Genomic DNA, 144,179 nt, shown 5'->3' on the forward strand with positions numbered 1-144,179 from the left:
AGATGAGCCCAGAGAAGAAACACGAGTGTTCACAGACATCAGAAGCTCAGAGAGGTGAAACATGAGGTTGGAGTCCTCGTCAGCATCCAGAAGAGCTGCTGTGAAACCCTGAGTACTCATGACAGACTCTGATGGCACAAACACATCATGATTCAAACAGAAAGACAAACATGGAGCTCCTGATCCTCCTGCATGAGAACAAGCTGACATGAGCGCTGTGTCTGAGAGTGTCTCCCTGTCACAGTGACAATAACACAGCTGCTGCTCACAGTCATTAAACTGACCTGAGGTCAGCTGTGCTCCTTACATATGAACCATGTGACCTCACATCAGTGCTGTGGATGACTGTAGTCATAGAAGAGTAGAGCTGTAGCAGGTGGTGTGAGGAGGAGGTGGTGTATTCTAGTTAACGCAGTACTGAAACACTCCAGCAGAGGGCGCTGTTAAGTCCTTATTGTAACACAGTTACTGTGTGCAGTTAGACTTCATACATAATCTGCACTTATTTCCATCAGACATGCTGTCAGGAAATGATTGGTTTCTATTGATTCTACTTCCTGTTGACTCGTTTGATGACAGTGAAACAATCACAGCTGATTGTGTGATGATGTAAACTGTCACTGTTACATTCAGTGTGTGTGACATAATGTTAGTGCAGGCTGATAACAGCCTGGTTCTGTTAGAAACACATGAACGTGTCCATAGATCAGTGTGTGTTTAACATGAGAGCTTCAGCCCTGCTGATGTGTTAAATAAAGACATGCAGGAAAACTGATGAGACTCTGAAATAACTCTTTATATTTATAATGTAACTCTGCATCAAAAGAACAACAAAGGATCCCAGACAGGTTTCTGTGAACAAAGACCATTCTGATGTTTCTGTGTTTCTAACACTTTGACATTATTAGTAAACAGACTGCAGTGAGCAGCATTTATAAAGAGCTTCTATATAAAGATATGACAGCTGTTTGACAAGTTTATCACTCTGTGTTTGGACCTGATCAGTCCAGCTGTTTACTTGAAACATGTTCATTTACCTGTTCTGTTATATTCATGTTCTTGTCTCTGTTGAAAACACATTTTAATGTCCCTCAGATTTTTCTCCCAGATGAATAAATATAAAAATGACACAAACTGACTGCAGCTACTTTTTGTCCTTTCTGTCAAAAACCTTCATGTGACTCATGAGAGACACGTTTCAGCTGTTTGTGACAGATCAGAGGCCAACAAGTCATTTATAACACTTTCCATCATTGTTTAAAGTTCTCAGTGTTTCTGTGTTGCTGCGTATAGGATCTCCCAGCATCATCACTGTGCTGTCCAATCATTGTGTGCGAGGTTACCCTTATAGTGCGATGTGTGTTTGCACAAAGAGAAGCATGTGTGTCAAATATAAATAAGCACAGAACAGAAACAGCTGCTCGTTTCTTCTGTTTAGAGTCAAGTTAGTGTTTTGTGTCTTTGTTTGAGGCCTGATGTCGAGCAGAGGTGTGTGTAACTGCACTGCTCTGTTATATGTGTGAAGTGTGTGCTTCTCTTCAGCATCATCTTTGTCACTGCTGATTCCTTTGTGTCATCATGTGTTGAGAAGAGAGAACAGTTATAACGGAGGAGCAAAAGGAAGCCCTGAAATCTGCATCAACAAGGAAGTGTTGGCTCACCAGTGATCCCAGCAGAGCCACTGGTTTGGCTCCAGTTGTTCTAGATTCAATGATGTTGTTGCTACAGATACATGTCAGCATCTTTATTGAATTTAATATGAAGCAGAAATGGTGTCATTAGGAGAAGAAGAGGAGAACAAGTCCGGCGAGGAGGCAGCAGCTCTTAAAGATGAAACAGCAGCTCAGCCCTGAGCTCAGAGAGCTGCACATGAAAAAGCTCCTCAAGCAGATCCTGTCAGAGGTTTGTCATCAACAGGAGGAACTGTTCACATCATAGGATGAAGATGCTGTCAGCTGGATGAAGAAGGTTATTTAATGCAAACGTTCACACTGAAGTCAAATTGTTGTCGTGTTGAACAGATTCATGTACTGATCGTCTCCAGAATGTTAGAAGAGCTTCAATGAATCATTAGAAACAACTTACAGCTGCACAGCTGTGTCAAACACATCTGTGTGTCATTGTGGGATTGTTGTGTTTCTACATGTGACACACGTCTAAAACATGCACACAATCTGAACACAAACAGGGACTCATGTGTTCCCACAGCCAGATGCTGAGAGCCATTTCCTTGTAGTCCTGTGTCTACATACATGAACCATTAGATGTTATTGGAATGATTGTCAGCTCTGATAGTTTCATGTGTGTTTAGCTGGACGCTGTTTGATCCTCGACATGTTTAAAGGTGTCCAGTCCTGAGACACTGGGGCTGGAAACAGCTGTGATGTCATTGGACTGTCACACAGACAGAAGTGCATGAAGTGAGCAGCCGAGGAGCCGCTGATGTTTTGGATTCAACAGCATTTGAAAGGTCGACACAGACACATTTGCACACAGAAAGCTGAATCTGTCATATGCCACAGTGAACTCACTGTTCAGTGTTTTTCAGGAAGCTTCTTAACTGCCTCTGCTGCCAAACAAGCAGCTGATGTCCTTGAGAAGAAGCTGAAGAAGTCTTCAACAACAAATACAGGAAGTGGACTTTCAAATACTAGATTCACTTTAGACTCACAGAGAAATGACTCAACCAGCTGTGTTTGACTATATGAAAGGTCAGTGTGTGTCTGCACACAGACTGTTGTGTTGGACTGTTATTCAGTTGTCTGCTGAATGTTTTCAAATGTCTGCATCTCAGCTGTGATGAGGCTGGGGGTCATGGGAGGCCACCGTAGCAGCCTCTTCAACATCATGACATCATCATAAATGCTGCTGGACTGTCTGATGGGCTGACGGTGAAAAAGCCGTCGGGAAGGAAACAGAAGACATTTCAGAGGCTGCAGCAGATTTCTTTGATTCGGGGCCTTTTTCAGCTTTATTGGACAGAGCAGTGAAGATAAGTGACAGCAAAGCAGAGAGAAAGGGGGCGTGGCCCGGGTCAAAGCCAGGCCAGCTGCTCTCCACCTCGTGGCACATGGTCACCTGCTCATCCTAGTGAGCTCCACCAGCAGCCCTTTCACACACTTTACACTGTCAAACACTGTGTGTGGACCTCAGCTAACAACAGGCTACATTTAAGTCTGGACTACATGCTTTTATATTGTTTTTATTCCATCAGCAGCTCAACATCATGAGCAGCTTTGACATAAAGACATCAAACTCAAGCTGACTTTAAACTACTTTTAATACAGGGGCTCAAAAACAACAACATCTTTATTATATATCAGGACACAAAGTCATTTCATCTCAAAGGGAAACAGCTTTATTTGGAATAACCAGCACTATCAACTGGTTTGGGATCTCCACCAGTTTCATGTCTTTGCAGCTTCTCCAACAAAGTTCCTGTAAAATCAGCATGTTTGTCTTTATTGGTTTGATAGTGATTGATTATTCAGTCCCAATCTGCTGTCATCTAAAGAACAAAATGATGTTTCTATGAGTCACAAAGCTCCAGATGTTGTCGGCTTCACAAAGAAAACAAAGAACTTAAACACAAAGTGTTTGGAGCCAAAATGTTCCCAAGCTGCTCTTTTTGAAATGGCAGAGGTACAGTGGTGTCTAACAGCACACTGTGGAAGGCAAACATGTTATTGTTGGATGAAACTTCATGAATCCTTTGTAGATTTGAGCTGTTGGAGCCTTTCTTTTCTCTTCAGGTGTACAGATGCTGAGGAGGCAGGTGAAGCAGGTGGAGCTGTTGTGATGCTGGCAGAGGGTGTGTCTTAGTAACTCTGTGAGGCAGAACTGGATCCAACATTGTGGATGTGTTGATGTTGGAGCCATTAAGAGTCTCTGGCCACACTGTAGGATTTCCCTTTGATCCACTGTGGGGGCATTTTGGAGTCTGTCAGTGAAACTCTTCATGTTTGTGTTTGACTCCAGTTTATAGAAACAGAGAAATGTGTCATGCTTTTGTTCGGCCTCCACAAATACACACATTTGTTCATTGGTTGGACTTTTTGGAAGGAGACACATTGAAAGCCATGTTAATAAGATCTTGTTGTTTCCTGTGGATCCGACACAGAGAGTGGACTTCAGACAGAAAGCGTGGAAGAGATTTTAGAGGCCGTGTGTGGCAACAGGAAGTTTCTGTGTGTTTGCTGATCTTACATGTGGAAAACAACACGTGATGTTTGTGAAGTTCTACAATGATCATTGTTCTCACAGCATTTTGAGTGGGAACAGTTCAAACTGGGAGTAGTGGGAGTTATTTACTGATTGAAACAAGCTGAATGTTTCTGTGACGATGAAGATCAGCAGCTCAGCTGATCAATGAACTGACATCTATCAGTCGTTTCATGAGATGAAGTCATCAGCAGACATTTGTTCTGACTGTGTGATGAATGTCAGAACGTCAGGGCTCTGCTTTAGTCACTGCTTGATGATCATTGGCTCATTGTTGAATCCAGGGCCCAGTCTGACCTCTGACCTTTGCTGCAGGTCTTCTGTGTTATCTCCACTTTCATGTCTGATCTTCTGCTGTATCGTCCAAAATAAACATCTGGATCATTTCCAACACTTCAGCAGATCTTTAGTTTGGGCAGTGCAGCACAGAATAACACATATTGTACTATACTGCCCACTTCCTGATCTTATTGGATCTGTGTGTGAGGTTGGTGAAGGAAACACATGTTTACTGAGTGAGTCGCTGCCATTAGGAACTAGTTTTTATATCACAGCCTGGAAATCACACAGGACCATTTCTGCAAGTGAAAAGTCGTCATTGGAGGAAAATGATTGTGTAGTTTGTGCGACTGAAGAATTGTCCCAACTACATGTGCTGCTGACCCTTGACCTTTTCTTTAGGTGCACAGAGGAGTCTGTGGGAACATCCAGAACTGAGGCATCTTGTGTACAAACGTGTTCAGACCAGATGTCAAATGATGTCAGATGTCATCCGTGAATGGATGCAACTGTGGATCGTTCCAATAAAATGAGGCAGTTTTGTAAGTACAAGCCCACTACAACCCATCATCAACATTTTAAATTACATTATACATCTTCACTGATATAAAGCACCACTATTTTAACCTGATTCACTTTTTCCACCCTAACAGTTCATTCCTCAAATCAAACAAGATATTTGACCCTAAAAAAATGCATCAACAAATAATTTTGTAATAAAATATTTATTCTTCAACTTTTACAAGTGAAATCAAACAAGTGTGTTTAAGAGTGAAACCAGAGTGGAAGCTGCTCATATAGAGTCCAACCCAGGCTAAAGTAAGCTGAGTAGAGCAGCACCATCAAAGTGTCGGCTCTCTGAACACGGTGCAAGATCGCCATCTGCAGGACAAAACTAGTTTTTCTCGCCCTCCTCGTCAACATCAAGATGATGTCATCGTACAGCAACTGATTCCCTGTCCGTCTGGAACAAAGCATTTACATTAAAAAGACATTTACAGAAAATACAAACACCAACAACACATCTCATCATCACATGATATTTTATTATTTATTATATTATATATTTTTATTGTACCATCAACATCAACAAATACCAGCATATTTTCTTTGAGATTGAGTAGAGTGGACCTTTCCCTTGGTTCACTTCCTGCTCGCAGCATCAGCTGACCTCTGACTTCCTGGTTAAGGTCTCTCAGCGTTGACTGGAATATCAAATCGGACTCACACCATGTTCTTGTAATGTGGTCATGTCTGTCAGCTGTTTGAAGAGCATCTCTGGCCTAAACACAATAGGAAGAACAACAACACGGCAAAAAAAACCAACACATTTCCATATTAGATGAAGGGCACCGTAACTGGAAATGGTAACATTCATCTGATGCTGCTTTGGATTTATCTTCTGTTTTAGATCAACTTTGATCACTTCGAGCCATCTTAAGTCCGTTTGTTCTTCTCACTCACTAACGTCTCGTATGATTTCAGATCCCTGCTGTTCCCCAGCTGCCCTGTAGGTGGCCTCAGTGTGTCTCACACCATTTACAGATGATTACAGGTCGTTTACAGTTCAAACAGGTCCAACATAAGAAATATGCAGAAAATATCCTGCTATAACAGTTTGGGTCAAAGTGCAGATGTTCCAGATGTTCTGAGTCTGTCTGTGTTTCATGTTAACATGTAGATGTTGGACCAAAGTGAAGCTTTTTGATGTGACAGCAGGAATGTGAAGTGTAACTCTGAGCTGTAGGAAATGAAACTAAACGGACTTTTTCTCCTTTATTTATAGGAAAGTGTAGGAGAGCAACAGATGAACAAGCGTTACTGTAACAGGAAACATCAGAGGACCTTTATGTTCATCATCATCACTGTTTCCTTGTTCTGTCACAAACACACACTTCCTGCTCTCTCTCTGATGGATCTGATTGGCTGTTTCATTCACAGGAGGTCAGGGCGTCACACAAACAGCTTTAACTGCACAACGACACACTTTAAATCATCTGCAGACAAACCTGTGTGTTTGATTTATGAAGAAATAATAAAGACGTGTGTACAGCTGTCCATGAAGCAGCTTCTCACACAAACTCTGACACTTCAGCCACTTTAATTCCTGCAAAGCTGCGTAATAAAGAGCTGTGACTGCTATGAGCTGCTGATGATGATGACTGCATGAAGCTCTCAGCTGAAGCTTCTTTCATTTATTTTAATGTTAATGTCGCCTTTTTAAGTCTGTGTGAGGATTTTAATGACACACATTAAAGGAGCTTCTTTGATTAAAACCAAATTCATGTTGATTTTCAGCCTGAAATGATAAAAACTTTAATAATTCTGTTTATAATCATCAACCTGGAGACTAATGAAAAGTATAATAGTGAAAAAAAGCCTTTATTATTTGAGTAATGCCTGAATCTGCTCAGAGACAACACAGAGGTGTTGATGACAGTTTGACATTAACTGAATTAAAAACAAAGTGCTCTTATTGAGTGAAGAGTTTCAGAGCAGAGAGTTTTGGCTCACAGCTTTTAGCGTCTACACAAAGAGACGATTACGCACTTGATCTGAGAACATCTCCACCTCCTACAAACAAACTCTCCTACGAGCAGCTGTCACAACCACAACAGGCAGAAGACTGGATCCTGCTGCAGGTTAATGATTGATCTAAAGGCAGCTGACCTTTGAGCAGGAACTTGTGAGTCTTTTATTGTGTTTAATGCTCACAGTGCTGAAGCCTGCAGACACACCCACATCATATTATTTGTTCTCAGGGTTGTTCGGCGTGGTGGAGTGGGAACAGAAACTTTCTGCAGGTTAATTATTGATCAAACTAAAGTCATATTAAGGAGCTACTGGCACGGAGTCAGAGCAGAGCTCAGAAATCTGAAATATATCAAAGTATATTAAAGTTAGAGTTTAGAGAACACTGTTTGGTTAGCTGCCTCAAAGGCAGATGACTCTCAATATCACAAGATCAGGTGAAATTTCAGACCAAGGGAAAATCACTGGGATTATCTGTGAAGAGGCAGAAAAGCATAGACCTCGTCTACCTTATAGACATTTTGAAAAGGTAAGAGTGAATCTGTCTTCATTCATCTACATGGAAACATAAAACCAAAAAACAAACCACTACAACAAAATCACACCCAGTAGGGCTGGGCGATATAAACAATAAACGACAGAATCGATTAAATTTGGTCAACGATAGAGATTTTGACTATACCGCTCTATCGCGACAGCGCATGTGATGATGTCATCAAACTGCACCTGTTTTGGTCGAAAGCATCGCAGTGGTTAAAACCATTATCCTCTGCAATTATGCTGGGTGACAGTCACAGCAAAGAGATGAAGCACTTTTGAAACGCGGGGAAAGCCAAAAACTGCGCTTCCTCCACTTCCGTAACATTGATTCAATAATGTTGAATTCTCTGCAGCTGCTCTATTCCCATGTTGTGGCAGTATATTAATAACTAGCCTCGTGTTGTGGATGAATGATCTCAGTTGTTCTCGTGACTGAAGTTTGGCCCGTGTACAGCATCCTGCTATGCGACTGCATTTGTCCCTGACCACCAGAATCACTCACGTTAACTTTTATCGAGTGGAAAAAGAGTTGGGGTTCATCCTCCAGCTTCACTGTGCTAATGTTATGCTAACATAGCTGTGTCGCTAGCAATCACGTAGCACAACATTATATACCAGGTAGTCCAACTTCAGTAACCCTGCAAACGCCACTGCTGTTTAGTTTTCTGTCTTCATTTATGTTGGAAGTGATAGCAGAGCTGTTTGAATTAGTTTCAAAAATCTCAGTCAGAACATGGTATGAAATGTTTAGGTGTAAACTAGCGCGCTAACTTCCTGTTAACTTCTAACTCCGTTAAATTTAATAAATTCTGTTTTCATGGATATTAAACTTAATTGTTACATCTGCTAAAGCAGCAACGCTGATGATTTTATTAAAGATGAAAGAATTTAGACCGTTTTTAACTCTCAGTGTTTGTTTGACTTTGGGACCTGAAGCGGACGGAGTTTTGGACCCAGATTACTCCGTGAAGCTCCTCACTACGGCAGCCGTAATGCTCTGACGATCCATCAAGCAGTGCGGCTTACCAAAGTTGTGCTAAAACATTTTTAACAGATTTCTGCAGCCAAAATCGGTTCGAGGTCACGAAGCACAACCAGAATTCATACATAAGGCACACTCTTGATTTTTGAGAAAATTAAAGGATTGTAAGTCTGCCTTATAGTGTGGAAAATACGTTATACAGAAGAAAAGAATATATCGCGATATATATCGTTACCGCACATGCTTCAAATTATACCGCGATATGGATTTTAGGCCATATTGCCCAGCCCTAACTCCCAATTTATTTACAACATTTGAAACATACAGTGTAGCTCCGTCAAAACACTCCAAGGCCAAGTGAAAGTGCTGAGAGGGAAAAGATCATGATTAATGATTTATTTAAACTCATAACTGGGTGCAGCAGCTGAGCTTTGACCTGTGAGCTGCAGCTTAAGCTTCTTTTATGGTTCAGTGTTTAATGTGTAAACTGTTTATCACTGCAGAGACGCCTACAGGCTATCTACTGTTCAAAAGTGAATTGTTATACACAGTGCAGCAGCTGACCGTTGACCTGTGAGCTTCAGCCTCTTTGCTGGTGTGAAGTGTTTAATGTGACGCAGCCTGCAGACACAGACGACTGCTGACGGAGAAGAAGCAGAGGATTTTCTCTGTTTCTACTAGAGATGGCACGATACCACTTTTTTATGTCCGATACCGATACCGATATCATAAATTTGGATATCTGCCGATACCGATATGAATCCGATATAGTGTTTTTTAATCAACAAAACTGTTTTTTTAAATATCTTGCTGCATTTTGTATAAGTTCATACTCAAGTTTAAAACAACAACTACACTAAAGCTATTCTGTTATACCTGTATGCAAAAAAAAAAATTTCATAGTTCAGCAATACTGATCAATCTAATAAACTTAGACCTACACCATCCTCCCTATTCTGGTATTTTAAAGAGTACTTAGCATAAATATTAAGCAGCCTAACTAATAGGGTTCCAACTCCCAGCAACAACAAAAATAAATAAATAAAAAATAGGGAACCAACCCTCACGCTCCACCTCATGATGCTTAATCGACGTAACCAACCTTAATTTGATGCAGTGTGAAAAAAAAATGCACAGAAATCAATTATTTTTCAAGAAATATTAAATAGATTCAACATCTTTCTTCAACAAAATTGCAGACTGCACAGATGGTACCTTCCCAAAGGAAAAAGTACTATAGCTTACTAGGGTATATATATTAGACTTAATAGTTACTATATACAGTAATGGACTTCTATTTATTTTGCATCAAATTAAAACTTTGGGTGTCAGATAATTATTTATTAAAAGCTAGACATTTTAAATGAGAATAAGAAAGAAAAGTATGTCTTTGTGCCCCCTTTTCCCTGTTAATGCCCTATCAGCCCCCCTGGCTAAACTTTGCTAGATCCGCCCCTGCACAGTTACCAGCGTCAGCTACGTAGAAAAAGATCCTCGAGTAGAAAGTAATAATAAATAAATTCTAACAACAGCTGATCAAGCTTAAACATGCTGCTGTTGTTCAGCCGCTGGTTTCCTCTTTCTGGTGCAAAGTGGGCCAAAAACAAACCAGAGAGACGGACTCGCGACAGAAAAGCCGATCAGCTGATCGTTAAGCAGTTTCATGATTGAAGTAGCAGCAAGAAGAGGCAGTCGCTCCATATATCGTTTGTTAAGCTTAATGCAGGAATGCTTTACAAACATTCAGAGATGGACTTACACACTTGCTTTACTTCTCTCGGGATAACTTTGTCGGAGATGAAATGCCGGGTTGCTAGCGAAGCTCCACATGCTATCCAGACCACCAACAGGTCCCGCATGCCACAGCCGCTCTATCACGTGATGCATACTGCTCCGACGTGCTAACGTTCTGAGGCGAGTTACGGCGTGTTGCAAGTTTTGTGAGGTGCTTTCGTGATATTTAATGGATCGGATTACATTTTTTATTTTTCTCCGATATCCGATCCAGTAATTTAGGTCAGTATCGGACCGATACCGATACGTAATATCGGATCGGTCCATCTCTAGTTTCTACACAGACCTGGTCCAGACAGCAGAGAGCTGCAGAGTGAAGACGTTCATTGGAAGAAGCTGAGTAAGTTCAACGTCCTCTTTGAATCCTGGATCAGGAAGTGAATATTTGGTGTTTAAATAAGGTTTCTGTCTTTGACTCAGTCTGCTGTCACTTTTTAGAGAGAAAAGGAGATTTTAGATTAACTGGTGTTCCTGCTGCTCCAGCATTAAAGCACAGTATAGGTGACTGCGCTGATGCCTGTTTATAATTTCACCAAAGCTAATAAACTGTTGGCTAAATTTTCTTGTTTTCAGATGTAAACAGAGGTGAGAGGAGCAGATAATAAGGATTAAATATTATGCTGAATAACTAAATTCTGCTAGTCTGTGACGTAACTCCCAGCAGCATCGCCTCATTTCTTTGACCTTGACCTAGCTAAGCTAACTCATGTTAGCTTAGCTAGCAGAGCAGCTATCTCTGCTGTCTGTCATGTGACCGAGTCAAGTGTGTGTAGTAGACTTGTTAGCATAGCTAGCAGGCTGAAAGAAGCTAGCAAACTGTGTGAACACTTTGTAAGAGGTGAGCAGTGAAGGATAAGGAGCTCCTCCAAATGCTGATAATGCACTTAACCTGAATTTACTGCTTGTTACATTATATGTGATGTTCAGTCAAAAACAATTACTTAAATTAACATTATTATTAGTAGTAGTATTAGTATTAGTATTTGTTTATTATTCATGACATGGCTCCCTACTGTAGTGGTTTGAACAACTGATCTGTGGTTATTGTGTCCCTGCAAATTCAACAATGCGCCTCAATGCAAAGCATCAAACAAATATTTTTATTATCAAGTCCTACTGGATGAATCACTGTAGCTCTGACAGTGAAGCACACTCATTTTTATTGGTAGTCACCTTGTAAGCAATGTTCCCTCTAAGCTGCGCACTGTTGGCACGGTCTCTGCACAGAGAAAATCTGTATTGAGCACACAAAAAGAATTCTAACCTGAATTGAAATTAAAGTAAATATGTGCCGGTGTTTTAGCAAAGCGGCTGATGTGGAGTGAAGCCACGTTAATGACAACGTGTACAACCATTGGAGATGTGAGCAGGACAGACGGAACAACTGACAGGAAAAGTGTGGACTTTATACCAGTTTTTAAATTGTGTTGATCGACCACGTAAAACCAGAGTTATGATAAAATATCTGCAATGTTTGGTTTTCTTCCTGAATACTGTCGTTGTTTATATTTACTGCAGGAAGAAACGGTAAAAACTGCGTTTTATAAGGAAAACGCTCGAAAGCCTGTGAGCAAAAACAATACCAACCCCCAGCCTTTCCTATTGGTCGAAAAATGTACCATGTCGACCAATCAAAACATGGCATTTAGTTGTTAAGAAACGGAGTGACGGCGGTGTTTTGAGATGTGAGAGATTTGAGACGTTTAGAGCAAATCTTGTGTGGTTAGTGTGTAGTTAGTGTGTAGTGTAGTCAATAGTGTTGTTGTGTGTGTCAGAACAATGAGGCGACTGCTGAGTGTTACAGGTGTTACAGCAGTGACACATCTGCTGCTGTCAGGCCTGCAGGTATCAGGCTGCTGTTCTCCTTCATCTCATAGTGGACAGAAATTATTTTTTGGAGCGGCACAAATAATTTGTGTGGCATCAGATTTGATGCAGAACAGCTGATTGTTCTGTAAATAGTTTGAAATGTTTATTTTTAAAAAAACACCTTGGCTGTAGTTTTTTGCAGTAAACAGCTGCAAAAAACTCTGTTTGCAAAACTCAGTTACTTTTTTGAAGAAGTAACTATATAATTAACTGCCCAACATTGGTCATTATTTACTGTATGTTGCAGACAGAGTTACAGACTCTCTCCCAGACCACAGACTCATAATACAAGTCAGAGCTTTATTTAAAGAAAGTTGTGTTTTCAAAATTGAAGTTCAAGTTATTTTTCCTTCCAATAGTGTTAACATGCTACAGGTCATGAACAAGATTTTCTTTTTTAACTTTCATTGTAAGTGGGCTAAAGCAGTTAATTAAAAGTAGTTTAACAGAAATGTAAACGCTGTAAATTGATTATTTTAATAAACATGTAACTTGGATGGATTCGACGCTGGCGTGACCACAGTGCACACGTCTAATGTCGCTCACAGTGGATCGCTCAGGGAGGTTGTGTGTTCGCTCAGACAAGTGAAACATTAGAGGGAACATTGCTTGTAAGTGCAAGCTTTAAACTCTCATGGATGAGTAAAACTCATTAGAAACACTGGCGAGCAGTGAGTGAATAACAGGTCTGACAGCAGCAGCAGGGACGGTGCTGTCATAGTTTAACGTGGAGTCTGTCTGCACTCAAACAGTGAAGAGCAAAGAAAAGAACTTTAATGGTTCTGGGTCCCTTTGACCAAGCACTTTGCATTTTTTGTATTATGGTTTATGGTTCTGGTTCATTTACAGTCTTATTTATGCTTCTTTGAGTTTCTTATACTTCCTGTTTAGTTCCTTGATCATTAGATTCCCTCTGTGTCTCTGTGTGTCTCTGTGTGTGTTTGTGTGTGTTTGTGTGTGTTTGTGTTTGTGTGAGGCCTGGTGCTCCATTCTATATTTCCTCAGCCTGTCATGTCTCTCTTGTCTCCTCTTTCCCTCGCTCACTCTCGTCTGCCTTTCCTCCACTCCTCTGTCAAGCTCACGTGTCAGTGTTGTGTTCCTTTGCTGTTTTATTGTGAAAGTCTTGCATTCTTTCTTCAGTGTGTTTCATTTTTCCTGTGAAGGTTCTCAGTCATCCAGGTCATCATAGTTTAAGGAGCTTGGAAAGAAAAGCATCTGGACTTCTGTAAGTTGCTTGAAGATGTTTCGCCGTTATATTCGGATCCTACCCTGTCTGCATTACGCAGCCAGTTCAAGACCAACATTTTTCTAGTTTCCCAAACAGTGAATCAGTGTGTGTCAGTGAATGCATCGTGTGTGCTTCAGGCTCCATCTAGTGGACTGATAGCAGAGCAGCTGATGGCAGCTTCCTCTGCCTCACACTGCTGTCTGACTGCATCCAGCTGACACTGAGATGAAGCAGGAAAGAAGCAGCTGATATTTGGACAGCACACATGATGAAAGGAGGATTTCAGCTGATGTGCACATGAATGATTTGTGTTTCCTCTGCAGGTAGAAAGTGTGTGTGAGCTGAATTGAGCAGCATGGATCAGTGTGAGGACAGAGAGGAGGGAGTCCCTCCCTCTAAAAGCACTCTGTGTGGGGAACATGAGAGTCAGACCAAAGCTCAGAGGTGAGATGACCATCTCTAACTGTCCATGACTCTTCTCCATGTCACAGCTCAGCACTCACATCACTGCTGCATCATTATTCACAGGAACCAGCCTGGACCTCCACCCAGCTCTGTGTCCCGTGAAAGTAACTCAGTCAAAGATGTCATTAAGAGATTTGAGCAAAGACAGTCAGCTGAGAAAAGGTAAGCTAACACCAATAATATCAGCTGATATGTGATGAGAATTTTACTGAAGATTTATAACTTTTTCAGGATCCATCAGAGACTCAAACCTGGACCTCGACCCAGCTCTGTGTCCTTACAGAGTGACCGGTCTAAAGGTCATCCCATTGATTTTAAAGTCCAGCCTGTGTCTGCTGCAGAGAGGTGAGCTGTTAGTAACAAGAACTCTCTGATTTAAATGATTTGATGTTTCCTGGTTTCTAAAATGCATCTCTGTAGGAGAGCAGTGTCTCAAAGGACACACAGGCTCAGCTGTAACTGTCATTTCATCTGGTTTAAGACACATTTGGACCCTCACAGTCACGTCTCCATCCCGCTTTTATTAATTAACTTCCTGTTGCTTACAGATGACAGGAACACAAAGTGTTTGTGCCACGTGATGCTACAGGAATTGTTTAAATGTCCATGATGGTTTTTCACAGGAACCAGCCTGGACCTCCACCCAGCTCTGTGTCCTTACAGAGTGACTGGTCTAAAGATCTTCCCATTCATTTTAAAGTCCAGCCTGTGTCTGCTGCAGAGAGGTGAGCTGTTAGTAACATGAACTCTTTGATTAAACTGCTTGATGTTGTTGGATATAAACTACAAACACGTCGTTCCCTCAGTCCCATTTAAACTGTCTTTTAAAACAAGCCTTTGGTTTCTAAACAACTGAAAACCCACTTCAGCAAACAGGAAGTGATCAGAGCGTCCGTCCACTTCCTGTCAGGCCCTGCAAACATTTCATATTGAAGAAAAGTAGTTGACATCTCACATTTTTACTCCGCCACATTCAACCATTTTGACATTTTACAGCATGAAACTCTTGTCACATGACTCCTGTTATGTTATAGAGTCATGTGACCACCAGGGAGGGATTTGTATGGATGAAACACATTCAAATCAATCTGATTCATCAATGGAAACATTTTTGGTGTAAATGCAGCAACACTGAAAACGCTGAAGATAAAAACACAACAGATGAAATATGAACAAATCGAGGCTTTGAATACACGTGTGTGTGTTTGAGACACAGAGATAAATGGATTGTGTGTCTGTCCTATTGCTGCGTGAGGGTTTTATTGTAGATTTTGTGCGTGTACACTTTTGACCACGAAGGTGTTGAAAGGGCGTAAAACAGTTGGAGGCACCAGAGTGAACACTAGTGCTGTCAGTAGATTAAAAATGACTAATTAATGACACAATCTTCTGTCATTAATCCTGATTAATCACAATTACTTGATCAATAGCTGCAGTTACATTTTTCAACTTTATATTTAAGCCTGTAACAGACGTTTACACCATATAATGAAGTCAATGCAGAATAAACACAAAGAATGTTAAACGCTTCAATTCAAAGAGACTTTGAATAGTTTTCAGTCTTTAACTCAGCTTCTCTGCTGTAAATACAACTTTGTAACAAACATATATACTAAAAGCTAAGTGTGCACTAATATATAATAATATATAATCTATGTTACTGCTGTTAATGAAAATGTTTAATCAGACTCATCACAGGGTTACTGTGGATTCATTTGGATTAATCACCATTAAACATCATTTTTAATGTAAACGAATCAAAGTTCATTTCATGAGCAAACAGACTCGAGAGAAAAGGGCAAATTTACACACTTAACATGTTTATTGAACATGTAAACATTGATTAACCTCCTGAATGAGCCGACCCCCCCAGGGACAGTCCTGCATGCTAATGATGGGCTCTGCTCTGTACCTGCAGGATTCTGTCAGCCACAAACTCCTCAGCTGATCCTGAATCTGAGCCCATCTGTCAAACAATCATTTTCTTCACAGGTCTGTGGAGGTGGCACTGATCCTGCAGCAGTCTAACACTCTCTGTCACTCTTCTTCAAGTCTTTGACACGAGGAACCAAAACTATGTCATTAACAACACTAACAGGTCTGCAGTTTGTCCACTTGGCAGTTGTGTCATCAGTGCTTTGCATTGTTGTGATATTTTAAGCTGGAAGTGCTTCGGTGAAAAGAAAATTCCTTCTGTCACGATGTGCAGAATCCTTCATGTTGGTCGGCTGGTCCGTCTTGTTATTTTTTTAATACTCAAACTTTCCATCGGGAGGTCAGTGTGTGTTTGTCATCTTCCATATTGAGCTGATTGGTTCAGCTGCCGTCACTAACAGATGTGCTGCACATCTGCACATGTGTTGAAGTGCGTTGATAGAAACATTTCAGGGATTTTGAGTCGTTCTGCTCTCCAGATGTGTCGTGTTAAAGGTTTTTATCATGTTAATCATGATAACAGATGAACCCCTAACCCTAACCCTACATGTTAATTTTGACAGCACTGCTAAATCCTTTTTAATGTTCTTCTGTCAGATCATTGATTAGACTCGACTCCAAACACGAAACTCAGAAAACTCAAATGAAAACTCAAATCAAAGCAATGAGAAAAGGACTTCTTGTGTTAGAATGAAAACATATGGAAGTGGTCAGGTTTCAAACACTCGATGAATCTACTGCACAGTTACATTCAGGGACCTTTGGCCTCCTGAGAGCATTAGTTGATGGTTCATCACAGTTTTCTCAAAGTTTCCTCTGAGCTTCTGCAGCATCATCACTTCCATCACTGATGAAAGAAAGTTCATAGAAAACAGAAAATATATCTTCAGAATCTGAGAGTCTAAAACTTGACGGACTTGATTCAGATGAAGTTATTTGAGCAGAAACTCCTGGATCTTTATCCTGTGTTGATCTAATCCTTCATGGTTCCTCCACAGAGTGGAGCAGCAGAGCTCAGAGGGTCCCAGTGGTCAGTCTGCCCAGCAGCATCAAACACAGCTGGACTCCATATTTATGGTCTGTACATGTACAACAACTACTTTATTATTAATAATAATGCATTTATTTATAGGTCCCTTTCAGAACACCGAGGACTCTGTGGACTAAATGACCAAAAGAAACAAACTTTGAAATCAGACGGTGCAAATGTGATCACAGGGAAACGTTTTAAACATCGAGGCTTTAAACAGAAACCAAAGTGAAACAGTTTGTAGTCGAGATCAGTGGGAATGAAGCTGAATAACTGTTTCTTCAATAACTTTGAGCTCTTAAAAAAGAAAAACTAGCTGAAAGTCTGGCTGCTCTTATGAAAAGTACAGAGAAATTATGGGTCGCTCAACACTTGTGCACAATATAGGAGTTTAAATAAATCTGAAGAATAACTCAAAATCCTACAATCATACTGAGAAAATCATCTACAGCTAACTATCCAAGTGGATTTGTTTAAGACAGCTCCATCTGCTGGTGGCCCTCTGCAGGTGCATGAAAGGGGCGTGTTTATAGTGAAAGTAGTAGAGAAAGTAAACCCCACGGGAAGGAGGAGGACTCTCAGCGGCTTCCAGCTCATATTCAGACATTTGACTTCTCACTGAAAGCAGCAAGTTTGAGTGTCTGTACCTTAGTTAGAAGAGATAACATGTCAGTAGTAATTAGAGTTGATTGAGCAATGCTGTCCTTGTAATGTAGTTTATGATTTTTATGGACAAGTCCAGTTTTTCTGTAGAGCCTCTCAAGTTGGTGACAGCAGCAGTGGAAGTTCACGTGTAAACCAGAGCAGCAAATCAGGTCCAAATGTGTTGTTCACAGTGAGTGGGATCATCATTGGCTGCTATGTTAACCTCCTGCAGCAGGATGTCTTTGGTCAGAGAATGGATAGATCACTAAGTCATTGTTGAGTTTAAGGAGACAGTAGACAGTTGGAGGAGGTTCAGCCAGTTGACACACAGTAGATAAAATAACTGAAGGCAGGAGCAGACACCTGTATGACTTTCCACCTCTCACATAGATTATTTCCCTGGGCAGCGCCACAGGGCTGGTAGATGTAGACAAAGCTGGAGGAGAGGATTGATTCATCTGAGAAAAGTCACAGAGTTGTGTCTTGATGCTCAATCATCCAGGTACGTAAATCCCAAAAAGCTTGATTCTGTTCATCTGGATGTTTTCAGTGGGAGAAACGTTTCATCATCATCAGGTGACTTCTTCAGTCTCAGCTGACTGCAGGTTTCAATCTCATAAACAGGACATTTGTATGACTGAAACCAGCCCACTGAAGGAACAATGGGCTGGGAGGTCAGTTCATTGATCATTGGTACGCATATTGTCAGGACCATTGATCAATGGTTGTTGATCAATGGTCATGAGTCCAGTTCACAGAGAGCTGGGGAATGGCTGCAATCACAGCATGTAAGATGGTGACAGTTGTACCCTTAGGCCCCTCCTCCATTCAGAGATGGTCTTTCCTTTTCACATAAATGGCCTCCTTGACTCCGCCCTCAAACCAGCGTTCACATTTACTCAGGACCTTCTTGATGTGAAGTTCTTCTGCTTCGCTGGCTGCTGTGTCTGTGGGGATTGTGTTTGTTCTGTGTTGTTGTGTCCTGATGACGCCCAGTTTGTGCCCCAGTGGATGATGAGAGTCAAACCTTAAATACTGATCTGTATGTGTAAACAGAGTGAACCTTTAAGACCAGTTGTCTGTACGATCAACTCAGTCACCTGAAACATCTCCAAGTTTCTGGCTTTGATCATCAACCTGTTGGTAGTTCAGCTCTGAACACCAGTGAAATGTTTCTCCCACTGAAATCGCTGCATTCATATGAACAGCATCAACGCTTTGGGATCATGGAGTTGTGGACAAAGTCTCAGTTAATCAGATAAAGTCAAACCTATAATTGGTAAAGAGGTCGTGGATGATATGCCCCTTGATCGTAAAGAAGTGGATGTTGTGTGGACTAAAGTTCAGAGTGGTGGGTCATTCATAAAGTATTCTGTTCCAGCTGCTGGAGGACAACATCATCACTTTTGTGAAGAACGAGCTGAAGAAGATCCAGAAGGCTCTGAATCCAAATAAGCCCCAGTGCTTGGAGTTTCAGAGGGAGGATGATGAGCAGAGGAGAAACAGCAGAGAGGCGTTTGTGAAGATCACAGTGGACTTCCTGAGGAGAATGAAGCAGGAGGAGCTGGCTGACCGTCTGCAGAGACGTAAGAGGATTTATCTAAAGATTTAAGCTGCTGGATAAATGAGAGACTTGTGACTAGAGATGGACCGATCCGATATTACGTATCGGTATCGGTCCGATACTGACCTAAATTACTGGATCGGATATCGGAGAAAAATAAAAAATGTAATCCGATCCATTAAATATCACGAAAGCACCTCACAAAACTTGCAACACGCCGTAACTCGCCTCAGAACGTTAGCACGTCGGAGCAGTATGCATCACGTGATAGAGCGGCTGTGGCATGCGGGACCTGTCGGTGGTCTGGATAGCATGTGGAGCTTCGCTAGCAACCCGGCATTTCATCTCCGACAAAGTTATCCCGAGAGAAGTAAAGCAAGTGTGTAAGTCCATCTCTGAATGTTTGTAAAGCATTCCTGCATTAAGCTTAACAAACGATATATGGAGCGACTGCCTCTTCTTGCTGCTACTTCAATCATGAAACTGCTTAACGATCAGCTGATCGGCTTTTCTGTCGCGAGTCCGTCTCTCTGGTTTGTTTTTGGCCCACTTTGCACCAGAAAGAGGAAACCAGCGGCTGAACAACAGCAGCATGTTTAAGCTTGATCAGCTGTTGTTAGAATTTATTTATTATTACTTTCTACTCGAGGATCTTTTTCTACGTAGCTGACGCTGGTAACTGTGCAGGGGCGGATCTAGCAAAGTTTAGCCAGGGGGGCTGATAGGGCATTAACAGGGAAAAGGGGGCACAAAGACATACTTTTCTTTCTTATTCTCATTTAAAATGTCTAGCTTTTAATAAATAATTATCTGACACCCAAAGTTTTAATTTGATGCAAAATAAATAGAAGTCCATTACTGTATATAGTAACTATTAAGTCTAATATATATACCCTAGTAAGCTATAGTACTTTTTCCTTTGGGAAGGTACCATCTGTGCAGTCTGCAATTTTGTTGAAGAAAGATGTTGAATCTATTTAATATTTCTTGAAAAATAATTGATTTCTGTGCATTTTTTTTTCACACTGCATCAAATTAAGGTTGGTTACGTCGATTAAGCATCATGAGGTGGAGCGTGAGGGGTGGTTCCCTATTTTTTATTTATTTATTTTTGTTGTTGCTGGGAGTTGGAACCCTATTAGTTAGGCTGCTTAATATTTATGCTAAGTACTCTTTAAAATACCAGAATAGGGAGGATGGTGTAGGTCTAAGTTTATTAGATTGATCAGTATTGCTGAACTATGAAATATTTTTTTTTGCATACAGGTATAACAGAATAGCTTTAGTGTAGTTGTTGTTTTAAACTTGAGTATGAACTTATACAAAATGCAGCAAGATATTTAAAAAAACAGTTTTGTTGATTAAAAAACACTATATCGGATTCATATCGGTATCGGCAGATATCCAAATTTATGATATCGGTATCGGTATCGGACATAAAAAAGTGGTATCGTGCCATCTCTACTTGTGACACCAGTGTGTTCAGTCATTTCTCAGTGGGTCAGAAATTGTCATCAGCATTTTGTAAAATATGATTGTTAAAGTTGTATTTTTATTATTATTATTCAGAACTTCCAGCTGCTGTTTGTCATCGTAACCTTAAGTCTAAGCTGAAGAAGAAGTTCCAGTGTGTGTTTGAGGGCATCGCTAAAGCAGGAAACCCAACCCTCCTGAATCAGATCTACACAGAGCTCTACATCACAGAGGGAGGGACTGCAGAGGTCAATGATGAACATGAGGTCAGACAGATTGAAACAGCATCCAGGAAACCAGACAGACCAGAAACAACCATCAGACAAGAAGACATCTTTAAAGCCTCACCTGGAAGAGATGAACCAATCAGAACAGTGCTGACAAAGGGAGTGGCTGGCATTGGGAAAACAGTCTTAACACAGAAATACAGCCTGGACTGGGCTGAAGACAAAGCCAACCAGGACATCCAGTTCATATTTCCATTCACTTTCAGAGAGCTGAATGTGCTGAAAGAGGAAAAGTTCAGCTTGGTGGGACTTGTTCATCACTTCTTTACTGAAACCAAAGAAGCAGGAATCTGCAGCTTTGAAGACTTCCAGGTTGTGTTCATCTTTGATGGTCTGGATGAGTGTCGACTTCCTCTGGACTTCCACAAAACTACAATCCTAACTGACCCTAGAAAGTCCACCTCAGTGGATGTGCTGCTGATAAACCTCATCAGGGGGAAACTGCTTCCCTCTGCTCGCCTCTGGATAACCACACGACCTGCAGCAGCCAATCAGATCCCTCCTGACTGTGTTGGCATGGTGACAGAGGTCAGAGGGTTCACTGACCCACAGAAGGAGGAGTACTTCAGGAAGAGATTCAGAGATGAGGAGCAGGCCAGCAGCATCATCTCCCACATCAAGACATCACGAAGCCTCCACATCATGTGTCACATCCCAGTCTTCTGCTGGATCACTGCTACAGTTCTGGAGGATGTGCTGGAAACCAGAGAGGGAGGACAGCTGCCCAAGACCCTGACTGAGATGTACATCCACTTCCTGGTGGTTCAGGCCAAAGTGAAGAAGGTCAAGTATGATGGAGGAGCTGAGACAGATCCACACTGGAGTCCAGAGAGCAGGAAGATGATGGAGTCTCTGGGAAAACTGGCTTTTGATCAGCTGCAGAAAGGAAACCTGATCTTCTATGAATCAGACCTGACAGAGTGTGGCATCGATATCAGAGCAGCCTCAGTGTACTCAGGAGTGTTCACACAGATCTTTAAAGAGGAGAGAGGACTGTACCAGGACAAGGTGTTCTGCTTCATCCATCTGAGTGTTCAGGAGTTTCTGGCTGCTCTTCATGTCCATCTGACCTTCATCAACTCTGGACTCAATCTGCTGGAACAACAACAAACAACCTCCAAGAAATCTAAATTATTTAACAAACCAAACCTACAATCTCTCCACCAGTGTGCTGTGAACAAGGCCTTGCAGAGTCCAAATGGACACCTGGACTTGTTCCTCCGCTTCCTCCTGGGTCTTTCACTGCAGACCAATCAGACTCTCCTACGAGGTCTGCTGACACAGACAGGAAGTAGCTCACAGACCAATAAGAAAACAGTCCAGTACATCAAGAAGAAGCTCAGTGAGAATCTGTCTGCAGAGAAAAGCATCAATCTGTTCCACTGTCTGAATGAACTGAATGATCGTTCTCTAGTGGAGGAGATCCAACAGTCCCTGAGATCAGGAAGTCTCTCCACAGATAAACTGTCTCCTGCTCAGTGGTCAGCTCTGGTCTTCATCTTACTGTCATCAGAAGAAGATCTGGATGTGCTTGACCTGAAGAAATACTCTGCTTCAGAGGAGGCTCTTCTGAGGCTGCTGCCAGTGGTCAAAGCCTCCAACAAAGCTCTGTGAGTACATTTGTACTCATGTCTTTACTTTTAACATCCAACTGTGTCAGTAATTTATTTCACCAGGTTTTCTGTCTTTGTATGAATTTGTAAAGTTTTGGGATTTCTCCAATACAACTGTGACCTCTTTGATGCCTCCAGAACTCGAGACGCTGGATTCACCATAAACTCTGATCATCACTGCTGCTGTTATGTTATCAGTCTTTGTTTAAACACTTAGGCTGCATGTGCCTGATGTTGTGATACTTTATATTCACATGCATGCTCCTAGATACATTTCTACTGCAGGTCTATTTTAGTCACAAATGTTGGTGAAACACTTGCTTTTACATGCATGGTGGGTCCTGCATTAAAGAAAGCATTTGAATTACTCAGTGAATCCTGGCAGCCAGAGAAACATCCTTAGTTCCACTTTAAACTAAACTCTGCTTCGGTCTTCCACAGTGTGTTTGTTGTTTCTTTGTTGTTGTTGGCCTGCTCTCTCCTCTCACTCCAATCTGGTTGCAGCAGATGTTTGTCCCTCCCTGAACCTGCAGACTTGGGTGCAGCACCTCAGTTCATCTTCAGTCTGAAACCAGCTGTTGTAGCTATATCCCCTCAAGCACACCTTCCCTGGTCATCTCTGCTGTGGTTGCTATAAAATTTAATCTTGATTTTAAAAAAAGAACAAAAAAAGTAAACTAAAGTCAGACTTGATGGTGGTTCACTCCTTGGGCAAGAAGACCGAGGAGTGAGCCACACTTGGTCAAAGCTTGGCCATTCAAGCTCACTGTTTTCCCCTTGTTGGTTGATGATAGTATTTTTTTTACCTGACTTATAGTCATCATTGTCTTCAAATTAACTCACACACTGCTGACTGCTGTAGCTTACCTGGCTGAGCAGGTGACCCATGCACTGAAGGTTAGAGTCGTGACTCCAGGGCCTGGTTTGAGTCTGCCCAAGACCATTTCCTGTGTTATTCTCCTCACTTCTCCCTCCCTTCCTGTCTTCTTTGCCCTATACAGTGAAGACAAAAGGCCTCAAGTTGTGAAAACTCTTCCCCTTCATCACCTTCAATCTCTCTCATCTAAAATCTCCAGTATTCTCCGAGTAGAGAATCTTTTCACAATCTTGAATGATAAGGATCCAAGTGGGTAAAGTTATTTATTTGTTGTGTTCCTATTTGCAGCTGGGATAGATTAAGAAAAACTATCGGCTGCCAAAATTACATCCAGTTTAGAAGACAAACATTGAGTGAAGTGTTTGTTTCATCATCCTTCACAACTCATCAACCAGGTGTCACAAACTGCAGCAGGACAGTACAAAGCATGTCATACTGGATGGCTGCAACAACCAGAGTTTTACCTACCTTTGGTATTTCTTGACAGCATGAGTGTAATATTTACTGAACAGAGTCGTCTTCTGTAATCTTTTCAGATTCAGATTCAGAACACTGTATTTATTTTCAAGGGGCAATTAGGATACTGAGCTTTCCAACCGTACATACAATACACAAACATCACATTGGGGAGACGGGTCAGGCTAGGTAGCTGGCCGGTCGGCCGCTAGAGCAGCGACCCGGAACCGAACGGCGGAAAATGCACAACATCAGGAAAGATGAGGAGAAAAAAGAACTCCTCCCAGACTGAGCTCCAACAGGGAGATCAGTTTGAGAACAGACAAAAAATGACCTTAGCGCAGAGCACATGAAAACTCTTAATGCGCCATAGAAACACATGACGAGCAACAGGGATGGGTAAAAGGTGAGAGACAGCCGGTGTAGACAGCGCATCCGGGCCTGCAGCATTTGCGCTGGTCCCCTCGACCCACCGTCTGCACCGGGAGGGGATAAGCATGCTTAGGATGGGAAGGAAAGTCTAAACACCGTCTGTTATCAGGGTGAGATTTGTTATGTTCAGCTCCAGCCTTGAGACCACAGCTCGCGCCGGTATGTTAGCCGCATGAAATGATGGTGGCTTTCTTTGGTGCGAACAACTGCATGTCAATTTGACAGCTGATCTAACAGTCCGTCACTCGTCTCTCAATCTCCCGTTGGAGAGCCACGAGCTTCTCCGAGAGGTTATCGGTTTTGCGCTCAAAGAGCAAAGTCTGAGAACTCACGACCACCATGAGCTTCTTCAAGATCTTATCCGTGCTGCGTTCAATGAGCCCATTTTGAGAAGTCACGACCCGTCCCATTGTTTCAGCCACAGCGGGCAGCCTTGTGGGGGTTTGAACAGCTGATTCCGCTTTCTTTAATCTTCAATAAGCCAGGGCCAAGCCAGCTCAGATCAGCAAGAACCCTTTGCTGCTGTGAATGTCCGTGCTGCTATATTTCAGGATCAGGCTCTAAATGTACAAATGGATCTGAGAAGATTTCCAATCATGTTTCTACTAGATTTACAGTTTGTTTTCATGTCTTCTGACTCAGAAGGTGGATCAGGTGGAGCTTACAAGGAGTAAGTGCTGCTATAGAAGAAGAGTTGTGTTTTAATGAAGCTATTTAGTTAACCAATAATTGTATTGCATGCTGGCATTAAAAATGTTTCATTTGACTGATTTAATTGTTTGTTTGTTTTCTTCCAGACTGAGTGGCTGTAACCTCTCAGAGAGAAGCTGTGATGCTCTGTCCTCAGTTCTCAACTCCCAGTCCTCTAGTCTGAAAGAGCTGGACCTGAGTAACAATGACCTGCGGGATTCAGGGGTGAAACTTCTGTCTGCTGCACTGCAGAGTCCACATTGTACACTGGAAACTCTCAGGTCAGGATCCAAACATATCATTAAATGATATTATTGTACAAACAACCAAGCTTTATAGAATTGGCAGGTGAACTTTTCTTTATCTTTGGATTGCTTAGGAGATTCTTAATTACTGTCTGAACATTTTTTACAGTCACATATTTTGTTTTAATGGTCAAACAGAATTATTGTTCAGTTCAATGAGCAGGTAGCTGTGAGATTCATAATAATGAGGTATATTTGTATTAAAGATGACTAAACTTGAACAGTAGCTGTGAGTTACTTTGTTTACTCATGTGTGCTGATGTTGTGAGTAATTTAAAGCTGAAGTAAACTTGTAATGAGTTTAATAGAGTTTCTGAAGTAAGTGTACTTGGAGACATTTATGTGTTTACTAAAGTCCAGGAGCAGGAGGCTGTGTGTAGCATAGAGGAACCCAGACCTCAGCTTTGTCTCCTGGTTTCTGTTGCTGCTGTTACAGTTTCCCCTCATCGTTCCTTCAACAGTCTCCTCACTGTAACAAATCAAAGTGTTACTGTATAGAGTCACGTCTGAATGTTGCCATGTGCTATTAAAACTGAAAGCGATGTTTCATACACCCACGTGGTTCAGTCACACAGTAACTGATGGTAAATAATGTTTGTGTTGAGCACATCGTACAGGTCAGCTGCTCCACACAGATCTCAGGTTTACATGCTGGAACAGTTTGTGATCATGAAGGATAAACCTCACTTCCTCTTTGTTTCATACAGATGTGACATGAACAGTAACACATTCATGAAATCCTTTTAGGAACACAAACACTATTGTAGCTGGAGAATATATTTGAATGTAGGATAATGTAGGGGATCAGAAACAACAGTAATAACTAACCACCACCTCACCATTTGGGTTGGTAGCTGCATGTTGATTGATGAAGTCATTTTCTTCTTCCTCCATTTCTACCTTATTAACATCAGATTAAAAGCTGCACAGAGACAGGCCCTGGACATGTTTAGCCTAGCTTAGTACAAGGACTGGACATGGGGGAAACGGCTCTCATCACTGGATCAAAACATGAAAACAAATCTGAAGTAAAGTTTTGTTGAAGTGAACTGTGGTGGTGCCCAATGTTCCCTCTAAGCTGCGCTCGTGCAACTGCGCGCTGCTGGCACGTCTCTGCACACAGAAAATCTGTGTTGCACACAAGAAAAAAATCAAATCTCAATTGAAATTAAAATTAAATCTTCAACAATTCTGTTTTGCAGTGTGAGTCAGTGACTGGCAGCTCCCATATGGGATTAGAACGATGCCAATATGCTCATGTTTTTACTATGTTTGTCTTGAAGATGTAAGAAGATCACATGGTGCTTTTTATTATTGTGTTGGTTTGTTTCCTGTCTCTTGGATGGAGCCCAGCTGTGCGTGGCCCCTGGGCCTGTGGTCAGAGTGTGTGCTGGATAATCCGGCCCAGGATGAGGCCAAACTGACATGGGATGAAATGTCTGTCACATAATTGAGCTTAGTGTAGTTTCATTTCTGCACAATTTAAAAACAACCAAAACTTTGTTCTGTCTTTTCTATGTTATACTGTAGACTTTCTTTGATACTGTGTCCAAAAGGAGCAGCTTTTACTTTGAAGGGGAGCCGTCTCTGTTTCCTCTTCAGGTTGGATGATGGAAGCAAATGAGTGTGTGATGTTCTTTCAGTGTTGCACTTTGTAGACGCTCCCTGAGCACTGGTCTCACAGCCAGCTGCACATAGAGACCAGTGTTGTTAGTCCAGGTCAGAAGATGACTTGATGGAATGAAAATGAGCTTGTAGTTTGTCTGCTTTAATAATGTGACTGGAAAAAGGTGTTGGACTTCAAATATGTCCATTTCTTTCACACTTCACCTTTAAAAGTGAAGCCTTGTTGTTCCTGGAAGGAAAAACACGACTTTTTCAAGTCTTTGTCCTGTTTTTATGATAAATGTACGACTTTAATGTGAAACATTCAGAGTTTTTTCTTTTGTTGTGTTTGTTTGAAGCTGCTTCCTGTTGGCTTCAGCTGTTTGGAGTTTCCATTTTCTAAACTTCTACATTCTGAACCTTCTTCAGCTATGAACAGATGATGAAACACTGAATGATTTCAAGCTCACACTTTGTCTAATAAACTTACATCTTTCATTTTTTATTCAGATTGAAGGACTGTGATTTGTCAGAGATCAGCTGTGATTATCTGGCAGCAGCGCTGAAGTCCAACCCCTCGTATCCCAGAGTGCTGGACCTGAGTGGAACCTACAACAACCTGCAGGATTCAGGAGTGAAGCAGCTGTGTGTTCTTCTGGAGAATCCACGATGTCGATTTGAAACTCTGAGGTCAGTCACATGTTTTAGTTGTGCTGAGATGAATATGATGTGAAAGTTGTGCTGACACTGTGGATCAGTAGGCCCACACACCTCTATACAGGAAGTCTGGTTCTACTCTTTGTAGAACTTCTGATCCCTGATCCTCTGAGTCTGACTCAGTAGATAATGCAGAGTTCTGAGCTGATGTGGGTGAGAGGACTCAGGCAGCCTGACAGAGTTGATGTCCAGGTCTTCCCTGCTTGTCCTGATATACATAAACACGAGTATCCTTGCAGGTCAGATCTCATCAGTCACACCTGTTAGTGCAGCTCTCCTCTAGATTGTAGTGCTTGTTAAACTAGGATGATTTTAGGAGCCTGGACCGCAGATCTAAGGGAAGATATGACTTGGAAAGACTAAACCAACCTATTAGAGGTGTTTGCCCTAACATAGATAAATACTCAGATTTACACCTTTAGTGTCTCACAAAGGGTTAAAAAGTGAATGTGCACAGAGAGGTTGGTGGTGAGACGGGCACTTCCAGCACTGTAGATGTGATCCAGCTCAGTGTTCATGGAAATAATCCGGAGAGCAGGATTCCTTGATGAATGTTACATCTTCTTAAAGTTATAATCCACAGGGAAAACTGTGAAACTGTCGATCTGATATCTACTCAGCCAATCGGGTGTTTACATGCCCTTCACTGATCTCCAGCCCCACCTTATTATCAGTTTCTCTCTCTTTTACATCTGAATTATCTTCACTTCACATTTCAGTCAGTTCAGATTTCATTAGCACGTTCACTTTAGCATAATCCATTTTAATCCAAACACCTTTCTCTTTAAACTCTGTTTGTCAGTCACAGTATATCCAGTACAATCCTCTTTTTCACTGCGTCACACACATTCAGAGATCAGAGTGTCCTGTGTGTGCTCTCATTCACTCACACTCACTCTCATATGGCTGAAGTCTGTTTGTACACAGGCTAATCTGGGACTCTCCACCATTTGACCCTAGAAATAAAGAAGCTTCTTGGATGAGAGGTGAAAGGCGAAACGTCTTCAAAAAACTTAAAGAAGTCCAGATGCCTTTTTTTCTAAGCTCTTTAGATAACTGCGAACCTTCACAAACACCTCATCAGTGGGACTCTCAGAGCTACCAGCCCTTTGCTACAATCACAAAGCTCTTCATTGAAATCAATGATATCAAAGCTGTAATCAAATGAGTCCAAGTCTTCTGCTGATTCAGCATCACATTCATCTTTGCTCCTTGTTCTGCATCCCCACCATGGACTTCATTCCTTTCCAAGCCAGCCTTGAGTGTCCTTTATTCAGCTCATCCTCTGCTTTACTTTTACACCTGATTTTAGCTGCTTTTCTTCTCTCCCTCATAACAAGACAGCTTCTTCTGCCTGAGAACATGTTGGAGTGATTTACTAATCCAGGGCTGATTTTTGGGGAAAATAGTTTTCGTTTTCAAAGTAATCTCCATTTTTCCCAGAAAGAAATGTAAGTAGAAATCGATGATCTAAGTGTGAACACGAGCCTTTAAAAAGGCTCTACTGAGGCTGCTGCCAGTGGTCAAAGCCTCCAACAAAGCTCTGTAAGTACATATGTGATCATAGCTTTAGCTTTTAAATGTTTATTCTAGTTAACACAGATCAGGTGGAACAACTGAAATAAAATATCAAAAATATTAAGTGGTCATCGGTACTCAGTTTGTTCAATACTGAATACAATGGAGCACAAATTGTCCACATTTCTGAAATATTTCTGGGTGTAACTGTCACCAAAGTGCAATTTAGACCTGGCCTGTGGTTGTTATCTAAGTGATAATCATCAATTCTACTAAAACAAATACAAAATAAAGAAGTTTGACACATTCTGTTGATATCAAAAGCACACTGAACAATTCAGTGTTGTTTTACTGCTGTTGTCTCTTCACTTCTTCTCCTCTGATTCTCTCCACATGTTGCTCTGCATCAGTGCTCAGTTTCCTGACAAAACAAGATGAAATATTGCTAAATATAATAGTATCTCATTACACTTCAACATAAGTGTTTTATTTTTGTAATTGTTTATCTGTTATTTTTCAGACTGAGTAACTGTGACCTGTCAGAGAGAAGCTGTGAAGCTCTGGCCTCAGGTCTCAGCTCTCAGACCTCTAATCTGAGACAGCTGGACCTGAGTAACATTAACCTGAAGGATTCAGGCGTGAAGCTTCTGTCTGAAGGACTGAAGAGTCCACACTGTACACTGGAAACTCTCAGGTGAGATCAAGCATTTTTCTTTCATCAACTGACAGAATTAGCAGATTAATAATAAGGCAGTCCTCTAATAAGAGGAGAAGTGGAGGTGTTTTGAAGGGCAACGTACTCTTATGTTAACAAGACAGGAAGTAGTTCCTGGGAACTGCTTCCTTTGTTATTGTCTAAGTAGAAAATATGATGGTGAAACAGTGATGAGTTTGCAGAGGTGGATCCACACAACACAACAATGCTGTTGCGTGCTGGAAGCAGACTTCTCACAGATTCTGAGGCTGCAGGTTTCATCACTGTCCAACCAAAATTCACTGAACCAGCAGTAAATGAACGTCCAAAACTACGCTTCATGTTTAAAAAACAGATGATCAGGGGGATTTGTGTTTACATCTTTTTTGTGTGATCTGTTCACCTGCTGTTTCAGCTGTTTGGTGGTTGTTGAGATGGTTTTGTGAACTTTTAGCTGAGATTCTGACGTTTCTGTAGATACCACACATGTCTAATTACTTTGTACAGCATGAATGGCCATAACGAGGTTTTTAACAGTAAGAAAAGTTGTAAAACTTCAGAAAATATAGTTAAAAGTCCAAAACCTTCTACGTCTGGTGGCTTGTGGTAAGGAGCAGATCAAACGAGTAAAGAATTACGTTATAATTATAAATGGCTTCAACAGCACATTCAGGTCTGTGAGACTCATTCAGACACTGAGCCGTGGCTCTGTGCTACATGCACATATTTCTGCATCTCTGCCATTCAGACACACTTTATATATAGTTTATTTTATGTAGTATTCAATACTGAACTGTACATTTAGTCTTTTTAAAGGCAGCAAGTTTTATTCAGTGTTTTCATAAAAGCCTTATTTCTATCCATTTACTGCTATTAGGAAGAACACGTGAGGTTTAAGACCTGGACCAGTTTGAAACCTTTTGTCCTCCACAGTGGAAAATGGGTGGAAATAAAAATGGGTCTCACTTTAGCCAGCTCCTAATTTTATCAGTTCTACTCTCAGCGTCTCCTGTATATCTCCTGTATAAATGTTGCACTCAGCTTTGTGGTCTCCAATATCACTGAAATGCAGCCAGATGCTGCTCATTTTGCCTTTTCACTCTTTCCTGACACGCTTGCATTTCAGTACAGCTCCCATTTCTCTGTGTACTGGTCTCTACCACCACCCTTGCTGTCTATGGGACATGTCTTCTTTCACATAATGGTATGATCCCAGTCTGTCTCTTAAAGTGTTTGGCCACATGGTTTGCTCATCAGAATAAAACCTCAGCCGTGCTCACATTGATTATCAGCAAGCCTGAAAATTCATCAATATTTGACATATGAAATTATCTCAAGGGCTGAATTTGGCCCACGGGCCATATGTTTGACACCCCTGGTTTACACAGTTTGGTATTCAATGTACAAGTGAGCTAGCTCTCAGCTAACTAGCAGACAAGCTAACTGCTGGGACTGCGTCTTTCTAACAAGAGCGTCAGACACTCAGACTGGTTTCCTTTGTGGATGATGATGTGTTCTCACACTGATCCTTCATGCTGATGCTGCCATCCACCCACTGCTCCTGGATTCCTCATCATCATCTCCATCAGCCCTCACAATACTCCACCTTCTTCAGCTTCATGTTCAGCAGCCTGGATGGACAGTAATTCTTTCCATGGGTTATGGTGGGACATTGAGAGCTGAAGTCAAACAGCAGTGAGAATGAAAGACTGATTCATTTCTATTTAGTCTTGTGATGTGCAGCTTTGTTCAGAGCATTAAGGCCCAGCAAAGATCACTGAGGTCATAGAGTCCTGATGAAACCTGTGTGCTTATAGAAACTGAGACCAGATGAACCAGAATAGAAGGACATTAAAATGAAGTGTCAGCTACACAAAGGCAAAGCTATTCAGTTGTTGCTGTGAGTTATTTAAATGGAGGATGGAGTCAGACTTTAATCTAGTTTTTTACAAAGTTCCCTCAGCGTCCAGAGCCACCAACATACCTTTGATCAACAGCAAGTGAACATTTATAAATGTGTGTTTCCAGAACAGGAAGCAGCAGAACTATTGTTCTGTTATCAGGCAGCAGCACAAACGCTCATCAGCTCATTTACTGTGCAGGACTTTGAGTGTGTGTTTGTGCTGGATTTCCTTTGGAGAATCTCAGTCAGAAACAAGACAAAGAAAAACTCTTTCAACAGTCCAGGTTGAGTTGACAACATGAACTGCATTTATCTCAATTTTAAATACACGTAGACATTGAGGGCTAACAGGAGGGACTATGTGCTTACCTGCTGCTCTCTGGCAGGTAGCTCCATGCCCTCCTGGGTTTTAATTGCACCTTAGAACACACATGCATCAACACTACAATGAGCAGGTGGAGGGAGGTTTGGAGTCTTCTCTCACCCCCGTTCTCTGCGGCCTGCTGGAGCGGGGGGGCTAGGAGGAGTTGGCTGTCCGGCTGCGGTCTGGGGTGTGGGGCCTCCCTGCTGCTGCGGAGTCGGGTCGGTCTGCCTCTCCCCACCGCAGGGAAAAGGGTAACACCACCTGGGTCTGGGTGCAGTTCCCCCCTCCAGGGGCGGGGGCACCTAGACCCGGTTGGTAGAGTACGCTTGGGGAGTGTGATCGTGTGTACAGCGTCTCTTTATGTCTGTCTCCACGTCGGTTGAGTGTGAAGTGCACATGAGAGCATGAGGGTGGGAATGGATGTTTGTGTCTGTGTGTGCCTGTATGTCTGTGTCTATATGTCAGGTTGGGTATCAGACGCCACCTCTCTGGGGACATCTCGGGCCCTCCAAGGTTTGGAGGCCTATCTCCACCCACCACCACTTCCCCTGCCGGTGGCGGACTCCCTCAGGTGTCGGTGCGTTGGTGGTTCTTTGTATCTGGGGGTGGGCGTCCGGGTACATACCGGTTCACTCCTTGGCGGCCACTTATTGGGGCTCGCTCGGGCCATTTCGGAGGTGGGGTGCCCCCGGCCTCTCGGCCTGGGGCTCGGTCACTCAGGCACAGCTGGCTGCCGGCGGAGCTCACGGGCGCGTCACTGCAACTCCCCCTGGCTTCTGCTCCGCGGCTGCTGAATGAGCCCTCATCTGGGACTCTCCTCAGCTCTTTCTGGGACAGTGGCGCAGCTGCCCCACTGTTGGTCTTCCTTGGTCTCTTGTGTTCTGGGGGCCTCTGGATGTCTGGAGTTTTGATCTCCTCCATACCTGCTTCATACCATAGAGGACAGGGCTGTGGCCCCCCCACACTCCCTAGCAGATCATTACATGGAGAAACCTTTGGAATGCAAGCATGCTGATCCACACAGGTATGCACACAGGTGTACACACGGGTATTCACAGACGCGGACTACAGCTTTCTTGGCTGCTGCCTAAAAGCACACTGTGCGCTGTCTGTCTTGAGTGTTGCACAATATCGTTTATTATTTAGTAACTATAAAAAGAAAAAAAAAAATTCAGTGTGCAGAAACAGATCAGGTGCTTTCTAACAGCAGTGTTCCCTTTAACACAGCAGCAGTTCAAATATTTCTGTCAGTCTGAGCTGAAACATGAATCTAATCTAATCTAATCAGGACACTGAGAAATACATCATGTTAAATATACCTGCAGGCTTCCAGCTGTGCACTTTGTCCCTGTCAGCTGTGATTGCCATGGCAACCTTGGTGTTGTGCGCGATGCAGGGACGTGTTCAAAGGCAGATGTTAGATTTGTATTGTTGATTGTCATTTATGCTTAGAAATATTTAACCATAGATGCTTAGAGGTGTATAATCAATCAATCAATTGTGTAGTGATAAGTTGTGTGATCTTTAACAGGCTACAGAGGCTTGGTGTGCATTCCATCCTGGGAGCATGAGAGAGGTCATACCTTCTCTTATTGTTTTATGGTAGGATTAACCTAGCTACGTCTGTTCTAGTCTAAGTGCTCTTTGTTTAGATGAACTGCAGGACTTCCTCACCATGTTATCTAGGATGAACCATCTAGGGGGAGGGGGAGGCTACCCTCTTCCTGACCAAGGATGTTTGACCCTTTGATCAGCAGTCCACACACACACACACACACACACACACACACACACACACACACACACACACAAGGTACTCTTTGTGTATGTAGACGTTATATGTTAATGAACCTATGCATATTCATGTAACCTCAATAAAAGGACAGTGTATGGGAGGACGGACGAGAGCTACTGGGGTCAAGCGAAGGAACGGCGTTTGTCTGGTTCTCTCCCGTGCACGAGTACCATGAAGAAGTTTGCCTACTTGCGTCTTGCTTAGCAGTGTAATTATATTGTCTTAACGTTCCAGCGAATAGGTTTATGCTACAAACCTAACAGCAGACGTCTGGCAGCAGCATCATATTTGATGCACTATCTGTACTGAGTGTGCTGACTTTATTTCAAATGTCCCACTGCTGTGCAACATGAATCACATGTTCTGCACCTTTCTGTAACTCCCAGGTAACCATGGTTACACAGCTACAGTATATTCAGAGCCAGTGAGCACTTTCACAATAATCATGATTTTAAAAACTGTGATTAAAATAATTGCTGACGTTAATCAGTTAATGAGTTAACGAGATAATAACAGGTTAAGTTGCCCTAATAATTAGACTTTGGTGACAAACTGATGTGATCTCCATGTTTCCTTTGTTGGACTGTGGGCGAGTGTCAGAACTGAATGTACTGAGTAACATGTAGAGTTTAAACATGTGTCAGTTCCAGTTTTAGAGCTCTAAAGTGCAGCTATCATGTTAGGAATATGTTAGGAATAGACAGGAACACTGAGCACACTGAGGTCAAATCTTTATTTTACCACTCGCTGCATTCTTGATGTTCATGAATTCAGCAGCTTCATGATTGTCTGCAGCATTAATCTCATATTTCCATTAAAAGTGTTGAATTTGACTGTTTGATGTTCTTTATGATCTCTGGCACCAGTTCATCTGTAGGCTGAGCTCAGTCCATCCAGTTAGTGAAATGATGTTTAAAGGTCTCCTTGTTCTGTGAGCGTGCACAGATCCTGAAGCAGAAAGCCTGGGTTACAGAGAAATGATCATCACTGTGATGATGCTCATCATCTCTGACTGGGATTTGAGGTTTTGTCAAAGCAGCAAAGAAAGCCTGGCTATGTTGGACTGGGTGTGGAAGCAGCTCCCAGTTTGAGTTCAGGAGACAGACACCCTCTCTACTTTGAAGATCAGCTTCAAACTTTCCTTTTTAATAAAGCTTATAGTTCGAGCTGGATCAGGTGACCCTGAACCATCCCTTAGTTATGCTGCTATAGGCTCAGGCTGTTGGTGGACTTCCCATGATGCTCTGCTTTCTTCTCCCCTCTTTTCACTCCTGATGCTTTTATATGTCACTACTGCATGTCCTTAACTTTTGTCTCTCTGTTTAGTTCTTGTCTCTCTGAGCTCATCTCTTCTCTTTCCCCTCACCCTGCAACCAGTCATGGTAGATGCTCCTCCTGGAGCCTGTTTTCACTGGGAGGATCTTTGTGTCAAAGGGAGTTCTTCTTCCCACCATCACCAAGTGCTGCTCACAGTGGAGGCGGTTACCTTACACTGTTAAACAGCTTCAGATGACTGTTGTTGTCTGTTGGGTATTGTCACTTATAAATAAAGTTACAATGGATGGATAGATGTTATTGTGACAAAGAGAAAACAACTGTTGTCAGATAGATTGTTGTTTTGTGTGTCTGCAGTCTGTCAGGCTGTCTGATCACAGAGGAAGGCTGTACTTCTCTGGCCTCAGCTCTGACCTCCAACCCCTCCCATCTGAGACAGCTGGACCTGAGCTACAATCATCCAGGTCCCTCAGGAATGAAGCTGCTGTCGGCTGGACTGAAGGATCCAGGCTGGAGACTGGACACTCTCAGGTATGGAGAGAAAATCTGATAGAGGAAGAGCTGGAAACATTTCCTGTGTCTTTCACTCACTTCCTGTTTGTTTCCTGCAGATGACACATGAACAATCACACATGCAGGAATATTTTCAGGGACAGACACACTAGTCTAGCTGGATAGTACATGGATATTTATGTAGGGGTCTCCAAGGAGTCTGGTTGCAGGAACATTAATGATAACTGATATGTTGAGAGTTTCATTAAAAGTAGACCTACAGTTAGGTCCGTAAATATTTGGACAGAGACAACATTTTGTAACTTTAGATACACTTTATTAGGTCACAGGTGTACTATACCTGAGATAGTGGCCACTGTGTACTTAATAAGGTGTCAGCCATGTGTATGTTTCCCATGCTGTATGTCCACAGTCACAGTGACAGTCAGTGACACTGACAGAAGGATGAAACAAGGCTGAATAGGCTGAACAGCTGAATTCACAATAAATTTGTTCTCAAGTGGGTTAGGTGCACATTTTTCTGTTATTGTTCTCAAACAACAGAATGAGAATGAAATATTGATTCTAACAGGGCCCATAAAGGGCTTTTATTTTTTATTTTTTTTATTTTTAACATTAAATATGAAAAATAAATAAACAAATTAAGAATTAATAAGAAAATAAATCAATCTGTAATACATAAATAAAATAATAATAAGATATTTTTAGTCAGTGAACTTGTGTGTATCTTTCAGTCTTCTATATCTGCTGTATTTAGATTGAAATGTCTGTATTAACAGTTCTATAACCTTCTTCTGAACATGAATGGAACACTGTAGAAAATGAACTGTTCTTCTGAACATGGCTTCTCTTGCCTACTCCTTGCTGCTAGAGACCTGGCAGCGTTTCCTCTCGCATAGCCGAGCCAGATTTGGCCTGAGGGAGGAAGCAGTTGCGACCCTCAGTATGTCTTGAAGATGATCATCCGTAAGTCTGGACCTGTACTTGGACTTATTGAAGGTCAAAGTGGAGAAGAGCTTTTGGCACAAGTATGTGCTACCAAAAAGGCACATGGTCCGCTTGAACATTCGGGAAAGCCGAGGGAAACTAGGGCTCAAGTCTCTCAAAAATTGTCCAAGCTTGTCTGCTTTTCCACTCACCTCCCTGAACTTTGCTTTGAGTTCAGAGTTGCACTGCAGCTCAATGAGCTCCATTTGAAGCACAGAAGGGGCATCTTGCACATCGAAGGAGAAGGGGTCCGCAAAAATGTGAAAGGTGGCTCTGTGTGTCTTGAAGTCAGCAAATCTGTGATCAAATTCCTCCTGTAGCCTCAAAATGACATCAACATACTCGTCAGCACTGAATGGTGTGCCTGCATCCACGAGTGCCTTGCATGCTGGGAAATGGCAAAGGTTTGTCTGAGAGAGCTGAGCTTTCCAGAGCGCCAGTTTTGTGGAGAATGCTCTCACGTTGTCATAGGCAGCACTGACAAGTTGCCCCTGGCCTTGTAACGTCTTGTTCAGTACATTAAGCTCATGTGTCATATCAACAAGAAAAGCTGAGTCCATGAGCCATTTGGGATCAGTTAGCACAGGAACACTAACTCCATCCTTCTCCATGAAGGCTTCACTTCTGCTCTCAACTCAAAAAGTCTCTTTAATACATTTCCCCTGCTGAGCCAACGTACCTCAGTGAAGTCGAGCACATCCCCATATTCTGACTCCATTTCCTCTAAAAAAGCACAGAACCTTCGGTGCTTTAAGCCCCTGGATCTGATTTGGTTGATGCATTTCACAACAATAGACATCACATTGTCAAACTTCAGGCATTTGCTGCAAAGGACCTGCTGATGGATGATGCAGTGCAGAGCAATGGCCTCCTCCACGCCTTCCTCTTCCAGTTTGTTTTGTGCCACCAGTCCATGTTTCCTCCCTGTCATTGATGGCGCTCCATCTGTTGTTATTCCAACAAACCTCTTCCATGGCAAACCAACATTCTCAATGGCATCACACAGCTTGTAAATATCTGCTGAGCGGTGGTCTGGCCATGCATTGGAATTACTGTGAGCAGCTCCTCCATCACTTCAAAACTGTCATCAACACCACGGACATACATTGGGAGCTGGGCAGTGTCGGTGATGTCTGTGGTCTCATCAAGAGCGACTGAGTATACACTGAAACATTTGGCTTTCTCACACAGTTGGTCATAAATGTCACTTGACAGGTCAGAAATGCGATCTGCTGCGGTGTTGGCAGAAAGGCTGATGTTGCTAAACTGACCTTTCTTTCCCGGACAGACTATATTTGCAGCCTGCAATATGCACTTTTAGACAAATGCACCTTCTGTGAATGGCTTCCCTGCTTTAGCAATCATCTCACTAACCACGTGGCTCCGACTGCTGCATTATTCTCTTTGGTTGCTTTCTTGGAGAAATCTTGCTGCCTCAGTAGATCTGTTTTAAGACTGGCAACCCGGTTCGCTCTCTCGTCTCCCTGGTATTTTGCATCCAGCTCAGCATGTCTAGTTGTGTAATGACGTTTCAAATTGTATTCCTTGTGCAGCGCAACTTTCTCTGTGCAAATAAGACAGGTCGGGGTGCCCCTGTGCTCAACAAAGAAATATTGCATTTCCCACTTTTCCTGAAATTGTCGGTGCTCATCACCAACCTTTCTCTTCACCGCAGGCTTTGAAAAAGACATGTTTGGGGCTATGTGACATTTATAATTCTACTTGGTGTCACTGTCGCATTGAAGTTTCAATCAAGCGTTTAGCCGACGGACGGGGAACGTCTCAACGCGTAGAGAACGTCATTTCTGCTTCTTTTTCTTGCAACCGTAGCACGGCGATCGGCAGATAAAAAGCCGGTAGCAGTCTCCTTTGTTTTTACGCTCGATGTTCATGTCTTTCATGACGACACGAACACCGTGGCGTTTGCAGATGGTAGAAAGTGCAGGGATAGCGAGCGCAAAAAAGGCGACTGCTCACGGCGCCGGGCTGTTGTTACAGGAGAAAGAAGCGGAAATGACACCGTGACATATAACAAATAACATCAGCTGTTTCTGATGTTAGTTGTTTTGACTGCTTTTACATTATATTGAAATATATGTAATGTTCATGTTTGCTGCAATGCAAACGCAGTGATGCAAATAAAAACATGGAGCCACAAATTACGGTGCGACCCTATAATTAGTCCGGGTTACCGGGGACTGTTGTTGCCGATGAACAGGTGTCGCTATGTGACTGCAGACTAAATTGGGCTGCATTGAGTTCATGACTTTTCTTTTATCCCGCCGCCTACGCATCACTGTGAGAGTTAATATGAGATCTCTCTCTGTGGAAAAATAACTTTAAATCCCACTGACGTGTGTATAAATCTATATACGTATAACGTCCCGCTGGGCAGCAACTTAAAAAACAACTTTTTTTGAAGTGTTGTGAACGCAGCGCGCTGGGGCGAATGTCGGCGTTTGCCCAATAGAAAGGAGGAAGCCAGACAGGCACAGGAAAGAAAGAAACACTCCAGGGCAACGCTGCTGGAACTTTGACTCATTGAGAAATGTTTCCCTGCTTGCATCAAGCCCGGCTGGTGTCCCATGAGATCCATATCCCACCCTGATTGGTGGGTTAATTCAGCTCCGCCCACAACACTGTGAAGTGTCATACATTATCAAACTAACATTACATTTTCATATTAAGGTGGGGCCAAAAACTATCGTCCTGCGGGCCGCAATTGGCCCGCGGGCTGCGAGTTTGAGACCCCTGGTGTAGGAGGACACCTACTCTGTGTCTGGTTAAGTATAAGAGCCCTTTGTTAGGGGGACCGCTGGACTCTTAGCACCAGCTTTGGGGTCACAGGGTCACATCTGGAACACACACACACACACAGACACAGACACAGACACACACACACACACACACACACACACACACACACACAGACACACACACACACAGACACACACACACACGCGCACACAGACACACACACAGACACACACAGACACAGACACACACACAGACACACACAGACACAGACACACACAGACACACACACACACAGACACACACACACACAGACACACACACACGCGCACACAGACACACACACACGCACACACAGACGCACACATACACACACACACATACACACACACACGCACACACACAGACACACACACACACACACACATACGGGTCTATGTGGTATGGCGGGACTATACTACGTCAATCCGCCCGGTGGTGGTTTAAGTGGACTACCCTTTTGAAAGGACTTAGAGCCAAGGGAGCGAGGTTAAAGTGTTCGAAAAAATCTGAAAAAAATTTGGGTCACTTCAGACCTCATACACTCCCTATAGAAGTCTAGATACACTGATACACACCAACCAGACTCTATTGTGTTTTCTGGAGACATTGTCCACTTGACAATAATGTGTTTTATGAGGTCCAAAAAAAGCAATATTGGGTCTTTAAAGGGACAATGATGTAATATTTAAATAGCTCATCATTACCATGAATACACATCTGACAGGACACAGGATTACTGGAACATCATTTTATTAGTGTTCTTGGATCTGAACATTAATTTTAACCATAAATAAAAAAAGAAATCTATGGACAAAAATGCCCACGCTTCCCACAGAAATATAAAAATATAGAAAACAGAAAAATTAAAAACATTTAAAATGAATTTTAATAGTTTAAAGGTAAATATTAAGGGGAGAAAATATGCATTTATAATTTTTTATTTTAAATATAACCCGTCAAAAAAACCCCTAAATAAATTAAATGTAAAAATTATGAAATACAAACTACTTCTGTATTTAACAAGAACTTTTTTTTCTTTAAACAGAACATCAGTGTTAACAACAATTGGCAATCTGACCAAGATGTAAAACCACAGCTCTCTAAACAGTTATTTTAGTTCATTTTTTTCTGCCTTTTTGCAGTTAATCCTCTGTTTCTTACAAAATCTCGTATGTTTTGAACTGTTCTTCCTGCCAACACCGGATCTTCTACCAATTTGCAATGACTGCATTCATTTTTGGTGGCTAGTTTCCCTTCGTTTATGTGGTCTTTAAAATGCCTCATCACTGCAGCAACCTCAGCCTTGGACCACATGTGTTTGGGAGCTCTTCGGGAATTGTGGGATTGAGCAGCATTTTTCTCTGGAAGATATATAAAGTAGTAGTAGTTAAAACAAACAAAAAACCAAACAAAAAAAACAAAAAACATTTGGTGGTTAAAAGAATGGATGCTACCCTGTACTAACTTCTGAAATGTGTTGCTACCATCAATATCAAAACGAGCTAAAATTCTCTTTGAAAATTTATCAAATTTCTAAAATGAGACATTTAGTGTTCCGCTGTGAATAAAAGACTGAATAAAAAGTTGAATAAAAGTCTCTTGATGCATGCTCAATCATCCAGGTAAGTAAATCCCAAAACGTTGATTCTGTTAATCTGGACGTAGCGTTTTCAGTGGGAGAAACATTTTGTCACTCATCCAAGTGACTTTTTGCCACCACTCTGCAGTTTGCCATATGTTGCAAAGTGATGAAACAATAATAAGCTTCGAGAACCAACTGCACCCCTTACCTTCAGAGGGAGCAGCAGTCTCACTTGCTGCAGGCATTGTGAGTGGTCCTTCATCTGCTGATTACACAATTTGATTAAGTTTTAATATTTGTAACAAACATTTTATCCACAGAAACCAAGCTAGTGGTAACTTACCACAATCTACAGTGTCTTGGAGCTGCGCTGTGTTTGTGGAATCAGCTACTGCATGTACAGGCTCACTGGTGCCACACGCCAACATTGTGAGTGCTGTGTCATCATCATCTGATTCACTCTCACTGTCCTTTGTTTCAGCATCACTTAATGCAATTTCATCTGAGAAATTGTGGGAAAACCCCCCCAAAAAACCAAACACAAACCCCCCAAAAACCTCACATTAACAACGAGATATGACAAAATACAGAACAAATACTGGAAATTATAGTACATAGTTTTACTATTTAAGGCCACCACTCTGCAGTTTGCCAAATGTTGCAAAGTGATGAAACAATAGACTTCAAGAACCTTAAATCATGGACATTTAACAGAATGGTCTGTGCTTTTAGGTTTTAATTCTGTTGATAAAGCATAATATTCAACTACTGCCCTAATATTTGCTCCTTTCAATACAAACCTATTTTGATCTCATCCAGTGATTTCCCCTGGATCTGGGAAAGTTGTCCTTTTTCCAGTGTTAAAAGCAGTTTGGAAATCTTGGCCAGCTGTGTTGTGGGAACTGGTAATCTGTAGAATTCGCGGTGAACGCGGATATCATGACCCAGGAAATCTGCAACCTGATCAAGTTCGTTGTTTTTCAAATTAAGGACTTGTGAGAGTGTGGCAACATGTTTTCTGAGCTGTGTCGATCTTAGATACTCAGGCTGCTTTGCTCCACACTGGTGTGCATGAACACGCAAGGAGTCCATTCCTCTGTAATGACTCATTGATCGGGGTCTTGCAAAGAGGTAGATATTAGTGGCACAAATACCACAGTCAGGCCTCCTACTAACCAGTAGTGACAGAGCATCCAGCATGCTTGGTGTTAGCAGAACTGGAACATTTCTGTCCCTTTTTCCCATTATTTCTATTCTACAGAAATAGTTACAGAGTCTCTGTTCCATTTCTGAGAGCCCCATGGCAACATCTGTGTGGAGTGCTGTTTTGTCTCTTTCAAGAAAACTTTTGAGGCGCATCTTTGAAACCTCTCCAGAACGTCTTCGGTTGAACACAATGATTTGTGAGAGTGTAACTTGTGCAAGTTGGGCATAATTCTGAGCTGTGGCTTCGTTCTCCAAGCTGCAAAAGGCACTTTCTGCAGATTTTTGAAGGTAGTGATGGAGAATCCGAACATCTTCTGTAAAGGGCAATGTTGATGGCTTGTTAAACTTTGCCTCACTCAATGTGTTCAAGGCACGGTGAGACACCATCTCAGACCATTTGGAGACATACAACTTCTTGAACGCATCAGTGGACTTGATTAGGGCTTCATCCTCTGTCATGAGGGCACGACAATGGATAATGTCAGACATTTTATGCAGTGTATGTCCCAGTTTCAGCGCAAGGCTTGGAGTTTTGTATGACAGTGTCTCTTCATCAAAACCTGAAACTTTCTTTACTGCTTGCACAACTCTCTGGAAATTAGCAGGCTTAATAGCTTCTTCCATGTTATGCACTGAGAATTCTGTGCGCAGACACAACAACAAACGTCCCGCTTCACGAAGCTTCTGTCGTATATAATCATACTTTGTAGGGTCTTGTCCATGTTTATTGTAGAGGGACTGGGCAAACTGAATAACAGTAAAGTCATTTCGCACAGCTGAGGCAATCTCATCTTGTTTCATAACAGCAAGAACCTTCCAGACTCCACTTGACACCTGCGGATAACACTGAGACTCCAGAGTTAAAGCCAGGCCGAGTACTTTGGTTCTTCCAGGTTCTTTATCCGTGTCATCTTTTGGTTTGTTAGGACATCTGCGGACATGTCTCCAAAGATCCTTGCGAACATACATCCCTTGACAATAAAAGCAATGAGCAAACTTTCCCTCTACTGCTTTAATCTTGGGTCTTCTCTTCACTTTCAGTGGTCCCACTCCACCATGCAAAACTGCAGCATTATGCTTAAAATTTCCCTTATTTCTCAATTTCTCTAACAGACTTTTACGCTCGTTTGAGTCTCTAGGCAGGGAAAATGCATGCACAACATCAGGAGCCGTTTTGTGCGTTTTCAGGTGGCGGGAAATTTTAGCTTGTGGTTTGCCACAAAAATAGCAGTAATTTCTTTTACTTAAAGTCATTTTTTCTGATTCAGTTTCGCAAAGCTCACTTTTATCTTGTGGCTTGTCCTTTGTCAAGTTGTGGATTAAATTCATTGAATCTGATTGTTCATGCGCTTTGGAGATGTCATCTTGGCATAGCAGACCTTTTGATGTGCTTGGCAATAATGAGATGTCTTCATCTGAATCTTCATCATATGACTCTGAATCTGGCACATATTCTTCTTCTGATATGCTGTGGTTGCCATCATCATCGCTTGATATTTGATCCAGAACTGAATGTGGCAATCCATCCTCCCCTGAATATTCAGAAATTTCTTCTTTCTGGAATGTAAGAACAAAAGTTTTTTTAATTGATCAATACTTTAGACAGGTAAAAAATAAACTGAAAAAAAGTCAAGCCAAATATGAATGGGATACACACCTGTGTTGACTGGTGGCAATTCTGATTTGCCAATTTTGCAAGGCAAGATTTGTGCCAGACCCCTAAACAAACTGAAACACATTTTGATAGACTTAATTTAGCTTTGCAGTTCTATTTAAGTGAAGTAGTTTTTTGTCAAAGCATTGCAGTAATGTCAAATGCTGAAAAAAAAAAAAAAAAAAAAAAAAAAAACTGTTCACATTAAGGATATTTTAATGACTACACATACACTGCTAATCCCCCTCCCCCCCCCCCAAAAAAAAGGACATCCCAGATGTGAATGAAGGAATTATTCTTATTAAATACTTTGTTCTTTAGGTAGTTGAGTGGCATGAAAGTGTGTAGTTGAATGTGTGTGGCCTCCAGATGCCTGTACGACTTCCCTACAATGCCTGGGCATGCTCGGGATGAGGTGGCGGATGGTCTCCTGAAGGATCTCCTCCAAGACCTGGACTAAAGCATCTGCCAACCCCTGGACAGTTTGTGGTGGATGGAGTGAGACATGATGTCCCAGATGTGCTCAATTGGATTCAGGTCTGGGGAACAGGCGGGCCAGTCCATAGCATCAATGCCTTTGTCATGGAGGAACTGCTGACATACTCCAGCCACATGAGGCCCAGTGTCGTCTCGCATTAGGTGGACCCCAGGGCCAAATGCACCAGCATGTGGTCTCACAAAGGGTCCGAGGACCTCATCTTGTTACCCAATGACAGTCAGGCTCTCTGGCAGGCACAGAAATGCCACCCCTCACCATTACTGACCCACTGCCAATATGATCATGCTGGAGGATGTTGCAGGCAGCAGAACATTCCCCACGGCATCTCCAGACTGTCACGTGCTCAGTTTGAACCTCCTTTCAGCTGTGAGGAGCATAGGGTGCCCGTGCTGAAGTTGCCAAACTTTGTGTTTTCTGGCAAATGCCAAACATCCTGCATGGTGTTGGACTGCAAGCTCAATCCCCACCTGTGGATGCTGGACCCTCAAGCCACCCTCATGAAGTCAGTTTCTGACCATTTGAGCAGACAGATGCACATTTGTGGCCTGTTTGAGGTCATTTTGCAGGGCTCCTCTTGTTCCTCCTTGCACAAAGGTGGAGGTAGCGGTCCTGCTGCTGGGTTGTTGCCCTCCTATGGCCTACTCCACATCCAGGTAGCACCTCCATGCTCTGGACACTACACTAACAGACACAGCAAACCTTCTTGCCACAGCTCACATTGATGTGCTACGCTAGATGAGCTGCACTACCTGAGCCCCTTGTGTGGGTTGTAGACTGTCTCATGCTACCACTAAAATGAAATCACCGCCAGCATTCAAAAGTGACCATAACATCAGCCAGAAAGCATAGGTGCTGAGAAGTGGTCTGTGGTCACCACCTGCAGAACCAGTCCTTTATTATGGTGAATTGACTATAATTTCCACTTGTTGTCTACTCTATTTGCAAAACAGCATGTGAAACTGGTTGTCAGTGTTACTTCCTAAGTGAACAGTTTGATTTCACAGAAGTGTGACTGACTTGGAGTAACATCGCATTGTTTAAGTGTTCCCTTTATTATTTTGAGCAGTTTATGTTATGGAATGGGGAATTGAGGACAATCCCAAGTATACCATTTTTACAAGGTCCTGCACCAATGAGGTAATACTGCATTTCTTTAATTAGACGTGACCACCCATTAATTAAAAAGGGAGCAGTGTTCATTTCAGCACGTCTTAACTTGTTGAACTCTATTAATGCTTTTTACTATACACTGTACCTATTCACTAAATGTCTCACCTTTGCACTTAAAGCCAAGCCACTTGAGGGAGGAAACCGGTCCCACACACTGAATGCACTTGTCCAAAGATGATATTGTTGTGCACACCAGACGATGATTGTGACACTGTTAGCAAAATATTGCAACATTTATTTGTTTTAGACAGTTGGAAAGGTGTGTTTTCAATTCAGTTGCAGATATCAACTAATAAACTTCGTCCATGTAAATCACATCACACCCAGGTGACTGCCAAACACACACACACACACAGCATCCATAAAGAATGATGATAGATTAAATTATTAGTTCATTAAGTGGTACACTGGATTATATTTACCCTTTCAGGCTCTGGATGTTTCAGGTCCAGATCATTGTTTGGAAAGCTGTTTGGTTGCGGCTTTAGGCAGCTCACAGTCTTCTGAATCTGGCTGGTCTCAGTCTTCGTGTGTAACAGATAGAGAATGAAGACAAAAGAACAGTAATCTGACAGTTACTAAAAATGCATCACTCAAGAGGATGAATAGACCATTTCACTATCGGCAAATAGCGTAAGGTACACATCGTGCATGAGAAACATTCATTAAAATCTGTCCTAGGTCAATGTTACCTCTTCAAAATCTTGCACTGAAGAAGAATGCATGGCTTCTGAGCCTTGCTGAGGCATTTCTTCATCAAGATCCTGCAACAAAGAAAAGATGGCACAAAGATTAGACCAAGTGCTCTTCTTGCAACTGTACTGGGCAGGCCTGTGCTTCTGTTTTTAATTTGCATGTGTGTGTGTGTGGGGGGGGGCTTTCCACTCAAGAAATGTTTTCTTCTGAAAAAAATACTGGCTACAATAATTAACAACTGATTCCTTTGCAATCATCCATCCTCTTCCACTTATCCTTATCAGGATTGTGGGGTAGCAGTTTTGGGGCCTATACCAGCTACCATAGGGCAGTACAACCTGGACAGATCACCAGTCTAACATGGAAGGACAAGCATTTGCATTCACACCAAAGGGCAGTTTTGAATCACCAGTTAACCTAACCCCATAAGCTACATCTTTGGACTGTGGGAAGAAGCCAGAGTACACAGCCAGAGAGAGCCCATGCACTAAAGCAGTAAAAAGTGCCTAAAAGAAGTTAAGAAGTTGTATAGTACTATCTATCTTAATGTTCAAGCCTGAGTTTCAAAAAATTTCAACATAGAAACAAAGCACATGCAGTCAGTTCTGCATGCTGTAGGTCAAACTGTCAAGACATACGAGAAGACCCCTCCTAAAACCAGAGTGATGTCACCATGAAGCAAACTTTGACGGAGTCCCCCAATAACAGTGTGGTCCTCCTAAGTCACATTTGGGTGGTTAACACACACACACACTCAGATGTTATCCAGACTTGCACTTTGAAACAATGAAAAGGACCTACAAGCCACGGTCCATGTAAATCACATCACACCCAGGTGACAGCCAAACACACACACACACAGCATCCATAAAGAATGATGATAGATTAAATTATTAGTTCATTAAGTGGTACACTGGATTATATTTACCCTTTCAGGCTCTGGATGTTTCAGGTCCAGATCATTGTTTGGAAAGCTGTTTGGTTGCGGCTTTAGGCAGCTCACAGTCTTCTGAATCTGGCTGGTCTCAGTCTTCGTGTGTAACAGATAGAGAATGAAGACAAAAGAACAGTAATCTGACAGTTACTAAAAATGCATCACTCAAGAGGATGAATAGACCATTTCACTATCGGCAAATAGCGTAAGGTACACATCGTGCATGAGAAACATTCATTAAAATCTGTCCTAGGTCAATGTTACCTCTTCAAAATCTTGCACTGAAGAAGAATGCATGGCTTCTGAGCCTTGCTGAGGCATTTCTTCATCAAGATCCTGCAACAAAGAAAAGATGGCACAAAGATTAGACCAAGTGCTCTTCTTGCAACTGTACTGGGCAGGCCTGTGCTTCTGTTTTTAATTTGCATGTGTGTGTGTGTGGGGGGGGGGCTTTCCACTCAAGAAATGTTTTCTTCTGAAAAAAATACTGGCTACAATAGTTAACAACTGATTCCTTTGCAATCATCCATCCTCTTCCACTTATCCTTATCAGGATTGTGGGGTAGCAGTTTTGGGGCCTATACCAGCTACCATAGGGCAGTACAACCTGGACAGATCACCAGTCTAACATGGAAGGACAAGCATTTGCATTCACACCAAAGGGCAGTTTTGAATCACCAGTTAACCTAACCCCATAAGCTACATCTTTGGACTGTGGGAAGAAGCCAGAGTACACAGCCAGAGAGAGCCCATGCACTAAAGCAGTAAAAAGTGCCTAAAACAAGTTAAGAAGTTGTATAGTACTATCCATCTTAATGTTCAAGCCTGAGTTTCAAAAAATTTCAACATAGAAACAAAGCACATGCAGTCAGTTCTGCATGCTGTAGGTCAAACTGTCAAGACATACGAGAAGACCCCTCCTAAAACCAGAGTGATGTCACCATGAAGCAAACTTTGACGGAGTCCCCCAATAACAGTGTGGTCCTCCTAAGTCACATTTGGGTGGTTAACACACACACACACACACTCAGATGTTATCCAGACTTGCACTTTGAAACAATGAAAAGGACCTACAAGCCACGGTCCATGTAAATCACATCACACCCAGGTGACAGCCAAACACACACACACACAGCATCCATAAAGAATGATGATAGATTAAATTATTAGTTCATTAAGTGGTACACTGGATTATATTTACCCTTTCAGGCTCTGGATGTTTCAGGTCCAGATCATTGTTTGGAAAGCTGTTTGGTTGCGGCTTTAGGCAGCTCACAGTCTTCTGAATCTGGCTGGTCTCAGTCTTCGTGTGTAACAGATAGAGAATGAAGACAAAAGAACAGTAATCTGACAGTTACTAAAAATGCATCACTCAAGAGGATGAATAAACCATTTCACTATCGGCAAATAGCGTAAGGTACACATCGTGCATGAGAAACATTCATTAAAATCTGTCCTAGGTCAATGTTACCTCTTCAAAATCTTGCACTGAAGAAGAATGCATGGCTTCTGAGCCTTGCTGAGGCATTTCTTCATCAAGATCCTGCAACAAAGAAAAGATGGCACAAAGATTAGACCAAGTGCTCTTCTTGCAACTGTACTGGGCAGGCCTGTGCTTCTGTTTTTAATTTGCATGTGTGTGTGTGTGTGTGTGTGTGTGGGGGGGGGCTTTCCACTCAAGAAATGTTTTCTTCTGAAAAAAATACTGGCTACAATAATTAACAACTGATTCCTTTGCAATCATCCATCCTCTTCCACTTATCCTTATCAGGATTGTGGGGTAGCAGTTTTGGGGCCTATACCAGCTACCATAGGGCAGTACAACCTGGACAGATCACCAGTCTAACATGGAAGGACAAGCATTTGCATTCACACCAAAGGGCAGTTTTGAATCACCAGTTAACCTAACCCCATAAGCTACATCTTTGGACTGTGGGAAGAAGCCAGAGTACACAGCCAGAGAGAGCCCATGCACTAAAGCAGTATATAGTGCCTAAAACAAGTTAAGAAGTTGTATAGTACTATCTATCTTAATGTTCAAGCCTGAGTTTCAAACCACATAGAAACAAAGCACATGCAGTCAGTTCTGCATGCTGTAGGTCAAACTGTCAAGACATACGAGAAGACCCCTCCTAAAACCAGAGTGATGTCACCATGAAGCAAACTTTGACGGAGTCCCCCAATAACAGTGTGGTCCTCCTAAGTCACATTTGGGTGGTTAACACACACACACACACACACACTCAGATGTTATCCAGACTTGCACTTTGAAACAATGAAAAGGACCTACAAGCCACGGTCCATGTAAATCACATCACACCCAGGTGACTGCCAAACACACACACACACAGCATCCATAAAGAATGATGATAGATTAAATTATTAGTTCATTAAGTGGTACACTGGATTATATTTACCCTTTCAGGCTCTGGATGTTTCAGGTCCAGATCATTGTTTGGAAAGCTGTTTGGTTGTGGCTTTAGGCAGCTCACAGTCTTCTGAATCTGGCTGGTCTCAGTCTTCGTGTGTAACAGATAGAGAATGAAGACAAAAGAACAGTAATCTGACAGTTACTAAAAATGCATCACTCAAGAGGATGAATAGACCATTTCACTATCGGCAAATAGCGTAAGGTACACATCGTGCATGAGAAACATTCATTAAAATCTGTCCTAGGTCAATGTTACCTCTTCAAAATCTTGCACTGAAGAAGAATGCATGGCTTCTGAGCCTTGCTGAGGCATTTCTTCATCAAGATCCTGCAACAAAGAAAAGATGGCACAAAGATTAGACCAAGTGCTCTTCTTGCAACTGTACTGGGCAGGCCTGTGCTTCTGTTTTTAATTTGCATGTGTGTGTGTGTGTGTGTGTGGGGGGGGGGCTTTCCACTCAAGAAATGTTTTCTTCTGAAAAAAATACTGGCTACAATAATTAACAACTGATTCCTTTGCAATCATCCATCCTCTTCCACTTATCCTTATCAGGATTGTGGGGTAGCAGTTTTGGGGCCTATACCAGCTACCATAGGGCAGTACAACCTGGACAGATCACCAGTCTAACATGGAAGGACAAGCATTTGCATTCACACCAAAGGGCAGTTTTGAATCACCAGTTAACCTAACCCCATAAGCTACATCTTTGGACTGTGGGAAGAAGCCAGAGTACACAGCCAGAGAGAGCCCATGCACTAAAGCAGTATATAGTGCCTAAAACAAGTTAAGAAGTTGTATAGTACTATCTATCTTAATGTTCAAGCCTGAGTTTCAAAAAATTTCCACATAGAAACAAAGCACATGCAGTCAGTTCTGCATGCTGTAGGTCAAACTGTCAAGACATACGAGAAGACCCCTCCTAAAACCAGAGTGATGTCACCATGAAGCAAACTTTGACGGAGTCCCCCAATAACAGTGTGGTCCTCCTAAGTCACATTTGGGTGGTTAACACACACACACACACACACACACTCAGATGTTATCCAGACTTGCACTTTGAAACAATGAAAAGGACCTACAAGCCACGGTCCATGTAAATCACATCACACCCAGGTGACTGCCAAACACACACACACACACAGCATCCATAAAGAATGATGATAGATTAAATTATTAGTTCATTAAGTGGTACACTGGATTATATTTACCCTTTCAGGCTCTGGATGTTTCAGGTCCAGATCATTGTTTGGAAAGCTGTTTGGTTGCGGCTTTAGGCAGCTCACAGTCTTCTGAATCTGGCTGGTCTCCGTCTTCGTGTGTAACAGATAGAAAATGAATATACAGTGCATTTTTGAAGAGGATTTTGAAACATTAAATAAACTGTATGAGAAAGATAAGTTTCAAGCTATTGTCTTTACAATATTCACTGTCATGTATAGAGAATTTAAGGCCCTATGATTAAGAGACAAATAGTCAGTGTGATTTCTTTATTTTTTAAGCCATTGCTAAAGGAGTAAAACAATCACCTGTAGCAGCAACGAACTGTCACTAGGGCCCATTTATCTTCGAGGGACAAAATTTAAAATGAATCTAACTAAAGAGGCTACACAGCAAAATCTCCAGTGTTAAATTAACACTAGAGAGTGTCTATATGGGTCCACACAACACTGTTGAGTGTTGAATTAACACTTTTGACAGTGTTATATGTTTAAAAGTAACCTAGTCAGTTTTGAAGATTAACAAAGACTAACACTGAGCAGTGCTGATTTTCTAACACTGGAATATTTCTAACATTTTGAGTTATTTTCCAGTGTTAGAAAATCAGCACTGCTCAGTGTTAGCCATTGTTAATCTTCAAAACTGACTAGGTTACTTTTAAACATATAACACTGTCAAAAGTGTTAATTTAACACTCAACAGTGTTGTATTTAACACTCAGAGGTGTGGACCCTTATAGACACTCTCCAGTGTTAATTTAACACTGGAGATTTTGCTGTGTAGAATCACATTAAACATCAATCACTGTTAAAATTTAGAAACCGAAAGCCATTTTTTATTTCTGCATACCTGCTGATATTTTTTTAGTGCTTTTAGAGGGCTTTGATGTGGCAGCCATCACAATTGCCTGTTTTCCATTAGTACCTACCCCTGTTTTTCCAGTAGGTTATAGTACCATGTAGTTTTTCAGTAACTACTGCACCAAGGTTCCAAGTGATCCAAAGTGATCAGAAAATTTGACATAGACTGAATGCCACCAGGTGGCTGGTCAATGGTGTCACTCGATAAGTTATGAGTGCGCCTCCTTCGTGAAAATCCAAGCCATCATTTTTGAAACTCTGAAATGTTTGAAATAGCGACCAAAATTAACAGCGTGATCCCTGAATTGAACACTAAAGTATAGACTGAGCAGCAGGCATTTTGTCACCTTGACGTCCATGCTTGCTGTGGCATTTATATCACTGGATGCTCGGCTGCATTGCTATAGTTACCCCAGGCACAGTAGGTGATACTCAATTTCAGTGAAAAACTAGATGCCGTAAGTCACGTTAAGCCAATTTGAGTAGGTACAAATGTAAAAATGGCTTAGGGTATGCAATTTATCAGTTCCAAAAAGTACAATTGTAGAAATACCTTGCATCTCCAGAGCCAATCCGAGTCACCATAATTATAGTCTATTTCTTCACCTGGACTTATGTCTCTGCTTGCAAATAAGCATAGATGGGGCTTTCCATTGATATTTAATATTTTCATCTTAGCACTTGGACTGATGTGGTTGTCGTTGACAAGTCTGCCTAATGACCCATCTTCTTGAGATGCATCCACACTGTGGGGTTAGGCAAAAAAGTATTAGCTTAACTAGTTAGGAAGCTTTTTTTTCATAAATCAAAAGCAATGTGTAATTTAATCTTAATCAAACTACACTGATATAATACGCACCACCAGAGTTTTCCATCAAACTTGAATTCAAACATGAACACCTTCAGGCTGTCATGATAAACTCTGTGTCTCCGCTCACATTCTTCTTTTGTTATGAGTTTACCTCTGTATTCCAAAAGAAAGTCTCCTTTTTGGAATGGAACAGTCGTGAAAATGCCCCGACCTGAATTGCAGAGGCATACCAAGTGAGTGACAAAAGACAAAGTGACAAACTCCAAATCTAATCCAAACTAAAGACCAACTTACCTTTGAAGGCATTTATGTAGTGGATATCAAGTCCCAGTTTGTCCCTTCCAGCAGAAACATGACAGACTGCATCCTCCCGTGGAGGAATGCGTCTCCTTCGCATGTTCTCCTGTACGTTTTGATTGGCTGTATTACCAAAGCATATAAAGTATTACGATTATCGTCATCATTGTCATCATCATCAGTAGTAGCAGAACTAGCAGTAGTGTAGTTTACAGCATAAACACAGCTGACTTATTCATAGTGCTAATTTATGCCTTCTTTTAAAATGTTAAAGGCCTAGTACTCAAAATGGCGACATGTGACATTTCTGTAATGGCGACTGCAGAGAGTGATACAAGTACTGAGAAAGCTTAGGCATCAAAACTGTAAGAAGTTTTTTCTTCAGGCATATAAATAAATACACGACTAAATACACTTATACCCTTGCTTTTATTTTAGGGCTGTCAGCAGAATGGACAGACATTGGACAAACTGCCCGAAATTAGCTAACAGCGACATCAGGGATTTTGACTCAGACTGCGCTGGTTTAATTGTTAATCGCGTTAGTCGCGATGTCGGCATTAACACGTTTAAGCCACAATAATGCTTTAACACCGAGTAAATCCTAACACGGGTTAGCCCGCTTTATCGCGTTGACGCGGTTAGTCGTCAGCCCTATTTTATTTACTCAATGACAAACGCTGGGGCCGTTTTACTTCTTCAAAGACTCACTAACAGTCCATAAAGCATAAATTAAACCAGTTTAATATAGGCCTGTGCACCTATAATTTCATATAGTATTAAAGTCATGGTGCATTTTACATTAAAAAAGGCTTACCTTTGTGTTTTTAATCCGTCTTCGTATTGCCGTCGACATACACTTGTTAAAGGGCACGCGCGCGAAAGTTGTGGCGCCGTTTCCTGTAGGTACCGCCTATATATATAGCCTACCAATCACAATGACTTCCGGCCGTGTGTATTGAAAATGTGTATTAAATTGCAGTACCTACACACATCCACTCTAACTCGAAACGTCGCTGTGCAATACACTGGAATACACAAAAATCAGGTGAGGGGTATAGGTGGACTTTTAAGAAAATCAGAAAATCTTTTAATTATAGTTTAATAAATGAATTTACACTACAGTTTAAGCAAATACAGGTCAAAAGATAAATAATGACCTCATAAGAAGTAGAAAAAATTATTATTTAGACACTTAAAAATGCATTTACAAGTCATGTTTTAGGGGGACACATGAATACACAGCAAAAAGTCGAAATGTCCCCGGAGCCCAGGTACAGCGCAGGTCAAATGTCAATCCATACCACATAGATGCACTCACACACACAGACACACACACAGACACACACACACACACACACACACAGACACACACACAGACACACACACACACACACACACACACACACACACACACACACACACTATGCACAGACTGGTACTCTTTGTTCATACCTGTGTAAGACGTCATAATGAACTTGTGCATATTCATGTAAGCTCAATAAAGAGCAGTGTTACGAGGGAGCAGACGAGAGCGACTGAGGTCAAGTGAAGGAACGGCGCTGTCACAGTTCTCTCCCTCATCAATTGTCTGGTTCCAGCGGTGGGTCTGTGCTAGACGACCCATCACCAGCTTTTTCCACTGGTTACCAGTACGTGGTAGAATCCACTTCCAGATCTGGTTGTCTTTAAATCTGTGAATGGATTGGCTCCATCTTATCTCTCTTTAACAAAAGAATCCAAGTGGAGCCCTCAGGTCTGCAGATAAGCAGCTTCTGACCAGAACTAGACGTAAAAACAGAGGTGAGCTTTATCGATGGCTGCAGCCAAACTCTGGAACAGTCGCCCTTCACATCAGGTCGTCACCAACACTGGACATTTTTAAAAGCCGGTTGGAAACACATTTGTACTCTGTAGCTTTCAATCCTGACCAGTCTTTATAGTCATTACTGTGTATGTTTCCTATTTTCTCTCTACTCTGTGCAGCACTTTGGCTCAAGCTGTTTTTAAATGTGCTGATAAATAAATGTAGATTTCTTTGAATAAAACAGTGGAGCCGAGCTTTGAGCTCAGTGTGTAACAGTGTGTGTGTGAGAGCCATGTAATGTCCATGTGTGCATGCTGACTGTGCTGCTCTGACCCCCCTCCTCCTTTCAGGGTGGAGCCTGCTGGAGTCCGATGGTTGAGACCAGGTCTGAGGAAGTGTAAGTGTGTTTTTAATGGGATTCATGAAAACAAAGCAGCACACATTCAACCATCTTCATCATGTCAGGAGTCATCATCAAAGTGTCAATCAATGAACAGATGATGGATCAATAACTGCAGCTGGATTGTGTTTGTTCTCTCCATCAGATTCCTGTCAACTCACAATCGACACAAACACAGTGAACACAGAGCTCCAACTGTCTGACAACAACAGGAAGGTGACACATGTGGAGGAGGTTCAGTCATATCCTGATCATCCAGACAGATTTGATGTTCCTCAGCTGCTGTGTAGAAATGGTCTGACTGGTCGCTGTTACTGGGAGGTCGAGTGGAGAGGAGGCGTTTGTATATCAGTGAGTTACAGAAGCATCAGAAGGAAAGGAGGCAGAGACTGTTGGTTTGGATTCAATGATCAGTCCTGGAGTCTGTTCTGCTCTGATGATGGTCCTTATTATGTCAGGCACAATAACAGACTAACATCCATCTCCTCCTCCTCCTCCTCCTCTGTCTCTAACAGAGCAGCAGTGTATGTGGACTGTCCTGCTGGCACTCTGTCCTTCTACAGAGTCTCCTCTGACACTCTGATCCACCTCCACACCTTCAACACCACATTCACTCAAACTCTTTATCCTGGGTTTAGGTTCTTGTCTCCTGGTTCCTCAGTGTCCCTGTGCTGAGTGGAGTGTAAAGAGTGTCTTCTGTTACAGAAACACTCTGACTGTTGAACAGATAGTTCAGTCTGTACATGTCTGTCTCTTTCACTCACAAACACGTTTTCAGATTCATGGATTCAATCAGTTGATGTTTGAAACTCTTCTAAATGATTCCTTGTAAACTTCTTCCTCTTCAGTCACAAACAAACAGGAAGTGATGTCACATGTGTTCCTGTCCACACAGCAGAATGAGTCTATTGCTGACAGTGATGTACAAACAGAGTGAGCATTTCTGAGGCCCAAAATAAACTGAGTAGTTCACTGAATGAACAATGGACTGTGAGCTCAGTTCCTTCATCATTAGTATGGATTATATATGTATATGTATTATATTAGTATCATATATATCAGGTGCTGCTGCTTTCAGTCATTGTGCAAATGTGCTGTTTGTAAGCTTGTAAAGCTGCAGTCAGCTGAGACTGAAGAAGTCACCTGATCAGTGAGCAAACGTTTCTGAAAACGTCCAGATGAACAGAATCAACCTTTTGGGATCAGCCAGCAATGCAGCATCATTGTTGTTCAGCTTCAGAGGTTTGCAGGAATGAACTGATGACCAGAAACAGCTGCAAAGTCCAAGAAAATACCAGCTGGAGTTCAGCTGCATTTGAAGAAGTCAAAGAAAAGTAAGGATGGCAAAGGGCGACGTTTTCTTCCAAAGAGCTGCAAACATGGTCGACGCCTCATTAGAAGAATCATCTGGACATTTGTGAGGAACTCTAACCAAGAAAGCAACGTCACACAGATCCAACAGACAGTTTCCATGACTGCAAGTGTTGAGTGGAAAAATGCTACATTGCATTATTGCATCCTCTCACCACAGGAGGCGCTGTTGGCACCACTGATTGCTGATCAGCTGTTCTCTGATGATCTGATTGATACTGTGAATAACGGGACTCACTGAACTCTGTGACACAGTGAAGATTACAGAGTTTAACTTCACCCTTTAAGACTGACCACAGAACCAAGTCCGCCAGAGCTTTTGTTATATTTTTACATGCTGTGGAGCCATTTGTGGGAGCATTTCAAGTTGCTATACATCAATACAACTGTTATAGCCCTAATTTTAATAATATGTATGCATTAAGTCCATAGTAACTACATAAACTGCAAAAAAAACCTCTGCTCATCCATCTCTGTGTGTATCAGGATACATTTGGTTCATAATACACAGAAAAATCAGAGTTATTACCTGTAATAAATGTGAAAGATTCCTGCAGTGATAACCAGGCAGGACTGAAACACATCCAAGCTGTCACCACGGTAACAGCACCGCCCATCCACAGGTGAGGGGAGGAGCAAAAAGAGGGACTTTGACCATTTTATACTAAAAACACTCAACTAATGTTTCTAATATGAAACAAATAGGCCCACATTAATGTGAGCGTTTATTAAATAATAATAATGATGATTTCCTCCTGATCTCATTTCCACAGCAGAGAAAACTGTGGTGTATATTGAGGTGGAGGGTGTGGTCTGTGGCTCAGGTGTAGAGTGAGGGTGGGGTGCACCACAGCAGCATGCTGGGACTGCTGAGGGTGGAGGAGGGAGTGATGATGACATCAGAGCTGCAGCACAGAGACCAGTGAACACACAGTCTGTTCATCTTTGCATAGATACAATATACAGCACAATATTGAATGACAGACACGCTGTGGGAGCTTCCACAGATACACTGACGTCAGCATCCAGAGTCCTCCTGCTGCTCCCCCCTCAGAGCCCCGTGATCAGCACCAACACATTCAGTTAGATGACAGAGTCCAGCTGCAGCTAGAATCAGCTCCCCTCTGTGAACAACAGCACAGCGTCAGTGTTTCACACTCAGTGAAAGGAGGAAACAGCAGAAGAACACCATGTGTGCTACGTTTCCCAGGACACACTACAAACTGCACAAATACAGAGCAGCACGTGGAAGGACCTGGAGCTGCATTTACAGAGCTGCAGACAGCGTGATGTCCTGTATGGACAGGTGGAAGGAACCAAGTCCTCAGCTGGAACACTCGTGTTTGTCCACAGACAGGAAACACAGCAGGAAACTTCCTCACAGAAGTGCAGCTCATGGATAACACACTTCCTGTCAGTCAGAATGAGGCTGCAGCCAAACACAGAAAGGTGTTTTTGTCCAGATGAGCCCAGAGAAGAAACACGAGTGTTCACAGACATCAGAAGCTCAGAGAGGTGAAACATGAGGTTGGAGTCCTCGTCAGCATCCAGAAGAGCTGCTGTGAAACCCTGAGTACTCATGACAGACTCTGATGGCACAAACACATCATGATTCAAACAGAAAGACAAACATGGAGCTCCTGATCCTCCTGCATGAGAACAAGCTGACATGAGCGCTGTGTCTGAGAGTGTCTCCCTGTCACAGTGACAATAACACAGCTGCTGCTCACAGTCATTAAACTGACCTGAGGTCAGCTGTGCTCCTTACATATGAACCATGTGACCTCACATCAGTGCTGTGGATGACTGTAGTCATAGAAGAGTAGAGCTGTAGCAGGTGGTGTGAGGAGGAGGTGGTGTATTCTAGTTAACGCAGTACTGAAACACTCCAGCAGAGGGCGCTGTTAAGTCCTTATTGTAACACAGTTACTGTGTGCAGTTAGACTTCATACATAATCTGCACTTATTTCCATCAGACATGCTGTCAGTAAATGATTGGTTTCTATTGATTCTACTTCCTGTTGACTCGTTTGATGACAGTGAAACAATCACAGCTGATTGTGTGATGATGTAAACTGTCACTGTTACATTCAGTGTGTGTGACATAATGTTAGTGCAGGCTGATAACAGCCTGGTTCTGTTAGAAACACATGAACGTGTCCATAGATCAGTGTGTGTTTAACATGAGAGCTTCAGCCCTGCTGATGTGTTAAATAAAGACATGCAGGAAAACTGATGAGACTCTGAAATAACTCTTTATATTTATAATGTAACTCTGCATCAAAAGAACAACAAAGGATCCCAGACAGGTTTCTGTGAACAAAGACCATTCTGATGTTTCTGTGTTTCTAACACTTTGACATTATTAGTAAACAGACTGCAGTGAGCAGCATTTATAAAGAGCTTCTATATAAAGATATGACAGCTGTTTGACAAGTTTATCACTCTGTGTTTGGACCTGATCAGTCCAGCTGTTTACTTGAAACATGTTCATTTACCTGTTCTGTTATATTCATGTTCTTGTCTCTGTTGAAAACACATTTTAATGTCCCTCAGATTTTTCTCCCAGATGAATAAATATAAAAATGACACAAACTGACTGCAGCTACTTTTTGTCCTTTCTGTCAAAAACCTTCATGTGACTCATGAGAGACACGTTTCAGCTGTTTGTGACAGATCAGAGGCCAACAAGTCATTTATAACACTTTCCATCATTGTTTAAAGTTCTCAGTGTTTCTGTGTTGCTGCGTATAGGATCTCCCAGCATCATCACTGTGCTGTCCAATCATTGTGTGCGAGGTTACCCTTATAGTGCGATGTGTGTTTGCACAAAGAGAAGCATGTGTGTCAAATATAAATAAGCACAGAACAGAAACAGCTGCTCGTTTCTTCTGTTTAGAGTCAAGTTAGTGTTTTGTGTCTTTGTTTGAGGCCTGATGTCGAGCAGAGGTGTGTGTAACTGCACTGCTCTGTTATATGTGTGAAGTGTGTGCTTCTCTTCAGCATCATCTTTGTCACTGCTGATTCCTTTGTGTCATCATGTGTTGAGAAGAGAGAACAGTTATAACGGAGGAGCAAAAGGAAGCCCTGAAATCTGCATCAACAAGGAAGTGTTGGCTCACCAGTGATCCCAGCAGAGCCACTGGTTTGGCTCCAGTTGTTCTAGATTCAATGATGTTGTTGCTACAGATACATGTCAGCATCTTTATTGAATTTAATATGAAGCAGAAATGGTGTCATTAGGAGAAGAAGAGGAGAACAAGTCCGGCGAGGAGGCAGCAGCTCTTAAAGATGAAACAGCAGCTCAGCCCTGAGCTCAGAGAGCTGCACATGAAAAAGCTCCTCAAGCAGATCCTGTCAGAGGTTTGTCATCAACAGGAGGAACTGTTCACATCATAGGATGAAGATGCTGTCAGCTGGATGAAGAAGGTTATTTAATGCAAACGTTCACACTGAAGTCAAATTGTTGTCGTGTTGAACAGATTCATGTACTGATCGTCTCCAGAATGTTAGAAGAGCTTCAATGAATCATTAGAAACAACTTACAGCTGCACAGCTGTGTCAAACACATCTGTGTGTCATTGTGGGATTGTTGTGTCTCTACATGTGACACACGTCTAAAACATGCACACAATCTGAACACAAACAGGGACTCATGTGTTCCCACAGCCAGATGCTGAGAGCCATTTCCTTGTAGTCCTGTGTCTACATACATGAACCATTAGATGTTATTGGAATGATTGTCAGCTCTGATAGTTTCATGTGTGTTTAGCTGGACGCTGTTTGATCCTCGACATGTTTAAAGGTGTCCAGTCCTGAGACACTGGGGCTGGAAACAGCTGTGATGTCATTGGACTGTCACACAGACAGAAGTGCATGAAGTGAGCAGCCGAGGAGCCGCTGATGTTTTGGATTCAACAGCATTTGAAAGGTCGACACAGACACATTTGCACACAGAAAGCTGAATCTGTCATATGCCACAGTGAACTCACTGTTCAGTGTTTTTCAGGAAGCTTCTTAACTGCCTCTGCTGCCAAACAAGCAGCTGATGTCCTTGAGAAGAAGCTGAAGAAGTCTTCAACAACAAATACAGGATACCAAAATACCAAAAAGTTCTACTTTGGTTTCATCTGACCACATGACATTCTCCCAATCCTCTGCTGTATCATCCATGTGCTCTCTGGCAAACTTCAGACGGGCCTGGACATGCACTGGCTTCAGCAGCGGAACACGTCTGGCACTGCGGGATTTGATTCCCTGCCGTTGTAGTGTGTTACTGATGGTGACCTTTGTTACTTTGGTCCCAGCTCTCTGCAGGTCATTCACCAGGTCCCCCCGTGTGGTTCTGGGATCTTTGCTCACCGTTCTCATGATCATTTTGACCCCACGGGATGAGATCTTGCGTGGAGCCCCAGATCGTGGGAGATTATCAGTGGTCTTGTATGTCTTCCATTTTCTGATGATTGCTCCCACAGTTGATTTCTTCACACCAAGCTGCTTGCCTATTGTAGATTCACTCTTCCCAGTCTGGTGCAGGTCTACAATACTTTTCCTGGTGTCCTTCGAGAGCTCTTTGGTCTTGGCCATGGCGGAGTTTGGAGTCTGACTGTTTGAGGCTGTGGACAGGTGTCTTTTATACAGATGATGAGTTCAAACAGGTGCCATTCATACAGGTAACGAGTGGGGGACAGAAAAGCTTCTTACAGAAGACGTTACAGGTCTGTGAGAGCCAGAGATTTTCCATGTTTGAGGTGACCAAATACTTATTTTCCACCCTGATTTACGAATAAATTCTTTACAAATCATACCATGTGAATTCATGGATTTTTTTTTCACATTCTGTCTCTCACAGTTGAAGTGTACCTCTGGTGCAAATTACTGACCTCTGTCATCATTTTAAGTGGGGGAACTTGCACAATCGGTGGCTGACTAAATACTTTTTTGCCCCACTGTATATATATGTATATATATATATATATATATATATATATATATATATATATATATATATATATACAGTGGGGCTCGTTTGTTTTTTCATTAATAACTTTACATTATCACAGAGAACAAGAAGGCGCTTTGTTTGTCACATTCACCTTATGTCTGTGAAGGTTCTCAGTCATCCAGGTCATCGTAGTCAAAGGAGCTTGCAAAGAAAAGCGTCTGGACTTCTTTAAGTTACTTGAAGACGTTTCACCTCTCATCCGAGAAGCTTCTTCAGTTCTAAGGTCAAATGGTGGAGAGTCCCAGATATAAACCTAGTGGGAGTTTCCCCCCACAGAGGGACAAAAGGACCCCCTGATGATCCTGTAATCGCCTGAGCCAAGGTGGGAAACTGGGTGTGGGTCCCAATCAGCCAGAGTTTCGGGTGAGTTCATTGTGAAACCTGGCCCCACCTTATCATGCGAATTCCTGAGGTCAGATGGCCCAGGATGTGAGTGGGCATTAAGGCGTCTGGGAAGGATCTCAAAACTGGATTATAGATGGCAGAGAGTTGGTGTCGTAAACCCCGCCTCTGTTCAAAGATGGTCGCTCACAGTGGACATAGATGCTTCTTTCACTCCTCTTTCAAACCATCTGTCCTCTCTGTCCAAAATGTGAACATTAGCATCCTCGAAAGAGTGACCTTTATCCTTAAGATGCAGATGGACTGCTGAGTCTTGTCCTGTGGAGGTGGCTCTTCTATGTTGTGCCATGCGCTTGTGAAGTGGCAGCCACTTGGCAGCCACAGTGATAAATGGCTGAGATGGCTGCAGCTGTACGTGTGAGGTACCTACATGTTTCAAGATGAATTTGCAGAGATGTCATGTTTGGTGCTTACAGACATCACACTGCATTTTGTGATTTCGTAGCTATTGTTGTGATATTTCGGAGCTTCCCATGATCACCGTGACAGTCATTCATTTTAACATAACCTTTGTATTCCTTTCAGGGATCCTCATTTTTTTGGTGAGGAAGATCAGCAGCTGTGTCGACAGGCAACAGGTAACGGCATGCTTTTCTGTTAGTACTGTAGAACTTGGTCTGGTGCTCTTTTTTAGTTTAACACAGTATTTTCATTTGCCGAAGTGTAAAAAGCTTGTTCCAGGAGAAACAAACTTTAGTGAGTTCTGCAAAATGATTCCCACCATTGCACACTCTGTCAGCCTCCAGTGTGCCCTTTTTTTGTCCTTTAACTGAAGAAAGTCGGTATCAGAACATATGAGATAAGTGAGATCCTCATTTTGCCTGCTTATTTCAAGATACAACATTTTCACAAACTGCTGTAGGATAACCTTGCTATTTGTCTTTTCCAACACTTCTACATTCATCCATATTTCCTTGTCTTGTCTGCTTCTTTCCAGGTGAAAAGTACCTGAAATGGGTGAAAGATTTTGTTTCCAAAAACAAAAGCATGTGCGTTCACCTGAAGAAGCCAAGTGGTGCTGACCTGTGGATAGAAGAGCTTGAGAACACCAAATACAACGGGGATGATGATGAAGTTAACGCCTGGGGAAAATTCTACCTTCCCGAGATTGTAAAAATGCAGGTTATTGGTGTGGTAAAGGGCACCTCATGTCCATGTGACGAGCTTGTGCTGATGACGCGTGAGGACAAAAAGCTGTACGGCTATGACGGAGAGGAGCTGCATCTGGTGGCTTCCAGTTTCCTGGAACTATGTGACAAAACGATAGAGTATCCAGCATCCAAGCGCTACTACAATGGAGAGGCCTTCAAAGATATGGTGAGAAGTTAGACTGCTAAGAATAAGACTGGGGATGCCTAGTGTTAGAGATCAATCACCTGAGCTTTTCTTTGTATTGTTGTGTGTTCTGTTTAGACTGAGGAGGACTGGAAAAAGGTTAAGATGAGTGATGTGGGGAGGAAACTGCAGGAAGAACATAAAAAGCTGGTAAATGAAACCCAGTCAGCGTTCGTCAGCCTAATATCATAGGTGGGTATTGGAGCTGAGTATCATCACTGATTTCTAGAACCTGTTCAATTCCAATTCACAAGGTCCCAATTAGATTCCATTTAATTCTTACTCAGAGAGTCAGAAACATTATAATTCTGATCATTTATCAGTACTGACACTTGTGAAACTTCATCAGAGGTGTGAGCATCACAGCAGATGCTTTTGTGACAAAGTAACTGAGGATAAAACACAAAACCATGAAGCAGATTTTCCTGGCCTAGCTTTTTACAGTAGATAACCTTAAAAATATTATTCTGCAGTAGAACAAAAGCAGACGAGAACCACGACTCAACAAATGTACATTGGCTGATGCTGCTGAAGTGATTCAGAGGTTTTAATAAGAGGTTTTAATAGAGACACAGCAGAGCATTTTGCAGTTTCACTTAATTTGAAAAAAATAAATAAAATTTGGTATTGAACAGCAGAAATGAGGCTGTCTTGTCGGAAGTCATTAAAAAAAAATGGCTGTAAACAACGGTAGACTGCTTCATAACAAGCAAGCGAATAATGCCAAAAACAGAGATTTGAGATGGGAAACGGTGTTCTTAAAGTACACTGAGAGAGGCAGAGAGCTGTGCTGTGTTGTTTTTCTGTGTGTGTTTTAATGGTGGTGGAAGCAAACCAGCAAAAGTAAGAGGGAACTCATGACAATGTTTATGTCAAGCGAAATGTGTCTTCTTTTGCTGCTGGTTTGGTTAGAGAGAGACAAAACGTGCAGCTTCAGGATCTGAGCAGCTTTCAGCACCAACGGCATCACAGCTCAGACTTGGATTCAGGATTAAGCCCTTTATGTTTGACTGTAGTGATTGTAGCTCTGTCCTTGTTATTAATCGCTTTAGTCAAACACAGCTATTGTTTGCTGGGATGTGTATATACTTGACAGTTTGTATCTCAGAGTTATCAAAGACACTGTGGATAATCATCAAGAGATTGTTGTCCTCTTAATAATGACCTATTTGATTGTTTGTTTTTTCTTCTTCTTACAGATTCTGGTATTTGGCCAAAAGAGAGCTTCACAATTCTTGGCTTCACCTGTGGTAGAAAAATGACTAAAGTTATGCAACACTCTCTAAAATTAAAGCTATGCAACGCTTTAACATGAATGGCGAAGGAGTGCATCTCTTTCACTGTCTCTTCCTGTCCTCTTCTCAGTCTTTGTTGTGGCACCTCTGCTATGTGTTATAGAAAGCACTTGGAATCATGTTCAATACAAAAACACCAAACTCGTGGGATTGCCCTAGCAAGCAGTTGGTAAAAACTAATTAAAACTGATATATATCAGCTTCACTTTCTAGCTGCAAAAGCACGTTTCTGCAAAAGCATGCAGTTTCCTGTCAGCACTTTTTGGCACAGAGTGTACTCAGAGTTAGGCCTTTCTTATATAAAGCAATATAATCAGCATATAAACATTTAAGATGATAAATTTAAAGCTCAACAGTAACTGCTATAAATATTATAACTACACATGTAGTGCTTTTGCTTAAGTAAATTATAGTTGGGATCATAATAAGAAAACATGTGTTTTTATTTTCTGTGTACCCTGGGTACAGACCAGTATAAATATGGGATTCTTCCCAATAAATGCTGTCTGATAATGCTTCATATTGCATTAAACACTAGATATGTAAGCAAACAAACAAAAACCCATAGAAGCCAGTTTTAATTATTAAATGTGACAATTACATGGAGATGGAAAGTAAACGTGCTTATACACGTCTCTGTGATTACAGAAAATCCACACAGATGCTGTCAGAGCAGAGAATCTTTGATTTATCAGAATGATGAATGCAAATGATTTCATGAAATCTCACTCTTGTTCTGGGTTGTAAAATTCACCTGTCCAGTTAAACCGAATCCTTTGCAACACAGTTCTAAGAACCCTACCAACCTCATCCTCAGCTCTCTGCCTGTTGTCCTTTTCAGCTGAGTATTCATCCACATGTGTTTCAACTTCTCTCTCATTTTCAAGCAAATTGCTCAGGCTCTCAGCTTCAGCACAGTTACCATATGGCCACTCTCTGAGGTCTTCTGTGTTCAAGCCAAACAAATTCTTACATGATCTGCAAGGCTTCATTCTGGCACCATCACGGAGACAAAAAGCCTCACACCTGATATTTCCAGGTACTTCAATTGTTCCATCAAAGTAATCTTTCTGGACTGTGTTTGGATAATAGGTCATCACCGCACCAGATACATATTTATGCCATTTGCTAAGACAGGAGGCAGCAATCATAATTTTCCCAGCGTTAGGACCTTTGGTGGACATGGAGACTCCGCAGTACCTTTCTGATTTGATGGTTTGGGATTTTTGAGAAATGCAGATGGTGGACGAGACGAAAGCTGTTTTTTTATTATTCTCTTCTAAGTCCAAGTCTGTGAGGAGATCTTGCAGACTCTGCTTTATTTGCTCTTGATTCTCTGAGTTATTTTGCAGGACGATCTGAAAACAGTTACAGATCTGGTCAAAGTGTTGCACCTGATTATATAGTTGTTTTTCATAGAAAGTTGATCAACATGTTTGTTTCGCTGCTTGACTTATTTAACTATGCAGGACCATTGGATGCTTTTGATTTAGACATTTTAAGATAGGGGGTGAAACATGTCACAAAAATCTATTTAATTTTAAATCAATAAGCAAAAATCCATCTTTGTTCTCACTAATTTATAATTAAATTTGCTAATTGACCTTTTTTTTTCTATTTTGCTATGCCGGGCTGTCAAAACACGCTGAATTTAGAGTCTTTGAGCTTAACAGATCCAGCAGCTACACAGTGACAGCATCATATACGCCTTGAAGACTGTAAGCATCTCCAATAATGAGTCTGTTAGACATTATTTAGAACTAACAAATTCTGAAGCAAGTCTCCAGCTCTCCTGCAGTCTCTGTGTTTGGTGGAGAAGCATAGCTAGAAGCATATGTTGAAGTATAAGGTACAGTATGGATTTTCTTTGGATTTCTCAGTAAAAAAGCACTTTGCATTATACTTTCCTAAAAACTGGAAGTTTGTCAGATTGACTGAAAATGTGAGAAGAGTTATCTTACCATGTCGAGCACACAGGAGAAGGGACTTCGCCTGGGAAGCTGAGTCGAATACAACTTAAAAGGCCTGGGATATCTTCTCATTAACAAACCCAACACAAAAGGATTAGGGAAGATTTCTTCTGGAGAAAAGGGGATGTTGTTGATTTTGCCCAGAAACAACATGCTGTGAAGGATCTGTTGAGTGAAAACATATTTGCTTATTGTTAGTAGTGATAAACAGGACTGTCTTAAAAGTGTCAAAGGTAACACACCTCATCCACCAAGTGTTGACTTCCCGGAGTCATGTAAGAGCCCCGAACCATCCTCTTGGTAATCTTGTAGGCATTAGTTTTGAACCTCCTTTGAGAAATTGTTGTCTTCTAAAATGATAATGATCGAGCAGTTAGGGATTTAAAAACACAGGAGATCTGATAACTTTGGCTACAGCAGAGTCTGCAGACATACCTATTTTGCTCTTGGTCGGCCTATTTTAAACATGAGAGACAACATAGTTAGTGGAATGTTGATAACATACAATGACTATCATTGGTGGCTGAAAAGATGCCAGGTAACAAGTGAAAAGCTGCTACTTACCATCGCCACAGTCTAAGAATGAAACAGGAAACACTGAGCGAGTTGCCTCCATCTTAAAGCTGTTGATCATGTGATTTAAAGGAAAGCCACACCCAGCTCTTTCCTGGAATTTTACTCGACTGTAGAAAACTGCTCCATTTGCCCCGCCCACCCATGATCTTTAATATCTGCCAAAAACAACCTTTTGGTTGTCAGTAACCAGCCGATCGTTTTCGCGATTAAAAAGTGGCTTTTCGCGGCGGCGTTCCCACCGCAAGCAGAACTCCGGCTCAAAAACCGCTGTTTTTGAACACTTTTATTTACTTGAGCATTTTAATGGGCTTACTTTGAAACAAAGTGCGATTGAATGATTATTGTTATGTGTTGCCTTGAATTCGGCTATGCTGTCTGTTAGACAGCTGTTTTCCTTTATTGTTGTTTTTGTATTGTTTGTAGCGAACGCTACTGGAATGTATAGATTAAGCTACGTAGCCAAGATAATTAATAATTTAACTGTTGTACATTGGTTGATGATGATTTGCATTGTTACATAGGCTTGCAGAAAAATATATTTGTTTACCGGTAAACTGAATCGAACTTGATGTGCCAATGGACGTTTTTCTGACCTACAGGTCAGGTTTTGTTCCCTCCCTTTGAATTAATCTTCTTCATATTGAAGTGGCGAGCCGGTAGGACCATTCTTTGTTTCCCCTCTTTCCCCCACTTAGCCGTCTTTGGATTACGGACATATTTCCCCATTTGTATGAAGCTGGACTCTAAGGAGGAATACCTTAAAAGTGAACTTTAAAAAGAAGAGGACCAAAAAGGACTTTTGCACAGAAAGATCACAGCATTGATTTATTATTTAATTGTGGGCATTTATGTTGTGTGTTGTGTTAATTATTTTGTTCCATTTCCCCTTTCCTCCATTTATTCAATATATTTTTGGTACAAGATATTGCAGTCTTTGGTCTCATCATTCACACCATCTAGGCTCCATAAAGAACTATTTCTTCTGCGCATCAGTCAGTAAACTCATCCATTGAAATAAACTAGTCCTTAAATAACTTTGAGTTACACAGTGGCAAATGTAATAGAGAAAGACACAGGGCCACCTGAAATCTGTCGTCCTATCTGATTCAAAACCAACATGTAGGAGAATCTGGAATCTTTGATTTTGAGTTAAAAATAAAATATGGGTAAAATGCAGAAATGTTTTTACTAACATGTACTAACAGAGACTTGGAGGAGAGAGACCTAATGTTTAATAATCCACATTTCACTGCTTTACTCTTTGGTTCAGATGTGGATACTGTATTGTTCTTTCTTTGTGATTGTTTATGTTTAAGTTGTTTGTTGCTAGTTTTTAGTTTTTTTGTCTGTTTGGAAGCTGACACAGTCTCTACGGAGACGGGTTTTTGGGGGGGTAGCAGGAGGAGAGAAGCTGCAGAGAGGCGTGTAAGACTGCAACTCTGCTTCCTGGTCCCAACTCTGGATAGTCATATTTTGGGGGGTTTAATAAACTACTACTCCATGATGTAAAGCTGAAGTATTACACAGCTTTATGAACCTCCTGTTATCCTGGTAGACGAGTACAGCAATAAATCTTTTACTTGAACATCTTCTGGCTCCAATAAGCTTTGAAATGTGACCATGAAGTTAGAGACACACTGACTGAAACCCACAGCTGTGACTGTGGATCACATCCACACACAGTGTAGCTGCTGTCTCTGTGTGAGGTCTGTGTATATATGTATATACACTGAACAAAAATATAAACGCAACACCTTTGTTTTTGCTCCCATTCCCCATGGGATGGACGTAGAGATCTAAAATTCATTCCAGATACACAATATAACCATCCCTCCCAAACAGTGGTCACAAATCAGTCCAAATGTGTGGTAGTGGGCACATCTGCCATATTGAGATAATCCATCCCACCTCACAGGTGTGCCACATCAGGATGCTGGTCTGACATCATGAGTAATGCACAGGTGTACCTCAGACTGCCCACAACAAAAGGCCACCCTGGAATGTGCAGTTTTTTGCGCTATTGGGGGTCTGGGGACCCAGAACCGGTCAGTATCTGGTGTGACCACCATTTACCTCATGCAGTGCAACACATCGTCGCATGGAGTCTATCAGATTGTCAATTGTGGCCTGTGGAATGTTGGTCCACTCCACTTCAATGGCTGTGCGAGGTTGTTGGATATTGGTGGGAACTGGTACACGCTGTCGTATACGCCGGTCAAGCACATCCCGAACATGCTCAATGGGTGACATGTCCGGTGAGTATGCTGGCCATGCAAGAACTGGGACATTCTCAGCTGCCATCTGCCCTGAACAATGTGAACCATGATTCATCCGTGAAGCGCACACCTCTCCAACGTGCCAGATGCCATCGAATGTGAGCATTTGCCCACACAAGTCTGTTACGGCGACGAGCTGGAGTCAGGTCAAGACCCCGATGAGGACGACGGGCATGCAGTTGAGCGTCCCTGAGACGGTTTCTGACAGTTTGTGCAGAAATTGTTTGGTTGTGCAAACCAATTGTTCCAGCAGCTGTCTGGGTGGCTGGTCTCAGACGATCTTGGAGGTGAACCTGCTGGATGTGGAGGTCCTGGGCTGGTGTGGTTACACGAGGTCTGCGGTTGTGAGGCCGGTTGGATGTGCTGCCATATTCTCTGAAACGCCTGTGGAGACGGCTTATGGTTGAGAAATGAACATTCAATGCACGGGCGACAGATCTGGTTGACATTCCTGCAGTCAGCATGCCAATTGCACGCTCCCTCATTGCTTGTGGCATCTGTGGCATTTTGCTGTGAGACAAAACTGCACATTCCAGGGTGGCCTTTTGTTGTGGGCAGTCTGAGGTACACCTGTGCACTACTCATGATGTCAGATCAGCATCCTGATGTGGCACACCTGTGAGGTGGGATGGATTATCTCAATATAGCAGATGTGCCCACTACCACACATTTGGACTGATTTGTGACCACTGTTTGGGAGGGATGGTTATATTGTGTATCTGGAATGAATTTTAGGTCTCTACGTCCATCCCATGGGGAATGGGAGCAGTAACAAAGGTGTTGCGTTTATATTTTTGTTCAGTGTATTTATGCTTATATTCATGTTCTCTTATTCCCCTTTATTTGATATCCTAATTCTGTGCTGTGTAAAAATTTGTCGGTGTTCTGCTACTACAAACTGGATTCCCTGGAGGATAAACATGAGGGATTCATAAAGTTCTATCTCTCTGTTAAAATCCCCCAAAATAAATGAAATGTGAATTTCAGGCAGACATGTTTTTAAAAGAGTCACTTTAGAATAGAATAGAATAGAATTCAACTTTATTGTCATTGCACATGCACAGGTACAGGGCAACGAAATGCAGTTTGCATCCATCCAGAAGTGCTTTAGTGATATAGATATATTACAATATATATTAGCAATAGTATAGATATGTAAGTATATTACAGAAATGGGTCTATTATGGTATGTTATAATGTACACGGTATGAAGTATGTTGTGAATATTCTATAACTAAGTATGTACAGGCTGTAGTGAGTACAAGCTATGAACAGGATATAAATATGAAAAACTATACAGAATATGAAATAAATAACTTTACAGAAATTTGAGATATACAGCTATACAGAAATGGGAACTATGCAAGTTGTAAACAGTTGTAGGATTAAAGATTATTGAATGTACAGAATGATTATTTACACAGAGCTATACAGTAGTGCAGTTAAGATAAGTGAGGGTGTAGATAGTTTCTACAGAGGCTATATAAAGTGCTAGTGGTTGTGAGTGGTGGTTCAGTCCATGTTATTATTGTGTTTGAGGGTACAGTTGTCCATTGTGGGGGTGTGTATGTTCAGTGCATGAGTTTAACGTGGGTCAGATGTCAGGAGGCAGAGTTCAGGAGTCTGACAGCTGTGGGGAAGAAGCTGTTCCGGTACCTGGTGGTCTTAGTCCGGAGGCTCCTGTGGCGCCTCCCAGAGGGCAGGAGGGTGAAGACTCCATGTGATGGGTGACTGGGGTCTTTGATGATTTTCCCAGCCCTTTTCAGACACCGCTTCCTGTAGATGTCTTTTATGGCAGGAAGTGGTGCTCCGGCGATGCGCTGGGCAGTTTTCACGACCCTCTGCAACGCCTTCCGGTCCGAGGCAGAGCAGTTCCCGTACCAGACTGTTATACAGTTGGTCAGGATGCTCTCGATGGTGCAACGATAGAAGTTCACCAGGATGTCTGAGGACAGGTGGTTCTTCCTCAGGGTCCTCAAGAAGAAGAGGCGCTGGTGAGCCTTCTTGACCAGCTTGGAGCAGTTGGTCGTCCAGGTGAGATCCTCGGAGATGTGGACTCCCAGGAACTTGAAGCTGCTCACACGCTCCACAGCCGTCCCCTTAATGTGGATGGGTGGATGTGGGTCAGCATTCCTCCTGTAGTCCACGATGAGCTCCTTGGTCTTCTCGGTGTTAAGCAGCAGGTTGTTTGTGTCGCACCACTCAGCCAGACGATCCACCTCCTCCCTGTAGGCAGCCTCATTGTTGTCACTGATGAGGCCAATCACCGTGGTGTCATCTGCAAACTTAATGATGGTGTTGGAACCATCAGCAGGTCTGCAGTCGTGGGTGAAGAGGGAGTAGAGGAAAGGGCTCATCACACAGCCTTGTGGTACACCGGTGTTCATTGTGATGGTAGATGAGCAGTGGTTATCCAGCCGGACATGTTGGGGGCGGTTGGTCAGGAAGTCCAGTAACCATTTGCAGATGAGGGAGCTGATGCCCAGGTCTGTCAGTTTCCTGATGAGTTGTGAGGGGTGGATTGTATTGAATGCTGAACTGAAGTCTATAAACAGCATTCTGGCGTAGGTGTTGTTGTTGTCCAGGTGTGAGAGGACAGAGTGCAGTGCGATGGAGACTGCATCCTCTGTGCCCCTGTTATGGCGGTATGCGAATTGGTGGGGGTCCAGGGTGGGGGGGAGACAGGATTTGAAGTGTGCTAGGACCAGCTGCTCTAAGCACTTAGTGATGATGGGGGTGAGTGCTACTGGGCGGTAGTCATTGAGGCAATATGGGTTGGAGTTTTTGGGTATCGGGACGATGGAGGTGGATTTGAAGCAGGCCGGTACCACAGCGTGGGCCAAGGACAGATTGAATATGTCTGTGAGCACTCCTGCAAGCTCCCCAGAACACGCTCTGAGAACACGCCCGGGGATGCCATCTGGACCTGCAGCCTTGTGGACATTGATCCTGCTCAGCACCGCTCCTACATCGGTGGGGGAGAGAGTCAGAGGTTGGTGGTCTGGCGTCATGTCTGCTTTGGTTGTGGTTGTGGGGTTCCCTCGCTCAAAACGAGCATAAAAGTTGTTGAGCTCGTTGAGGAAGGAGACATCAGAGGATGCGGGGGAGGGTTTGGTGGTCCTGTAGTCTGTAATGGTCTGGAGTCCTTGCCACATGTGTCGGGGGTTGGAGTTGGAGAAGTGTTCTTCTACCTTCTTTTTGTAATGGTGTTTGGCTTTTTTGATGCCCTTCTTTAGATTAGCCCTGGCTGTGCTGTAGGCGTGTGCATCTCCTGACCTAAAGGCGGTGTTGCGGGCCTTCAGGAGGAGACGAACATCCCGGTTCATCCAAGGCTTCTGGTTGGGGTACATGGTGATCCGTTTCTGGGTGGTAACACTGTCTGTGGTTTCGGAGATGTAATCCAGTACAGATGAGGCGTACTGGTCCAGGTCTGTGTGGGTGAACATATTCCAGTCTGTGTTTTTAAATCTGTCCTGGAGCACTGCCTCTGTCCCCTCTGGCCACACTTTAATTGTCCTCACAGCAGGTTTCACACGTTGGATGAGTGGTGAATACCTAGGTGTGAGGAACAGGGAGAGATGGTCCGATTGTCCAATGTGGGGGAGGGGTGTGGCTTTGTAGGCTCCAGCCAGGTTGGAATACACATGGTCTAAAGTCTTGTCTCCTCTGGTGTGGCAGGAGACATGTTGGTTGAATCTGGGGAGGACTGTCTTTAAGTTGGTGTGGTTGAAGTCGCCAGCAACAATAAAAGCAGCCTCGGGGTGTTTATTCTGGTGTTTGTTGATGGCTGCAGAAAGTTCTTTCATGGCTAACCTAGCATTAGCGTCGGGGGGGATATACACGGCAGTGAGTATGATTGAAGTGAGTTCTCTGGGGAGATAATAAGGTCTGCATTTGACCATTAAAAACTCTGCATTAGGTGAGCAGTGACTCTCAGTAGTAGTGGAGTTCATGCACCAAGCATTGTTAATATAAATGCACAAACCTCCACCTCTGGTCTTGCCGGAGTCATCTGCTAGCCTGTCGGCTCGGTGTGTGTGGCGTCCTGCTAACTTGATAGCATTGTCCGGGCAGCTGTTGTTCAACCATGTTTCGGTGAAAAACATGACATTTGAGTCCATAATCCGTCTGTTGTTAGTGATGGAGAGCCGTATCTCATCCATTTTGTTTGCCAGAGAACGGACATTGGCAAGGAAAATACTGGGTAAAGGCAGCCGGTGTGGTGTTAGCTTTAGCTTAGCCCGTAGCCCTCCGTGCCTACCTCGCCTTTGTTTACGATCTCGGCGCCGTCTGCGTGCACTTCCGCCCGGCCGGGGAGAGTGGGCAGCCTCCGGTGTTCTGGAGATCTCTGGGATGAGTCGGAGATCAGCGATAAAACTGTTGGAGTTGTGAGTCCAGATGTCCAGAAGCTCTTGTCTGCTGTAGGTCAGCAACGCACAGCAATTCTGGACGAATAATCCGGTTAAAAGTTGCATTTAACCTGTGCGATTTTTTTATTATAAAAAGAAAAGGTTTTCCACATATGCAAAAAGTGCCCTTTTTTCCCCCTGGAGCACTTGCCCCCCAAAATGTCTGTGCACGCCACTGGCAGTACTATTAAAATAAGTACACAATGCACTACTGATGAGCAAACCATGTGGCCAAACACTTTAAGAGACAGACTGGGATCATACCATTATGTGAAAGAGGACGGAAATGTCCCATAGACAGCAAGGGTAGTGGTAGAGACCAGTACACAGAGAAATGGGAGCTGTACTGAAATGCAAGCGTGTCAGGAAAGAGTGAAAAGGCAAAATGAGCAGCATCTGGCTGCATTTCAGTGATATTGGAGACCACAAAGCTGAGTGCAACATTTATATAGGAGATATACAGAAGACGCTGAGAGTAGAACTGATAAAATTAGGAGATGGCTAAAGTGAGACCCATTTTTATTTCCACCCATTTTCCACTGTGGAGGACAAAAGGTTTCAAACTCGTCCAGGTCTTAAACCTCACGTGTTCTTCCTAATAGCAGTAAATGGATAGAAATAAGGCTTTTATGAAAACACTGAATAAAACTTGCTGCCTTTAAAAAGACTAAATGTACAGTTCAGTATTGAATACTACATAAAATAAACTATATATAAAGTGTGTCTGAATGGCAGAGATGCAGAAATATGTGCATGTAGCACAGAGCCACAGCTCAGTGTCTGAATGAGTCTCACAGACCTGAATGTGCTGTTGAAGCCATTTATAATTATAACGTAATTCTTTACTCGTTTGATCTGCTCCTTACCACAAGCCACCAGACGTAGAAGGTTTTGGACTTTTAACTATATTTTCTGAAGTTTTACAACTTTTCTTACTGTTAAAAACCTCGTTATGGCCGTTCATGCTGTACAAAGTAATTAGACACTTGTGGTATCTACAGAAATGTCAGAATCTCAGCTAAAAGTTCACAAAACCATCTCAACAACCACCAAACAGCTAAAACAGCAGGTGAGCAGATCACACAAAAAAGATGTAAACACAAATCCCCCTGATCATCTGTTTTTTAAACATGAAGCTTAGTTTTGGACGTTCATTTACCGCTGGTTCAGTGAATTTTGGTTGGACAGTGCAGCCTCAGAATCTGTGAGAAGTCTGCTTTCTTTTTTTTTTTTTTTTTTTTTTTTTTTTTTTTTTTTTTTTTTTTTTTTTTTTTAAATGACATCAGAAACAGCAGTATGCGACATTACGTGATGGCAGAGCTTCAGTTCATCCTTTGTCATTTTTTTTTTTTTTTTTTTTTTTTTTTTTAATAAATAGGACAGGGGGAATGAATGAGAGAGAGAGGGGGAGAGAAAGAAAGAAAACCCAAGGGGAGAAGAGACGGTGAGAAGGGGGGGGAAGAGAGACAAAAAAAAAAAAAAAAAAAACTCCTGGGTCACCTGTATGGAGAAAAAACAAACAAACAAACAAACAAACAAACAGAGGAGACAGCAAACAACAAAGAGCAACATAATAATAGAGAAAACAAAGCACCATCACAATAAACTAGCTAGTCATAGATATCAGTATTTACTAAGTAATAAACGATATTGTGCAGCACGCAAGATAGACAGCGCACAGTGTGCTTTGAGGCAGCAGCCAAGAAAGCTTTAGTCCGCGTCTGTGAATACCCATGTGTGCATACCTGTGTGGATCAGCATGCTTGCATTCCAAAGGTTTCTCCATGTAATGATCTGCTAGGGAGTGTGGGGGGGCCACAGCCCCATCCTCCAGGGTGTGAAGCGGGTATGGAGGAGATCAAAACTCCAGACATCCAGAGGCCCCCAGAACACAAGAGACCATGGAAGACCAACAGAGGGGCAGCCGCGCCACTGTCCCAGTAAGAGCTGAGGAGAGTCCCAGATGAGGGCTCGCCCAGCAGCCGCGGAGCAGAAGTCAGGGGGAGTTGCAGTGACGCGCCCGTGAGCTCCGCCGGCCCCCAGCTGTGCCTGAGTGACCGAGCCCTAGGCCGAGAGGCCGGGGGCACCCCACCTCCAAAGGGGCCCGAGCGAGCCCCAGGCCCCAGGCCCCGACAAGCGGCCGCCAAGGAGTGAGCCGGTGTGTACCCGGACCACCAAACAGCTAAAACAGCAGGTGAGCAGATCACACAAAAAAGATGTAAACACAAATCCCCCTGATCATCTGTTTTTTAAACATGAAGCTTAGTTTTGGACGTTCATTTACCGCTGGTTCAGTGAATTTTGGTTGGACAGTGCAGCCTCAGAATCTGTGAGAAGTCTGCTTTCAGCACGCAACAGTATTGTTGTGTTGTGTGCTGTGGATCCACCTCTGCAAACTCATCACTGTTTCACCATCATGTTTCTACTTAGACAATAACAAAGGAAGAAGTTCCCAGGAACTACTTCCTGTCTTGTTAACATAAGAGTATGTTGCCCTTCAAAACACCTCCACTTCTCCTCTTATTAGAGGACTGCCTTATTATTAATCTGCTAATTCTGTCAGTTGATGAAAGGAAAATGCTTGATCTCACCTGAGAGATTCCAGTGTACAGTGTGGACTCTTCAGTCCTTCAGACAGAAGCTTCACGCCTGAATCCTTCAGGTTAATGTTACTCAGGTCCAGCTGTCTCAGATTAGAGGTCTGAGAGCTGAGACCTGAGGCCAGAGCTTCACAGCTTCTCTCTGACAGGTCACAGTGACTCAGTCTGAAAAATAACAGATAAACAATTACAAAAATAAAACACTTATGTTGAAGTGTAGTGAGATACTATTATATTTAGCAATATTTAATCTTGTTTTGTCAGGAAACTGAGCACTGATGCAGAGCAACATGTGGAGAGAATCAGAGGAGAAGAAGTGAAGAGAGAAAAGCAGTAAAACAACACTGAATTGTTCAGTGTGCTTTTGATATCAACAGAATGTGTCAAATTTCTTTGTTTTGTATTTGTTTTAGTAGAATTGATGGTTATCACTTAGATAACAACCACAGGCCAGGTCTAAATTGCACTTTGGTGACAGTTTGGACATGGACAATTTGTGCTCCATTGTATTCAGTATTGAACAAACTGAGTACCGATGACCACTTAATATTTTTGATATTTTATTTGAGTTGTTCCACCTGATCTGTGTTAACTAGAATAAACATTTAAAAGCTAAAGCTATGATCACATATGTACTTACCAGAGATGGGCAGTAACGCGTTACTGTAATCTGATTACTTTTTTCAAGTAACAAGTAAAGTAAGGGATTACTATTGCAAAATCGGTAATTAGATTACCGTTACTTTCCCGTAGGAACGCTGCATTACTGCGTTATTAAAACCGTGATTTTTTGCGAGAATGTCTCACGACAGTGACGAGTGCGCCGTCAGTGACAACAGCTGTGTGCAGATCAACAATGGATCACATATCGATTGTGGGAGACAGTATGAGCGTGTAGCGTTTAAAGCGTGGAAGTACTGACCTTACTTTGAGTTTGATTCCATAAAAAGTGACAAAAACATTAGCGTCCGCTGTGCGTGGGAAGAAAACTTTTTACAAGGAAAAAAAACCCCCTAAACTTCCAAGCAAGCTCAGAGTGCCCAACGACGTAATGGGAAATTCACAGAGAAACTCGCGGATTCTTCAACTGACCGCGGCACACCTGCACCAGGGTAAACCTCCGCCTACTGCAGACAAGCTTTACAGGTGAAAATAGAGCAACAGGACCGCTGAGTCTTTGACTTTATTTATTTTCTGCTGTGTTTTACTTGCATTTATTTGAAAGAGTGAGTGTAAACACAAAAATATTTTATTTTATGTGCTGGAATGTGCAGAAAATAGGTTTAAATGTTAAACTAATTTATTCAAGTCAGAGAATATTGCATATAATTAAATTTTTGCTTGATGCATAAAGTTAAAAGATTAAAACTGATAAAACAAGTAAAAAAAAAGAGACTTTTCCATTTGATTACATTTTGTATGATGGATTATGTAGAAAAAGTAGAATTGGGCTGAAAGATCTATCGCTTTATCACCTCTTCAGGTTGTAAATCGTGTTTTTAAAAAGTAACTAAGTAACTAAGTAATTAATTACTTTTGAAAATAAGTAAAGTAACGGGATTACTTTTTTGGGGAAGTAATCAGTAATAAGATAAAGATAAGATAAGATAACCTTTATTAGTCCCACACATGGGAAATTTGTTTTGTCACAGCAGGAAGTGGACAGTGCAAAAGTTATGATGCAAAAATTAGAATACGATAAGAATAAATACAGTACACAACTGTACAGAATAGAATAAAATAAAATAATATACTATATACAGTAGAATAAAATAGAATAAAAATATACAATAAGATAAAAATAGAATACAAATGCTATATACACTGAGTAAAAATACAACGATGCCAGAAAAGATTATTGCACTTAGTATTATTGCATATGTATGGATGTGTGTGTTTGTTCAGTTAAAGTCTTTGTTGTGGAGTCTGACAGCAGTGGGGAGGAAAGACCTGCGAAATCTCTCCGTCCCACACCGTGGGTGCCGCAGTCTCCCACTGAAGGAGCTGCTCAGTGCTGTCACAGTCTGCTGCATGGGGTGGGAGATGTTGTCCAACAGGGATGACAGCTTAGCCGCCATTCTCCTGTCACTCACCACCTCCACTGGGTCCAGAGGGCATCCTAGGACAGAGCTGGTCCTTCGGATCACCCTGTTCAGTCTCTTCCTGTCCCCAGCAGAGATGCTGCCGCCCCAGCAGACCACACCATAAAAGATAGCAGAAGCCACCACAGAGTCATAGAAGGTCTTCAGGAGTGGGCCCTCCACTCCAAATGACCTGAGTCTCCGCAGCAGGTACAGCCTGCTCTGCCCTTTCCTGTAGAGGGCGTCTGAGTTATGAGTCCAGTCCAGTCTATTGTTCAGATGAACACCAAGGTACCTGTAGCTGTCCACAGCCTCAATGTCCATACCTTGGATGTTCAGTAGTTGCAGTGGAGAATGCTTGTGCCTGCGGAAGTCTACCACCAGCTCCTTGGTTTTACTGGCATTGATCTGGAGGTAGTTCAGCTGGCACCAGTCCACAAAGTCTTGAGTCAGTCCTCTGTACTCCTTGTTGTCCCCATCAGTGATGAGGCCGACTATTGCAGAGTCATCAGAGAACTTCTGCAGGAAGCACTGGGTGGAGTTGTGGGAGAAGTCTGCAGTGTAGATGGTGAAGAGGAACGGAGCCAGAACCGTTCCCTGTGGGGCCCCCGTACTGCAGACGACCCTGTCCGACACACAGCCCTGAGTCCTCACATACTGTGGTTGGTCGGTGAGGTAGTCCAGAATCCAGGTAGTGAGGTGATGGTCCACTCCAGAGTTCACCAGCTTGTCCTTTAGAACCGAGGGAAGAATGGTGTTGAAGGCACTGGAGAAATCAAAGAACATGATTCTCATAGTGCTTCCAGCGGTCTCCAGGTGAGCGAGGGAACGATGTAGGAGGTGAATGACGGCATCATCTGCTCCAATGCCAGGCTGGTAGGCAAACTGAAGTGGGTCTAGTGATGAGCTTGTTAGGCGCCGAAGCTGAGCCAGGACCAACCGCTCCAGGGTCTTCATCAGGTGGGATGTCAGAGCCACCGGCCTGTAGCTGTTGAGGTCCTTGGGGCGTGAAGTCTTTGGCACTGGAACAACACAGGAGGTTTTCCAGAGCTGTGGGATTCTTCCCAGCCTCAGGCTCAGGTTGAAGAGGTGCTCCATCACCCCACACAGTTGGTCCGCGCAGGACCTGACGACCCTCGAGCTGATGCCATCTGGGCCCGCTGCCTTCTTGCCATTAATCCTCCTCAGTTCCCTCCTAACCTGGGTGGTTGAGAGAGACAGGCTGGAGCCTTGTGTTGAGTGTGTATTGGATGCTGTTGTTGGGGGTGGGGGGAGTGAGCAGGGTGAATAGAGGAGGTGTGAAGTGTCTGAGGTGGAACAGCAGCAGTGGGGGTGGGTGAGTCTGCAGCCGATGTTGCAGACTGCCTCATGGCTGAATCAAATCTGTTGAAGAAATGATTCAGTTCATTTGCCCATCTCACATCCCTCCCAGGCAGAGAGTTCTGCTGTTTGTGGCCCGAGATGGTTCTGAGGCCTCTCCAGACTTCACCAACGTTGTTTTGCTGAAGCTGGTTCTCCATCTTCTGCCTATAGCTGTCTTTCCCATTCCTTATCAGTCCCCTCAACTCTCTCTGCACCCTTTTCAACTCCTCTTTGTCTTTGGATTTGAAGGCCCCCCTCTTCTGCTTGAGGACAGCTTTAATTTCTGGGGTAATCCAAGGTTTGTTGTTGGAAAAACACCGTACAGTCCTGGTAGGTACGGTGTTATCCACACAGAAATTAATATAGTCAGTAATGCATGTAGTAAGGCTGTCGATGTCCTCTCCGTGGTCGTCACAGATCACCTCCCACACAGTCGACTCAAAACAATCCTTAAGAGCCTCCTCGCTCTCCTCCGACCATCTCTGCACTGTGCGGGTGGCTGGTAGCTCCCTGCGCACTAAGGGCTCATACACAGGGACAAGGTGCACCAGGTTGTGGTCAGATTTGCCCAGTGGAGGGAGAGGTGATGAACTGTATGCCTCTTCTGCATTGGCATACAGTAAGTCCAATGTTTTATTGTCTCTGGTTGGGCAGGTCACATACTGGGTGAAGGTGGGCAGTGTGGAGTCCAGTGAGGCATGATTGAAGTCCCCTGATATTATGAGAAAGGCTCTCAGTGATTGTGTTTGCAGTCTGCTGACCACAGAGTGGAGAGAGTCACAGGCTGCATCCGCGTTGGCCGAGGGGGGGACATATGCTGTTATTGCGATAACATGCGAGAACTCCCGGGGCAGAGAGTACGGACGCATGCTAACGGCTAACAGCTCAATGTCTCTGCTGCAGAGTTGTTCTTTCACAGTGATGTGCCCAGGGTTACACCATCTGTCGTTCACAAACACTGTCAGTCCCCCTCCTTTCCTCTTACCGCTCTCTCTCGTCCTGTCCGCTCGCAGCATCTGAAATCCCGGTAGTGTCACGCTCGTGTCCGGAGTTAGCGGTGTTAGCCACGACTCCGTTAGCATCATGATGCTACATTGCCGGTACTCCCTCTGTGACCAGGTTAGCGACGTGAGCTCATCCATCTTATTGGGCAAAGATCTTACGTTTCCAATGATTACAGAAGGAAGAGATGGTCGATAACGTCTCCTTCTCGGGCGACGGCGCTCCTTCCCAGCACGACACCCCCGTCTTTTCCTCCTCAGCTCGCTGGGAATGTCGGGTCTGTCCGCCAACAGTACCGCTGCAGGACGCAGCGCTAACAGCTGATCCTTACTGTAAACAAAGGATCCCTGCTCTGGGTCCCCAGACACGCGGGAAAAAAGTAGAAATAAACTAAGAAAAACGACCAGAACTAGCACAAAACGGTAGAACATGGTTGCAGAGTCTAATTACTGATACGTTAGTTATAAAAAATTACGAGAAGAAAAAGATAAGAAAGAAAGAAACTCAGAATGAGCAGAGCTGCTGTAACAGGCTGCCGCACACGGGGGGCGCCGGATAAGTGATGGATGGAGGGAATTTTACTTCAGCCACAGAAATCCTAAACAGGAAGGAGGAGCAGAGTTACAGTGGATCACTATCCAGCAGGGAAACAAGGTTTATTTCAATTTCTTGGCCATGAGTGAGATTTACTGAGTGGGCAAATTAGGGAAACGACACCATCAGATCCCGAGCCCTCCATGTGTTAATCAAGAGACGGCTGCTGTGCTACATCCATAAATAATGAATAAATTAGGAGCTAAAGTTGAAAGGACAGTTTATTTGTACCATCTTCACGTGAACACATTCAAGAACATCACAGATGAAGAAACATTAAAAACTTCCACACTACATAAAGCAAGAAAAATAGTTTTTCTTTCAGGTGGTTTCAGAAAAACAGAAACATCAAACATCTCCAAGACTCTCTTTGAAAGAACTAAAAACCTTTGTTCTCATGGTCCAATCATGAGTGAACTCCCCGATGAAGCCTTGTGTGCTAAAACATGTCAGAGTTTTAAAGGTTAAACATGAGTTTCCAAAACGTTTTGCTGGAGAACAATGAACTATTTGACTGAGTTTCAATCATTTACAGACGAGCAAAACCAGGACAGACAAAAAAGGACAAAACTGACTCAGTAAAACACAGAAAAGAAGATCCCATGTAGATCTGTATTATGTAGAAGTTCAGCCCAGCAACCAGTTCAGTTCAACACAAATGATTCTATCTGAACTCTGTGGAGCCTGATCTCAAGCTTTTTGAGTCTGACACAGAAACCAGAGGATCTTTCTGTGTCTTCAGATTCACTGTGATCCAGTGATGGGAGTGATTTCAGCCCTGAGTGATCACGCTGATGTTTGCACAGAGCAGACAATGAGGTGAATGTTTGGGCACATTGGTAACAGTGAAACAGTTTATTAGTAACGTGGGATCGTTTGTGTGCAGAGTATGAACTGAGATTCCTGAAGCTCTTGTCACACTGGTCACAGCTGTAGTTTCCTTCCATGTGTGTACGTTCATGAATGTTACGATTACCTGAATGTGAGAAGCTTCTCTCACAGTGTCTGCACTTGTGTGGTTTCTCTCCTGTGTGGACTCGTTTGTGTGATTTAAGCTCGCCTGCAGTGGTGAAGGATGACCCACACTGATCACAGAGGTGCTTTTTAACCCCACTGTGAATCAGTTCATGTTTTTTTAAATCACTTGGTGTGGTGAAGCTTCTCCCACATTCTTTGCAGTATTTCAGTTTGTCTCCAGTGTGTCTACGTTGATGTGTTTTAAGGGCAGCTTGCCGACTGAAAGTTTTTCCACAGAGGTCACAATGAAAGTCTTTCCCACCACCACAGTGATGACAGGGTTGAGAACTGGATCCATCTGTGTCGCTCTGCTTCTAAACAAAGACACAAAGACAGTGTAAGTCAGTCCTTCAACATTTGTATCCTGAACGTCGCCTGAAATAAAGAGCATCTCTGCAGACGTCCAACTACATTTGACTGTTTCAGTTAACACACTCAGTTTACTGGGCTGCAATAACTACAATACTACCACCATAATACTACAGTAATACTAAAATCATAACTGAAAGGAAAATCTGAATAATCACTCAGAGCTGCTTTTCCATGCAGTAGAATTGCTAACATGCTAACACAGTTTAATGAGCAGAGTTGTTCCAAACAGTCAGGCTAAAATGACAAGATAACAATATAAATACATACCTCACAGTAGCTGCACTTGTAGAGTCTCTTTCTGGTGTGGATCTGTTGGTGTCGTCTCAGGTGACGTGGAGTTTTAAAAGTCTTCTCACACAGGTCACATTGATAAGGTCTGTCCTCAGTGTGGGTAAATATGTGTTGTTGTAAGTGTGTGTGAGTTATAAACTGTTTGCCACACTGTTCACAGCAGTACACATCATGTCTGGTGTGAATGCGTAGGTGTTTATTTCGGCTCCCTCTCTGGCTGAAAGTTTTTCCACAGATGTCACAGCTGTATGGCTTAATTCCAGAGTGGGTAACTAGATGCTTCTGTAAGTGGCTACTTTGAGTAAAAGCTCTGCCACACTGATCACAGCTGTACGCTTTAACTCCACTGTGGATGAGTTGGTGTTGTTTTAGGGAACGCTTCAAGGAAAAAGACTTTCCACACAAGTCACAGCTGAACGGTCTCTCTCCAGTGTGGATGACCTGATGCTGTTTTAGTGAAGCCCTCACAGTAAATTCCATCCCACACTCGTCACAGCTGTATGCCTTAATTCCAGAGTGGGTAACTAGATGCTTCTGTAAGTGGCTACTGTGAGTAAAAGCTCTGCCACACTGATCACAGCTGTACGCTTTAACTCCACTGTGGATGAGTTGGTGTTGTTTTAGGGAAACCTTCCTGGAAAAAGAATTTCCACACATGTCACAGCTGAACGGTCTCTCTCCAGTGTGGATGACCTGATGCTGTTTTAGTGAAGCCCTCACAGTGAAAACCCTTCACACACTCGTCACAGGTGTGTTTTTTCTCTCCCTTTCTTCTGTGAGGTTTGTCGGCCTCCTGAGAGCGCTGACTTCTGGCTCCATGTTGGTCCTGCAGTGACAGATACAAACAGAGGCAGTGAGTGAAATGCAGTCGTGGAACAAACTCAACCTTCAAACTCCATTAACACTAGTTTTAAACCTGAAGGTGGAGCGTGGCACCAAACACCTTAAAGGTCTCTTATCCCCACCTGCTGGTAGTTCTAACACATTACATCCAACCTGCTGTTAAAGATAATTCATGACTGTTCAAACACTAAAATCATGCACACACACACACACACACACACACACACACACACACACAATTTTATAATTTAGATTATTTTGTTGTTTCCTATTACATATTTCTATAATTTGTATAGATTTATACAGAATTATTCAGTGATAATAAATCCTATGTTTGTTTATTCTAAAGGAACCCCGTTAGCTTCCACAACAGATGTTGCTCGTCTTCCGTCAAATACTCACATAAAATATTACACAATAAAGTGGATTCAAGATATCCACATAATTTCACTCTTACATCCACAGTGAGGTTTCACAATTGTTCAAATATAAGCAATCAATAATAATAATAATAATATCAATAACATTGAGGCACATTACACAAATTTCAAAAACAAATCATGTCTTACAATATTTACAACAACTAAAAGCTCTGTAAATCGGCTTTTAAGTGTTCATTGAAGTTTTGAATAATTCTCTAATTTTTTAAGGCAACTTATTCCACTTAAAAGTTGCTCTAAATGTAACAGTTTTACAAAACGTTACTTTTAACTCGAGCATTTACTAAATTGCAGCTTGTTGAAAACTGTGTAATATGATGATGTATTTCATCTGGATACTGCAGCTGAGCAGAATAAATGTGGTGTGTTTAACAGAATTGCTTTCTTTAGAACTACAAGTAAGCCATAGAATATTTTAGCCTGTACAGGAAGCCAAGAAAGGTTATTATGCATTTTATCAATATTAGTATAGTATGAACATCTTCACACTAATCTGGACGCCTTATTCTGGACTAACTGAAGTCTGTTAAGATCTGTCTTATTAGCTGCTGACCAAATGATTGAACAATACTCCAGATGAGACATTACTAGTGCATTAATGACATCTTTCATAATGAAGAAGTGATACACAAAGAGCATTTCATAGCCATAGCTATGCCTTGTCGGCAGAGTTATGTGACATTAGTGATGTTTGTACTTTCAGCGTTAACTTGCTTTTAAAGCCTTTAAAATATACGCCGTTCAATAGTCGACCTTAATCTGACAGAGAATGTGATGATTTTGTGGATAATTAAAGTCAGTCATATATCCACAAACACAACAAGCTGAAAGTCAGTGATGCTGCTCGGTTTGCAGTCCTGAACATCACGGCACAAGCAGGATCCACTGCACTGTTAATGTTAGCTGTGTTATATTGCTGCCTCTGTTCGGTGGTGTCGAGCCAAACGCACTTTAACGTGTGTTTGAACGAGCTGACGGTTCACTCGTTAAGCTGAAAGAAAGATGCTTTAATCACAGCAGTCACACATGTGTCCACTGCACCATCTGGAACTCTTCTTGTTTACACTCGTAATAACACAAACACTAAATCCTGCTTCTCTGGTGCTGTTGTGTAGCAGTGTGTACACCTGAGACTGTCACCTGTCTGTCTGTCCTGCACTCTCTCTCTGTTTCTTTCTCTCTGATTGTGGAATAAAAGTATGAACATGTGTTTATAAGTTACACTTGTGTTTGAATCCTGCAGCTTATCACACATTTGATTTCCATGTGTGACGACTGCAAGTGTCCAGAGTGAGGACAGACTGAGGGAGCCACTGCTGCACATCATCTGTGAGGCTTTGCAGCCCTGATGATCCACCAGGACAAACTCAGCAGTGTGTGAGGAAGAGGAGGAGGAAGAGCCAGCAGCAGCTGACAGATGGAGAGAATAGACAGACTGTTCCCTGTTTGTGAAGGACTGCTAGGAAAGTTTAACATAACTGTCTGTGCTGAATCAGTCTTATTAGGTAATGTTCAAATAATGTGATCATCCCAGTGTTTCCAGTGTGGGAGAAAGTACTCAGGGCCTTCAAGTTACACACTATGAAAGGCAGCAACAAGTTTAATGTTCACAAACCTAAAGTCTGTATCAGCAGCAGGATGGAGCTAAAAATAAATGTTGGTTTCAGTTCTATGAAGCTTTGAGTATTTTGGATCAGTAGCTGCTGTGTTTGTTGCATCATATTGCTGTAACTGTTTATATGCTTTATATATTCTGAGCTAAGTTGATCTATAGTGTTACATCATATTCTATAAGGATGTTATGTGTTTGTAGACTTTCTGCCCAGTTTGACCCATTTAGCAGACGTCAGCCTGTTTAAGGCTCTGATATCTATTCTGTGTGACTTACAGCAGTTATGACATGGTCTGATTTTCTCACCCAATAAAGGAATATTTCATATATCAGTCGACTCTTCATTCTATCAGACACAGTTATCACAGCTCGTACATTTGCTTTTTACACATATATGTAAGCACTGAACCACATTTAGTACCAACATATTAAATGAACAATATTTGTCTCTTATATATGATACATCTGTATACACACTGTCACAGATACTTGTCTGTGAGTGAAGTGATTAATATAATAACTATAATATTGGCCATATTATATTTACATTACCACAGTGAGATGACTTTAGTCTCATGAACAACATCAGCTAATTGTTATTTACAGCTAATCTTAAACGACTGTTCAGCACAGAAATGAAGCCCAACAATCATGTTTCACAGTCCTGTGGTCTCAGCCTCAGATACTCATCAAATCACACAGAGCTCATGTAGAAACAAATGAACTAAATATGTTCTCCTTCATTTCTGTCAAACAAAGCTGTATGAAACGTTTCCAGCTGTTAGTATCATGGTTGCTAGGCAACCTGGGCAGCGCGACGGAGGCTAGACGTCCCATTTCACGAGCCTACGAGCCTCGCACTTCGGCCTTAGCGGTCTTTGAGTACGCGGCCCTTGAGGACTTTAAAGCTGCAGAACCTGAATCGGGATACAGCCATGATGATCTCCAGCCTCGTGCTCGCCAACATTCTCACCTGAGTTAAGAAGACGATCACTGAAATGGTCTCAGCAGGTCCTTTGATGACAGCAATGAAATGCAGTGGTAAGGCTTTTTGGGGATTAAGTTCGTTTTCATGGCAAAGAAGGACGATGCAGTTCATCTGATCACTCCTCATAACATTCTGGAGTGCAGGCAAAATGCTATTATAAAAACTTAAGCAGCAACTTCTCCAGGTTCCAATATTTATGCAATTCTCAAACCTTTTGGCCACGACTGTATAACCTCTTCTGAAGTTTAGTGGATATTATACATGGTTATGCTCAGGATGTGTCGGCCAGTTTCCACTGGAAACGCCTTTTGGTTAAACTGTCAGCGAGGAATTTGCATTTGCACTGTTACATTTTTATATAACTTTAATGCACATAAACAACAGCTGCTTGTTTCAGTGAAAATACATTGATGGGTTTTTAATAAAGTTGTGCAGCTGTAAAGTATTTTGTCTGGTGTCAATTCTATCGTCAGCTACATCGTTATGGCAAATGTTCAAATGTATATGGTGATAAATATCTTTGGTCATATGGTCCTGCTCTGTCTGTCACCTTCTGTGTTGAGCTCATTGTTTCCTCTGTAGTGGCTGAGCTGAGTCCAAGTAGCTGAAAATGTTCCTCTGCTGCTCCGTCAGACTCTCCTCCTCCTGCTGATCAGCTGGGACACAAAACAGATCTTTGTTAGGCTCCACACTGCACTGAAGAGTCAAAGTGTCTCATATGTTCATCTGACAAGTAAAAGAACACATTTTTGTTTCCCGAGGTGGGCAACTTGTTGGAAACAAACACAAAAGGTTTGAGCACTGATACCTGCCATTGCTGGCATTGAAAGATGCAACGCCAGCAATGTGGATTGTCAAGACTCAAACCAATCATCAAGCAAAGACAACAGGGATCATTTGTTTCTGTTTATTTAGCATTCACAGCATTTGTAGTTGCCTTCTGTGCAGGGGAAGTCCACGCACACTGTGTGTTACCGCCATCCGCAGAAGGTGTACACGCAGCGTCGAGCAACGGTGGAGACGGAATTTCAAGCAGGACAACATTTTGCTGCAACAACAAAACGTGAGACATTTGTTGTTTTATGTTTATTTATTGTTATGAGAGAATCATGATCTCAATTCTAAGCAAAAAATCATGATTCTCATTTTATGCAAAATGGTGCAGCACTAACATTAACACAAAACTATTGTTTCACCAGAGAAACACACATGAAGAGAGAGAGAGAGACAATAACAGCTACCAAACAGTCGTCATAATTCGTCACACAATGAGAAAAGGACAAATCAACAAGTAACAATGACTAATTAATATTAAAATCTGTAACATAATGTATTGTTTGGAGTTTAGTCTGATTGGTTCAGGATGACCTGCCATTATCCAATCACACGTCTGCTTACCTGCATCTTTTCTCTTTTTTCTAACCTGAGCACCTGATGGCTTTGAACTTTTGTTGTCCATCTTCCATTGGTTTGAATTTTGCGCTCCAGTACAAACACAAATCCCCCAACCCGAGGATCAGCACAATTAACCTAACAGACCTACACCTTAGTTCACAGATTCACTTTGTCTAAGGTTGATTTCTGGGATTTCACACAACCCAGGATTCAGATCGTGAATCCATGATGGGCTTGGATTTACATCATTATAAATGAAATGTGCTCTACTTGGAAGCAGCCGGCCCCGCCCCTTTTGACGGGTTGTGTGAGACTTTAAATCATCAAACTGTAAATTATAAATTTAAATTGTTATTGATCCTTTACCTCGAGTCCTAAAGTGTAGATTTATTTTCTTACTCTTCTTATATTTATTGTTTGTTTACTTGCACCGCTGTAACTGCAGCCTCGTCGTCTCGTCTCTCTATATGCTGGACTGTCTGTAGCGGAGATGACAATAAAGTTTACTTTGACTTCAGCAGCGCGCAGGCGCACCGAGGGCTCTCGCGCTCACTTTATAGAATTTAGAAAAAACATCGGTGCAGATTATAAGTCTGTATCATAATATCTGTTTGTTGTGTTGTTTTTATTTTGTTTTGCGAGTTGGTTATTAGATGCCGCTCCAGCCAGCCAGAGACTCTTCCCCACCACCACTTCCCCTGCCAGTGGCGGACCCCCTCAGACATCGGTGCGTTGGTGGTTCTTTGTGTCCGGGGATGGGCGTCCAGGTACACACCGGCTCACTCCTTGGCGGCCGCTTATCGGGGCCTGGAGCCTGGGGCTCGCTCGGGCCACTTCGGAGGTGGGGTGCCCCCGGCCTCTCGGCCTGGGGCTCGGTCACTCAGGCGCAGCTGGCTGCCGGCGGAGCTCACGGGCGCGTCACTGCAACTCCCCCTGGCTTCTGCTCCGCGGCTGCTGAGTGAGCCCTCATCTGGGACTCTCCTCAGCTCTTTCCGGGACAGTGGCGCAGCTGCCCCTCTGTTGGTCTTCCTTGGTCTCTTGTGTTCTGGGGGCCTCTGGATGTCTGGAGTTTTGATCTCCTCCACACCTGCTTCACGCCCTGGAGGACGGGGCTGTGGCCCCCCCACACCCTCTAGCAGATTATTACATGAAGGAACCTTTTAAAAAAACAAAAAACAAGCGCGTCCATGCTCACAGGTGTACACACGGGTGATCACACCCACAAACTACACCCTTTTTGGCTCCTACCTCAAAGCACACTGTGTTCTGTTGATCTTATGTGCTGCACAATAATGTTTAACATTTAGTATTTACTGTCATATTCCCATATATCATTGTGATGTTGTTTATTCTATTACTCTTGTTCTCTTCTGCTTGCTTTCTTTTTTCTTTCTCAGCAGGTGATCCAGGTGATCGATAGATGCATTTTTTTTTCTCTGCCCGTTCTGTTGGTTTTTGTCTTTTGCCCTTCTCCCCCGTCCCTCTTCTCAGCTGTTTCTCTTTCCCTCTTTCTTTCTCCCCTTCTTTCCCCCAGTCAAGTCTGTCCCGTATTCAGTAAGTGAAAATAAAATAAACAATAAAAGGTGAATCAAATGGACCATTACGGCAAGGCTGGGATGGTCAGTTTGGTAAAGTAAATCCGTTGGGCATCTTTCTTTGCCTTTAGACAACAATTCTGATGGCAAAAGAGCCAAACGGGACAGGCCAAAGAAAAAAAAAAAAAAAAAAAAAAAAAAAAAAAAAAGAAACAACATGTTCAAAAAGCTCACTCACAAAAGGAGACCCTCTGTCAGAAATGAGGTAAGTGGGTGTACCATGCTTAGCAAAAATGTCAGTGACGAATTTACCAGCTGCTACCTTAGATGTAGCTTCTTTGACAGCACTGGCTTCAACCCATTTAGTCAAATAGTCAACAAACACGATCAAATAAGCATTACCAGTGGGGGTGCGGGGAAGTGGCCCAACAAAATCCACACCCACATACTCCCAGGGTTTCTGGGGGACAATGGGAACCATAAGACCGGCTGCTTTGTTCTGACTTGGCTTGGTGAGTTGGCACACTGAGCATGAAATCACATAGCGTTTCACATCAGCTGCCATTTTGGGCCAGAAAAACCTAAAACGCAGTCTAGCCAATGTCTTAGAAACACCCAAGTGACCTGCTGTGGGGTGGTCATGGTAATAGTCCAGCAAGGTGCCTCTCATGGAAGTAGGGGCAAACAGTTTCAGCTCTTTCAAAGGGTGCAAAGCACATGTGGACTTGGGTTCTCTGTGATACAAAAGAGAGTCATACACAACATACTGTAACAAGGTGGCATTGTCCGAGCTGTTCAGAGAGTCTGCTTCAATGTCTCTGAGGAGTGGACCTGTGACATGATCGTCTAACTGCAGCGGTCTCAATTGTGAACGGTCAGCCAGAATGACGGGGGACAGAGTACGAATGTTCAGGCTGCCCATAACAGCATGATCTGGTAAAAGATCAGTCGGCCTGTCACAGGTCAGAGGCAAAGGGTTGCATGACAGTGCGTCGGGAACTTTGTTCTGTGCACCAGGTTTATGCACTATTGTGAAATCAAAGTCCTGCAAACGAAGTGACCAGCGGGCGAGTCGGCCCGTTGGGTTTTGACGAGACATGAGCCACCTGAGACTGTTGTGGTCAGTGAAGATAGTAACATGAACACCTTCAACATATGGGCGGAAGTGTTCCAGAGCCCATATCACAGCGAGGCACTCCTTCTCTGAAGTGCAGTAGGGGAGTTCAGCTTTGTGAAGGGAGCGACTAGCAAAAGCCACAACGTACTCACGACCCTTGTCATCCTTTTGCATCAACACTGCCCCAAGACCAATGTCACATGCATCGGCGTGAATGGAAAAGGGGGGGTTGAAGTCTGGAAATGACAGGATCGGGGCTGATGTGACATGATCCTTCAAAGTGTCCATGGCCCTTCGACAGCTGTCGTCCCAGTGGAAAGCATTGTCCTTTCTGGTGATGGCGTGAAGAGGTTCGGCATGGCGGGCATAATTCTGAATGAAGCGTCGATAATAGCCAGTCAAGCCAAGGAACTGACGGACGTGTTTCACTAAGGTTTGGGTTTTCAAACTCCTTAACCGCCTTTACTTTGTCCGGATCGGGCTTAACACCTGATGATGTGATGCGGTACCCGAGAAAGGTGAATTCATCGAGGCAGAATTGGCACTTTTTGAGCTTCAATGACAAGCCAGCAGCCTGGAGTCTGCCCAGCACCTCCTCAAGATCCACTATGTGCTGTTCAAAGGTAGGTGAGGCGATAACAATGTCATCCAGGTAGACTGCGCACGTTTTGCAAATGAGGCCAGCAAGCACAGAGTTCATGAGTCTCTGAAAAGTTTCAGGTGCGTTGCAGAGCCCAAAGGGCAGCACCCGAAACTGGAAGAGACCGCAAATGATGAAGGCAGTTTTAGGCTTCGAGTCCTCTGCTACAGCAACCTGCCAATAGCCTCGCGCTAAGTCCAATGTCGAGACAAACTTTCCTCTTGCCAGAAAGTCCAAAGACTCATCTACACGAGGCAGGGGATAAGAGTCTTTTCGGGTAACTTAGTTGAGCCCTCGAAAGTCCACACAAAACCTTGGTTCCGTGGCCGCTCTATTTACAATGACTACAGGAGCTGCCCAAGGGCTTGTGGAAGGTTCAATGATGTTGTCCTTCAACATTTGTTGCACTTGTTCTTCAATCACACGTTTCTTAGCAGGTGACGTGCGATAGGGTGGGAGATTGACAGGTGTTGCATTGCCAGTCTCTATGGCGTGCTCAGTGAGAGCCGTTCGACCAAGTTGACCATCAAACAAGGAGCTAAACTTGCTGAGCAGATTTAGTAAAGCATCCTTGTTGTTCTCTGAGAGACTTGCTTCAGACAGTTTGGCTGTTAAGTCTGAGCGAACCAAGTCCAAAGACATCAGTGTTCCAGGTGAATGTGAGTAATCATTTTGAAGGTCCTCTTCATTGTCTGCGAGTGGGCAGGGGATGTCCTCAATGTAGACTGTTCTAGTGGGAATGTGAATAGAAACAGAAGCTCTTGCCATAAAATCCATTCCCAGAATGAAAGGAGAGGACAAATCTGGTATTATGGCAAAACGCTGGTAAAAGTTCTTGTTCATGAATCCAATATTGAGCCAAATAACACCAACAGGGATACAGGGAGCATTATTGGCGAGGTTAAGTGCAGGACCATTCCACTCACTTGTGTTTCTAGGGTAAGAGTCATTTACTTGAATGAGATCTGTTCGTACAGCCGAGAGGGAAGCACCCGTGTCGAGGGTAGCATCCACAGATGAAGCATTGAAGTTCACTTTCGTTCTTAGTGGGGTATTCCAGTGGACTTGTGAAAAATTGTCTTCCAAGTGTCCAAGACTGTGTCCACCCTGTAGTGAATCGGGCGTGTGAGGCTCCGTTAGTAACTGGGGGAAGGTTGGCCTCTGTGAAATGTCCTCCCCCCCCCCGTAGTTTCCCGACTGCCTGTATTGTGGCTGGGATGTGGTGCTGCTTAATTCCACCTTTTCATGGCCAGGGTCAGAGGGGCCAGGTGCTGGCAATGGCTGGACTGGGCCATGCCTAGCGGTGTTCGAGGCTCGTTGTGGCAAATGAGGTTGGGTGTTACAGTTTGGGCAGGTGCGTGTAGTGAACCCTGGCTGAGAGCATTTGAAGCAGTAAGGTTCAGGCTTATAGTTGTCTTTGCTACATAAAGCAGGCTGTGGTCTTTGTCGTCCAAGCACTGAGTGAAGCTCATGAGCGCGTAGCAGCAGGTCCATTACAGAAGTGACATTAGCGCCATACAGGGCAACTCTGTATTTTTCAAGAGCATGTTTACTAATTAGGTCAATTCTGTCTTTTTCAGGTGGGGGGCTCTTCAGTTTGTCAAACTCACTCAACATGTGGGCGACAAAGGTTGGGAGCGGCTCGTCCTGAGCCTGAACACGATCCAAAATTCCTCTCAGGATGCGTTCTTGGTTGTCGGAGGGCAGAAAAACTGTCTTAAACAGTTGACAGAATTGAGCCCATGATGTGATGTGGGAGCTCAGTGCCTTGAACCATTTCCCGGGCTCTTTTGCAAGAAAGTGTGGCAGTTCGTTTAGCAATTGCCCATCAGTTAGGTTCAATGAGGCTTTGTATGTGCCAACTGCATTTAACCATTCCTCAGGTTGCACTTTTCCGTCCCCAGCATACACAGGAGGCTCCAGCTTTGCGTGATGTAAAGCTGCCGCAATCACTCTGGAAGTGCTACTGAGTTCAAGTGAGTGAGATGGGAGGAAAGGATTTGTAGGTTGAAATGGGTTGCTGGGCAGGAACGGATTGGTACTGTTGGTGGGTTCAGTTTTGTCCATCACATGAACATGAGGTGTCGATGTGGCCATTGGGAAAACAGGAGACTGTGGGACTGCAGGAGGGGGAGAGTTCCCCGTTGTGAGTTGGTCCCACTGCCTTCGTAAACTCTGCTGTATGTTCAGTGAGTCACGTAAACAATCACTAAGCTTATTCACCTCAGTTCTTAACTCCACCACTTGTTGGCTAAGGCTAGGAGTCACATTTTCAACTATCTGGCACATAGGTAACGAGGTAAGTTCCATGTCTGAGTCAGAGTCGTCTGGGCAGTGTGCCATTGCGATTTCAAAAAAATTAAGCCGCTCCAGGGCACAGCGCAGTTATTGATATAGCAGTAAAAGAGTCAGTTAGGTCAGACTAGAAAGACAAAACTGCAAAAATGCGTTCAAGATTAAATTTAGAAAAACCACATATAAAATTTCGCCCAACAACTGAAATTAGACTGGAGTGATCAGAACCATGTTATTACAATAGCATGTCTGCAACACTAGAGCTCAATGGAAGATTAGTTTTAAGTCGTTTCGTTATACTGAGCCGTTATACTCTCTCTTTTTCTTTCTCCCAAGCGGAGCAGCGGCACACCACGGTATCCAGAAATTAGTCGGGTCCCACCTGAGCTGAGGCTGCGGCCATGGCTGGAGAAAACGTCCGAGCGTCCGCAAAACTGGGGGGATCTCCGAGACAGTTCACGTGCTAGAAGAGAAGAATCCTCGGCGGGATGCAAAAATTGTCTGAAGTCCAAGGGGAAAAAGTTCGGGCGCCAGTTGTAACGTGCAGTGGAGATGAAGCCAGGGGTGTGCAGGTGGATAGCGAATGAGCAACAGCTTCTGACTTTCCAAAAAGTACTCATTTATTTACAATATCAAAAATAAAAGTGCTACCTCTACCACACATTACTAAAGAGCACACTAGTCCACGTACACACGGGAGCATCCATTACAGGAGGAGTGCGAAGAAGAACAAAAAGGGGGTGACACCAGTCGTGAGACAGGAGGCGCCGCCATGTGGTGATACTCTGCATTACAATAGCAACTGTTACAATATAAATATTGTTCTGAGAGGCTTTTTGTTGGTTGAGTCTGAAATTGATTGTATGTACAATTCATATCCTTATAAAAAGGCAGAAATATGGTGTTTTATTAATAAACTTACATTTATGGATATAAAATAGCTAAAAGTATTAACATGCCTCAGAGAAATCACTAATAACACTAAGGGCTGGACGGATTTGATTTGCATTCTTCAAGAAGAGTGTGGTGTCATCAGCTAGCTGGCTGATGATGAGCTCCTTATCAGCTGTGCTGATTCCTTGTATAACAGGTCAAATCTCGGGGTGGAGTCTTAATCATTTTAATTGAGCTATTGCCATTCGTGTACAAGGTTTTGATAGCTTTACAGAAAAATGCCAAATTTTTCCAAAGAGTGGAAAATAAATTGATGTTCAATTGTATCAAAAGCCTTTTAAAAATCCAGGAAGAGAATGAAGCTATAGTCAGATACCAAATCAGAGTAATCAAGTAGATCTAAAACCAGTCTCATGTTCTTAGAAAGGTGTCTGTTTCTCATAAAGCCTGATTGTGTCTCATCGATAATTGTGTCCAAGAACTCTTTCATTCTGTTAGCAAGTACTAAAGCCATAATCTCATAGTCATCATTGAGCAGACAGATGGGTCTCCAATTATCAATGAGAAGTAAGTCTTTGTTTGGCTTTGGAATAAGTGTTATGAGACCCTGAGTAAGAGTAGGAGGGAGGATGTTATTCTCTACACTTCCTATGAAAAGCTGCAGTAAGAACGGAGCCAGGAGATTAGAAAATGATTCATAAAACTCTGCAGTTAAACCATCTGTGCCGGGAGATTTGTTGGCCTTAAGTGCAGAAATAGGATTACAAACGTCCTCCACAGTCAGAGGGCTGTCACAGTGACTTCTATCTTCCACAACAATAGTTTTTAGGTTTTTAATATTATTGAGAAACAACGTTGAGACATATATATATATATATATATATATATATATATATATATATATATATATATATATATTCTACTTTTCTAAATGATTGACTATTTCAATGGAGAACCTAAATGACACGGACCCGTGTTTGTTATTACATATCTCTATTTTGAATGTGACAAGTCTATCATTGCCTGTTATTCATAGGTATTCACAGAGTTTTTGGCCTTTTTTTCCTCTATAACAGTTAATTGACTCTTTACAGTGGCCTGCTATGGTTAATAATAACATGTTCAGTCATGAGTGAAATCAAAGCTTTTCTTCACTTTAGCATTTAACATTCCCAACAATATAATGTGATACCTTAATTAACCCTTTAAGACCTACCATAGAACCAAGTCCGCCAGAGCTTATATTATATTTTTACATGCTGTGGAGCCATTTTTGGGAGCATTTCAAGTTGCTATACATCAATACAACCATTATAGCCCAGATTTTAATAATATGTATTCATTAAGTGCATAGTAATTACATAAATTGCAAAAAAGTGCAATAAACTACAAAAAAATTGAAAATAGTTTTTGCTTTTTTTAACATATATTTGTAGTTAGAGAAATTTAAGAGGCTTATCCCTCAAAACTGTAAATACAAAAAAGTTGCACAAAATAGTTTCCCACCACAGGAAATTTATTTTGAGTGTCTTCATAATTTTATTTTTGAAATACACCAATTTTTATACACTGCAAGAAAAACGAAAATAAATATTATAGTGCAAATTTGCAAAAAAGCAGCATATGCATCAAAATAAACTATTTCCAGCAGTGCAATATGAGTCCTAAGCATCCCAGAAACGACACAGAAAGGCATAAAGTCAAAGATAACTTTTAAAAAGACCAGTATATGCCCTGAGGCCCTGATCATAAAAAAGACTACATTTCCGCGAAAATGACGTTACTTCCGGTTTCGGGCAGGTAATGGCGGAAATGCAAAAGTTCGCGCTGACGTCTATTCCAACGTAGGAAGTGTTATGAACAGCTGATCGGATTGGCAAAGCGTGTTTCTGGAATATTATGTTTTTGTTCCTGCAAGCGCTTTTTATGCAGTTTTTGCAAAGCTTTATGTGGAAGGAAACCGTGACCTAGGACAAGCTGGCATGAGATGTAAGTACAACTCCTCCGGTTTCATATGCAAAAAATTTTTTTTGTGCTAGCTTACGTGGTTGCAGTGCTACTGGGATTTAAAAATAGTTACGCAAAACAGAGCGTGTCCGCTCCGATCGGCTCTAAAGGGTTAAAACACAGCTAATAAAACACAATTTTCTTAATGCAAACATCAGTGACTCAACATTAGCAACCAAAGGGTTCAGTCTACAGCTCACACTCATGTGAAGCTACAGCCTCCCCCTTTAGTCTCTGTCATCCTTCTGCTCCTGCACAAACAAAGCAAGACAAAACCTCCACCCTTCTTCTACAGGCTGGGTGAATTGTTGTGGACATTCACTAATCCTAAAGTCGGCACCGTTTTTGTCTCAGTATCAAGTCAGTTAAACTTTTAGTCGTCAGTCCATCACAGTCCAGTCACATGCATACATCCACACACATTCATACCAGATATTGCTGATAATGGAGTCTCACACGCAGCCTATTCGAGCCTCCATCACCAGCAAGATGACGTCATCATTTTAAAGGAAAACAGTTCCTTGTTTTTGGACTGGATTGACTCGCTGCAATCCTTTTAGGCTCAGGACTTCTCATGTGATCAATGTCACATATAAGTGAATTTCTCCCAAGCCCATTATAATCATGGAGAAAAACACTTTGCCACTGTTTCCAGTAAGAATATTTTATAGCGCTTTAAAGTTCAACCTCTCAGGTCTGGATTAAAGAGCTGATTTGTTAAATCGGGAACTCACAAAATACCAAAATATCACCACCGGTGGATCACACCTCTCAGATGTTCTTATCTCAGTGCACTGTAACAAAAGCACAAACAAACGCAACCAATAAAATACTAATAAAGTAACAAATACTGGGGCCCATTGCAAACATGTCCAAGCATAAAACCATCTTTCTCTCTCTTAGAGAAAGAAAACAATCCAAACCTCACTGATAGAATCAACCTAGTGTCAAGCAAAACCCAAAAATCAACCAAAACTTCACCAGAAAGTTTTCCTCCCTCCCGGGACAATATTGTGCAGGAATACAGGCACCGTAACTCCTTTTGCACTGACAAAAACATGTTGGATTTACTTGATTCAATAGTGGACACTGGTTGCACACAAAGGTTTTGCTTTGGCAGAAACTTAAACAACTGAGTTAAATCAACACAACCTTTTCATATTCAGTAAAGCTGCATGTTGTGTTCATAAAACACGATTGAAACATGTTCAGATGGAGTAAGTTGAGCTCCTGGAACATTTTAATCCTTCAATTGAAATTGAATGGGTCTACAACAACTACCATCCTCCTATCTCTATCCTGGTTGCAGCAGGGCTGGGAAATAACCCTGAAGTGATAGGTTACCAGGCAGGGTACACCCTGGACAGCTCACCAGTCTATCAGATAGAAACACACAGCCGTTTACATTCATGGATAATTTAGCCCAGGACCTTCTTACTGTGGAGCAACAGCACTAACCAGCATGCCAACAATGGAGGAAATACAGGAAAGCTATGATTTCCTGTATTTGAGGCAGAATTATTTTGTTCTTGCCCTTGACAGGTTAATCCACAATAAATAGCAACAGCATGCATGTGGTGTGTGTGTCGTTGTTTGCCTCTTATAACTCCAGTGATTTTCCTGTAGTTTGAAATCTTATGCGGTGTTGACACAATAATTTGTTGTAAACCAGGAAATTCCCAACTGTGGTAGAAAGCACAGCTTAGCCTGAGCAAATGTTCAAAGAAAAGTCGTCACTTCCTGATTTCTGCTTCACTGATAAATATTGTCACACTGGGGTTTTTGCAAATGATATCAGTGAGCACTGTGTGGCAGCTGGAGTCAGACAACTGAAGCTCCCACAATCAAGACCACAAACAGCTTTCAAAGGAGATTTGAAGGTTTTCTGGCAGCAAGCTTCATGATTTATGGGACTGGAACTGGAACAGAAACTACCTGATCACCAATGGTGAGCTGGCATGGAATTATTTTTATGACATTTTATCAAAGTTATAAATAAGCATGCCCATTAACACATAGTGAGTGAGCATGTTGTCTTCCCACGCAGTGAACAGCGGATGCTAATGTTTTTGTCACTTTTTACAGAGTCAAACTCAAAGTAAGGTCAGTGCTTCCACGCTTTAAACGCTGCACGCTCACACTCTCTCCACACTCGATAGATTATCCATTGTTCATCTGCACACAGCTGCGGTTTTAGTAACGCAGTAACGCAGCGTGCTTACGGGAAAGTAACAGTAATCTAATTACCTTTTTTGCAATAGTAATCCCTCACTTTACTCGTTTCTTGAAAAAAGTAATCGGATTACTGCCCATCTCTGGTCGGAGCTGTGCACTTGTGGGTTCCACCTTGTGTACACGTTTATCTTTGCTGTGTGTACTTGTACCTCTGAGTGGAAGCTGAACTCTTGAGTTCGAGTATCGAAGCATCAGCTGTGACGTTAAAGTCCAAACAGCTCGTTCATTTGACGTGCAAATGAACGAAGGTAACGCCGTTTTCATGTGGATGTGTCACTGAGACACTTTCCACATCCACAGCTCACAAAATGGGAAAACTATAGAAGTATAACAATGAAGAAGTTACTATGTTACGGGTCCCAAGGATGAAGACCTCGATGACAAATATGTTACCTGTAAAAGCAGGTGAAGAGCAGAGTAAGGAAGACACGATGCGTCTCTGCTTTCCTCCAGAACGTGTCTGAGTCTGATTTATTTCACACAAATAAATGCTATAAAACACTAAACATGAGCTTTCAATATACTGTTCAGCTGGTTCCTCATTCACATCAATTACATTTACTTATTTCACAACATCAGTGAAATATACTCTTTTTAACTGGTTCAGTTTCTCAAGTTCACACTTCTTTCCATAACAGCTACATCCTTTTATCATATCAATAAACACATCACATTGTCTTCTGCAGTGTCTTACTGGCTAAACAGTTCTATTCAATAACAGCATTGGTAAATACATTACATTTGTTCCCTCCAGTAATTTACTGGCAAAATCACTATTTAGTGCATCATGAAACACAGCTTGTTGAATCAACCCATGAATGCCTCTGTTAGCTACACAGAGTTGCTCAGAGTGCTTGTGTTACACTAGCTAATCTACTCAGTCACTTTAACAGAACTATTAACATTCACATCTCACAGAACTGATTTGATTGGAGCATTACAACACGTTTGCACAGAGCATAGGAGCGCACTGACTCTGCTTCACGAGCGCTCCACCTAACGAGCGGGCTCGCGGTGCGGTCGCGCGGGACACTCCTCTGGTTTTCTCCCGTGTTTACATATAAATAACTTTGGCGGACCGCCTTAACTCTCCCATTCACATTAACGTGGGTAACCATGGTGACAATAAACAACATTTTCGGTGCGAGCACCGTGTACCGACCTGTAAAAGCAGGTGAAGAGCAGAGTAAGGAAGACACGATGCGTCTCTGCTTTCCTCCAGAACGTGTCTGAGGAAGCAGCGGAAGGTGGGCTCCACTTACTGCTCCCCGAAACCCCGGAGCAAGCACCAAAGTTCCGCCCTCACTGCTTTCTAACATAAAATGAATCCCTGTTACATGGATTTTCTATCCTCTTAAAGAAACTGAAAATAAATACATATAGCAATGAAAAATGTCCCGTTACATGAGTGTTTTACACAAAATAATATTCATGTGGTCATTCCCTCACAGGGGTGCCACAACTACACTGCTGTTTTGACAGAGACACAGTGTGTTTATCTAACTTGGCTGAAGCCAAAGTTCTCCAGACAAATTCAGTCTGTTTCTGCCAAGTGTGAACTCACTGGATGAGCGCCAGATACACAGAATCAAAAAGGGATAAATTACTTTTCTTATGTCATGTTCCCGTCACAAACTGGCTCAAGGAGAGGGGAAGCAGGAGTCCACAGATGAAATGTTCCTATAAATAAAGTGGAATTTATTCAAACTTTACCAAAACTTCAACACATCAAATACAAGCAGCTCAGCAGGGAGTGGATGTGTGTTGCATGTGCCAGGTGGATGCAGAGAGAGGCCAGGGCCACGTTCAAACCTGAACACGCTGCACAGTGTTTTGTTCCATTTGTTAGGGATGAATGAAATGCTTCCTTGAAAGGATGTGTGCAGTCACCAGTGGGCGTGGAAGCATGTGCGCCCTCATTTGGTGGGTGTGCAAGAAAAGTCATCCTGTCACACAGCAATGCCTACATAAATCACACCACTCTGCTTAAAATAATAATGTTTAGTGAAGCAGGTGAAGCAAAGGGCTGCTTTTAATAGGCTGGGAGACCCAGGTGTGCTGCTTTAGCTGCTGAGCCTCTTATGACAGAACAGCGGAGAGTGGTAAGAAGGGAGGAGGGGGTCTGGCTGTGTTTGTGAACGATAGATGGTGTAACTCTGGGCATTTCTCTATCAAAGAGACGCTATGCTGTAAGGACATTGAGCTGCTAGCGGTTAGCATGAGACCGTACTATCTACCACGAGAGTTTACACACGTGATTATGATAGCTGTGTATGTCCCGCCCTCTGCTAACGCTGCAGCAGCCTGTGAGGTCCTGCACACTGTAACCAGCAGACTCCAAACACAGCACCCTCAGGCCCTTTTCCTGATCTCTGGGGACTTTAAAGATGATGTAACCATTTAATTATGGTTACATAATTAATTATGTAATTAATTATGCAAAATGCAAAACGCTCAGCTGTGTCTCCAATCAAAGCTCTGTAACTTCAGAGGTGATGTTCATATGTTGACTAATGGTTTTCTTTCATTTTTGATGTACTGCAGAATATTTGTATAAAATCCAGGCCAGGAAAATCTCCTTCATGTGTTTCTGTGTTTTGTCTTCAGCTACGTTGACACAAAGGCCTCTGCTGTGACGCTCACACCTTTGATAAAGTCTGGAGAGTGTCAGCTTCCTGTTTATAGATACAAAAATATGTAATGTTGTGAACTCTGGCCGCAGCGGCGCAAGAAAAAGGAGAATTACGGGAAGCACTCACAACAGGTAAAATCCAAATAACAAAGTAAAGTACGATAAAATAAAAACCAACAAAAGAACAACACAATATACTTCCCCGTACTGTTACTGCTAACCTCTGTTAACCTAGTAACTCTTACCTTCTAACTGACAGCTGGTCAATAAACGAGCTCCATAAACGCTCCATATTCACCTTTACATGGAATATAAAGGGAAAAGAAGAAACACAGTGCTGTGTCAGCGTTAGACATATAGATATATCCTTGCTTTTAATACATTTGAAGGTGGGTGGGAGAGGTGCTTCTCCGCGTAGTCTACGGTCTCTTTGGGATCGCTAAAGCTTTTCCTCACATCACCATGGGTCACTAACAGCTTTGCAGGGTATAGCAGTCTGTACCTGATGCCGGTCATCCCACGTAGTCTTCCTCTCATATTTGCAAATGCGGCTCTGCGTTTCCAACAGAGGGAGGGAAATCTGGGAGGATGTTTATTTTAAAAACCCTTATACATCAGGTTCTTGTTCTCTGCAGCTTTCAGCAGAATCTCCTCACCAATGTGGTAGTAGTGCAATCTCAAGATGATGGGCCGAGGAAGATGACTTTGTTTGGGACGCTGGCGATTCACTCTATGTGCTCGATCGATGAGTGGCTTCTCCTCGAGAGATAGCGCCTCCGCCAACAGGTGTGAACCAACTCAGTCATCTTGGGTCCCTCTGTGCCTTCTGGTATTCCTGCAGTTCTTAAATTATTCCTCCTGGAGTGCCTCAAGAGCTCCACATCTCTCATCTAACTTCTTTACCTCCGCAGACAAACGCTCCACAGTGGCCTGGAGAGTGGCGATGGTGTCAGAGTGGTTCGAGGCACAGTCCTGCAGTTCAGTCAAAATGTTATCATGCCTGGCCACGTCGCTTTTTATGTCCGAAATTGAGGGCTGGATGCTCTGGTTCAAGGATGATATCTCGCCTCCTATGGTGGTAGAAATCTCTAATATGCAAGTGTCCAGTGCTAGTTAGTTAGTTCTAGTTCTAGTGGTTAGTGGGGCTTTATTTGATGATTCTAGTGTGTGTTACATTGTTGTCATATTGTTGAGTCGCAGAGCTGTACAGTGTTACAGTTTCTGTAGAGTCTGGTATAAGGAACTCAGATCCCTCTGTGAATAATGTTCACTGAAACTGATCTGTAGTTAATGAACTAGTCAGGATTTACACTAGAGAATGTTTCTGCCATTACATGGCCTGTATTTGTAGAGCGCTTTACTCGTCCCTAAGGACCCCAAAGTGCTTTTTTGCCCAAGGACACAACGACCGAGACTGTCCGAGCCGGGGCTCGAACCGGCAACCTTCCGATTACAAGACGAGCTGCCAACTCTTGAGCCACGATCGGCCCACATATTGTTGTCTTTTGTTGCAGACACCAAGTGTTGAGATCCTGTCTCAACCTCCTACATTCTTCCAGCAGGTTACACATTATTTTTTGTATTTGGAATCAAATATATGTGTCAGTTGGGCCTAGTGCAGGGGTCAGCAACCTTTAACACCCAAAGAGCCTTTTGGACCCGGTTTCCACGCAAAGGGTCAGGGTTCGGGAAAACACTGGGAGCCGCAAATACTTTGTGACATCTAAAATGAAGATAACACTGTGTATATTGTTTTTACCTTTATGCTTTGTGTGAACAACTACAGTGTGTTGCTTATGAAATCCATGAAGTGCTACAGAGAAAATTACATTTGATTTATGTAATGAACACATTTTGAGCTCTTAAAGAAATATAACAAAGGAAAGCTGAACTACAATGATCCATGTAGCAAACACAAACTGTTATATCGCCTTTGGGCTTTTGGAGCCTTGACCTGACTTTTAAAAAAAGCGCGTTCATGCAAACATCGTCGGGTCTGCTGTGATATGTTTACAACGGGACTTCTGCTCCTGATCCTCTGCGCACAGCGTCTGCAGGTAAGGTAACTTTATTTATACCCAAAGGCAAGGTAAATTTGCTTTACAGAAAAATGACAGCATTTGACATCCCTTTAAAAACACACATACCTAGTAAATATATAAAGCTCACTGTGACACATACTTTAATATTTCGAATCAAAAACAGTTCTTATTTAATTCAGTGACAGCAACGGGGACAAAGCTGTTTTTATAACGCTTTGTCCTGCATCTCGGAAATAGAAACCTCCGTCCTGAGGGAAGAAGCTGAAATTCACCCCTTAGAGGATGGGAACCATTTTTAAGGATTGATAAAGCCATCCTCTGTACCTGCTCAGAGTACAGGGAGGCTAAACAAGACTGTGGCTCAGCTATCAGACGACTGGACCATCTCACTATCTGATTCAGAGAGTTTTTCTCTGTGACAGAGGTCTGACCGAACCATGCCACCAAACAAAAGGATAAAACAGACTCAATAAAAGAACGAGAAAACAAAGTTAACATTTTTTGGTCAATGTGGAAATGAACAAGTTTCCTAAGGCAATAAAGGTGCTGGTGACCCTTTTTACAAACTGATTTGCAATTTTGATCAAAGTTCAGTTTTTCATTGATTATGGTCCCAAGATATTTATATGATTGTACTTGCTCTATTTTCTGACCTTTAATTAAAGTGACTCCGTGCCCATTTTGTTGTTTCCTAAAATCAACAACCATGTCTTTTGTTTTAGATATGTTCAGCTGGAGATAAGACTCCTCCCACCACTGAACAAAGTCATCAATGACTGGGCCGTGGTTAGTTTCACCCTCTTTCAGTAAGCTGACAATAACAGAGTCATCTGCATATTTAATAATGACCCTGTTTTCATGTCTGCCCTGACACATGTTTGTATAGAGAGTGAATAATAAGGGCGATAGGACGCAGCCTTGAGGAGAACCTGTGGAGGAGAACACTGGGTCAGACAGAACCCCATTTATTCTCACTCTTTGTGACCTGTCAGTTAGAAAATCTAAAATCCAGCCCAGCAGGTTTTTCCTGATTTCAAACTGTTCTAAAAGTCTCTTAATTAAAATATGGGGCTGTGTTGTATTAAAAGCCGAAGAAAAATCAATGAAAAGAAGTCTTGCAAAAGTCCCTTTACTCTCTACATGTTTAAGAATCAGATTTAGTAAAGTCAAAAGTGCGTCCTCCACTCCTCTGTTGGGCCTGTATGCAAACTGCATTGGATCCAGCTGACCTTCAGTCTCTTCATAATCACATTTCTGATGATTTTTTCAAAGACTTTCATGACAACTGAAGTGAGGCAACAGGCCTGAAGTCGTTTAGATTTAGGGACAGGAACCACGACTGCTTCTTTGCAAAGAGAGGGCGCATGTTGTGTTTGCAAGGATTTGTTAAAAATAACCTGAAATATAGGACTGAGTTCATCAGCACAAGATTTAATTAGGCGGCCACTAATATTATCAGGACCTGGCTCTTGTTCACATTGACTGTATGAAAGGCCTTTTTAACATCGCTGAGTTCAATGATAAAGTGCTGAGTATCTCTCAGTTTCTGTTTCAGTTCCCAAATATCCTCGCTGAAATCAGAAGAACTAAAACGAGCATAAAACATGTTTAAAGCATTTGAAAATCTCTGTCTGAATTAAAACATCTAAAATGACCTGACTGCTGCTCTGGGGATTTTGAAACCCTGCTATGGTTTTCATACAAGTCCAGGCAGACCCAAAAGTTTTTGCAGCAAATTTGCTTTCAAGAAGGTTTTTGTCTGTTTTGCTTTCAACATCTCGATTTTCATTTCCTTGGTAGCTGTCTGAAAATCGGTAACAGCCCCTCTTTAAAGGCCTGTCTCTTTTTCCTTAAACAGGATTTGACACTTTTAGTGACCCATGGCTTATTGTTAGAGTACATTTTAACGCGCTTACGGGGTATAATCATGTCTTTACAAAATACTGCACAGGAGCTAGTAACATCCACCAAAGCGTCGAGATCATCTCCACAAGACTGAAGACGGGGCTGTACGAAGTCACTTTATCTCTACAGGACTGTAAGCTGTCGTCTGTGAGGCGTGAGCGTGTTTGTTTGAACACAGTTCACGGTGGAGAACAGCTGCTGACATAATGTGGATCCCAAGATCCATAACTGGCCTACCTGGGGCTGAAAGTCTCCATAAATGCAGGCGTTTCGGCGGCTACACCGGCTTCCACGAGTGTGACGCTTATTTTGAGAAAATAATAGAATATAAATGTATTTTTATATTTCAATATCACAATAATCTTCCAATGTAGAACTACAAGTTAAAAAAGAAGTAACATAAATCAAATCCACTTCAGCTAAATACTTCTCATTTATTTCCATCTTACATGCTGTGACTGCAGCCATTCCCACATCTCTGTGAATGGGACTCATGGACATGGATCAGTGGTTGTTGATCAATGGTCCTGAGAATCTGCATAATTAAGATGAAGGAACGGAGCTCCCAGCCCATCGTTCCTGCAGCTGCTTTCAGTCTTTATGCAAATGTCCTGTTTGTAAGACTGAAACCTGCAGCTGAGACTGAAGACGTCACCTGATGATGACGACACGTTTCTCCCACAAAACGCTGCGTCCAGATGAACAGAAGCAACAGACTCACTTTCCTGGATGATTGAGATGCATCAAGACTTCATTGTGTGTTACTTCTCATTCAGCACAGACACATTATTCCTGTTAGGTCATGTCAGCTGTCACTCAGTACAAGCACAACTGTGAACAACACAAACTTCTCTTCAATGTGTCACAGAAACACTAAGTGTGAGAGCCTGTATGACACACAGGACAGACTGTAAGCTCTGCTGGCTGCACAGCACTTTGTAACAGTTTTCCAACATGTCCTCCACCCGTGATGTCAGTGGTGGGACCCCAGTCACAGCAGTCAGCACCACCTCCTTTAAATGGATTTTATAGCAGTTCCTCCCGTTACTCGGTGCAACGCTTCTTAAATGTGTTTTTGCAGGATAAAACACAGCAGGTGGTGTAGAGAGGACGTCAGCTGACGGAGCAGAGGGAGGCAGACTGTGGATAAATGACAGAGTGAGAGGAGAGCAACCATGACAGAAGCACAGGTGTGGCAGATAGAAGTGGCTTTATAGACACTTATTGTCAGTCCTCGTGCATGCTGTGGAAATAAGTGTCTGTGTCATGAGGTGACATGTGAGCTTATCTTTGGTCAATAAAGCTGAACGACCAGTTTTCACTTTGCTTGTTACGCTTGTTTAGTGACGTCTGGGTTTCTGTGGAGCCCGAATTTTGATGAGTTCTGGTGAAATCATCTGAGATCATCTGAGCATCGGTGAAGAGTCAGCAGAGAAAGTGTGGGACAGAAGTTTGCTTTGGACACATGGACTGAAATCAAAAAGTAACAAACAGGATTTCCAATGGACAGTATGGAGAAGTGAAAGTACACAAAGGCTGTGCTGGAACACGTGTGTTACACTTTTTGACAGCTGAGAACAAAACACAATATTTTGCATCATCTCTGCAGTGTCTCTTCTTTCCTCTGCTGTTGTGCTTTTAGCTCCAAACTGTTTCAAATGGTTTGTCAGCAAGCTGACCTCTGACCTCTGCAGTACTAACTCCTGACCCGTACAAAGAGCGGGCGTTTCTGACCTTTGACCTGCAGCTGTATGTCTCTCAGTCTCAGTTCTTCTCTCCGTCACTGATGGAGCAGGTGTAGTTGCTGCTGACAGTCAGTCGTTTGTTTTCTCAGAGTGAGGCTGAAGTCTGAACTGTTCAGAGCATCAGGTCTCATCAACGTGCGCTGCTGTAACGCCGCTTTGTCCTCTGAGATCACCAGGTATGAAACCTGAGTGCTGACAGAGCAGCATGTTCCCCCTCATTCACCTCCACCACCACAGCCAAGGCATGCTGGGAAACTGAGGACACACAGACGGAGAACTGAAGTGTCTGCTGTGTGTTCATCTCAGAGTCCTCACAGGTGACACATTAGCTCCAGAACACCAAGCCAGGTGTTTGAAGCCTGACAGGGATTCTTCCCATCCAGAGGGAGGATTTAGCTGCACAACAATGAACATTAGTGTGTAGTTTAGAAACACAGACTGTGCCTGCACTGCATCTAGTGAAGAAAAGTGTTACTGCCAGAGAACGAGGCTCCTTTAAAGCAGCTGATATTAAGGTTGAAAAATCAACAATAAGCTGATGTAATCAACGTTTCACAAAATGGTCAGCAGCTAAAATCTGGAGCCGTTCTTTGGTGGTAATTAACAGTTTGTTCTTGTTAGCTAATTATGTCATTAAAGGTAGCAGCAGAAGCCTTGTGTTGAAAGCCCATTCACTCACACATTCACACAGTATGTGTGTGTCTGTGTTACACTGTGGACATCCCTTCTGTTGGAGCGCCATCTTGTGGCAGGTTTAAGAAATGTTCTTCTTGTAAATCCAAACTGATGCACCTCCATAGCAGACTGTGGAGGCTTTCAGTGACATGAAGACTTGATTTATACTGTCATATTCTCCTGTTACACAAAGCACAGCACGCTGAACATGGATGAACTGAAACTCCCAGCATCTGACTGAGGAAAAGCACAAATCATTCTCACACTGACTCCTGCTTGATTTTAGATTTGCTTTCAAATCCTCACACTTTCATATGAAGCACTAAATGGGCTCCAGACTGTTTATCTCAGCTTCCTGTCAAACACACTGCTGCTCACACCGAGGCTCAGTTTACTCCTCCAGCCTGGCTTAACCTGCTGTCTGTTAAAAACAGTCCCACACTCCTCTGTTTAATCCTTCTGATCAGACTCTTTGATTTTGTATTGTTTTTACCTGAAGTTGTGTTTTTGACATGGTTCTGTCTGTGAAATAAAGCTCACACACACACTGCTACAGTCCTTCATACACTTAGAAACGAAGCTGCTCCTTTCCTCAGTGCTGACACATAAAGAAGAGTTGGTTTTATATCCAACACGTCTCTGTTCCAGAAAACAGCTTCAGCAGCCTCTGAGTCTGAACTTGGAGTTGGTTATAAGCCACAGGCCTGTGTGCACAGCAATGAGGAAATATAATGCAGTAAGTGAAACATGGATGTGTGGAACAGATTATCCCAAAGGTTGATTCTGTTCATCTGGACGTTCTCAGTGAAACATTTGGTCTCTCGGTCAGGTGACTCCTTTAGTCTCAGCTGACTGCAGCTTTCCAAACCTTTGTCACTGGATCACTCACTTCATCTCCAACGTGTCCCTGACACAGACAGCTGGAGCCGTTACAGCAAAATCATTGATCATCGTTTTTAGAACATTAGCTGGTGTTGGTGGGCAGGCTAGCAGTGCTAATTGTTAGCACTAGTTCTGCTGCTCTCCCTTTGTCTCTGTTATTGTTGGTCTTTAGTGAACAATAGAAAGTGTCTTCATGAGACTGTTGCCTAATGTTCAAATGTAGATAACACCACCTGCACCAACCTGTTACACAGCACAACCCTCTGGTGTAGCTTTGCCCATACGGTAAAATATATAAATATATTTTAAAATACATTTTAAAATATATTTATATATTTTGAAATGTATTTTAGCACATATATTTTTTGGCCATTTTTTGTATATTTTGAAATATATTAATAAAATATATTTCAAAATACAATTTAAATGTATTTAAAATCATTCAAAAAAATATAAATTTAACCCTTCATATATTTCTAAGAAAACACATTCACATGTAACATCTGAAATAAATCTTTATTTGATGTTTAAAACATACATATAGCATATCAATCAAGCAAGGAATATTCATTTTATAAGTTTATTCTCATTACATACTTAAACATTCTAAAAGAAACACACACACATATACATATATGTGTATATATATATATATATATATATATATATATATACACACAGTCTCAGTTCCCCCAGCTTTCACGGCAATCCTCAAAGCCCTTCTGGACACGCTGGGAAACCCCTTCCTTACCCCCACTGTAACAAACAAAAGTCACAGTTCTATTACTTTTATCAGAGTTAAAATAAAAATGTGATTTATGTTAGCTGGCTTCATTTAGCAAACAGATATTTCTGTTTATACAGATACAGATATTAATACAGATATATTTTACGCATAATTTACCTCTTTTTTTTTCCTAGATGGGAAGTCTATCCAGTTCACATTACAGTAATGCTAACACCCCTTTTGGTCGTCTCTCCTTACCTTCCAGCATTCATAAATCTGTTGACCTTCTTTGTCTGAGACCAACCACTACAATGCATCATCACCTATTTGTATTGGTAACTTACTTTACAACCTATTTTAATGGTTGCAAAGTAAGTTACTTGTGCTGTATGCAATTTTAGATACACAGAAAGTCTTCACTTACTATATATGGCTGTCATAGTGTCCTTATCAAGGGCAGTTCTTCACTCTGCGCCGATGTCCGTTTTGCTCTGTCCTCCTATAAAAAGCATGAACATTTGAGTGTTTGACTAGTTTTAGATTTCCAAAAATTTGATATTTGTACAACTAAACATTTGAACTACAATTATTATTACTACTATTATTATTACTATTGAGCGATACTTTTATGGGTAATTTTTGGTAAAGAAACTGGTGACAGAGTTGTAGGCTTTTTAAAGTACTATTAGCTAACCATTTGAACTGACTTTCAAAGCTGATTACCTTTTAAATTGCTGTGGATCAAAACCTCCAGTGGGAAGGCGGCCATTAGAAGAACACGCACCATTGAACCTGAAAATAACAAAAACAAACAAAAAACAGAACAATATATAAGAGTCCGGTAGGGTAATAAATCTCTTCTGAAGCAATATAGTTATTTTGGGTGAAAAACAAAACATTCCTCTAAAATATATATACTGACATCAGCAATCAACATCATGATTGTAATTATTTCCTTTTTAGTACATCTACTGCTGTTTGCATGTGTCAAGCACTACGACTGTATCTATGCATATAAATTCACCATATATATCCAGCAAAAATGTTTTGTTATAGGAAAACAAACAAAGGCATTCAATCAGAGGTGAGAAATTAATTGGGAATATGAATTATAGGTGAACTATTCTTTACCTACTAGCAATCAAGCTTCTTTAACCAAGAAGCTTGAAATATTTGAATGTAAAATAAAATAAATAAATAAATAATAATAAAAATAACATGATGTAATTAAAATGCACAACTTACATTAACGAAATCTGCATTTGTATCCACAGGCTAAAAGTAAAACAGTAAATGTGTTAGTGATAGTACAGGTATTTGTAAAAAAAAAAAAAGAGGCAGTAACTGTGACGCTTCTAGTGGGATGCTAAATGCAGAGATTTATATTTACAGTATAATACTGCATGTACGGGTAGCTGTGTTGTGAACTGTAACTGAATATTAGAGAATCTCAGAGAAATTAAATGTATTTATTTTTTTAATTTATCAATCATAAAACTGTGTGTTTTGAAGGCCTGTTACGATAACGACTTTTTGTTGGTCGGTATATTGCCCCATAAACAATTGCGACAAGTTATGTCATTGTCATTTTAAGACCATTTTATGTCTTTGAATGTATAATCATAATATAACACCACCATAATGCAAGATCTACACACTTTCAATTGACAAACCAACATCTAATTCTTAAAGTATTTAGATCATTGAAATTAGGAATCAAAATATTAGATACCTTAAAAACTTGAATAAATAGTAAGTTTTCTAACAAATAGAAAACAATGATATTTAATGTTATTGTTTTGTTATCATTATATTTTATTTTTGTAAATATAATGGCGGATAAATTACATCATCAACAATTATTGAGGTCATGTACATGCATTGTGTGTTAAGTCGATATATCGATTATTGTGATAGGCCTACTGTTTTGGTATCATAACGAGCTTGTCAAACATGCATGACCACTAAACAATGTCTAAGCAGTAGTACTGGTCTGAATGACAACAAACCTAACTAGTGTTTTGGAAAATCTGTTAGAAAACAGTTATTTCAATAATTATGATTAGCATGTGACACAGACACCGCATAAAAAACCACAACAAATACTTACTTTAGGAGGATGGGGGAGGGCAGCATGAGGTTGAGACTTTGACATCTGTAAGAAACAAATTCATGTATTACAAACAAGTCACTTAAAAATACATTAATGTGGCAGACTGTTCCCTGTTCAGATGCAGTGTATAAGTACAATCAGGGCTGTCACAACAATGGGGTGGGGCCAAGTGGCTGCAACCCTAGGTACAATGTGCAGGTATATATAATTACATATAATATATGTGAATAAAGCAAGAATCTGTTTAGGTTAGTCACTGTGCTGACTGATGTTTGCTAGGTTTATATGATTGCAAACTGCACAAAAACAACAACAGCAACAACATTAATGACAATGACAAACAAAATTACTTACATTTATGTAAATCTCACATTAGGAAGATCTGCATTCGATTTCATGGGCTGAAATAAATAGGCAGAAACATTACTGCTAAAAAAATAAAAAAACAAAAACTCTAAAAAGCCTAAAAATGACTTAAAAAGCAAGGAAATGTGGAACATTGTAATTAGCGAACATTAATAAAGCATAACTGTTCTTTGTTTCTAACCTTGGTAAGTACTCTGTAGCCAGAAGGAGAGGTAGGATTTCTGTGAAAGCCAAATTAAATGTGAATAGGCTTTGATAGTTATTGAGAAGGCAGAATAATAAGAAAAGGCAAAAGTACGTCACAATATAATTAATTAAGTTACATATTTTGATTACCAAATTATGGAAGCGTGGAGCTGCCACCCAGGCAAAAGAAAAATAGAGCTATATCACGTTATGACGTGAAATGTTTATTGTTCTAACATTATGCTTTTCATGTTTGTATAATATAATATCACGTTATTATAATATACATAATTGTCACGTTCGCACAATATTGTACGGACGTGATAATTATGTACATTTTTCGTACAATGTTGTTCAAACATGTTGTTCAAACATGATAGTATATTGTTAGAACGATAAACTTTTCACGTTATAACGTGATATACTTATATTTCTCTTTTGCCTGGGTGGCAGCTCTACGCTTCCGTTCCAAATACACGAGAATAAAGTAATATTACATGGGAAAAGGCACCTGCTAGCTTGATGATGGAGGCTTCTTAGACTGGCCACCCGCCTTGGCTTCTTGTCGCCACTCCACGAAATAAAGGTCCGTTTCCTCCATGCCGGCTAATTATTCATCCTCATTAAAATCTCGTATATGTTCAGTTGGCAGAATTGAGAATTTTACATCTTCCAACCACTTAATTAACGCGGACATAATCGGCTTGTTTCTTCCCGTCTCCTGTATCCGGCCGTTCCTCTCGCTGTCAGATTTCGCGCCTCAGAGACGTCGTTATTTTTCAAAAAAAAAAAAAAAAAAGAAGAAAGAAAGAAAGAAAGAAACAGCAACAACTACTAAAGAGAGTTTTTGCACGTTCATTGCACATTTGTGGGAATGTTTAAATATTTAATTTTTATTAATTACTTTTCATTATATCTTTATTTTTTAAACCACCGTGGCAATGCGCATGCGCATACACTCCTGCATGCAAAGGGCTTTGGAGTTGACGTAATGTCGCAATGCATTGTGGGAGCGTAGCACCATCTTGGCAGGTCACGAATCAAAACAAGATTGCTACGAACCATTCTGAAACATAGCTCAAAAGAAAATGACGGTATAGAGACAGATTCTGTCCAGATGCAAAGAGACGGTACTTGATTGTTGAAATGTGGACCTGTATGAAATATAGCCGTGGAGTAGAAACCCTGAAGACCAAACCGCTATTGACTTAGCATGATCTACTCTCATACCTTGTCTGTGGAGTCAGAGCATACACGGCGCACCAATTTCGCAATTATAAATCTCTGGAGGCGCACATCCAATTCACCAAGGACTGGGTACAAGATTTGGCTATTTTTAAGCCTCCACGTTGTGAGTACGGTGTCATTCAAGCAAAGGTAAGTCAGCTTGAGTACTGCGAGTAAAATGCGTTTGATTCCCCCCAACATTCAAATTAGTGCTAGCAAAAATTCATTCGTGAGGGGGAAATTACAGTGAGAACATGTAGAGGCTCTGTTAGAGGGATAACATAGTGAGTTCAGTGCATTGATGTGACATTGTCCTGAAGGATTTAGTTATTCTTTATGGTTAAAGAAATTGCCCTAATTAATTCATATTTATTATAAATAATCCTAATTACACATCTTGCTTCCTTGTTTGTGTCCTGTGTCACTAAAAATACATTCTGTTTTAGTTTTATACATTGATTAATGACCTGCAGAATCTCCTTGTCATATTAGGTGTCCATAGTTGTCACTTAAAGTTGAACTTTATGTTTTCTCCCTCTTGAAAGTGATTACATCCTTGCATTACATACTTTAGGTTCATTTTTTGCTGATAGGTTTCTAAAAAGAAACATGCAGATTTAGAATATAACATGCAGCGTTCTATAGATGGATACATAAAAACACTTTATTTGTTACATTTATGATAAATGGATTTGAAAGTAAATAAAACACATTTGTGTCGGCCTTGGCTCATAGTTCTTGTCTTTAAATGAACTTTGTCTGTGTGTGTTTCAGGTCCTGCACTCTTAAAGACTGAATTGCAGCATTGCAGCCACAGGTCATTGTGAGCATCACAGGGAAGGTTGAAGCCGCCCACTGCAGCTGTATGACTAGAGTCGTGGAGACTTGCAGCCATGTCACTGCTCTTCTGTTTAATGTAGAAGCAACAGTGAGGATCTGTGGCACAAGGACTGTTACAGATGAACCTGCATACTGGGTTTTGCTGGGTAATATGACCAAGATACAGCCAGAGGTTGGCCATAAGATAGACTTCTCCTCTTCAGCTGCCCAAAAAAAAGGTTCTTGATCAAAACATAGACAGACCATCTGTAGTGACAGGTAAAAGAAGCCATCCTCAAAAAAGAAAAGTTCCACCTGCTACTGTGGAGGAGTTGGATCAACTGATGGGACAATATTTTTCCAAGCATAGTTCTGTTCTGAATAACCCATAGTGTTTTAATTTAGGGGGCCATGTAAATACTTTGCATTTACTGAATATGTACTTACTAAATACCACTGTTCAAAAGTTGAATAAAGAAACAAAGAAATGTTTGCCTATTTTTAATTAAAAGCACTTTGTCGAACATCACATCAGTTACAATGTAGAAAAAATGTTATGTATAGTTTACAAATGACAAAATGTTCACATAAAATCATGACAGCATTTGTATAATATCACCCACTACTAGCATTCTGTAATTTACTGTCTCTTTTGAAAACTTATCACTTATCACATGGAGAAACCTTTGGAATGCAAGCATGCTGATCCACACAGGTATGCACACAGGTGTACACATGGGTATTCACAGACGCGGACTACAGCTTTCTTGGCTGCTGCCTCAAAGCACACTGTGCGCTGTCTATCTTGCGTGCTGCACAATATCGTTTATTATTTAGTAACTATTGATATCTATGGCTAGCTAGTTTATTGTGATGGTGCTTTTTTTTCTATTATTATGTTGCTCTTTGTTGTTTGCTGTCTCCTCTGTTTTGTTTTTTTTCTCCATACAGGTGACCCAGGAGTTTTTTTTTGTTGTTTGTTTTTTTTTCTCTCTTCCCCCCCTTCTCACCGTCTCTTCCCCCCTTTGGTTTTCTTTCTTTCTCTCCCCCTCTTTCTTTCATTCTTTCCCCCTGTCCTATCCCACAGTTATGTCTGTCCCGTTTGCAACTGAAAATAAAATAAATTCATAATTATAATAAAGGTCAATCAAATGGACCAATATGGCAAGGCCATGATGATCCACTTGGTAAAATAAATCCGCTTGCCATCTTTCTTGGCCTCAAGACAACAATTCTGATGGCTATAGATCCAAACGGGACAAAAAAAATAAAAAAATAAAGTAGTCTCAGAATAGTGAATTAAACCAACATTTATTGTTGATTTTTTTTTTAACAAGAAAAACATTTTTCAACTGAATAAAAACAATGCCAATAACCAAAATAAATAGAAGCGTACATGAAAACTACACAGTCCTTCACCTTTCTGTCTGATTTTTTTAAGGAAAACAGTTTTTCATTCCACTAAAAACAGGACAAACCCACCAGCATGAACATTAAATAAACTATTACAATTGTAAAACAAAACTCATTTACAAAATGTAATAATTATCAGTGGGTCCCAGGAAATAGAATGTGACATGGGATTTAGATTTCCGTTACCAGGATGGTCGGGTTCAGTGTAGTCTTTATCACCACCTGTCAAAGACACATCATCAATATTCATGTTTGCTCAGGTTATTCACTTGTTCACATCTGTCTGAGATCATTCATACTGTTGTATGGATGTGTGTACAGTATGTATATAATTATCAGCTATGTAAAAGATATTATCATCTCTGTTCTTACCTAGTTGGAAGTCCTCCATTCAAACTCAGAGAGCCGCTGGAGGAAGGTGGTGATCCGAGGGCTGATTCTTGTAACCTTCCTCTTTACGACACGACCTGTCTTCCGGCTTGTACCAAGTTTTGCAGGGCATTTTGTTCCCATGTCTGGATTGATCCTCACAAAGAACCTTTTAACGGAAAAAAGGCTGCTTTAATTTCAAAATTAAAACATACGTTACAGCAATAACCTATATGTTTCTGCAACTGTAAAAAGAGAAGGAGAAAAAAAAAAGAAGAGAAAAAAGGAAAAAAAAAAAAAAAAAAGAAAACTTATCACTACATAAACAGCACAAGACTTAAGAGTATTTAACAAGAGCATATTTCCCTGGTTTTACTACCACACTGGGGCACATGTTCACCAAAACGCAGCAAACCTTTGCCATCTTATCCAGGAAGGTCACCTTTTTACCCTCACATGGAAGAAGTAATCTGATTGGCATGGTGGTATGTAGCATGTAGTTTGAAGCAGGGATTTCGTAGTGCCCCATGTGTAGTGTTGGAACCCAGTCAGGATTTGTTTCATTCATTTCATAGGCTGGTTTGTTGCAATAATGCCAAATAATTAGCAACTCTATAAATAGAAGGTAGTTCTGCATGTTTGTTCTAAGTTTGTGCTATGATCTCAGAGCGCATTGAAAACAAAATTAACAGGCTATAAATAATAATATGAACTTATTTAGAACTTACCTGAATGAAAATACTGGAGCACACCAACAGATATCTGTGGCTGGTAGAGAACTGAATATCAGCTCGTCTCGCAGCTGCTATCCAGGCTAGACGCCTTCTTTTGGTAACATCCAACACATAAGCTCCCTCATGATGCTTCCAGGTGAGGAAACAATGAAAAGAGAGCCTGTTTTCAAGCTTATTCCTTTGTCGGTAGTGCAATCTAACATTACAACCGACCACACAGCAAGCATTTGTTTGGCCTGCTAATATGGCGCCTTGACCAAAAATCCTGGCTACGCCCCATCCCGTAAGATCACGCTCCAGAGCCCTATTAACGTACGGATCTAGAAAGAAGACGCTGCATTTTTAACTCTGAGGGAGATGGAGAATGAGCCTATTTCCAAAACAGTGGAGTGTGTTCCTTTAAGTACTAAATTGTATATATTGTCAAAAACTAAAGTGTACATAGCAGTTGTTGTATCTTGTTTACTGTATCACTGACAGATAATTTCAAAGTCAATGAACGCTACATTATAGTGAGATATTGTGTAATGTGAAATACTGTAAGCAAATGAATAAACAACCTAATTCGTGATAGACCTTTGACTCTGTTTTGTTTGAATCCAACTGTTTTTTGCAGATGTGCATAAAACATGTTACTTTTAGTATTGTTATCATTATCATCATTATTGCACTAAATATATTTTAAATAAAGGATACTTTGATATACATTCTACTGTAAGGTTGGAAATGTATTTTCTTCACCCTAAAATATGTTTTGAAATGTATTTTGGTTTGAAAGAAATATATTTTCAATTTCAAAAATATATTTTTTTGGAGCATCACAAATACAAAATATATTTACCATATATTTGAAATATATTTTGGCCAGGAAAAATGTATTTTTTTACCGTATGGGTTTGCTGCTGCTGACTTTGAAAATCACACCAAACATGGAATCAAATATATCGACTCGGCTTAGACTACAGAGAAGCTCGGCACTGCTCACAAAACTCAACACAAAAGGCTTTTTAAAGACAACAATCACTTTGACAGACACACAAACACGACTGAGTACAGAGCAGCTGCTGGTTTGAAGCCACAGAAATGTTCAAATGTTTAAACACACTGCAGCGTTGCAGCCGTGATGCATTTGTGCTGCTAAGGCCACACACATCAGCTGCCTTACATTTTAGTACCAGTTCATCTCTGACCATGGCAGCACAGTCTTTCCAGTACAGTGATGTTGGTGGGGACAGTGGGGACTGATTGTTCATTGGCTGTAAGCCGGTCGTCACATGGACGTTTAACTGGTGCTTTGGTTGCTCTGTAGTCTGTTGTGCCTGTGAGCTGCTCCTAAAATGAGACAGATTATAATTGTCACCATTCTGTTAATGACTCTTATTATGTGCGCTCTCCTCCACTGTCACACTAAACACATTAAACCTTTATTTTTGTGTAAAGTCAGGATTTATTGGCTCTTCTTAAAAGCGTCATGAAGTGCAAAACTCAGCAAACATTATACAAAAGTAGATTTAGAAGCTGAACTGAAAACATTTAAAGTGACAGTCAGCACAAATCCAGCTGACATCTCCATCCAACCCAAGTCTTCATTTAAAGTCATTATAACTGTGACACACGTTTGTTACAGTATTAATCCTGCCTGATGCTGCAGGGCCAACATCATGAAACAGGCTCAGCATTTATTTCCATTATGAAACTTTATCATTAAAAACAAACCATTGTTCTGCAGTCGTCCCAGGACTGTGGGTCAAACGTTCTCTCCACATGTTTAAGGCTGAGCTCACTTTATCGTCTGCCTGAAGGAGGGAAGCAGATGTTACTAAACATCACAATAAAACATATGAAATGGGTGCACATGAGGAACGTCTGCACTGTTAAAGCCATGCAAACATCTTCACACATGAAGCAGCAACACCTCTCAGTTTAGCAGCAGCTGGTAAAAGCCACAGTGATCCTGGAGCCTCCCTGAAGGACTCGTTCATCAGTAACTGTCAGGAGGACGATTAAACCTGCTGCACACGTCCTGTAGTTACACACTCGGGAGGAAAGACGACGTCCTCGCTCTGCAACATGATCTGTGTTTCATCCAGGACGCTCAAACACAGACTGGTTTCCAAATATTAGACGCACTGGTTCTTCATGCGTTTCTACCTGAGCACTCAGAGTCATTTCTACAACAGGCCTCCTTCACCTGCTGGTGCCTCTGTTTCTGTGTTTGGCTGTTTCCATCAGTGCCTGATGTTTGTGATCTTTGATCTGTTCTGAAGTCTCTCTTTGTAACACAAATGTTGTTTGGCTTCTTTTGCAAACAAGGCAAAAGAACTTTAATGGATTCATTTGCTGATCTTACTGTTCTGATGCAAAGCCGTCCTTTCAACGCTTTAGAAAGAAAATCAAACAATGTTTTTAAAACTTTCCCAAAATGTAAAAGCTATTAAAACCATAAACTTCTGCTCCTTGATCATGTGATTCTTCTTCTAGACTGTCTGTAATTGTTATTGCTGATTGTCAATAAAGTTGTTTTTTATAAGTTATGTTGTAAAGGAAGCTTGTGGCGAGGGAGGAGGGGCGACTAAAAGCAGGTTCATATAGTGGGAAAGTCCTCAGGTCATGTGAGGATATTTACTGATGCGTCAACACTGTCAGATAAAAGAACGGCTGCTGCATTTGTTCTCCCACAAATAAGTTTGGTGATGAGTAAAAGAATTACAGATGATGTGGCAGTTTATACTGGGAGCTGGTAGTGATGTTACTGGCTTGAACTGGGTGGAGGACGCACTAATATGGAGGTATGTGGTTTGCTGGGACTCTAGCAGCGTGCTAGTGAGCACAGGTGATATGTCTTCAGACTCTAGGCAACATATTGTTTTTGATATACTTCATTTACTGTATAGAATCAAACACAGAGGGATAGAAGTGGATTTCTTATGGCTCCCTGTGAATATCGGTGTTGATGCAATGAACAGGACGATAAGTTTAAAAAGGTGCAGCAAGAAGAAGTCGTGCAGGTTTGACTATAAAATACAGTGAAAGTGAGGTGAAGAGTATAATGAAGGTAAAGATGAAGGACGAGTGGCAGGCACACTGGGACAGAGACGGGAAAGGCAGATATTATTATACAGAAAACAGTCGTGTAGAAGAAGCTGCAGCAGAGACCAGGATGGAATCTGGAGAGTCAGAGTTGGTCACACAGGCTTGAATAGCACACTTAAAAAGGTAAACATGACACAGGAAGTGTGACTTCTGTGGACCAGAGGAGACGTTTGACGGGTTGTTAGCGTCGTCAGGATGCTGGATGGAAACGCTGTGCCTGATAGGATGATTACAGGCTGGACTTTGTCTTCCTGTTACAGATGGATCCAGGCCCTGGATGACTGCTGGACACACATGACCCACACTAGGCTGCCTTCATCCATCCTTTCCTCCTTCACTGAGACTCAGAGTCAGCATGTATGTATTTATCAGTGATTTGAATCCTTTCATTACAGAGTGAAGTTAAAGTAGACGTGTGAACACACTAATAAACACAAAGGGACACAACTACTACTCCATGATGGAAAGCTGAAGTATTACACAGCTTTATGAACCTCCTGTTATCCTGGTAGACGAGTACAGCAATAAATCTTTTACTTGGACATCTTCTGGCTCCAATAAGCTTTGAAATGTGACCATGAAGTTAGAGACACACTGACTGAAACCCACAGCTGTGACTGTGGATCACATCCACACACAGTGTAGCTGCTGTCTCTGTGTGAGCCTTTGCACTGCTGCTCGCAGCACCGTTATATCACTCAGCGCTCGCTGCTGTTATTGAATCCACTTTTTACTGTCCGTGCAATCAAGCTCCTCTGCAGAGCTAGAAAATATCTTCGAACCAGTTTATGTGTTAGGGGATCCTTTGCAGCTGTGACTGTTGCCTCTGTTTTTGTCCTTTGGTTCCTGGGAGCCTTTTACATTTCCATCAGCAACAAATATCTGAACAGGCTTTATTGTAGGAAATACAGGAGTAAATAGTTGTCATTATTTATTAGATGTTGTTAAAGATGATCAGATGCTTGTTTAGTTTAATGCTGTGGCTTCAGTCAGCATCACTGTGCTGTATAGTTTTATTTTTCTGATCCTTCTGTTAAAGTTGCTGAATAAAAGCTGGTTGGTCTGCACCTCACCTCTGCCTCGAGCCTCCTTCTTTAAAGCAGCAGAGGCTCTTCATTCAGGTATCACAGCTCGAGTTGTTCTGCAGGAGACCCAGAGTACTGTCCTTGGTCCATAATGACATTAATCCTCAAAAATAGTTCTGGCAGAATAATTGTGACACAGTGTAAAACTGAAGAAGCTTCTCAGATGAAATGTCTTCAAGAAACTTAAAAAAGTCCAGACACTTTTGTTTCTGAGCTTCTTAATTCAATTCAATTTTATTTATCTAAATCACAACAACAGTCGCCTCAAGGCGCTTTATATTGTACAGTAGATCGCACAATTATAGATACAGAGAAAAACCCAACAATCATATGACCCCCTATGAGCAGCACTTTGGCGACAGTGGGAAGGAAAAACTCCCTTTTAACAGGAAGAAACCTCCGCAGAACCAGGCTCAGGGAGGGGCGGGGCCATCTGCTGTGATTGGTTGGGGTGAGAGATGGAAGACAGGACAAAGACATGCTGTGGAAGAGAGACAGAGGTTAATAACAGATATGATTCGATGCAGAAAGGTCTGTTAACACATAGTGAGTGAGAAAGGTGAATCCACACATCACTCGGCTGGAGGAAGCTGGGTTTCCACACCGTCCTGGACATAAATACAGACCTGCCTGCTGTCATAGACCCCAGCACTCACATATTACTTATAAGTGACTCATATGTATATATATATATGCATGTATATATTGTGTATATTGTGCTATTTCTTACTTAGTGTGTTGTGTCTTTGTTCCTGTTTGTGCTGCAGCACTGTAACCTAAATAATTTCCCCTGGGGATCAAAAAAGTATTCTGATTGTGATTAAATGAAAGCAGTCAGAGCAGAGGACGGTGATGTAAGGAATGGGATTTTAATCAGCCAGTCTCCTTTAACTCTCAGCATCACAAAGTAATGTGGTAACATCTGGACTGATGTGTTTACTGTCAGCTAGTTTAAATGCTGTAGGCTGCAGCCGCTGCTCTAACACTATAACTGTAACAGGGCTCAGTGCTGCTTCTAACAGTCTGAGCTGCTTCAGGCTTTATTTGTGAGGAGCACAGCAGCTTACAAACACGTGGCTGGGCCTGGACCCAAAGGAGTGTTTGTTAAAGCCTGCAGTAAGTAAGCCTGTGTCACGGTCTGGCTGGCAGACCGTGGGGATGTGGGGAAAGAGGACCCAGGCGCAGAGCTCTGTGTGCAAACAGTGTGTTTATTTACATTGAGAGCTGTAAACACAATAAATCCCAGTTGCTCCCTCGACTCCCGTGTGTGCTCGTGCTCCCTGCTGTTGTGTTCTCGCACACCCCGTGCATGCTGCCGTTCTGGTCCACTCTTCCACCTGCTGGAAAACCACAGAAACAGCCATCAACACCAAACCCCGGCAGGCATACACAAACTGCACCATCATAGACTAACACACACTAACTTGGGAGGGCAACGCAATGAGCTTCAACACTCTCTTACAGTTTTTTCTGAATGCTTAAACCCTAACTGTGATTCCTGTAGCACAATTTCTAAAACCACTTTGCAAAACTGTAGGCACAATTCACTGCACAACACTCAATTACCAAATTTCCAACACACTCCTAGCAAAAGTATACACATGTATGGCTATCATTAACACTAATTTGCCAACTGTCTGGCACACTTTCACATGTGAAAACTTTTTTAGATAATTAGTTTACTTTGCAATCAGCCTAAGCACTATAATACAGGTAAGCTGTGTGTGCGGAGTACAATGGAGGGAGCAGAAAGAGTGAGAAGTAGAGGAGGCCGAGGAAGAGGACGTGGAGGTGAAGAAGTAGGATGAAGAGGACGACAAGGACAAGGAGGAGCAAGAGGAAGACGAGGAGGGGGGAGAGGAAGATGAAGAGGGGGGAGAGGAAGGGTAGGAAGAGTAAGAAATAGAATTGCTGATGACATCAGAGCTACAATAGTGGACCATGTAATCAACCGTGGAATGACCCTGAGGGTAGCTGGCCAACGGGTCCAGCCTAACTCGAGCCGCTACACTGTAGCAAGTACCATAAGGACATCTTGAAATGAGAATCGGTTAGTACAGTCACTTCGCACAAAGATTTGTAGCACTGCCGTATGCCAATGAGAAACACACCAATACCATTGATGTAAAAATACTGAAATTGTTACTTTACAGAATTGCTAGATGACCAGATGCTGGGGGCAGAGGAAGCATGTTCACTGCAGACCAAGTAACCCATATAGTCATTATGGCGATTGCAAATAATCCTATACTTGGAAATAAACACTTGTGTTTGTTTTGATCTGTTTGAATAAACACCAGTACTTGGAGTTTGGATCCCTCTATGCTTATGGATCTATGACAGAAGTATGAGCTCAAACTGACATAGCCTACCTTGTGCACAGGGAAGGCAAAAGCCAGATGTGTTTTGTATTCATACCATCAGTGTGCAGTTGGCGCATTGTGTGCTTAGTAGATGATGGCTTGTGTGTACTGTTTGATACGGAAACACCATTTTTACGAAGGTGTGAAGAGTTAATCTAGCTGTGTTTTGCAAGAGAACTACAATGTTTTGATTATTGGGTGACAGGTTTTCTTATTTGTGTGAAGAGTTTTGCAAAATTAGCCAATAGTTACAATAAATGTGCTTAAGCAATCAGAAAAAACTGTAATATCTTTGTGAAAAGCACATTGATGTGAAAATCATGAGAGTCAGAGGCCCTACAACACGATTAAAGATTCATTCAAAAGAAAATCACAAGTTATTATCATCTTCAGAACATTTCATTAAACATTAGAGACAGACTGCTGTGTACATCTCATCTCTATCCAAACAACCTACAGTCCACAAACACATCATGAACCAGTGCTCTGGGCTGTGGTCTGTCCCTAGTTACATGGATCAGCTGGTTCCCTGGAGGTGACTGCTGCTGTGGTTTGGAGCGGATGAATAAACCTGAACTGAATCAGGTGTCCAGTTACTTTTGGTCCCTTTAAACCAGGCTGTCACATGTTCAGGATGTGAAACTCCTCCTCCTCCGTAAAAACGGGTGTGGGTCTCAATCAGCCAAGGTTTTGGGTGAACCCATTGTGAGATCTAGCCCCACGCTATCATGTGATTTCCTGTGATCAAATGTCCCAGGATGTGAGTGGGCGTTAAGACGTCCATGTCCCTCATCAAGCAACTTAAAGAAGTCCAGACGCTTTTCTTTCCAAGCTCCTTCAACAACATCATTCATAGAACAGCTTCCAGCTTCTTTTGCTCGGCTACAGTTTGGATGGATTTGCATTTAAAGATGCAACAAGACTAAAATGGTTAGGGTCAGGAGGTCAAAGGTCAGAGCTCCTGTGGGTCTGAGGGCGGCCTCACGCTGGAGAAGGATGAAGGAGTCTGACCTGAGCCAGTGTTTGACATGAACACATCAGCACTGCTGTCAGTGAGCCTAACGACAGCCGTTAGCATCATTTCAGTGTTTCAGTCATAAAAACACTTCCTGTCTCTGTGGTGGTTACAGTGACATCATGCAGTTTGTGCTTTGACCTCCAGAGGGCGACAAATCAGCACAGACAGAGAGCTCCATTCAAACTTTGCTGCCATCAGGAATAATTCTTCAAATATAATCATCAGTGTTTGAGCAGTTATGATATCAGGGACAATCTAGACATGTGTGACAATACTGAACATGTCACATGACACACCTCAAACATCATGTGATCCACTCTCAGTCTGCACTTTCATTCATGACTTCAACAGGTTGAAATGAGCTTTGAAGAAACATTCAGTGAAATAAATCTTTCATGGATTCATGTGAGCAGCAGATGAACTTTGTACCAACAACATCTTCAATAACAGAGTCTGAATGAAGCTCAGGTGTTGATGCTGCTCACTGATTGGACGCTTGGTTTCAGCTCTGCTCTCAGTCTTTACTGCACAGGTGAAGGTAGAAAGTGTGACTGGATCTATAGACTGGAAACAGAGAAACATGCTGAACATTTGAAGCTTTGCAGCAGAAATGTTCATGTTACAAATACAGCAGAGCTGATCTGGGATCAGTGTGTTCACACCTGCAGCTACAACAAGGTTTCATGTCTCCACACGTCAGCATGTGAACTTTACTCTGACTCAGTCTGAGCAGTCAGACGGCATATTTTTAAAGTTAACACATCAGCACACACAGAGCTGAGCCCCTCCCACCTGTGCTGAGTTTCAGGTGGAGTCCCGCCTCCTTCCAGGAAGCAGCTCACCTGTGTGTCCGTGTTTAGTGTCCAGGTGTGGAGTGGAGCTTGTTGTTGGTGTGTGAAGAAACTGTAAGTTTGCTTTGTTTCCTCCTTTAACAGTTTGTCTTTAGGAACTTTACTGTTTGTTCAGCTCGTGTTTGATTTCTTCACACAACAAACTGTGTGTGTTTTTATTTCCGGTCTCTCCATTAAAGTCAGTGTGTAATGTTTCCTGGCTAACATCAGCTGTGTGCAGCTTAGTTCAGCACAAATCTGCCGCTCCATAGTTCACGGTAACGGACTCACAGCTGGACCAACGAGGCCGAGTGTGTCCGCCACTCTGAGCTACGTTCGTGTTTGTGTACTTGTAGTTTGTACTTTGAGTTCACTCAGAGCCCACAGAGGACGCAGCGTACGTGATGACGTCACAGCCCTTTACCTCCTTTACTGTCACTGTGATTAATATTTACACACGAGACACCTGCAGAGCTCTGACGCTAAGCTAGCACACAGCATGCTAACACTAAGCTAAAGCTAAGCTAACACTAAGCTAACACTAAGAGTTCTTACAGACACGAGTTAAAAAGCTGCTTTTAGTTTGTGATCAGAGTCCAGGACTGAGAGCAGCAGCAGAGCTGATGGATGATGAATTACTGGATGGAAGAAGCTTCTCATTAGCAGTGAATCAGTGTGTGTGCAGTTCTCTGCAAACTCAGCAGCAAGAATTAGTGTGAAGCTTTAACTCTGCTGATCCTCTTTGAATCCTGGATCAGCTGAAATGTTTAAAATGTTGTTCACACGTGTTGGACTGACTGAAGCTTCCAGTCACAGTGAATCAGTGTGTGTCAGTGAATGCATCGTGTGTGCTTCAGGCTCCATCTAGTGGACTGATAGCAGAGCAGCTGATGGCAGCTTCCTCTGCCTCACACTGCTGTCTGACTGCATCCAGCTGACACTGAGATGAAGCAGGAAAGAAGCAGCTGATATTTGGACAGCACACATGATGAAAGGAGGATTTCAGCTGATGTGCACATGAATGATTTGTGTTTCCTCTGCAGGTAGAAAGTGTGTGTGAGCTGATGTGAATTGAGCAGCATGGATCAGTGTGAGGACAGAGAGGAGGGAGCCCCTCCCTCTAAAAGCACTCTGTGTGGGGAACATGAGAGTCAGACCAAAGCTCAGAGGTGAGATGACCATCTCTAACTGTCCATGACTCTTCTCCATGTCACAGCTCAGCACTCACATCACTGCTCCATCATTATTCACAGGAAGAAACAAGGAACTAAACGTAAACATGAACCTGAAGCCAGCTCTGTGTCCTTAAGGAGTGACTGGTCTAAAGGTGGCCTCATTGATTTTAAAGTCCAGCCTGTGTCTGCTGCAGAGAGGTGAGCTGTTAGCAACATGAACTCTTTGATTAAACTGCTCGATGTTGTTGGATATAAACTACAAACACGTCGTTCCCTCAGTCCCATTTAAACTGTCTTTTAAAACAAGCCTTTGGTTTCTAAACAACTGAAAACCCACTTCAGCAAACAGGAAGTGATCAGAGCGTCCGTCCACTTCCTGTCAGGCCCTGCAAACATTTCATATTGAAGAAAAGTCGTTGATATCTCACATTTTTACTCCACCACATTCAACCATTTTGACATTTTACAGCATGAAACTCTTGTCACATGACTCCTGTTATGTTATAGAGTCATGTGACCACCAGGGAGGGATTTGTATGGATGAAACACATTCAAATCAATCTGATTCATCAATGGAAACATTTTTGGTGTAAATGCAGCAACACTGAAAACGCTGAAGATAAAAACACAACAGATGAAATATGAACAAATCGAGGCTTTGAATACACGTGTGTGTGTTTGAGACACAGAGATAAATGGATTGTGTGTCTGTCCTATTGCTGCGTGAGGGTTTTATTGTAGATTTTGTGCGTGTACACTTTTGACCACGAAGGTGTTGAAAGGGCGTAAAACAGTTGGAGGCACCAGAGTGAACACTAGTGCTGTCAGTAGATTAAAACATGACTAATTAATGACACAATCTTCTGTCATTAATCCTGATTAATCACAATTACTTGATCAATAGCTGCAGTTACATTTTTCCAACTTTATATTTAAGCCTGTAACAGACGTTTACACCATATAATGAAGTCAATGCAGAATAAACACAAAGAATGTTAAACGCTTCAATTCAAAGAGACTTTGAATAGTTTTCAGTCTTTAACTCAGCTTCTCTGCTGTAAATACAACTTTGTAACAAACATATATACTAAAAGCTAAGTGTGCACTAATATATAATAATATATAATCTATATTACTGCTGTTAATGAAAATGTTTAATCAGACTCATCACAGGGTTACTGTGGATTAATTTGGATTAATCACCATTTAACATCATTTTTAATGTAAACGAATCAAAGTTCATTTCATGAGCAAACAGACTCGAGAGAAAAGGGCAAATTTACACACTTAACATGTTTATTGAACATGTAAACATTGATTAACCTCCTGAATGAGCCGACCCCCCCAGGGACAGTCCTGCATGCTAATGATGGGCTCTGCTCTGTACCTGCAGGATTCTGTCAGCCACAAACTCCTCAGCTGATCCTGAATCTGAGCCCATCTGTCAAACAATCATTTTCTTCACAGGTCTGTGGAGGTGGCACTGATCCTGCAGCAGTCTAACACTCTCTGTCACTCTTCTTCAAGTCTTTGACATGAGGAACCAAAACTATGTTATTAACAACACTAACAGGTCTGCAGTTTGTCCACTTGGCAGTTGTGTCATCAGTGCTTTGCATCGTTGTGATATTTTAAGCTGGAAGTGCTTCGGTGAAAAGAAAATTCCTTCTGTCACGATGTGCAGAATCCTTCATGTTGGTCGGCTGGTCCGTCTTGTTATTTTTTTAATACTCAAACTTTCCATCGGGAGGTCAGTGTGTGTTTGTCATCTTCCATGTTGAGCTGATTGGTTCAGCTGCCGTCACTAACAGATGTGCTGCACATCTGCACGTGTGCAAAGGTAACTCTACTCGGACAAACTGCTCGAAGTGCGTTGATAGAAACATTTCAGGGATTTTGAGTCGTTCTGCTCTCCAGATGTGTCGTGTTAAAGGTTTTTATCATGTTAATCATGATAACAGATGAACCCCTAACCCTACATGTTAATTTTGACAGCACTGGTAAATCCTTTTTAATGTTCTTCTGTCAGATCATTGATTAGACTCGACTCCAAATACGAGACTCGGAAAACTCAAATGAAAACTCAAATCAAAGCAATGAGAAAAGGACTTCTTGTGTTAGAATGAAAACATATGGAAGTGGTCAGGTTTCAAACACTCGTTGAATCTACTGCACAGTTACATTCAGGGACCTTTGGCCTCCTGAGAGCATTAGTTGATGGTTCATCACAGTTTTCTCAAAGTTTCCTCTGAGCTTCTGCAGCATCATCACTTCCATCACTGATGAAAGAAAGTTCATAGAAAACAGAAAATATATCTTCAGAATCTGAGAGTCTAAAACTTGACAGACTTGATTCAGATGAAGTTATTTGAGCAGAAACTCCTGGATCGTTATCCTGTGTTGATCTAATCCTTCATGGTTCCTCCACAGAGTGGAGCAGCAGAGCTCAGAGGTTCCCAGTGGTCAGTCTGCCCAGCAGCATCAAACACAGCTGGACTCCATATTTATGGTCTGTACATGTACAACAACTACTTTATTATTAATAATAATGCATTTATTTATAGGTCCCTTTCAGAACACCAAGGACTCTGTGGACTAAATGACCAAAAGAAACAAACTTTGAAATCAGACGGTGCAAATGTGATCACAGGGAAACGTTTTAAACATCGAGGCTTTAAACAAAAACCAAAGTGAAACAGTTTGTAGTCGAGATCAGTGGGAATGAAGCTGAATAACTGTTTCTTCAATAACTTTGATCTCTTAAAAAAGAAAAACTAGCTGAAAGTCTGGCTGCTCTTATGAAAAGTACAGAGAAATTATGGGTCGCTCAACACTTGTGCACAATATAAGAGTTTAAATAAATCTGAAGAATAACTCAAAATCCTACAATCATACTGATAAAGTCATCTACAGCTAACTATCCAAGTGGATTTGTTTAAGACAGCTCCATCTGCTGGTGGCGCTCTGCAGGTGCATGAAAGGGGCGTGTTTATATTGAAAGTAGTAGAGAAAGTAAACCCCACGGGAAGGAGGAGGACTCTCAGTGGCTTCCAGCTCATATTCAGACATTTGACTTCTCACTGAAAGCAGCAAGTTTGAGTGTCTGTACCTTAGTTAGAAGAGATAACATGGTCATAGTAATTAGAGTTGATTGAGCAATGCTGTCCTTATAATGTAGTTTATGATTTTTATACATCTTTTTATGGACAAGTCCAGTTTTTCTGTAGAGCCTCTCAAGTTGGTGACAGCAGCAGTGGAAGTTCACGTGTAAACCAGAGCAGCAAATCAGGTCCAAATGTGTTGTTCACAGTGAGTGGGATCATCATTGGCTGCTATGTTAACCTCCTGCAGCAGGATGTCTTTGGTCAGAGAATGGATAGATCACGAAGTCATTGTTGAGTTTAGGGAGACAGTAGACAGTTGGAGGAGGTTCAGCCAGTTGACACACAGTAGATAAAATAACTGAAGGCAGGAGCAGACACCTGTATGACTTTCCACCTCTCACATAGATTATTGTCCCTGGGCAGCGCCACAGGGCTGGTAGATGTAAACAAAGCTGGAGGAGAGGATTTATTCATCTGAGAAAAGTCACAGAGTTGTGTCTTGATGCTCAATCATCCAGGTACGTAAATCCCAAAAAGCTTGATTCTGTTCATCTGGATGTTTTCAGTGGGAGAAACGTTTCATCATCATCAGGTGACTTCTTCAGTCTCAGCTGACTGCAGGTTTCAATCTCATAAACAGGACATTTGTATGACTGAAACCAGCCCACTGAAGGAACAATGGGCTGGGAGGTCAGTTCATTGATCATTGGTACGCATATTGTCAGGACCATTGATCAATGGTTGTTGATCAATGGTCATGAGTCCAGTTCACAGAGAGCTGGGGAATGGCTGCAATCACAGCATGTAAGATGGTGACAGTTGTACCCTTAGGCCCCTCCTCCATTCAGAGATGGTCTTTCCTTTTCACATAAATGGCCTCCTTGACTCCGCCCTCAAACCAGCGTTCACATTTACTCAGGACCTTCTTGATGTGAAGTTCTTCTGCTTCGCTGGCTGCTGTGTCTGTGGGGATGGTGTTTGTTCTGTGTTGTAGTGTCCTGATGACGCCCAGTTTGTGCCCCAGTGGATGATGAGAGTCAAACCTTAAATACTGATCTGTATGCGTAAACAGAGTGAACCTTTAAGACCAGTTGTCTGTACGATCAACTCAGTCACCTGAAACATCTCCAAGTTTCTGGCTTTGATCATCAACCTGTTGGTAGTTCAGCTCTGAACACCAGTGAAATGTTTCTCCCACTGAAATCGCTGCATTCATATGAACAGCATCAACGTTTTGGGATCATGGAGTTGTGGAGAAAGTCTCAGTTAATCAGATAAAGTCAAACCTATAATTGGTAAAGAGTTCGTGGATGATATGCCCCTTGATCGTAAAGAAGTGGATGTTGTGTGGACTAAAGTTCAGAGTGGTGGGTCATTCATAAATATTCTGTTCCAGCTGCTGGAGGACAACATCATCACTTTTGTGAAGAACGAGCTGAAGAAGATCCAGAAGGCTCTGAATCCAAATAAGCCCCAGTGCTTGGAGTTTCAGAGGGAGGATGATGAGCAGAGGAGAAACAGCAGAGAGGCATTTGTGAAGATCACAGTGGACTTCCTGAGGAGAATGAAGCAGGAGGAGCTGGCTGACCGTCTGCAGAGACGTAAGAGGATTTATCTAACGATTTAAGCTGCTGGATAAATGAGAGACTTGTGACACCAGTGTGTTCAGTCATTTCTCAGTGGGTCAGAAATTGTCATCAGCATTTTGTAAAATATGATTGTTAAAGTTGTATTTTTATTATTATTATTCAGAACTTCCAGCTGCAGTTTGTCATCGTAACCTTAAGTCTAAGCTGAAGAAGAAGTTCCAGTGTGTGTTTGAGGGCATCGCTAAAGCAGGAAACCCAACCCTCCTGAATCAGATCTACACAGAGCTCTACATCACAGAGGGAGGGACTGCAGAGGTCAATGATGAACATGAGGTCAGACAGATTGAAACAGCATCCAGGAAACCAGACAGACCAGAAACAACCATCAGACAAGAAGACATCTTTAAAGCCTCACCTGGAAGAGATGAACCAATCAGAACAGTGCTGACAAAGGGAGTGGCTGGCATTGGGAAAACAGTCTTAACACAGAAATACAGCCTGGACTGGGCTGAAGACAAAGCCAACCAGGACATCCAGTTCATATTTCCATTCACTTTCAGAGAGCTGAATGTGCTGAAAGAGGAAAAGTTCAGCTTGGTGGGACTTGTTCATCACTTCTTTACTGAAACCAAAGAAGCAGGAATCTGCAGCTTTGAAGACTTCCAGGTTGTGTTCATCTTTGATGGTCTGGATGAGTGTCGACTTCCTCTGGACTTCCACAAAACTACAATCCTAACTGACCCTAGAAAGTCCACCTCAGTGGATGTGCTGCTGATAAACCTCATCAGGGGGAAACTGCTTCCCTCTGCTCGCCTCTGGATAACCACACGACCTGCAGCAGCCAATCAGATCCCTCCTGACTGTGTTGGCATGGTGACAGAGGTCAGAGGGTTCACTGACCCACAGAAGGAGGAGTACTTCAGGAAGAGATTCAGAGATGAGGAGCAGGCCAGCAGGATCATCTCCCACATCAAGACATCACAAAGCCTCCACATCATGTGTCACATCCCAGTCTTCTGCTGGATCACTGCTACAGTTCTGGAGGATGTGCTGGAAACCAGAGAGGGAGGACAGCTGCCCAAGACCCTGACTGAGATGTACATCCACTTCCTGGTGGTTCAGGCCAAAGTGAAGAAGGTCAAGTATGATGGAGGAGCTGAGACAGATCCACACTGGAGTCCAGAGAGCAGGAAGATGATGGAGTCTCTGGGAAAACTGGCTTTTGATCAGCTGCAGAAAGGAAACCTGATCTTCTATGAATCAGACCTGACAGAGTGTGGCATCGATATCAGAGCAGCCTCAGTGTACTCAGGAGTGTTCACACAGATCTTTAAAGAGGAGAGAGGACTGTACCAGGACAAGGTGTTCTGCTTCATCCATCTGAGTGTTCAGGAGTTTCTGGCTGCTCTTCATGTCCATCGGACCTTCATCAACTCTGGACTCAATCTGCTGGAACAACAGCAAACAACCTCCAAGCGGTCTAGTTTTTTTAGAAAAAAAGAGTCTCTCCACCAGAGTGCTGTGGATAAGGCCTTGCAGAGTCCAAATGGACACCTGGACTTGTTCCTCCGCTTCCTCCTGGGTCTTTCACTGCAGACTAATCAGAGTCTCCTACGAGGTCTGCTGACACAGACAGGAAGCAGCTCACTGACCAATAAGAAAACAGTCCAGTACATCAAGGAGAAGCTCAGTGAGGATCTGTCTGCAGAGAAAAGCATCAATCTGATCCACTGTCTGAATGAACTGAATGATCGTTCTCTAGTGGAGGAGATCCAACAGTCCCTGAGATCAGGACGTCTCTCCACAGATAAACTGTCTCCTGCTCAGTGGTCAGCTCTGGTCTTCATCTTCCTGTCATCAGAAGAAGATCTGGATGTGTTTGACCTGAAGAAATACTCTGCTTCAGAGGAGGCTCTTCTGAGGCTGCTGCCAGTGGTCAAAGCCTCCAACAAAGCTCTGTGAGTACATGTGTGATCATAGCTTTAGCTTTTAAATGTTTATTCTAGTTAACACAGATCAGGTGGAACAACTCAAATAAAATATCAAAAATATTAAGTGGTCATCGGTACTCAGTTTGTTCAATACTGAATACAATGGAGCACAAATTGTCCACGTTTCTGAAATATTTCTGGGTGTAACTGTCACCAAAGTGCAATTTAGACCTGGCCTGTGGTTGTTATCTAAGTGATAATCATCAATTCTACTAAAACAAATACAAAATAAAGAAATTTGACACATTCTGTTGATATCAAAAGCACACTGAACAATTCAGTGTTGTTTTACTGCTGTTCTCTCTTCACTTCTTCTCCTCTGATTCTCTCCACATGTTGCTCTGCATCAGTGCTCAGTTTCCTGACAAAACAAGATGAAATATTGCTAAATATAATAGTATCTCATTACACTTCAACATAAGTGTTTTATTTTTGTAATTGTTTATCTGTTATTTTTCAGACTGAGTCACTGTGACCTGTCAGAGAGAAGCTGTGAAGCTCTGGCCTCAGGTCTCAGCTCTCAGACCTCTAATCTGAGACAGCTGGACCTGAGTAACAATAACCTGAAGGATTCAGGCGTGAAGCTTCTGTCTGAAGGACTGAAGAGTCCACACTGTACACTGGAAACTCTCAGGTGAGATCAAGCATTTTTCTTTCATCAACTGACAGAATTAGCAGATTAATAATAAGGCAGTCCTCTAATAAGAGGAGAAGTGGAGGTGTTTTGAAGGGCAACATACTCTTATGTTAACAAGACAGGAAGTAGTTCCTGGGAACTGCTTCCTTTGTTATTGTCTAAGTAGAAACATGATGGTGAAACAGTGATGAGTTTGCAGAGGTGGATCCACACAACACAACAATGCTGTCGCGTGCTGAAAGCAGACTTCTCACAGATTCTGAGGCTGCAGGTTTCATCACTGTCCAACCAAAATTCACTGAACCAGCGGTAAATGAACGTCCAAAACGACGCTTCATGTTTAAAAAACAGATGATCAGGGGGATTTGTGTTTACATCTTTTTTGTGTGATCTGTTCACCTGCTGTTTTAGCTGTTTGGTGGTTGTTGAGATGGTTTTGTGAACTTTTAGCTGAGATCCTGACGTTTCTGTAGATACCACACATGTCTAATTACTTTGTACAGCATGAATGGCCATAACAAGGTTTTTAACAGTAAGAAAAGTTGTAAAACTTCAGAAAATATAGTTAAAAGTCCAAAACCTTCTACGTCTGGTGGCTTGTGGTAAGGAGCAGATCAAACGAGTAAAGAATTACGTTATAATTATAAATGGCTTCAACAGCACATTCAGGTCTGTGAGACTCATTCAGACACTGAGCCGTGGCTCTGTGCTACATGCACATATTTCTGCATCTCTGCCATTCAGACACACTTTATATATAGTTTATTTTATGTAGGATTCAATACTGAACTGTACATTTAGTCTTTTTAAAGGCAGCAAGTTTTATTCAGTGTTTTCATAAAAGCCTTATTTCTATCCATTTACTGCTATTAGGAAGAACACGTGAGGTTTAAGACCTGGACCAGTTTGAAACCTTTTGTCCTCCACAATGGAAAATGGGTGGAAATAAAAATGGGTCTCACTTTAGCCAGCTCCTAATTTTATCAGTTCTACTCTCAGCGTCTCCTGTATATCTCCTGTATAAATGTTGCACTCAGCTTTGTGGTCTCCAATATCACTGAAATGCAGCCAGATGCTGCTCATTTTGCCTTTTCACTCTTTCCTGACACGCTTGCATTTCAGTACAGCTCCCATTTCTCTGTGTACTGGTCTCTACCACTACCCTTGCTGTCTATGGGACATTTCCTCTTTCACATAATGGTATGATCCCAGTCTGTCTCTGAAAGTGTTTGGCCACATGGTTTGCTCATCAGAATAACATCTCAGCCGTGCTCACATTGATTATCAGCAAGCCTGAAAATTCATCAATATTTGACATATGAAATTATCTCAAGGGCTGGATTTGGCCCACGGGCCATATGTTTGACACCCCTGGTTTACACAGTTTGGTATTCAATGTACAAGTGAGTTAGCTCTCAGCTAACTAGCAGACAAGCTAACTGCTGGGACTGCGTCTTTCTAACAAGAGCGTCAGACACTCAGACTGGTTTCCTTTGTGGATGATGATGTGTTCTCACACTGATCCTTCATGCTGATGCTGCCATCCACCCACTGCTCCTGGATTCCTCATCATCATCTCCATCAGCCCTCACAATACGCCACCTTCTTCAGCTTCATGTTCAGCAGCCTGGATGGACAGTAATTCTTTCCATGGGTTATGGTGGGACATTGAGAGCTGAAGTCAAACAGCAGTGAGAATGAAAGACTGATTCATTTCTATTTAGTCTTGTGATGTGCAGCTTTGTTCAGAGCATTAAGGCCCAGCAAAGATTACTGAGGTCATAGAGTCCTGATGAAACCTGTGTGCTTATAGAAACTGAGACCAGATGAACCAGAATAGAAGGACATTAAAATGAAGTGTCAGCTACACAAAGGCAAAGCTATTCAGTTGTTGCTGTGAGTTATTTAAATGGAGGATGGAGTCAGACTTTAAGCTGCTGGACTCAGTCACTATATCCTGTTGTCCTCATAGAACCTGGACACACAGCCTCACCTGTGACACAGTGACACACAGTGTGGGCTACACACACATTAGAAAGTGGATCAGTCACACTTGTGCAATCATTTGTTGTGCTGGGAAACCATGAACACTTTGAATCACATTAATGGCTTTGTTACAGCAACATTCGATCATGAGTTCAAAAGTAGTGCATTGTGTACTTATTTTAATAGTACTGCAGTATGAGAAGTGCAACATTCAGTGTGCAGAAACAGATCAGGTGCTTTCTAACAGCAGTGTTCCCTTTAACACAGCAGCAGTTCAAATATTTCTGTCAGTCTGAGCTGAAACATGAATCTAATCAAATATCAAATCAAAGTTCTTTGCCTCTGCCAGGACGTTAACATTTGATCTAGTTTTTTACAAAGTTCCCTCAGCGTCCAGAGCCACCAACATACCTTTGATCAACAGCAAGTGAACATTTATAAATGTGTGTTTCCAGAACAGGAAGCAGCAGAACTATTGTTCTGTTATCAGGCAGCAGCACAAACGCTCATCAGCTCATTTACTGTGCAGGACTTTGAGTGTGTGAAGTGTGTGTTTGTGCTGGATTTCCTTTGGAGAATCTCAGTCAGAAACCAGACAAAGAAAAACTCTTTCAACAGTCCAGGTTGAGTTGACAACATGAACTGCATTTATCTTCCTCTGACTGACATGTTCTTCCTCCTCTGCACCGAGCCAGCTGCTAAGACTCACAAGCTCATTGACATTTTCTGATGATAAAGAAACTCTCTTCTTCTGCACAATATGAGCAGCAACAGAGAAGAAGCTTTCACAGGTACAGATGTTGCAGCTGTGGCCAAGTACATGTGCTGCATGTTGGAGCAGCACTCTAATGGACAGGCCTCTGTACTGATGGTGGGCTCTGCTCTGTGTCCACCACACTGTTCTCAGCTGAGTCTTCCTCCTGTTCACACTCTGATGAAGCACCAACAGGGCCAACTTCTTCTCTGGTGGCTCGGATGTTGTTGCTTCCACAGGTTTCCCTCCAACAACCCTCTGTTCCTGCAGTAAGTTCAGTAAGATCTGGGTAAACACTTGAGCTCCTTGAATCTGGCTCCAGCAGCAGTTTTCACATATACAATGTTGGCATTTTGCTTGCGTGTCTCCAGGTCTGTTCTGAATGTAGACTTGAATTTGACCACGTAGGCGGGGTCATCACCTGAGCTCTCCATCACCTGAGAGAGATGACAAAACACAGAATCACAGAGCATGAAACCAACGTTTCTCCTCCCAGAAGTTCAGTCACAGACCTGCAACAGAAACAAGAAGATTCAAATGACGCAGAGCTTTCATTTACTTATATCCACAAACATGTCCTCTACATATTCATGCTGTATTTACACACACATACAGAGGCTGTTTGTCTCTCACACACAGACAGGACACTGAGAAATACATCATGTTTAATAGCAGCTCATGTGTTACATCTGTAACAGCTGGTTCATGTTGTAACGCCGTGGCTTTCGTAGTCTCTCCTTTTTCTACAGCTCATGTGTTCTTCTTGTGATGCTGCGTCTTGAGGCTCATACATGCCGTCATTTGTTGATCCTAAGAACGTTCCTCAGACCGACTTCTTCAACAACAGATAACTTTAGTTGTATCAACACTGCCTCCTGGAACAGTTTAAAATGAACATGTCAAAGATCTGTACCTGTCTCCATGTTTCTGTCCCCGCCCCTTTCTTTCTGTCCTGGGTCATGTGAGCGCTGCAGTAGTATTAGGCCCACCCTCAATGCTCCCATTGGCTGAGACGCATAATGACGCCCATTTCAAGCCAGCACTGATCAACATCCCTCCTGTGACCCATGGCTGTTATATTCAGAGCCAGTGAGCACTTTCACAATAATCATGATTTTAAAAACTGTGATTAAAATAATTGCTGACGTTAATCAGTTAATGAGTTAACGAGATAATAACAGGTTAAGTTGCCCTAATAATTAGACTTTGATGACAAACTGATGTGATCTCCATGTTTCCTTTGTTGGACTGTGGGCGAGTGTCAGAACTGGATGTACTGAGTAACATGTGGAGTTTAAACATGTGTCAGTTCCAGTTTTAGAGCTCTAAAGTGCAGCTATCATGTTAGGAATATGTTAGGAATAGACAGGAACACTGAGCACACTGAGGTCAAATCTTTATTTTACCACTCGCTGCATTCTTGATGTTCATGAATTCAGCAGCTTCATGATTGTCTGCAGCATTAATCTCATATTTCCATTAAAGTGTTGAATTTGACTGTTTGATGTTCTTTATGATCTCTGGCACCAGTTCATCTGTAGGCTGAGCTCAGTCCATCCAGTTAGTGAAATGATGTTTAAAGGTCTCCTTGTTCTGTGAGCGTGCACAGATCCTGAAGCAGAAAGCCTGGGTTACAGAGAAATGATCATCACTGTGATGATGCTCATCATCTCTGACTGGGATTTGAGGTTTTGTCAAAGCAGCAAAGAAAGCCTGGCTATGTTGGACTGGGTGTGGCAGCAGATCCCAGTTTGAGTTCAGGAGACAGACACCCTCTCTACTTTGAAGATCAGCTTCAAACTTTCCTTTTTGATAAAACTTATAGTTCGAGCTGGATCAGGTGACCCTGAACCATCCCTTAGTTATGCTGCTATAGGCTCAGGCTGTTGGTGGACTTCCCAGGATGCTCTGCTTTCTTCTCCCCTCTTTTCACTCCTGATGCTTTTATATGTCACTACTGCATGTCCTTAACTTTTGTCTCTCTGTTTAGTTCTTGTCTCTCTGAGCTCATCTCTTCTCTTTCCCCTCACCCTGCAACCAGTCATGGTAGATGCTCCTCCTGGAGCCTGTTTTCACTGGGAGGATCTTTGTGTCAAAGGGAGTTCTTCTTCCCACCATCACCAAGTGCTGCTCACAGTCGATTGTCTGATGTTTGGGGCTTTCTCTCTAATATTGGAGGCTGTTACCTTACACTGTTAAACAGCTTCAGATGACTGTTGTTGTCTGTTGGGTATTGTCACTTATAAATAAAGTTACATTGAATGGATGTAAATGGATAGATGTTATTGTGACAAAGAGAAAACAACTGTTGACAGATAGATTGTTGTTTTGTGTGTCTGCAGTCTGTCAGGCTGTCTGATCACAGAGGAAGGCTGTACTTCTCTGGCCTCCGCTCTGAGCTCCAACCCCTCCCATCTGAGAGAGCTGGACCTGAGCTACAATCATCCAGGTCCCTCAGGAATGAAGCTGCTGTCGGCTGGACTGAAGGATCCAGGCTGGAGACTGGACACTCTCAGGTATGGAGAGAAAATCTGATAGAGGAGGAAGAGCTGGAAACATTTCCTGTGTCTTTCACTCACTTCCTGTTTGTTTCCTGCAGATGACACATGAACAATCACACATGCAGGAATATTTTCAGGGACAGACACACTAGTCTAGCTGGATAGTTCATGGATATTTATGTAGGGGTCTCCAAGGAGTCTGTTTGCAGGAACATTTAGGTCACAGGTGTACCTGATATAGATGCCAGTGTACCTAATAAAGTGTCAGCTAACATTTGGAAATGGAAGCTTAAATAATGACAAACTGTACATTCACAGCTGAATTCACAATAAATTTGTTCTGAAGTGCACATTTTTCTGTTATTGTTCTCAAACAACAGAATGAGAATGAAATATTGATTCTAACAGGGCCCATAAACAGCATTAGCTTAGCAGCATTAGCTTATCAGAGTTTCTATCATGGTCACAGAAATCTTTAGCAGAGAAAAGTGGCCTACTTAGCAATAACTGCTCAAGTTGTATAAAGAAAGGGAAAACAGTATTAGCATTAGCTGCTAATGGCAGCTTACTTAGCATAAACTCTTCACATCTTTATAATGCAAGGGAAAGGAGTCACTCATGGAAGCCTATTTAGCATTAACGTCTCACATCATTATAAAACAAGAGAAAAGGGTATTAGCATAAGCTACTAATGCTTATTCACCTCAAATTATCTTTAGCTGCTAATGGTAGCCTACTTAGCATTAACTCCTCACTAATATAATGCTAATTCATATCAAATTAGCATTAGCTGCTCATATTGTTATAAGGAAAGAGAAAACAATATTAGCATTAGCTACTAATAGTTATTCAGCCCTAATTAGAATAAGCCTCTAAAAGCAGCCTACTTAGCATTAACTCCTCACACCGTTGTTACCCAACGGAAAAGAGTATTAGTATTAGCTACTATCATTTTTAATAAGTAAGAGAAAACAGTGTTAGCATTATTGAATAATGCTAATTCACACTAAATTAGAATCACCTATTTACAAGAGCGTACTTAGAATTAGCTGCTCACATTGTTAAAAAGGGAAAACAGTATTAGTATTAGCACATAATGCTAATTCACGTCAAAGTAGCATTAGTTAATAATGGCAGCCTACTTAGCATTAACTGCTCACTAATATAATGCTAATTCACATCAAATTAGCATTAGCTGCTCACATTGTTAAAAGGGAAAACAATAATAGCATTAGCTGCTAATAATTATTCACCTAATTAGAGTTAGCCCCTAATGGCAGCCTAGTTAGCATTAACTCCTGACATCGTTATAATGCAGGGGAAAAGGGTTACCATTATCGGATAATGCTAATTTACATCAAATTAACAATAGTTAATAATGGTAGACTTCGTATCACTAGCTGCTGTCATTCTTACAAAGCAAAGGAAAACAATATGAGCATTAGCTGCTAATGCTTTTTCATCTAAAATTAGCATTAGCAGCTAATGGCAGCCTACTTAGCATTAACTCCTCACTAATATAATGCTAATTCACGTCAAATTAGCATTAGCTGCTAGCATCAGCCTACCTAGCACTAGCTGTTCACATTGTTAAAAGGGAAGAGAAAACGATATTAGCATTAGCTACTAATAATTATTCACCCCTAATTAGAATTAGCCGCTAATGGCAGTATACTTAGCATTAACTCCTCACATTGTTATAATGTAAGGGAAAAGAATTAGCATTATCTAATAATGTTGACCTTGGCCCACTGGAAAAGTTCAGAACTAAAGATTTAGGAGTGTTTCTCGATAGCTCTTTCTCATTTGAGAAACAAATTCTGTTATTAAAACCAGCTGTAAGGTTTATATTGTTGATTGTCATTTATACTTAGAAATATTTACTCATATATGCTTAGAGTTGTATAATTGATTGCATAATGATAGAGGATTGATCCTTAGTAGTGTGTAAAGACTCTGTGTGCCTTCCAGAATGCTCTGGCATGCACACACCACTTGGGGCCATGAGAGAGGTCGTACCCTCTCTTACTGATTTATGGTGTAGGACAGGGGTCTCAAACTCAATTTAGCTGGGGGCCGCTGCAGGCAGAGTCTGGGTGAGGCTGGGCCGCATTAGGTTTTCTACAAGAAAGGCATGGTTAAAAAATTCCAATCTTCTCAAATCTCTTTATTTTTATTTTTTAACACAAAATATGAAAAATAAATAAACAAATTAAGAATTAATAAGAAAATAAATCAATCTGTAATACATAAATAAAATAATAATAAGATATTTTTAGTCAGTGAACTTGTGTGTTTCTTTCAGTCTTCTATATCTGCTGTATTTAGATTGAAATGTCTGTATTAACAGTTCTATAACCTTCTTCTGAACATGAATGGAACACTGTAGAAAATGAACTGTTCTTCTGAACATGGCTTCTCTTGCCTACTCCTTGCTGCTAGAGACTAGAGATGGCACGATACCACTTTTTTATGTCCGATACCGATATCATAAATTTGGATATCTGCCGATACCGATATGAATCCGATATAGTGTTTTTTAATCAACAAAACTGTTTTTTAAAATATCTTGCTGCATTTTGAAAGTCTGCAAGTTCATACTCAAGTTTAAAACAACAACTACACTAAAGCTATTCTGTTATACCTGTATACAAAAAAAACATTTCATAGTTCAGCAATACTGATCAATCTAATAAACTTAGACCTACACCATCCTCCCTATTCTGGTATTTTAAAGAGTACTTAGCGTAAATATTAAGCAACCTAACTAATAGGGTTCCAACTCCCAGCAACAACAAAAATAAATAAATAAAAAATAGGGAACCACCCCTCACGCTCCACCTTATGATGCTCAATCGACGTAATCAACCTTAATTTGATGCATTGTGAAAAAAAATGCACAGAAATCAATTATTTTTCAAGAAATATTAAATAGATTCAACATCTTTCTTCAACAAAATTGCAGACTGCACAGATGGTACCTTCCCAAAGTAAAAAGTACTATAGCTTACTAGGGTATATATATTAGACTTAATAGTTACTATATACAGTAATTGACTTCTATTCATTTTACATCAAATTAAAACTTTGGGTGTAAGATTCAGATAATTATTTATTAAAAGCTCGACATTTTAAATGAGAATAAGAAAGAAAAGTCTGTCTTTGTGCCCCCTTTTCCCAGTTAATGCCCTATCGGCCCCCCTGGCTAAACTTTGCTAGAGTTTATCCGCCCCTGCACAGTTACCAGCCGTCAGCTACGTAGAAAAAGATCCTGGTGTAGAAAGTAATATTAAATAAATTGTAACAACAGCTTATCAAGATTAAACGTGCTGCTGTTGTTCAGCCGCTGGTTTCCTCTTTCTGGTGCAAAGTGGGCCAAAAACAAACAAGAGAGACGGACTCGCGACAGAAAAGCCGATCAGCTGATCATTAAGCAGTTTCATGATTGAAGTAGCAGCAAGAAGAGGCAGTCGCTTGTTAAGCTTAACGCAGGAATGCTTTACAAACATTCAGAGATGGACTTACACACTTGCTTTACTTCTCTCGGGATAACTTTGTCGGAGATGAAATGCCGGGTTGCTAGCGAAGCTCCACATGCTATCCAGACCACCGACAGGTCCCGCATGCCACAGCCGCTCTATCACGTGATGCACACTGCTCCGACGTGCTAACGTTCTGAGGTGAGTTACGGCGTGTTGCAAGTTTTGTGAGGTGCTTTCGTGATATTTAATGGATCGGATTACATTTTTTATTTTTCTCCGATATCTGATCCAGTAATTTAGGTCAGTATCGGACCGATACCGATACGTAATATCGGATCGGTCCATCTCTACTACTTTTAATACAGGGGCTCAAAAACAACAACATCTTTATTATATATCAGGACAGAAAGTCATTTCATCTCAAAGGGAAACAGCTTTATTTGGAATAACCAGCACTATCAACTGGTTTGGGATCTCCACCAGTTTCATGTCTTTGCAGCTTCTCCAACAAAGTTCCTGTAAAATCAGCATGTTTGTCTTTATTGGTTTGATAGTGATTGATTATTCAGTCCCAATCTGCTGTCATCTAAAGAACAAAATGATGTTTCTATGAGTCACAAAGCTCCAGATGTTGTCGGCTTCACAAAGAAAACAAAGAACTTAAACACAAAGTGTTTGGAGCCAAAATGTTCCCAAGCTGCTCTTTTTGAAATGGCAGAGGTACAGTGGTGTCTAACAGCACACTGTGGAAGGCAAACATGTTATTGTTGGATGAAACTTCATGAATCCTTTGTAGATTTGAGCTGTTGGAGCCTTTCTTTTCTCTTCAGGTGTACAGATGCTGAGGAGGCAGGTGAAGCAGGTGGAGCTGTTGTGATGCTGGCAGAGGGTGTGTCTTAGTAACTCTGTGAGGCAGAACTGGATCCAACATTGTGGATGTGTTGATGTTGGAGCCATTAAGAGTCTCTGGCCACACTGTAGGATTTCCCTTTGATCCACTGTGGGGGCATTTTGGAGTCTGTCAGTGAAACTCTTCATGTTTGTGTTTGACTCCAGTTTATAGAAACAGAGAAATGTGTCATGCTTTTGTTCGGCCTCCACACATTTGTTCATTGGTTGGACTTTTTGGAAGGAGACACATTGAAAACCATGTTGTAACGGTGGACCCAAGAAATACCAGCCGGAGCGACTTTGACAGTGCAGAACTTTTTATTGAACTCGGGGTTGTACGTGGACACATATACTCCGCGCTCTCTTTCTCTGCTGTCACCTCCGTCTCCGTCTGTCACTGCCAACATATAAAGAGACACAATCACTGTCAGATCCCAGCACACCTGTTCACCCCGCCCCTGCGCCGCCCCGGGAGCTCACTGCGTCACGCCTCCTCTGCAGCTGGCCAAGGACCACACCCACGCCACACATGTTAATAAGATCTTGTTGTTTCCTGTGGATCCGACGCAGAGAGTGGACTTCAGACAGAAAGCGTGGAAGAGATTTTAGAGGCCGTGTGTGGCAACAGGAAGTTTCTGTGTGTTTGCTGATCTTACATGTGGAAAACAACACGTGATGTTTGTGAAGTTCTACAATGATCATTGTTCTCACAGCATTTTGAGTGGGAACAGTTCAAACTGGGAGTAGTGGGAGTTATTTACTGATTGAAACAAGCTGAATGTTTCTGTGACGATGAAGATCAGCAGCTCAGCTGATCAATGAACTGACATCTATCAGTCGTTTCATGAGATGAAGTCATCAGCAGACATTTGTTCTGACTGTGTGATGAATGTCAGAACGTCAGGGCTCTGCTTTAGTCACTGCTTGATGATCATT

The 144,179-nt window shown here is 42.0% G+C and overlaps 3 protein-coding genes and 6 long non-coding RNA genes across 11 annotated transcripts; 3 read left to right on the forward strand and 6 right to left on the reverse strand.

Moving 5' to 3' along the window:
- Positions 1-10,633: 10,633 nt before the first annotated feature.
- Positions 10,634-14,249, forward strand: LOC143413601 (uncharacterized). Its single transcript, XR_013094209.1, has 4 exons — positions 10,634-10,688; positions 13,769-13,889; positions 13,974-14,072; positions 14,142-14,249. It is a non-coding gene; the product is annotated as an uncharacterized LOC143413601 (long non-coding RNA).
- Positions 14,250-20,579: 6,330 nt separating this feature from the next.
- On the forward strand, positions 20,580-29,883 carry LOC106674995 (NACHT, LRR and PYD domains-containing protein 3-like). The gene is made up of 4 exons (XM_076889253.1): positions 20,580-22,454; positions 25,020-25,193; positions 27,333-27,512; positions 29,578-29,883. Exons 1-4 carry the CDS (start codon positions 21,361-21,363, stop codon positions 29,753-29,755), a joined length of 1,626 nt encoding a protein of 541 aa, XP_076745368.1. The 5' UTR covers positions 20,580-21,360; the 3' UTR covers positions 29,756-29,883.
- Positions 29,884-31,336: 1,453 nt separating this feature from the next.
- On the reverse strand, positions 31,337-46,014 carry LOC112433923 (uncharacterized). The gene is made up of 8 exons (XM_076877204.1): positions 45,918-46,014; positions 45,601-45,706; positions 43,830-43,900; positions 41,767-43,729; positions 41,310-41,468; positions 41,175-41,228; positions 40,664-40,745; positions 31,337-31,430 (listed from the first exon to the last, which is right to left on the reverse strand). Exons 4-8 carry the CDS (start codon positions 43,499-43,501, stop codon positions 31,337-31,339), a joined length of 2,124 nt encoding a protein of 707 aa, XP_076733319.1. The 5' UTR covers positions 43,502-43,729; positions 43,830-43,900; positions 45,601-45,706; positions 45,918-46,014.
- Positions 46,015-49,549: 3,535 nt separating this feature from the next.
- On the reverse strand, positions 49,550-54,040 carry LOC143412445 (uncharacterized). 2 transcript variants are annotated; one of them, XR_013100583.1, is made up of 4 exons: positions 52,741-54,040; positions 52,495-52,657; positions 52,189-52,381; positions 49,550-49,644 (listed from the first exon to the last, which is right to left on the reverse strand). It is a non-coding gene; the product is annotated as an uncharacterized LOC143412445 (long non-coding RNA). The 2 variants fall into 2 exon arrangements; XR_013100582.1 differs by lacking the exon at positions 49,550-49,644 and having other exon boundaries at positions 51,499-52,381.
- Positions 54,041-66,416: 12,376 nt separating this feature from the next.
- LOC112434214 (uncharacterized) lies at positions 66,417-66,801 on the reverse strand. Its single transcript, XR_003023944.2, has 3 exons — positions 66,764-66,801; positions 66,571-66,678; positions 66,417-66,493 (listed from the first exon to the last, which is right to left on the reverse strand). It is a non-coding gene; the product is annotated as an uncharacterized LOC112434214 (long non-coding RNA).
- Positions 66,802-82,415: 15,614 nt separating this feature from the next.
- Positions 82,416-83,527, reverse strand: LOC143413603 (uncharacterized). The gene is made up of 2 exons (XR_013094211.1): positions 82,885-83,527; positions 82,416-82,559 (listed from the first exon to the last, which is right to left on the reverse strand). It is a non-coding gene; the product is annotated as an uncharacterized LOC143413603 (long non-coding RNA).
- A 134-nt stretch (positions 83,528-83,661) lies between these two features.
- On the reverse strand, positions 83,662-99,535 carry LOC143413605 (uncharacterized). 2 transcript variants are annotated; one of them, XR_013094213.1, is made up of 4 exons: positions 99,303-99,535; positions 87,342-87,447; positions 86,777-86,817; positions 83,662-83,734 (listed from the first exon to the last, which is right to left on the reverse strand). It is a non-coding gene; the product is annotated as an uncharacterized LOC143413605 (long non-coding RNA). The 2 variants fall into 2 exon arrangements; XR_013094212.1 differs by lacking the exon at positions 83,662-83,734 and having other exon boundaries at positions 86,649-86,817.
- Positions 99,536-111,625: 12,090 nt separating this feature from the next.
- Positions 111,626-112,858, reverse strand: LOC143413607 (uncharacterized). Its single transcript, XR_013094216.1, has 4 exons — positions 112,694-112,858; positions 112,178-112,217; positions 111,985-112,031; positions 111,626-111,672 (listed from the first exon to the last, which is right to left on the reverse strand). It is a non-coding gene; the product is annotated as an uncharacterized LOC143413607 (long non-coding RNA).
- A 15,884-nt stretch (positions 112,859-128,742) lies between these two features.
- Positions 128,743-133,269, forward strand: LOC143420858 (protein NLRC3-like). Its single transcript, XM_076889327.1, has 3 exons — positions 128,743-128,817; positions 130,809-131,013; positions 131,165-133,269. Exons 1-3 carry the CDS (start codon positions 128,815-128,817, stop codon positions 132,961-132,963), a joined length of 2,007 nt encoding a protein of 668 aa, XP_076745442.1. The 5' UTR covers positions 128,743-128,814; the 3' UTR covers positions 132,964-133,269.
- Positions 133,270-144,179: the final 10,910 nt, after the last annotated feature.

The sequence above is a fragment of the Maylandia zebra genome, linkage group LG2 (assembly GCF_041146795.1).
Source record: "Maylandia zebra isolate NMK-2024a linkage group LG2, Mzebra_GT3a, whole genome shotgun sequence".
Taxonomy (NCBI): Eukaryota; Metazoa; Chordata; class Actinopteri; order Cichliformes; family Cichlidae; genus Maylandia; species Maylandia zebra.

Coding starts and splice junctions, on each gene's coding strand:
- LOC106674995 (XM_076889253.1), top strand. CDS start 21,361: ATGGTGACAGAGGTCAGAGGGTTCACTGACCCACAGAAGGAGGAGTAC. Junction 22,455..25,019: donor AAAGCCTCCAACAAAGCTCT/GTGAGTACATTT, acceptor GTTTTCTTCCAG/ACTGAGTGGCTGTAACCTCT. Junction 25,194..27,332: donor TGTACACTGGAAACTCTCAG/GTCAGGATCCAA, acceptor TTTTTTATTCAG/ATTGAAGGACTGTGATTTGT.
- LOC112433923 (XM_076877204.1), bottom strand. CDS start 43,501: ATGAATTTAATCCACAACTTGACAAAGGACAAGCCACAAGATAAAAGT. Junction 41,229..41,309: donor CCAAGACACTGTAGATTGTG/GTAAGTTACCAC, acceptor TGTAATCAGCAG/ATGAAGGACCACTCACAATG. Junction 31,431..40,663: donor GAGGTTGCTGCAGTGATGAG/GCATTTTAAAGA, acceptor GTTTGACTTCAG/CTCTCAATGTCCCACCATAA.
- LOC143420858 (XM_076889327.1), top strand. Junction 131,014..131,164: donor GGCTGACCGTCTGCAGAGAC/GTAAGAGGATTT, acceptor ATTATTATTCAG/AACTTCCAGCTGCAGTTTGT.